General features: G+C 39.1%; 6 protein-coding genes and 2 non-coding genes across 9 annotated transcripts in view; 7 read left to right on the top strand and 1 right to left on the bottom strand.

Annotated features, from left to right (window-relative positions):
• The window catches only part of pi4kaa (phosphatidylinositol 4-kinase, catalytic, alpha a), an 84,071-nt gene extending 72,528 nt beyond the window's left edge, over positions 1-11,543 (top strand). The window contains exons 50-54 of the mRNA XM_038272567.1: positions 2,255-2,375; positions 2,448-2,607; positions 2,686-2,775; positions 7,561-7,644; positions 10,202-11,543. Coding sequence (XP_038128495.1) covers positions 2,255-2,375; positions 2,448-2,607; positions 2,686-2,775; positions 7,561-7,644; positions 10,202-10,253 — 507 coding nt within the window. The 3' untranslated portion in view covers positions 10,254-11,543. The remainder of the gene's footprint in view (positions 1-2,254; positions 2,376-2,447; positions 2,608-2,685; positions 2,776-7,560; positions 7,645-10,201) is intronic.
• A 17,518-nt stretch (positions 11,544-29,061) lies between these two features.
• Positions 29,062-49,336, top strand: marveld2a (MARVEL domain containing 2a). Of its 2 annotated transcripts, none has more exons than XM_038272562.1 (9): positions 29,062-29,199; positions 36,084-36,128; positions 39,068-40,042; positions 41,260-41,480; positions 43,400-43,429; positions 43,527-43,690; positions 45,338-45,509; positions 47,387-47,437; positions 48,143-49,336. In XM_038272562.1, exons 3-9 carry the CDS (start codon positions 39,085-39,087, stop codon positions 48,260-48,262), a joined length of 1,716 nt encoding a protein of 571 aa, XP_038128490.1. In that variant the 5' UTR covers positions 29,062-29,199; positions 36,084-36,128; positions 39,068-39,084; the 3' UTR covers positions 48,263-49,336. The 2 variants fall into 2 exon arrangements, with proteins under 2 accessions (XP_038128490.1, XP_038128491.1); XM_038272563.1 differs by having other exon boundaries at positions 36,084-36,159.
• Positions 49,337-57,547: 8,211 nt separating this feature from the next.
• Positions 57,548-59,317, top strand: LOC119774857 (girdin-like). The gene has a single exon (XM_038272566.1). It carries the CDS (start codon positions 57,548-57,550, stop codon positions 59,315-59,317), a length of 1,770 nt encoding a protein of 589 aa, XP_038128494.1.
• A 21,937-nt stretch (positions 59,318-81,254) lies between these two features.
• Positions 81,255-81,326, top strand: trnae-uuc. The gene has a single exon. It is a non-coding gene; the product is annotated as a tRNA-Glu (tRNA).
• A 3,982-nt stretch (positions 81,327-85,308) lies between these two features.
• On the top strand, positions 85,309-85,380 carry trnae-cuc. Its single transcript has one exon. It is a non-coding gene; the product is annotated as a tRNA-Glu (tRNA).
• Positions 85,381-92,623: 7,243 nt separating this feature from the next.
• oclna (occludin a) lies at positions 92,624-108,548 on the top strand. Its single transcript, XM_038272569.1, has 9 exons — positions 92,624-92,737; positions 92,986-93,059; positions 94,831-95,467; positions 95,542-95,709; positions 101,690-101,817; positions 102,885-103,067; positions 103,143-103,314; positions 104,179-104,220; positions 108,368-108,548. Exons 2-9 carry the CDS (start codon positions 93,007-93,009, stop codon positions 108,464-108,466), a joined length of 1,482 nt encoding a protein of 493 aa, XP_038128497.1. The 5' UTR covers positions 92,624-92,737; positions 92,986-93,006; the 3' UTR covers positions 108,467-108,548.
• Positions 108,549-112,002: 3,454 nt separating this feature from the next.
• On the bottom strand, positions 112,003-128,210 carry LOC119774859 (ankyrin repeat domain-containing protein 34B-like). The gene is made up of 2 exons (XM_038272568.1): positions 128,027-128,210; positions 112,003-113,823 (listed from the first exon to the last, which is right to left on the bottom strand). Exon 2 carries the CDS (start codon positions 113,775-113,777, stop codon positions 112,185-112,187), a length of 1,593 nt encoding a protein of 530 aa, XP_038128496.1. The 5' UTR covers positions 113,778-113,823; positions 128,027-128,210; the 3' UTR covers positions 112,003-112,184.
• An 8,249-nt stretch (positions 128,211-136,459) lies between these two features.
• Positions 136,460-137,879, top strand: LOC119774856 (sialidase-3-like). The gene is made up of 2 exons (XM_038272564.1): positions 136,460-136,692; positions 136,800-137,879. Exons 1-2 carry the CDS (start codon positions 136,471-136,473, stop codon positions 137,877-137,879), a joined length of 1,302 nt encoding a protein of 433 aa, XP_038128492.1. The 5' UTR covers positions 136,460-136,470.
• The last annotated feature ends 6,300 nt before the right edge of the window (positions 137,880-144,179 follow it).

The following is a 144,179-nucleotide window of genomic DNA, read 5'->3' as shown; positions in this document are numbered from 1 at the left end:
AAAAATCATGAGAGACTGGTTGAGCTTAACCATTAGAGGTTGACGATACAGGTTTCTTTAAGGCTGATTCTGACGTCAGTCCAACTGATCAGCGTACTTTTGAGCAGCGAACCTGGATAGAAAAATAGATAGTAGATGCACTTTATATGATCTCAAGGCATCTCTGCCAAAGGCGCTGATGACTCATTCAACAGATGACAGCACATCAACACATCTGGAAACAATACCAGGAAAAAAAATTGCTTATATCGGCAAAAATATCGACCGGCAGATGTATCAGCCTGTCTCTATTAAACGCGCTCATACAGACCACTGTAAAGCGATGTTGATTGTTAGGACAATGCTGAAGAGATCTGCTACTAAACATTAAAAGTAATTCTATAGTAGATTTATCTGTTTTTACGCAGATCAAATGAAATACAGTGCTTGTTAGTTTTATTAGATTGTTATATCAATGGTTAAACAATGTAAAAAATGTAATTTTTGTATGGATACTTTGGAGCAAAATTGGGGCAATTTAGTTAAATAACATTTTTTTCAACTTGGAAAAAAATATGTTTAACACTGAAAAGTATTCCATAAGAAATGTGTGTAAAACTGAAAAGTAATATTCAAAGCATTTAAAAAATTTTATTTTTCAAAACTATTCACATGAAAATAAAGCAAGTTGAATAAGAATGAGACATTTCTAGTTCCCACAGTTCCTGAATGCATCTCATGGGAATGTTTCCTTCAGGCACCGAAGCTGTCAGTCATCACTCTACAACCCCGTGTGATCTATAAGTCCCGCCCCCACACCCAAGGGACGGCACTTTTAAACAAAAAAAATGTGGAATTGAAAAAGAAAAAAGATCTTCAAAGGTGTTTTAAACACTTAATTTTATTTTTTCCTCTTTCCAATCTAAAATCCTTGTTTTATTTAAAAAAAAAAAAAGAAGAAGAAAAAAATTAACAAACATTTGGCCCCAATTTAGCTCCATAGAGACTTAGACAGATTTATTTGTGTAAAACAAAAAGAAATTTCGCATAGAACAGCTCTCTGGACAATTTCATTTTTTACAGCCTTGAAAAATAGTAAAAAAAAGAGAAGCACCTTGCTAATCTTTCACAACATTTGGCCAAAATATTACCAAAACATTTCAGTGTATTTTGTACCAACATGGTACCGATGCTAACTGTGCTACGCGGGCAGGCGTTATAGCTGTGGATCTAAAACTTTTACAAGTTGTTGCTCTTCTGCCTGGAGAAACATCTGGAGTTAAACCAGACGCTTCCTCAGATGTTTTCCATCAAACTTTGCTTCACAAATAATTCAGCTTGCTCCGTCTGCATCGCATTCTGTTATTTAATCAGCATTTTACTCAAAATCCTTAAAAAAACCCATTGAAGTCAGAGTTTGTAGTTCAACTTTGTTCAGAAGTTTGAAGAGGAATTTGTACTTTGGAGGGAAATCTTTAAGCTAAAATGACAGAAAAGGTAATAAATTCTACTGATGGGTTAATGAGGCATCTTGAAGCGTTTCATTGCCAAACTGTATCAATCCTGCGTTGATCCTGTCTCACAGAATACTGACACCTGCTGGACATTTAAAGACACTACAGGCAGCTGATTTTAACAGACTAAACTGAATTGGTTTGATGACCTAGTACAATGATATAATTCAAGTTATTGTAGGTAATATTGTATTATTTGTATTAATTGAAAATATCTTTGATATTTTTAGATGGAGTTAATAAATAATGTAAACATATATCATAACGTGAACATTTTGGGGAAAAAGATGAATGAGGATGCTAGGATTTTAAATCATATTTTTAAAACAATAAGTACAGTTAAAACAGTAAATAAACTAAGAGTAAATTTAAAATTAGCTTTATTTCAGATAAGTTGAGTGATAACAGAGGAAAAGGATGATACAGCGAGAAAATTTAAATAAAACAACGGCTGAAACGTTCCTAGTGCTTTCCGGCTGCTCCAAATTCTTGATCATTTTAATGATAAACCGCAAAAGATGGGATATTTTTTAAGCAGATGCATCATGTTGACAAATACGTTTTTAACCACAAGTTTAGTGAGTCAGTCAGTAAGAAAACAATCGGTATCGGTCACATGACTTTCTGGAAACGCGCAGCAAAACAGTGTTTTGCTCTATAGGCTCCACGCATCACTGTTGCTGGATGCATCACTAATAAATAGTAACTGTGACGACAGAGGTGCTCTGCTCACCCGTCCTGCTCTCCTACCGCTCCCTCAGGCTCGCTATAACTTCATCCGCAGCATGGCCGCCTACAGCCTCCTGCTGTTCCTGCTGCAGATCAAAGACAGACACAATGGCAACATCATGCTGGACAGCAAGGGCCACCTGATCCACATCGGTAGGATATCCTGAGAACCTTTGTTGCTGTTGCATCTGATTCCTCCTAAAAACATAGATTGTTTTTCTCCAGATTTCGGCTTCATGTTTGAAAGCTCCCCAGGCGGTAACCTGGGCTGGGAGCCGGACATCAAGCTGACGGATGAGATGGTGATGATCATGGGAGGCAAAATGGAGGCTACCCCTTTTAAGTGGTTCATGGAGATGTGTGTCAGAGGATATCTGGCTGTGCGGTGAGAGAAGTGTAGGTTCAGCTTCTGCTCTCCTTTCAGCTTGGCTTTGTTTCACATGTTTTATTTTTCTGCCTTCAGTCCTTATATGGATGCAGTGGTTTCCCTGGTGACTCTCATGCTGGACACAGGACTGCCATGTTTCAGAGGACAAACCATCAAGCTTCTCAAGTAAGATTTGAATATGCAAAACTTCAACCCATACAAATACCCGAGACCCGGTATTTACAAACAGATTGGCCTTTGCTGTTAAGACTTTTACTTTTTAAGTAAGACATTGTGGGATTTGTTAAGCGTCATTTTAAACACTTCATGTTTCATTTAGATCATTTTAGTACCTTGTAAAAGCCAAATCAAACTATGTGATGTAATTTATTCCTTAAATTACTGTAAATAGTCATTCTAAAGCTTTGAAAGTTGGATAACATATATATATATATATATATATATATATGTTATCCAACATATATATATACAGTATATATATTGGATAACATATATATATATATATATATATATATATAGATATATATAGATATATATAGATATATCTATATAGATATATCTATATAGATATATATATATATATATTTTTTTTTTTTTTGTCAAGGCTGAAACTATAGATTTATTGCAATTAGGGCTGCAACTAACGATTATTTTAAAAATCGATGAATCGGACGATTATTTTTTCGATTAATCGATGAATCGGACAAAAAATATTTTTTATATTAACCTCTTCATTCCAAAATAAACATTTTAGACAGAACAAACAAGCACACAAGTACAGGTTGCTCATTAACTGTACTGTTGCAATAAGAAAAATAAATGTTTGTGTTAAAACTACGCAAACTTACATGAGAAATGTAGCTGTACATCCACAAAATATAGGGTACTTTGTTTCATAAAGCGCAAAAAGAGACATTTTTGTTTTTAAAAGCCCCTAAGGGGTTCAAACAATAGGCCCCCCCATTTCAACAAATGAGTTTTTTTAGACTAGAAGAGTTCTGCCTTTTAAGACAGGAAAGTATAGCAGTTAAAGTTGCTACTTGAGAAAATACTGAACCATAGAGATAAAAATAGCCCTGTGATTCAAATTATAAATTGTATTTGGAATAAAAATGAGAGAACTAGGGGTGCTAAAAAACACATCCTCCAAAGACAGATATTTACATGGGAATGTGGCATATAATTAATTGACATATTACTGATCTTGCTGGATTTTATTCTGCTTTACTTCCATAAATTGCAGGATCTTTACTTTATCTTTGCCAGAAGATTTAAACTTTACAAGCCTTGCCCTCATAATTTGCAAGTTAATTTATTTATAAAGAAAATATAAACGCTGCTTGAGCTAATTCAAATGAAATTAAAAGTAAAATAAGTAGCCAACCTTATCACTGTCTGTAACCTACTAACACGGTAAGGAAAGCATCAGATGAGCTACCTGAGAAACTAACGTTACGTTTCCCCACTTTAAAACCAAACAAACATGGTGGTTCCGTGCCATGTTAATTTGTTTTGACAAAAGTTGCATGTTATCACTTTTTTCACTTTACAAAGCGCAGGCTATTTTAATTATTGTGATCAATTTGCGCCGTCAATCCCGGTGCATGCGCGCTTCATTTGCAGTCTGGACGCTGAGGCTCTGACTGCAGCGCTGAGAAGGACTCCTGTGGGAAAACGCGGTTGGGATGGGGGAGGCGCCCCACGGCAGAGTAGGAATGATACATGCTTTCACGTAAGAGTCTCCAAAAGCCGCCAGTGACACCGAAAAAAGTCGCCAGATTTGTCGCTAGTCGCTTTTTTGAAAAATAGTCGCTGGAGGGGTCTGAAAAGTCGCTGAGTCGGCAACACTGCACCTGCAGCGCTGCCGTATTTTTTCTTCTTCCCCCGCTTCAGTCAAGTGGATGTGATGACGGCGCGGCGGATGACGCATTAATCGCGCGACACAACTAATCGATGATGAAATTCGTTGCCAACGCTTTTAAAAGTCGATTTTTATCGATTTTATCGATTCGTTGTTGCAGCCCTAATTGCAATAAAGCTAAAGTTTTAATTAAAGGTTCAACAAATTGATAATAATATTGATATCAGCCCAGAGATTGAAAAAACTACTCAGTCTATTGCTATAAGGAATTTAAAGTCGTAGGGGAATCATATTTAAATGTCAAATCATTCTGGCTTAAACATGTATATAAATATGCTCTTTATCGGATGATATTGTCCCAAAATGTAGAAAATTTTTGTTAAAAAAAAATCCTGTCTTATAAGCTGTTTTTTTTTTTGTCGTTATTTTATGCAGGCCAGTTAGTTATACATCAGCCTGAACACCTAAATTCAGCCAATCACATATCAACGCTCATCTGTCAGTAAGTTTTTTTGGTCATAGCATCTTGATTCATATGTCGCAGCTAGGGATGGGAATCGAAAACCGGTTCCTGTTCAGAACCGGTTCCGTATTTTCCGATTCCATGGCATCGTTTGGCAGCTCGCTGAACGATTCTTTTTTCGATTCCCGCAGCACCAGAGCCTAGAGCGTCGGCTCTGGGGAGCACAACTTACGTCACGTTCTTTACGTAAGTTACGCAAGTTACGTAAGTTACGCAAGTTACGCAAGTTGGAAGAACTATTCGAGGAGGAAGACAACGAGCTGCGGTCACTTTGTGAATCAAAGCCCCGTCTTTCCTTAGCCCAGAGGGTAGATCAGGAAATCCAGCTCTATAAAAGCTTGCCCTCCATCCCCTGCAGGGATAGCGCCACACTGTGGTGGTGGAACAAGCAAGATACGCTGCCCTTGCTATCTGGACTGGCTGAAAACTACCTCTGTGTGCAGGCTTCCTCCACCCCATCTGAGAGGGTGTTCTCCACGGCTGGAGACACCATAAGCCCTGAAAGATCCCGTATCCTTCCAGAAAAAGCAGATATGCTCATCTTTCTGCAAAAGAACTGTTAATTTCCCCTACTACTGTTTTATAATTAGTATTTTTTTGTTATTTAAAATAGGTTATTATCCCATCATTTGTTATTAGACATTGTTGGTTATTAAGTTTGTTCTTGTATTCATTTTTCATTTAAACACAGATGTTACTCCAGTTTCACAATTCCTGTGGACATCTTGATCTTGTTGAGTTTGTAAGATTGTGCAATAGTTAAGTAAACAAAGTTGATGCTGATAATCAAACTGTTTGTTCTCCTTTTTTCCCCAAATTGGAATCGAAAAAAGAATCGATAAAGAATCGAATCGTTTCATAGAATCGAAAAGGGAATCGGAATCGGAATCGTGAAAATCTTTTCAATTCCCAACCCTAGTCGCAGCTAATATACGCAACTGTTGAAATAAGAATCTTCGCAGAGTAGTGGTGACCGTTACAGGTGTGTAGTTGGAGAGCGAATTGTTTACTGTCTCTCAATTCACAAGAACGCGAGTACGGACTCATATACTCGCCATGTATGTTATTGAGAAGAACACAGGAAAGTACAGACTTGGGGAGAAAGGGAGCACGCAGAATAAATATGGGTCAATTGGAAAAGAAGCGTGCTGATGACATCACTACACGCTCCTCTTGGAGCTGCATTTCACCTCCTGTTATTAATAGTCTCTACATAATAATAAATTCTGACTTTTTTCATTTAGTGAGGGAATAATAGTTAACACAGTCAGATAAACACAAATAAAATGAACATTTTGCCAAATAAAACCAAAAACTCACAGTCAGAGCCAGCGATCCTTCACACACAGCTATGCAGAAAGAGGGCTGCAGCAGACGGGCTAGTATTAGCAACCACCAGCGGTTGGTGGTTGCTGCAGTCATCTCAACATTGGAATTTTTTTTTTTATTATGCATTAAATCTGTAAATGGGCCATATAGTGACGCTTTAACGTGTAATGTTCTAGCCTCAAATGATTTTAAAACGTACTTTTATTGAACAACAGCAACAGAGAAGAGAACTTTTAACTTAATACTCTGAGCTCTGTGAGCGCTCCATTGAAAAGAGACGGATGTCGTTTCTAAGTCACCAATTTAGTGCTACTTGGTCCCAATGGAATTTCCCTTTGGGAACCTACTAGCACTAAGTTGCTAACTGGTTAGCAAGATGCTTCCCAGAAACCGGCCACAACCAAACTTGCTTGCAAGCCTTTCGCCACAACAATCCCGCCCTCTTAATAAATGACCAATCACATTCACTTTATTGACTCCTGTAAAGTTGTGCACCACTCGGGAGAATTCAGAAATGCGACGGTTGGGACGGCCTCTTCCCTACGACTTTGAGCTAAATTAACCTGCAGAAACGTTTAGTCCTTTATGGCATTTTTAAATAAATAAATAAAATAAAATAAATACCATCAGTTTACTGTTGGATGTTTTTCTTGTTAACAGATTTACTGTTATCACCTCCTTTTGCTTATCTCAAGTTGCTTTTTAGGAAAAACATGTGACAGACCGTATGAAATATTATTTATTTAACTTTTTCATTTTATAAATTTCCACTTTTTTTGAACACATTTCCACTCTAACCCCCTTCAATAACCTTAAAGGTACCGAATTATAATGAATTCAAGATATGCTGTCCATTATTTCAATTTCACCAACTAAGACGAATGATTGTTCTTAAGCAGAACATCACATTATTTTGCAAAGTATTTAAAATATTTACCTTTAATTTTTTACGTTAAAAAAGAAAATCTTCATGTGCAAAATAGATAATCCTCATTAAAATGGTATCCTTTTGGAAAAGTGCTTTGGAGTTTAACATAAAAAGAAGCATAAAACCTACAAACGAGTAATTTTGATCTTATTATTAATCTCTTATTTTTTCCAACTGTCAAAGGTATTCAAAAGAATATTTGCCATTGTTTTTTAAAAGTTCAAATTCACTGTTAATGTTAATGTATTTTTTTTTTTCATGTAGGTCAGAGACTTTAAAGATGTTGTTGCTTTTTCCCTTTCTTCTCAGGGGACGCTTTAACCCGCAGATGAGTGAGAAAGAAGCGGCGGCGTTCATGATAAAGGTCATCCAGAGTTGTTTCCTCAGCAGCAGGTGAGAAAGTCGCTCCGTGTCCTGCTGCTTATTTAATGCTATATTTATTTATCTGATGAAAAACTGTGTTCCTCTGCTGAAGACAATGGCGTAACGACACAACAATCGGCCCGTAAGCAACAATATGTGGGGTGGGCCCCATATGAAGTACAGCACGTCATACGGCGACAGTTCCAGCCAAGAAGATACAGTTATGCAATTCTCAGTAGTTTAGGATCACACATCACGCCTGGAAAAATAGTGACTGCCCGGGTGGGAGCATTGCCATTGGGATGTGGCTTTTCACCTGGTTCGGCTCACGGCTCCGTGGCGGTGGGGTTGGAGCTGTGGGTCTCCGCCTGCGGTAACTGACTGTTTTCCATAGCGGTTCTTGTTGTTCTGGAGCCCGGATCATAAAGATATGGAAATCCTCCTTGAAATCCATCTTTTTCACTTGGGATGTACTATAGTGAGCTTGAAAGGAACCATTGGTGACAGCACACCACCACATGGTACAGACATCCCAAGTTCCAAAAACTCATTTCAGATGCTTATCGAACCGCCGCCGCCGTGGACAACCGACCTGAAACGTTCCCCCATACATAAACACTTCTTCATCCTCTTCTGTTCATTGAATGAAAGTGTTTACTTTGGAAGTTTTTTCCATTCTTCCAGCAGCTCTGCTTTCCTTTTTCTTTTCTGGAATCCTCTTAAGTACCTCTTTTTGGTATCCATCGTCGCTAACACATTGCACATAAAGGTTATGGTTTTAATCTACGCTCTGGATTATCCATTATTCCAAGTCGTATCGTAAAAAATAAAATACTCAAATACGTCGTTCTTTTATGATCTTCATTGTAGTTTAAAACCTATTATGAGTGTATTTTTTACCAACCGTCCAATGAACTATACACAGTTATTAACATAGTAATTAAAAGTACCACTGTCTGCTTTGCTTTGTGTCGTCTTTAAACGGCTCACCATCATGTTGAAATCTGCCATGTGTTGCGGTATAAATATGGTCCGGTCAGTCACTTCAGGATCAGGCGGGTTCGCACCATTACATCTGCAAAGAGACGTCCTAGTCTACAATTGCGTCGGGGGCCCACCAGGTGTCAGTTATGGGGCCCCTAAGAAGTCGTGGGCCCCTAAGCAACTGCCATCTCTGCTTACCGATATTTACGCCATTGGTTGAAGACCAACCCTAGCTAAGCCAAAGCACGGTTAAAGAAAAGACAGAGCAGCCATTTATTTCCAGGAAAGGATTCCAGTTCATGTCGACGTCTTTTAAGGCTAAGATATAAACATCATTTCTGAAAGCTGTTTTTAAAACAAAAATCTAACAAATTTTACATTGAATATGATCTACAAAGCATTTTCTGTCTTTTAGTGCGTCTAGAGCAGTTTTATCGTGTGGAGGTAGATTATCCTTTCTTATCTCTATGAGGCTGGTCTAAATCGCACTAAAAATGCTCCAAGTAATAAAAATCTAGAGACTTTTACAGTATGCCGTGCGCCTCTAGGGATCCCCAGCTGTGATGTCAGTGTAGTTAAACCTCCTCTCACAGCATCAGTTGGATTCAATATACCAAAGTATCAGCGGCTTGTTTTCTCTGTTGTATCGCTTCAAGTCCCTGATGGCAATAAAGCTCACTTCCAAGCAGTTGAGGCAACCCGACTCGACCGCCACCCACCCTACGAATCCCTCTGCTGTTCGGGCTGAGCCCGGCCGGCTACCAGGCGCTCGCAGAAGAAAATGGATGGATGTATAGCTGCAGCTCCAGACGGATTTTCATAACCTTATGCTCTGGGCTCCAGAAGAACAAGAACCGCGATGGAAAACAGTCAGTTACCGCAGGCGGAGACCCACAGCTCCAACCCCACCGCCACGGAGCCGTGAGCCGAACCGGGTAAAAGCCACATCCCAATGGCAATGCTCCCACCCGGGCAGCAGAAAGGACCCGGTGCTTGGACTGCTCGCTGCGATCGGGTTATCGAGGGACCCTGTCCAGGCACCGCAGCAAAGCACAGCCTGCTATGCAGAACCGCCAGCGCCACACACACAGCTCCGACACTGACCGCCAACCGAAATATCTTCACCTCTTTAAACTAAAAGTTAGACTCTGGTTTAAATGAATTAAAACACAGCAGCACCTGGAAAATGCTCTGAAAGTTAATGAACTTCCACCGAGTCTGCGTAAGATCAAAGATCATTTAGCAGCGGTGATTAGACCAGTGAGCATTTATAAAACCACCGAGACTCTGATTGCTTCGTATTCGTCCTCGTTAAAAAAATAAAAACTCCATCACAAAGGTGAATAAATATGGACTCGCTATCACTACTTCCTGACGTCACGGCGTCACTCAGTGGGTCACGTGACTGAATGAAGAGTTTATCATCTGCTATCTTAGCAAATAATTGTATGCTATAAACAATAAAAATGCTGGACATTTTTTCACTTGTGTCGTATTTTATTTTGTACGTTCTATCAAATTAGAAACTACGTGTTTTCTGTTTGAACTTAAAATGAAAATCTCTCATTGAATTTTAATCATGTTCTTTGTTTCATTTGAACAGGAGCAAAACCTACGACATGCTGCAGTATTACCAGAACCAGATTCCTTACTGAAGGAAGCAGAACTCCTCCTCAGGACGTCGGTGGGAACCTGACCTCCTTCTGCTCCTCAGACTCCGGCGGCAACGGGCCACTTTAACCCTTAACCCTCCAGTTTTACTCTGCGCACTGTTAGCTATGGGATTTTATAAGGACGTCCATGTGTGTTTTAGAGAATTACTCCTTCTATCCACTCAAACAGGGATTCGAATCACCCTTTAACTGTTTGTGTTTTTCTGAAGCTTTTTGTTAGTTTACCAGCAAACACTAAAGCTTTACTTGCAGAATGAGGTCAAAAAGGGATTTTTAGTTCCTGCTGGTTTAAGTAGGAACCTCAGCTGTTTCCATTGAGTCGCTGTGCTGTTACCCACTTAATGCACTTTATAGATCAGTGTTTCATCAGCAATAGATCAGCAGATTCATTAGAGATGGAAACAATCCAAGCAGTATTCTAGAAAATCATAGATAGATGTCGTTATACATGTGAAACTATACTTGTATCAATGCAGGAGTCATTCCACATTTATCCTTACAGTAGTCTGTAGTACAGTGAAGTGGTGATTTGGCTGTAGTGTGTACCATAGAATATTTACTGTAGAGTTGCATCCAGATCACAGGCAGCTTTTTCCACCACCTACCTGTATTTACATGTTAGCATTAGTGTTTACCGGAGGAGCTTTTAGCCCTTTTGCACATTAAATGTCAGTGTTGACGTACAGCCGTTGAAATCTACCCATAACTTGGACCTCCAGAGCTCTGCTGCTGCTGCTGTTACTAACCCAGATGTTACAAAGTTTCATTAAAAGTCATTACATCATTATGTTTTGAAATTAAGGCCTTAATTGGCATTAAAATTCATTACATCTGATTATCGTGGCATTTAAAATACTTAGTTAAAAAAAAAAATTTATACAAACAATTTCATCAGATATATTATATCAGATATAACGGCTTCCTGTTGATTGTAAACCGTTGTGTTCTGAACAGAAGCTCGAGGCAGAGAAAAAGCTAGATAATGGGAAAATGCAGTTTTCATCGAAAGTGGCTGGAAAACCAGGGATTCAGGACATGGCCGCAGCCTGTCAACGGTAAAGATGACAGGATTTTATATATATATATTAGGAATGGAACGGTTTATGAAAACCGTCCGAACCGTTCATTTCGACCGGTCGATTCGCGGTTCGATTCGCGTGTGTTGCGTTCGGTTCATGCGCTGCTCCTTTTTCTCATAGAGGAAGCATTTACACTCCAGAGCAGAAGGTGGCGGTACTACGACCAAAGCCAACCACCAGTAGTAAACAAGAAGAAGAAGAAGCGAAGCAGTGTAGCTGGGTGTAGAAGAAAAAAATCTGTTGTTGTGGAGAATTGTGTTGGTATGGCGAGTGGGAAAGAACAGGAGTTGGAAGACGCGCCAGCAGCACTTTATAGGTCTGCTGTATGGGAGCGCTTTGCATTTAGAGTGACCTACGATGACGGCGGAAAGAAAGTTGTGGATAAAAACAATGTGCAAGCATTGTGCGACATGTTTTGTTTATGCTAACAGCAACATGACCAACATGTCAGGCTAACAATCAACATATACCGAACCCAACCGAAAACCGTGACCACGAAACCGTGAACCGAACCGTGGATTTTGTGAACCGTTCCACCCCTAATATTTGGGAATCATAGGTACTTGTTGATAGCAAAAAAACTATTTCTAAGAGCAATTGGAGAATGAAGTCGTATTAATTATATTTACACAAACCAATCAGAGCGATCTTTATTTTAACTGATTTGTTTTAGGCAAAATCCCGCAAAAGAGAAAAAAGTTCTGGATTTATTTTTGAATTTTTGAAATGAAATTTAAGCTAGATGAAAGATTGATAATACAGTTGTTGTTTTTTTTTTTTTTTTAAACAAATGGCTTTTTATAAAAAGACACTTTTGGTTGATGGCTTTCGGTTCCAACTCCCAGATGACACCTCCTCCGCTCCACCCTGCCCCGCTCACATACGTCGTGCGAAGCGTTTGCACAGTCGTGTTAGTCAATGATAGGGGTGTGTGGAAAAAATCGTTCTGGCGATATATTGTGATTTTTGGCTGCCCAATATAATATCAGGCTTTCACTTCCTAGTATAGATTTTTTTTTTAAACAAAAAATATTACAAGCCCCACTTCCAGACTGCCTCTCTGGGTCCCTGAGCAAAGACCCTAACCCCCACACTGCCCCCCCCGGGCGCCCCACGGTGGCAGCCCACTGCTCCCCAAAGGGATGGGTTGAATGCAGACGGTTAACTTCACCAATGTGAGATCAATAAAGTTCAATAATAATAGATAAAATTCAAGGAGGCTAAACCTGGAAGTTGCAGGTCAGGCGCCCCCTGGTGGCTAAACATTGCACAGTGTTACTTTAAGCTTTTATTTCTAGATCAGAGGTTCTAAACGTGGGGTTTGTGACCCCCTAGTGGGTTGTATGTACAGTAAAAAAATAAGGAAATGTTTCTTTTTAGAAAAAAAAATCTGTTTTTAACTGTTACTTTCATAAAAGATGAATTAAGAGCTGATAGATGTAGAGTTGTACTTGCTTTATTCTGTTATTAGTTTAAAATCCCACAGAGCTCATCAGGTGAAATCTTCTTTGTTCCAAGCGGCGCTCCGAAAATAAGAATACTAAGGCCCAATCCACTCACAGATAAACACGCTATATTTTAATAAACAGCTTTTCTCTTTAAAAGCAGCAGGTTCCTTACAAAGGCAAACCAAAAACTCTGAAATGAACACCGCCCTCTCCGAATAAAAATCATGTTTTTCAAAGGATATCAACATTTATGAGCTCCCTGTGTTTATTACCTTCTGTTTACATTTTTGAAATAAAAAAGGACAAATGAATAAAATAGAATATATGCATATTTTAGGATTTACAGACAATTTCCTGCTTCAGTGCTTCTATGTTTTATTTTTTTTATTTCTGGGAGGAAGCAATCCTTTATAAATGTCACAGACAATCTGCTGCATTAAAACCGGAGGCTATTGTATAAAACCTTATTGATTTAAGGGACAAAAAAAACGACAAGTTAGAGCAGCAGCAAACGTTGTGCAGGGAAATAAGAGCTGAAAATATCTCCCCCTCCTTCCTCTGTGCTGTCCGTACAACAATCAAGGTCCATTAGCTGTCCTGGTGAAGTTGTTTTCCTTCTGTCTGCAGGCAGATCCTGAGCACATGTTAAAAATATCGCTGCAGGATGGAGAATGGATAAAAAAAAGCACAAGTTCTGGTAGTGGAAAGTACGGAAGAGGATTAGGGCCACTGAAAAAATAACAAAAAAATGGCTGATTTTTAAATATTAGTTCAGTTTGATATGGAAAAAAAGTCAGAATTCTGACTTTTCCCCCAGAATTCTGACAGCTAACAACATGTTAGCATCAAGCCGTAGCCATGTCTGTTTCAAAGACTAAACTAGCTCTCTTGTTTTAATCACCTTCTGCTCTTCCATTAATGAAATAGCATCACCAGGGACCCCTCAGGCACGTAAAAAGTCGCCTAATTACGTCATTTCCAATCAATGTGTTACTAGCCGCCCCAAACTACTCACATCTTTGTCAGTGAAGCTGAGTGATCCCACATCTCTTCCTTCATGGTGCCCATCTACATTAAGATCCACAATTTTGAGATTAAAATCAGAATTCTGAGATTAAAGATAGAATTCTGATATTTTTCACATTTGAACTAAAACAATATTTTAACATTTTTTCAGTGGCCCTAATCTTCTTCCGTAGGACAGGCTCATTTAATAAACAGACAAGTTTTCTGACCTCTTTTAGGTTTACATGAACTTATTTTTTATATTTTACTCTTTTCTTCCTTCGGTCTTTTATTTCTTTTAATGGTTCTTTCTAAATTCTTATTCATTCTCCAATCCGATCCCTTTTCTTTTCCGTCCCTCCATCCTTCCTTATTTAGCTATTAAGAGTCCGTCATGCATTTATTTCCCGTCCAGTGAAATTGTCAGAATCAGTGTTTGAAATGCTTCTGCTGTTTTTTTTAAAACATCACCACGTCTTTATCTCAACCCGACCTCTGGAAGATGAGATCTAGAGGATGATGATGAAGAAAACTGATACAAGCCATTTCTCCTACCCTCGGTAGAAACAGCTGTAGAAATACTTGAGAAGAAATTTATGCAATATGTTTCTGTGTATTGATGCTGTATCTGAGTGCTGTGTCGTGTCGCCCTCTGTCACATTGTTGGGTGTGTGTTTGTTTACTGCTTTCCTGCTGATCTTAACTGTGAAGGACATTCTGTCTTTATGAGGACCAGCTAAGTTTAAAAAAAAAAGCCCAATCAAGGTCATTAAAACCTTAAGAGTTTTGATTTTTGGGGATTTTTAGAGATTTCATTTACCTTTAAAATGTAATACTAATCTCTTCATGTTCTGATGGCACCATCTACACCTATAAACACCAAGAGATGCAATAAGAATCACATGTTTAAGTCTGAATATAGGAAATGCATCGATAAATGTCTTTATAATCGGATCTATGCGGTCTGATCTCTGGAAATCTGTAGCTGCATCTGCAATAAATGTGAATGTTTTCACAGCAGTCTGCTGGTTTTTTTTTTTACTTTTTATCCATTCGTTGTTCTGAAGACTCCTAAATGTTTTTTTTTTGGGCCATTTATAACCTCGAATGGAGGATTCAGGGTTCCCTCTGGGATGGATTGTGGTGCTGAAGCACAATTCATTAAAAGTCCTTTTTTCTTAAAACAACTACATTTGTTCTTGAATTGAGGACGTAATAGAGACATTTTGCCAATAGAACAAAACTATTTACATTTAAAATAAGAAAACAGAATTGCATTGTTTTATCTCAAGTTCATTTTATCCAATTATCTTATTTTAAGAGTAAAAATACTAATTCCATTGGCAAACTATCTCATTTACCTACTCAAATTAAAGGTAGATACTAATAATTTAAGAAATTTTTATTTATTTCTAGATTTTTAGATTAACACATTCACCCCAAGGTTCCCAAACATTTCAGACTCTGACTAACTAAACTCCTAGAATGGACTCATGACCACAACTTCAGGTTGGAATCTCGATATTTTTAAACTTCTTTTAAACCTCTGGTATAATAGTAATACAGACAGCATCAGCAACCGAGGTGCACTGGGGTTAAGATTGTAGAGGTTCTCCTCAGAAAGTTGTCTTTGACTATGGGAGACAAAATGAGAAAAGACTGACAAAAAAAAAATCACACGAAGTAATTCATTCAAAAAAAGGAAGGTGGTATTTATAAGGGCTTTATTTGAATTAATGCATTTATTTTCAAGAAAAGGGCAAATATTTAGTTTCACCATCCACCTAGTAAACAACTTTTCATGTGTTTGGAAAATATTTGAGCTGAAAGATTTGACGAATCAATCAAATGCCCGAATTAAAGTAGGGAGAGTGGAGACAGTTGCAAACGGTTTTACATTTCTATCAGTTTCTCCTGGGTTTTCTGTGTTAAAATCTGAGTACCCATAGACTAAACTCATACAAGTTCTGTTTCCAAACCCGTATAGATGCAAGATCTAGAGAATTTATGTAAAGCAAGTAACAAGGAGTTTGTCAGTGATCCTTGTGCTGTGCAGCCTGCACCACAGAGCTACAGACATGCATATGGGGCATCTCTGTGTTGCCATAACAACAACTACTTTCCTCTTTCCGGTGAAGGGAGGCAGGCGTCCCATTCGTTATAGACTCTCCACCCTCCATCAAAGCACCCTCCACAGATGCAACTGTGACTTCATTGGGATTCAAATTTGATATACTGAAAAAAATCTAAAAATAAGAAAAACTTTGGGTATTTGTACTTAATTAGAGTAGATAAATAAGGACATCTACCAATGGAATGAGTATTTTTATTCTTAAAATAAGATAATTAGATATTATGCACTTGAAATATTTTTTTCTTATATTAAAAGTAAATTGCCTTATTATATAAAGTGGTCACCTTCTTAATGCAAAACAAAATGCACTGATTTTGAGAAAAATTGACTCACTTATATTTGATTTTTTTGCAGTGTAGTGTAGGGGTAGATCATAGGGCACAGTTTGGGATCGGCCTCCAAACTCAACCGTGACCAAGATCAGAGAGCTACTGAAAGACACCAGGAAAAAACTAGACCTGCACCCAGCTGGGAAGAGTCAGTCTACAGCAGGCAGCAGATTGGTGGGAAAATAAATTAGCTGTGTGAGAAACTGAAAGGAAATTTAAGATAATTGATAATCTCCATTCATCTGTGGTCCTGTGCAAGATCTCATTCTGTGGGGAAAAAATGATTATCAGAAAGATTCCTAGAAGTGCATGGATGGACCTGATGAATGGGAGCAAAGGACCAAAGGCTACCATCCATACCACCACCACCAGAGGGACTTGCATCCTGCAGGGGGGCCTGGAGCAGATGGATAAATCAAGATGATGACAGGAGAACATCATGTGGTCAGATGGAACCAAAGTAGAACCTTTTGGCAAAGCTTAACTCTTTGTGTTTGCAGAAAGAAGATTGCTTAGTTGCTTTCCAAAAACACCTACTGTGAAGCACGGGGGTGGAAGCATCATGCTTTAGACTCCAGTCCTGTCAACAATTGTAGCCAATCTTTACATGGAAGAAATGGAAATGAAAGTGTTGGGCACTTTCAGAGGAACACCACCAAGCTTTAAGGACAAAGGACATTTGTTTGATGACCAGAATGTTCACATTTTGGACAAAGAAAACAGGTGATTTTTAAAGGGATGTGAAGTGCCATTTATGTCAGAAAAACAACCGTAAACAGAGGGGGTGGACTCCGCTTTCAAAGACCTACAAAGCAGCAATAGAGTTGGTTCCTTCCTGCTATCAGCTAAACCCCCATCTTTATACAGGGGACTGAAACATCCCGCCTGATCAGCCAGGCAAACAATGACCTCAAACGACTCCCCATAACTAATCGGTGGACCTGTTTTTTTCGATTCAATTTTTATGTTTTCTTAGCCGTAAAAAGGCTTTTGTGCCACTCTATAAGCCCGGAACTCAAAAGCTGATCCAGACATTATGAATTGAAAAAGCTTCCTGGATGGGAAGTGAAACATCTTCAAACTTGGAAAACAAAGTCCAGTTGTTTGTTTTTAATCTTTTTTTTAATTTTGTTGGAATATGTTAAGTGTAAATTACTCATAAGTCTTGGTGTTTATACAAACCTATGAGTAACTTGTGCATAACTGATGTGTAGCTTATCGAGAACTTATCTTGAACACATATCAACATATCTGACATGTTTCAGATTCTTTTATACTGTTTTGGTATAAAAGGGGGTTCACAGGAGGAAACTGTCTGTTCTTCTCCAGACTTCAAACGTTCCAAAAGAGCAGGAGGATCTGGCAAGGCTCCGACCGGAATACATATATATATATATATATATATACTAGCTACTTATCAATTTGACTCTTGTAGGATGAACGTGATGGTGAGTTTGATGGATCCTCCCTGCGTTCAAGCCCACAGCAACGACCAACAAACCTCCTGGCAGACATGACGCTGAATCTGCTGCTACTCTAAACCTTGTTTCTTTTTTTTTTCTTTTAATTTATATATTTCTTCTTTTTTTTGGCAGGCGGTAAAAAGCAGCCAGGTTAATACCGCGAGCAAAGAAATCCTTTTATGCAGGCTTGGCCCCTCCGGGCGCATTGCTGCCCCCCTCAGGACACTGGCTTGTGACATTTAATGGGCATTACACTGTCGTGTGTTATGCATAAGTTTTGCTGTCATTGGACATAAGTTCTAGATTCGTTACAAATATGCTATGTATATAACCAAAACTGAAAAAATACACAGAAAGTTCAGCATATGCCAGATTTGTAGAAGATTTTGGGACGTCAGGGAAACGCTGGCTTAATCGTCAAGGTGGGACAGGGGCTTTGAGCGTAGAATGTATGGAGACATGATAATGATCCCAAACACACCAACAAAGCAGTGGCTGTGTTTAAAAGTATTGTACAGAACCAGGGCTCTGTGACCTGCAGCAGTTCCTAATTATCCAGAACTGAGCATTTAGACAGAATCAATGCATTTATATAATGTCTACAAAGAATGACCTCCACAGACATACTTTTATGGATTTAAGATATCTTTTTATGCTGTTTGCCTTCATTTTTCATCATCTTTCCTGATACCTGACCCTAATTGTTGACTTCATTCACCTGCCTAACTCTGTGCGGTTCCTAATCATTCCTCATCTTATCCACCTGCATCTGTTGCTTTATATTCGGCCAGATCATTGGTTAATGTTTGTTTGTTTCGTTAGTTTGAGTTACTTCAAGGTTCATGCCCCCATCACTGGACGCCAGTGGGTTGAGAGAGTTTTTATGATTCTTATCATCTGCTGATAATTTCCTGCTGGCTGGCATTTCCCATCCTGTGTTCCTGTTTTGGCATGGCGTGGGAGGGAAGCTAATTTAGAGTCCTGTAATCCTGGCTCCCAGGAGGAATAGTTTAAAGTTCTGCAGTTATCCTGGTACCATGTCTTGTGTCTGTACCTCTTAACTGCTGAGCCTGCCTGTCTCCTTCTGAGCATGTCTGTCATGGAACCCTGAACCTGTCTTTACACTTTCTGGATTCCTGGAACCCTGAATGTGACTCTGTCAGAATCTGACTCCTGGATTCCAAAGCCGTCCAGTCTGATCTGTTTTCCCTGACCTGGATCGGATTCCCGCTTGCTCACTGAGGTTTCTGCATCAGGGACATTCTCGCTGCAGCTCGTTTAGCAGTCCATTGTCTTGATCCTGCCATCCTCGGCAGGATCGTGGTCACTTACCTTTTTTTTTTTTCAACCTGTGTTTCTACCTCCAGAGAGCCAGCGATTGGGTGGTGCCCCGCCTCCCTCTGCAAATGCTGCAGTCTGCGGATCCACAGCTCCGCACATTTCTGTTCTGTTTGCGTTATGAAACGTTTTGAACTTTCCCATTGTCCGTCTCGCCTTAATACTGGGTCCATTTGCCTCGTATATAACATCATCAGCAGTTATTATATAATTATGATTCTGATTTAGACTGCAAACAACAGCTGTTTTCTGGAAATCACAAACGCACTGGAGATTTTTCACAAGATTTTATAGGAGATGACAAACATGGAATAAAAAGTGCCAGTAGGGTAGAAAAGGGTAAACATTTGGATCTTGATGCTACAGGTTATGCTCAGGAAAAACAAATCAGCATCCCAATGAATCATGGTGGTGGCAGCGTCATGCTATGGGGATTCTATTCCTTAGCAGAGGATGGGAAGAAGGTTAGATTTTATGGGAAGTATAAATAAAAGTCATCTAGTCAAGGTTAACATGTGCATAAAATTGAGAATGTGGTGTGAGATTTGAAAATAAATGTCCATAGATGCTTTCCATTCAATCTGACTCGACCTATTCTGCAGAAAAGAACAAAACGTTCAATCCTTAGATGTGTGAGGCTTGTAGAGACACTGGCAGGTGATTCTAAAACAAAAAATTATCACCAATTATTCAGTCGCTAATAACTTTGTATTGATCTATTTTATAAAATCGAGAGAAGTTTTCTGGACCTCACTGAAGATTATTTTAAATGTTTTTTTTGGTGGCACAGATGGAACTTTAGGACATATTTTACAGATTTTCCAAATCTATACAGTCCCCCTGCCCCCAGGGCCGGCCCAAGCCTCCATGGGGCCTTAAGAAAAGGTGTTTTTATGAGCCCTTTATTTCTTCCATTAGCTGCAAGCAACAATCTGATGAGGATATCATTGACACACCTTTAAACTCACTGGCAGAGCTGTTTATAATCTCCTATATGAATCCATCATCTAGTATTATTAAGAATACTCAGATAAACTAATATGCAGTTTATTTAAAATAGTGGAGGATTTTCGCAACTTTTTGAAAAGACCCACCATTTCCACACAAAAAAATGCACATGCACGACCCTGTATCCACTCCTGAGAAGCAACGTCTAATAAACACGTATGAGAGTATGCACGAGCCCATTTCTCCTCGTGCACGCTCTGTTTAAAAGTTGCTGTCACTCATACAAGCTTACTTTCCAAAAGAAGATTAGCTATTTTCCCACTATGTCAGACTTTCCACCACTAAGTGAAAATGGGGACAAAATAAACATATAAACAGAATGATTGACAATTAGCAGAACCAGTTATTTTGATGATCCACCTGGAAATACAACATCCTCCACAATAGATTTTTTCATTTATTCTGTCTGGTTCCAACAGTGTAAACAACTGTAGAATGATGCAAACAGCTAACAAATTAGCTTTGATACATAACAATATATTAAATTGTAGAAAAACAGACAACATTAGATGAATTAAACGATACTTAATAAGCTTAATCTTTGTTTACCAAAGATATATTTATTTCAGAGAAGTTAACACTGACTCCAACAATGGAAAATATACTTCTTAAATTCATAATTTAGCATTTTTTATATGATTAAAGATAATTTGATGGAAAAATTCTCAATTTCATCATGAAATTGTGTGTTTTGTTACTATATTTATACAGTAATCATTATCTATGATATATATATATATATAAGTGTTGGGATCCTCAGGCTTGCCCACCAGAGGGCGCCGAGGATCCTCTTCTGCTCTCTTTTGTCTCTTTTCTCTTAGGGCTGGAGTCACTGTCAGGTTCTGGAGATTACCCTCTGCCTCCAACAGAGTGCGCCGTGGGTCCTCCTGAAGCTGAGCCTCTCACACACCTGTGGCTGATCTTAGTTGGTTAGCTTCCTGAGCCTTCAGTTTCAGATTGAGTCTTGGTTGTCTCTAGGTTGAGATCACATTCTAATCTCTCCTTTATCTGTGCCTCACAGGATTCCTGTCTCTTCGTGAAAGCTCTGGATGAGCTTAACCTCCTGTCTCCTCGTGAATGCTCTGGATGAGCTTAACCACCTGTCTCCTTCGTAAGCTCAGGAAGAGCAACCTCACTGGAACCCTGTCTCAGGTCAGCAGCTCAGGGAGAGCAGCATCCCAGGAAACCAGTCTCAAGCCTGAAGCTCTTGGAAGGTCTAACCGGCTAATCTGCCCTGGTGAGCCAACCGAAGATCTCTACGTGGATGAAACCTGACTACTTCTCTGAGGAGTTTCCCAAGAGGTTCCCATGTGGATTTCCCCTGTAGTTCCCTACGTTGAGCTGGAAGCTCAGCCTGAAAGAGCCTCCGTGTTTTCCCCTGTTGTTCTCTGCGTCGAGCTGGAAGCTCAAATCCTAGCTAGCCTAGCTAAGCATACAGCTAGAGGCTTAGCCCCTCGAGATCTCAGTAATCCAGCCATTCCCCGTTCCCTGCACAGACCCCAGTGAATCAGCCTCCTGCCTGAACTGTTCCCTTCCCATTACTCATGTTTGTGCCACAATAAACTCTTTGGACTTTTACCCAGTTTCTCCGTGTGTGTTTCTGCATCTTGGGCTAGCACTAATACCCATCATGACAGAACACTGCGGCCAACAAGCTAGCCCTGCGGAAACATCCTCAGACTCCTTCAATCGAGTTCTCCTTTTCTTCAAGCAGTCCATAGATGACCTTTCCACCATTACTCCACCCCGTGAACGGATATCATCAGCTGACATCATCATCTCCGAGCTCAAGAAATATCCAGACCTCTACAATAACCTTCTACTAGCCGGATATATAGATCAAATTTATTGGAATATAGAGGACGCCTTTTCTAAATTAACATTTAAACAATCTCCACCTACCACCAAATCCAAATCTTCATCTTCTGCTGCTGCCGGTTCGCCTCTGCCTTCTGCCTCGTCCAGGCGTAGGAACCTCCGCCGGGACAAGAAAGCCACTCATTCTCCGGCGGTTCTGCCTGACGCCTCCACTGCTTCGCCGGTGGGTCAGTCCGACGCCTCCATCCTCCCTGTTGTCCAGTCTGCAGCAGTAATCAGTCCATCAACTCGCCAGGTCAGTTCCATCCGTCTCATCAGCCACCTTTCAGATCAACAGTTAGCACCCTCAGTCAATAGACTCAAGTTTGGTTCATTAATCAAATCCCAAATATCTAGACCTCCACGTCAGTCAGATCCAGGATCAGAACTAGGTAGTAGATCTGTTCCTTTAGTCTCAGAACTTACCTGCTCTCCGTTTTCTCCAGCTCCTGTACCCGTTAGCCATCCAGTTTCCTTAGCCTCTGAGCCCGTTAGCATATCGTTTCCTGTAGCCTCAGAATCCGTTAATCCTCTAGATTCAGCTGACACCTCTGTTCCTTTAGTTTCCGAACCCGGTTTTGTTTCTGTACCCCTAGCTTCAGAACCAAGAACCATTTCAGGTACTCTAGTTTTTCAGCCCGTTAGCTATTCTGATTCCCCAGCGACAGAACCCGGAAGTAATACCGTGCTTCCGGTTTCGGAGGTAATTAGTTTTTCTACGTCTCTGGCCTCTGAATCCTTGCCAGTTAATGCTCCCCACATTCAAGAGTCAGATCTCTGGGATTTTTATTATGGGGACAGAGAAGATTATTTCCCTTTCAGGTCACCTCATTTCTCTCTTAGCCAGCCAGATCTAGCGTCCGAATCCATTTCTAAACCTGTTAGCAATCCAGTTAGCCTAGAACCTGAACCCTCTTGCACACCAGACAGCTTGTTACCAGAATCTATCTGTGAACCAGTTAGCCCCGCTGCTAAGACACCCCGATGTAAGAGACGGCGTCGCCGTAAGCACGCTCTGTGCCGCCCAGAGACCCCTGAGTTAGCCCCGTGCCGCCCAGAGACCCCTGAGTTAGCCCCGTGCCGCCCAGAGACCCCTGAGTTAGCCCCGTGCCGCCCAGAGACCCCTGAGTTAGCCCCGTGCCGTCCAGAGACCCCTGAGCCTGCCCTGTGCCGTCTTGAGACCCCTGAGCTAAAAGTTAGAGGGGCTTCAGAATTTAGTGTTGGTGAAAATGTGCCTCCAAGAGTCCCTCAGCGTAGGCCACTAATCACCAAGAACCCTCCACCGACGCCTCAAGCCACCTCAGAGACTGAACTGGAGCCTCCTTGGGTGGTCCCTCCGTTTCCAGAGGTGGAACCACAGTCGGTGGTCCCACCTGCACCAGAGACTGAACCACATTCGGTGGTTCCGCATGTTCCTGTGGTGGAGCCGCAATCGGCGGGCTCCCCTGTTCCTGACCGGGAGCCGCAATCGGCGGGCTCCCCTGTTCCTGACCGGGAGCCGCAATCGGCGGGCTCCCCTGTTCCTGACCGGGAGCCACAATCGGCGGGCTCCCCTGTTCCTGACCGGGAGCCGCAATCGGCGGGCTCCCCTGTTCCTGACCGGGAGCCGCAATCGGCGGGCTCCCCTGCTCCAAAGCCGCAGTCGGCGGTTTCCTCAGAGCCTCCTCCAGAGCCGCAGCTGGCGGCTTCCACAGAGCCTCCTCCTGAGCCGCAGCCGGTGGCTTCCTCAGAGCCACCTCCTGAGCCGCAGCCGGTGGCTTCCTCAGAGCCTCCTCCAGAGCCGCACTCGACGGTCTCCCCAGAGCCTCCTCCAGAGCCGCATTCGACGTTCTCCCCAGAGCCTCCTTTAGAGCCGCAGTCGGCGGCCTCTTCAGAGCCTCCTCCAGAGTCACTCTCGACGGTCTCCCCAGAGCCTCCCCCAGAACCGCAGTCGGCGGTCGCTACAGAGCCTGAGCGGCCGAGGAGGGGACGGGGTACCCCGTGGGGGTACCTGCTGAAGCTTGAGCGTCATCCTCCTGAGAAACTGCTTCGCCTCCGGCCCCGCGGCAGACCTCCAGAGCGTCAGCTTCGCCTTCGGCCTCGCGGCAGACCTCCTGAGCGTCAGCTTCACCTCCGGCCCTGTGGCGGACCCCCTGAGCGTCAGCTTCGCCTCCGGTCCCGCGGCAGACCCTCGGAGCATCATCTTCACCGTCGACCCCATGGCATACCCCCAGAGTATCAGCGTCGCCTTCAACCCCGCTGCCGGCCACCTAAGACTCTGCTCCGTTGCCGGATGGTAGACCGGTCTCCTGAACTTCATCCGTGTCTCCGGCCCGGCGGTGGTCCCCCTAAGACGCTGCCCCACCTTCATCTCAACGGTCGACTTCCTGAGCAGCAACTACGCCTCCGCCGTCGGCCCCACAGCAGGCCACCTAAGACTGTGTCATGCAGCCGGCCCCACGGCAGGCCACCTGAGACTGTGTCCTGCAGCCGGCCCCACGGCAGGCCACCTGAGACTGTGTCCTGCAGCCGGCCCCACGGCAGGCCACCTGAGACTGTGTCCTGCAGCCGGCCCCACGGCAGGCCACCAGAGACTGTGTCCCGCCGCCGGTCCCTCGGCCGGCCACCAGAGACTGTGTCCCGCCGCCGGTCCCTCGGCCGGCCACCAGAGACTTTGCCCAAGAGGGTTTTTGGGTTTTCTTTTGTTTTCATCCACCATAAGTGGATCGTTTTTTGTTCTGGACTCTGGTTTTGTTTTCTGCCCTCCTGGCCTGTTTCCACCTTCGCCCACCCTGGGTGGGTTGTTTTTTGTTTGCTGGACCTTTTTCTGTTGGTTCTAGCCCTCCTTGCCCTAGTGCCCCCGCCGCCCGCCCTGGGTGGGTTGTTTTTGTTTGTTGGACCTTTTTTTTTGTTGTTTCTGGCCCTCCTCGCCCTAGTGCCCCCTCCGCCCGCCCTTGGTGGATTGTTTTTTGTTTTTTTGACTTTTTTTTTTCAGGGGGCGTCTGGAATCCGCCCTTGAGGGGGGGGCTCTGTTGGGATCCTCAGGCTTGCCCACCAGAGGGCGCCGAGGATCCTCTTCTGCTCTCTTTTGTCTCTTTTCTCTTAGGGCTGGAGTCACTGTCAGGTTCTGGAGATTACCCTCTGCCTCCAACAGAGTGCGCCGTGGGTCCTCCTGAAGCTGAGCCTCTCACACACCTGTGGCTGATCTTAGTTGGTTAGCTTCCTGAGCCTTCAGTTTCAGATTGAGTCTTGGTTGTCTCTAGGTTGAGATCACATTCTAATCTCTCCTTTATCTGTGCCTCACAGGATTCCTGTCTCCTCGTGAATGCTCTGGATGAGCTTAACCACCTGTCTCCTTCGTAAGCTCAGGAAGAGCAACCTCACTGGAACCCTGTCTCAGGTCAGCAGCTCAGGGAGAGCAGCATCCCAGGAAACCAGTCTCAAGCCTGAAGCTCTTGGAAGGTCTAACCGGCTAATCTGCCCTGGTGAGCCAACCGAAGATCTCTACGTGGATGAAACCTGACTACTTCTCTGAGGAGTTTCCCAAGAGGTTCCCATGTGGATTTCCCCTGTAGTTCCCTACGTTGAGCTGGAAGCTCAGCCTGAAAGAGCCTCCGTGTTTTCCCCTGTTGTTCTCTGCGTCGAGCTGGAAGCTCAAATCCTAGCTAGCCTAGCTAAGCATACAGCTAGAGGCTTAGCCCCTCGAGATCTCAGTAATCCAGCCATTCCCCGTTCCCTGCACAGACCCCAGTGAATCAGCCTCCTGCCTGAACTGTTCCCTTCCCATTACTCATGTTTGTGCCACAATAAACTCTTTGGACTTTTACCCAGTTTCTCCGTGTGTGTTTCTGCATCTTGGGCTTGTCATGATACCCATCATGACAATAAGAACAATTGATGGATTTTGATTTCAAGAAAACAACTGTTGTTTGCAGTCTAAATCAGAATCTGAATTATAACTTTAGGGCATATTTTACAGATTTTCCAAATATATATATATATATATATATATATATATATATATATATATATATATATAACAAAAATTTTTATTTTTCTTGGGGACCCGTTACTGTCATGGGGTGCTAAGCAGTCACTTAATCCACCGCTGCGTTCAGCACCTGAGAACACGATTAATGATGTGTAGAAAGTTTCTTTACAGATATATACTCCAGACACTAAATTTGGAAACATTTATTTAAAAATAGTGTAAAAAAAATTCCAAAATTGCCAATATTAAAATAAAAGGACATCAAATAATACAAAGAAACATGAATGTAAATGAACAAGATCAATTTCATTCTGTTAATATATTTCCCAATGAGAATATTACTAATAACCATAATTAATTTACCAGCTTGATCATTAATGGCAGGAAATGATAAATTGTATCTTTGAATTCAAAATCAGTTAATTCAATTCAATTCAGTTTATTTATATAGTGCCAATGAACAACACACGTCATCTCAAGGCACTTTACAGTTCACCAGATCATACAGTCAAATTGATTCAAAGTTTTCTATCTAAGGAAAACCAGTTGATTGCATCGACTCATTGACTCGAAGACAATCCCTCACACTAAGCATGCTTGAGGCGACAGTGGAGTGGAAAAACTCCCTTTTAACAGGAAGAAACCTCCAGCAGAACCAGACTCAGTGTGAGCGGCCATCTGCTGAGGCCGACTGGGGTTCAAGGAGACAGAAGCAGAGATACAAAAAGCAGCTGTAAAAGGCGGCCCCATCCAGGAAACACACAGCCAGGCAGACGAGCTCCGAGCCAGCTCCCATGTCAGAGGACGAAGAGAGCACATCCACTCAGTCACGGCCAGAGAAACAGGACCACACTGGAAAACAGGCCGATCTCCAACATCTATAAACAAAGGTGTTGATGGCAGCAGCACAGCTGATATTTCTCTCCAGAATGGAGTCACAGCCAAACAGGAACAGACGAGGCAAAGCTACAACAATTAATGTATTAACTTTAAATTGTTAATCAAAAGCAACACTTAATAGGGTCTTATGAACAGTTTGTACTGAAACTGAAATCTTTATTACAATGCAAATTGTAGTTCACAATAAAGATAAATTGATTGATTAATTAACTGATTGATTGATTGATCTGGTTGAATTAATCAAGGATGCTTTGAGTGATTTTATCTTCTTCAGTTGTTTTACACAGCCAAAGAGTTTGGATAAACCTCAGACTCCAAAAACATAAACTTTGGTTCAACAAGCATGCCGCTACAGGTAAAACACAGCGAAATTCACAATATGAGGGATCATTTTATTTGAAAGCTCCTTTTGACCATTTCATGAGTCATATTTTTGTTTTTTCTGCCTGTTTTTGTGGTGAGTGGTTTCAGGAAATAAAAGGCCTCTGTGAAGAAATGCTCCACCAATCAGGAAAGGGAAAAGGGTTGTCGACAAGATAAATGAAGACTACGAAAAACTGGACTCTAGGTTCACAATCACATTTATGAAACAGACTTACAAGTGAAAAAATGCAAGAGAATATTTCTGCTCTGAGATCATCAGCAAAAACATCAACAAGGTCTTATTTGCCACAATTGACAGGCTAACAAACCCTTCCGTGATCAAGTCCCAGTGCTGTATCCGGTGTTTGTCACAACGCGCTATTATCCAAGTCATCTTGAAAACATTCTTCTTCCAAATGTTGGCTACATATTACGGGTTTTTTCTTTGGCCAGAAGTTCGATGGCAAATCCTCCCTCTTCAAGTTGGCAATCCAACAACCTCAGTAACTTCTACTACTTCTTTTTCAGAGATGTCAAGTAACAAAGAACAAATACTTTGTTACTGTACTTAAGTACCCTTTTTAGGTACCTATACTAAATATCTGTACTTTCTATTCCTTACATTTTTAAAACAAACATTACTTGTTACTACTCGCATCTCAAAGAATTTTAAAAAAAAATTGAGCTTTCAATTCATATAGTGTTATCTGGGTGGTTTTTTAAAGGTTACTTTATACTTTTATACTTTAAGTAGTTTTTGGAGCACATACTTTTTAACTTTTATTTGAGTAAAGAAGTCAAGTTAATACTTCAACTTTTACCAAAGAGTTTTTAAACTGCAGCATCTATACTTCTACTTAAGTAACAAATGTGTGCACTTTGGACACTACTGTTCTTTTTTCACTTTTACCCGATATATTAGCACGTCCAACTGCCATGCACGTTGGTATTGTCAGTTTCACTATAGCTCTGGTGAATTTCAATGGTGAAGTCCTCTGGAAATCTTCGATAACAGTTGCTGATTGCAGATGTCTCTAGTAGCTCCCACTGATTTTGCTTGTAAAGCGGGGAGAATGGCGCTAGGCTTACCGTACCGTGACGTCACTGCTGGAATAAACTCCCAGAAAAATACAAAAGGTGCTGAAATGCTCATTTGTTTCCAATCGAGAATAAAAACGCAATAGTTTAAACACACCTTTGACTGTGATAATTATTCATTATTAGTTAAATCCAATTTCAATTTTCAATCCAAATTTCAGTGATCATCATATCTTAATCATTTATTTATATTGACTATATGACTTTGTACAGTTTCTATCTTAGTTAAATAATATGCAGCTGTCATTTTGCACATCTCTGATGCAAATATCCATTACTGCAAACATATCCATAGCTGTATATTGGTTATTTATTCTCCAGGTGCACAAACATTTTACAGTACAGTATTTTATTTGTTTATTTGTTAACTCTTTACTAGTATGTCATTGTTATTTTTAAGGTCCACATTTGTGTGATCATTCTTTTTCTAGAATCTTTTTGCTGTAACACCAGAATTTCCCCACTGTGGGTCAATATAAGGATTTTCTATTCTATTCTATTCTATTCTATTCTATTCTATTCTATTCTATTCTATTCTATTCTATTCTATTCTATTCTATTCTATTTTATTCTATTCTATTCTATTGTTCATGTTAATTTATTTCGTTGCAATGCTCTATTCTATTCTATTCTATTCTATTCTATTCTATTCTATTCTATTCTATTCTATTCTATTCTATTCTATTCTATTCTTCATGTTAAATTATTCCGTTGCAATGCACTATAATATCCGCTGCTGGCTGACTCATAGTGAGTAAGTGAGCGTGTGTCTCAGGTGTTTTGCTGAAACTCAGCCACAGGTAAACTACCCCCATCTGCGCCATGACGTCATTGGGATGGGCGAGTCACGTGATCGAGTCCGAGAGAAACCTGCGGTTTAATATTACTGAAATGGAAGGAAGAAGAAAAAGAAAGGAAGGAGGCAAAGCGAACAAGGTAAGCGGCCTCCCTCTGCTCTCCTGCTCCGTTGCGATGGTAAAGAAGTTATCTGTGAGCTCGGTGCGAACAGGGAGGATTTATTTTGACCGTTAAAGTTAAAAAGTCAGCTGTTAATGGCACGCGGCCACTTGGAGCGAACTTTACTCCTCCGCTGCCATTGTTACCAGTTAAAAGCTGTTAAATTAGCCAAAGTCCAAATGTAGCGCGTATTACATCTGAAATTAGACATAAAACACGGAAAGAAGTTGATAAAGTTAAGGAAATTACTTCTGGAGGCACCAGCTGCTCTCCCTGAGGGTTATTGTTTTCTCAGGCCTCCTCCACTGCAAACACTGCTCTGATTATTCTGGAAACATGTTGGACTCTTTCTCTGCTTATTGGGATATACTGCTGTTTCCTTCAGACTATGAGACAGGAAATAAAAAGAGCTTAAAAGAAAAAAGGGGTTAGAAAACAAAAGTCACTGAAATATGTAAAGTAGCTCTACAAAATAAAAGTAAAAAAAGGTCCATAATAAAATATATAATTATTGGAATAAATGAAACATAAATATAGTATAAAACATTATAGTATTAACATTTATGAAGTTAAATAAAAAGAGCTTAAAAGGAAAAAGGGGTTAAAAACAAAAGTCACTGAAATATGTAAAGTAGCTCTACAAAATAAAAGTAAAAAAAGGTCCATAATAAAATATATAATTATTGGAATAAATGAAACATAAATATAGTATAAAACATTATAGTATTAACATTTATGAAGTTAAATAAAAAGAGCTTAAAAGGAAAAAGGGGTTAAAAACAAAAGTCACTGAAATATGTAAAGTAGCTCTACAAAATAAAAGTAAAAAAAGTCCATAATAAAATAAGCCTTGCAATAAATGACACATAAATATGGTATAAAACATGTCTTAATATTTAAGAAATCAAATAAAAAGAGTTTGAAATGAAAAATGGGTTAAAAAAACCAAAACTTACTGAAATATTTAAAGTAGCTTTACAAAATAAGAGTAAAAAGTCTATCATAGAATAAATAATTCTTGGTTTAAATTAAACATAAATATGGTATAAAACATGTCTTAATATTTATGAAATGAAATAAAAAGAGCTTAAAATGAAAAAGGGGATAGAAAACAAAGGTCACTGAAATATGTAAAGTAGCATTAAAAGATAAAATACAAAAATTCCATAATAAAGTAAATAACTCTTGAAATAAATGACAGATAAATATGGTATAAAACATGTCTTGATATTTATGAAATGAAATAAAAAGAGTTTAAAATGAAAAAGGATTAAAAAACAAAAGTAACTGAAATATTTAAAGTAGCTTTACAAAATAAAAGTAATAAAAAGTATATAATAAAATAGATAATTCTTGAAATACATGATATATAAATATGGTATAAAAGATGTCTTAACATTTATTTAGTTTTGCTTGATTGTGTTATTTTTTTATTTATTTCATTTACTAGTAATTTTTGAATTGCAGCATTTATTTATTTATTCGTGTATTAATTTAATTTTGAATGAAATGGCTTTCCATATTAGACAACTTTGGTGTTTTGTATTATTCTGTCTAGAGATAAGTACACCATATTGCGGAGATTACAGCAGTCATCAGTCAAAATGAACAACTCTGACATGTATTATTGGCATTTTAAAGATTTTTTATTATTGCATGAAAAACAGAATTTTGACGCAAGGCTGTACTGTTTTGAAAAATGTAAAGGGGAAATAGAAAATGCCCTTAAACATATTTTTAACAAACATGGATGTGTCAGAGTCAATTAGAATATCAAAGTTGTATATCTTTTATTTACCACTGCAAAGGTCTACAAAAAAATCTGCAGCTGTGATGATCTAAACCAGGGATGCTGAAGTCCAGCCCTTAAGAGCTACTTTCCTGCAACTTTTTGATGCAACCTATTTTTAACACAATTAAATCAAATTAGTGGCTTGTTAAATTGACTCTGCTCAGCTAAATGAGGGATTAAGCCTTAAGATTGAGGCGTGTTAAAAAGGGATTTGCATCTAAAAGTTAGCGGATGGAAGCTCTTGAGAACCCCTGCTCTAAGCTTTTTTTTTTTGACTTAAAAAAAAAAAAAACTTTCTGTTGTTCCACAGGTAAATATCTGTGTCGGTCACAATCCAAATTGGCAGATCAGCTATTTTAAACCAACACAGTCATTTTTCAACCTTTTCTAAAATATTCTTCATAAATTCTGTAATTATTTTGTAAGTTGCTGCTATTTGCAAATATCAGTTACTGTAAAAATGTCCATGTATATTGGTTATTTATTCTCCAGGCGCACAGTATTTATATTGTTAAAGGAATAGTACACCCAAAACATGATTAGCCTTCATTTTCTACTCACCCCCATGCTGAACAACACTCTGGAGTACTTTTTTGATATCTCAAATGCATCTGGAGATCTGGGAGGCTTCTTGCTGTCTGCTGACATTCAAATAATGGAGGTCTATGGTGACCGAGACAGAAAGGTCCATAAAAGTCCACAAAAAACGTGTCAATATTCCTCCATACTGCTCGTCCAATGTATTCCAAGTGTCCTGAGTGGGTAGCATCCAGAATTTACTCGAAACGAAGTCATTTAGAATGTTTTTAGAGCATAAACAGTAGTGTATAGGATTTCCTAAAAGCGCGTTCACGAGTCTACGGAAACCGCGGCAGACCAAACCAGACGAAAGTGCGCATTCAGCTCGGCAAAGAACTCCTGCTCTTCCTCAACACCGAAGTCCTCAGACATTTTTCTTTCGTTGTTTCTTTCTTTGCACAGGTAAACAGCACATTTCTTCTTCTACGCTTGCATTATCGGCAGAGCAGACGCTGAATGCGCACTTTCATCTGGTTTGGTCTGCCGCGGTTTCCGTAGACTCGTGAACAAGCTTTTAGGAAATCCTATACACTACTGTTTATGCTCTAAAAACATTCTAAATGACTTGGTTTCGAGTAAATTCTGGATGCTACCCACTCAGGACACTTGGAATACATTGGACGAGCAGTATGGAGGAATATTGACACGTTTTTTGTGGGCTTTTATGGACCTTTCTGTCTCGGTCACCATAGACCTCCATTATTTGAATGTCAGCAGACAGCAAGAAGCCTCCCAGATCTCCAGATGCATTTGAGATATCAAAAAAGTACTCCAGGGTGTTGTTCAGCATGGAGGTGAGTAGAAAATGAAGGCTAATCATGTTTTGGGTGTACTATTCCTTTAAAACACTTTACAGTGCAGTATTTTATTATTTCTATTTGATTTCTTCACTAGTGTGTTATTCTTATACATTTTTCTGAGGTCCAAAATTTTGTGTCCATTTTTTTTCTAGAATCTTTTTGCTGTTGTAAACACCAGAATTTCCCCATTGTGGGACAATAAGGGGATTTCCTATTCTATTCTATTCTATTCTATTCTATTCTATTCTATTTGTCCACTTACACTTAGTTGAATGTATGTCATTTGTCTGTCTTTTTTTTTAATGGTGATTATGGTTTAACCCCAGCGAAAACTCACCCAGTTAAACATACGGTGTGTTGTATTTAGACCGCCAATAGTACAAAAATAAAATTAATGCAAATGTTACTTTGTTTTACCAAAAAATAAGTCATGAGCAAAAACAAATCGTTACAAAAGAGGCCAACTTTTAAAGTGCACGGTCCAAGCAGATTGATTGATTGTTAAATGGAAGGAAAAAAGGGCTCCACTGCGGTTCTTCCAGCAGTCCACACTTTCTCTGCTCTCTTTTTCTCATCATCTTCTCCTTCTTTCCCATCGCCCGGCTAACCACAGGTTTGCCTGCTGTGTCTAAAAGTAGCAGTAGCAGCAACCCAGACTGACAGCAGCTCATTGGATCATTTGTATCACGTGCAGCCTGGTCCTGGATGCTACAGAGGGTTTTACCGTATTAACAGAAGTGGCGCTAGTGAAGTTAGACACTGTCGTCGAAACTCATGCAGTATTGTTAGTCCGCTAATCCGTGACCTCTGGTCTACATCTTCCACTGTGACTGCCTTGACTACAGATAAGGCACTACATACCAAAAAGGCTCCACAGCGCTATCTGATAGGGTGGCGGTGCAGAGGGAGCCCAGTTTCTTAGGCTTAGACAGATTTATTTTGTCATTTTGTATTCAGAAGTGTAAACAATTTTTTTTTTTTGTTAAGAACAGCCCTCTAGACCAGTGGTTCCCAAACTTTTTTGGCTCAAGGTACCCCTACACATTTTTCCACCCAGCCGTGGTACCCCTAAACTTATAATGATTATTTGACATTATTTGATAATAATTATTTTTCTATCATTTTTTTTAAAGTAGTAAAGAAAACACAAAATGAAGCCCCTCGCCTTAGAATATATTTGCTTACATCAAAATAAATTTACAAAATTGTTAAAATGTAAAAATGTACATTCAATATAAAACTCTCATCAATCTATGAAAAAATCCTGCGGCACCCCTGTAGTGACCTCGTGGTACCCCTAGGTGCCGCGGCACCCACTTTGAAAACCCCTGCTCTAGACTATTTCATTTTTTTTAAGTGCAGCCTTGAAAAATGGTAAAAAATACACAAAAACAGTAATTTGAGTGTATATTTATAATTCTGCACTTTCAGCTTTTTTCCCCTCATTGTTTTACTTAAATATGTTTTTATTTATTTATTTTTTAAATCAAAGTAGGAACTGAAAGATGGTTATTATATTGGGCTGCCAAAAATCACAATATATTGCTGAATCGATTTTTTTTCTTCCTCCACAGCCCTAGGCATCAGAACACGTATTATGCAAATCAAAAAGAACTGAATTTGAAACAAATTGTAGCCAATTTACTCACAACATCTGCAACAGGATCCTGAGGATTCTTAGGTGCAGCGAGAGAAAGACACTCAGATCTTTAGACCTACATAGAAAACCTTAGATGTCTCTAAAGCTGTTAGCTTTAGAGTTAGTAGTTAGTCTAAAGGGCTGGTTATTCTCCCGCAGCAGTGTGTCGCAGTGAGCTTGATGCAGATATTTTTGATTTATGCCCAATATTGAAGCATGGTCTGTGCTGTGTTACTCCATGCTAGAGCACAAGAGGGACAATCAGGAACTAGCTGTGGGTTTAGATACGGCCGAGGCGGTGAGGAAGTGGGGGCAGGTTTGTGCGACAACGGAGGGACATGAGGGTGAAAAAGAGCGGGGATCCAGGTGGAAAAAGGGCCCTAGTGTTCTAGCTCACCTTGCTCTTCTAGCTGGTCCAACTTCATGAGTTGTTTTCCACAATGGCGGTCATACAAACAAAACAAGCCGGTAAGGTACCAAACATTTGCATTCACTGCGACACACATGCAGGCTACCTGGTTTCTGAGTATAAATCAGCCTTAACTCTAGTTAGTTTATAGTTATTAGTTAGACCCACACAGAAAACCTTAGATGTCTCTGAAGCTGGATTGACTAAAAACTACAGTCATGTGTATTTTCTTTATGGTTCAATCAAAGTTCATTTTAACACGTTGGCTTGTTTAAAAAACGAATTGACAAATTCTGAGCCAATGATTTTTCCAGTTGGTTTATGTATAAAAAGATTTCTTGTGCTAAATTACTTGGAAGTTTGTAATTGTTGATTATTTTGTGTCTTTTTTTAAATCGTTCCTGTTCTCACTCTGTATTACAATGGCACAATTGTATTTGTGCAATCAGGGAGTGGCAGTCTAATGGTTTTGGGAAGGCTTCGAGTTTCCTGGTTCTGGTCCCAAAGATTGCTTCTCTGGATCCCTGAGCAAGAGCCTTGGCTCTACAATGCTTACTTGCTAAATTTTGATAATTTTATCTTTATTGATTCTCAAGAAAGTAACCTTTATAAAAACTGAGGCCTCTACATCCAAACAGTAATTGCAACATTTGAAATAAGGTGGACAAGTAGGCCATTGTATTATATCAGTCTAAACAAAAATACAACCTCACTTCCCTGATAAAGATTATTAATCAAAAGACTAAAGAGTGTGAAAGATGAAACAATGAAAAACATAGTATAAAATAATTATAACAGGGGTTTCACAGGTCATTAAAAATCATTAAATGTGATTGTAGTTGCATTTAAAATGCTTTATTTTACAAAAAAGATTTGGTCAGATATATTATAAATGAGTCATTTATAATATAATATATATAAGCTAGCCTTATAAACCAGACTAAATGGGAGATTAAATGTGTAATTTAGTTTGGCCCCGATGAGACATCAGAAGATTGTTGATGAGAACAACCCTTTGTTTTTTAAACCGCCAGTTCTAGGGCCTGGGGCATTAATCGAGGCTAGAACAAACCCGCAGGCAAAAATGATTTTGGCTGCTGGCAGGTGGGGCTAGTTTACTAGGGTTTTAAAAAGCATTAAATGACTCATTCCTGTATAAACGCTGTATGAAATATGGCTGCCCCTTGCTAGATTTTGTTAAACCCTTCGACATTAATGCTTTTTGTTCATTGCAGGTAAACTGATTCTGCTCTAAATGTCACCAAATAAAAATAAAAAATCAGAAAATAATCTTGAAATGTAAAGCTCAATTCCCTGGAACTTTATGTTCCAACAGCTTCACATATTTGACCAAATTTGTGATTATGATGATGTGATTTTAAATTTGACCCAGAATTGTGAACATGAAATGTCAAAGTCCCATCAAAGGTGTTGGTTGATTTAACCTCCTTTCCTAGTGACAGTAGGTTACATTCATACCATTATAAAGTGATTTAAAGTAATGATATAGTAATAAAAAATCTTCTTCCTCCAGGGTGCAGAGGATTTGTTGCCCCTCTGCACGCGTCCAGTCGTTTATCCAATCAGCATTCCCAGGTTCAGAGCCGCCGCTAATGTCTTCTCTCTCTCTGTTTGTCTCTCCAGGTGATCCTACGTTCATAAGGTTTGCATTCTGACCTGCAAGCCAATGTAAGTCGAGTTGAGTGACTGCGTGTGAAAGGTATTCATGCATATATATTTTTTCAACCCGTCTCCACACTAGGGAATCGTCTGGTTGGTTGTAAAGAATGTATTTTTGTGCTGTGTCCAGCAGTCAGTGGTAAGTGGCAACATTCCTGGAAGGAATTAATTCCTCTTATTTGGTTGCAGCACAAAAATGCATTCTTGTCCCGGCTTGCATGGAGGGATAACCTCTTCAATCATGAGGGCTTCGGCTGAAGGGTGCTTTCTGTGGTGTCTCTGGGTACTCCTTAATCAACCAGTGGTTTTCAAGTCTTCATCCTCCAGTTTCTTCTTCTTTTTCTTCCATTTCCTACTTAATTGGCTGTTCTGTTACATTAGTTAAAAATGTTACATCCATATCATAAATGGACTAATATGGATGAGGGTTAAGATTTGATCAGAATATTTAGTAGGGGTGTAAATCAAACCAATCATGGCGATTCGATTCCGTATCTATTTCTTGACCCAACTATTCGATTATTTACGATACTCAAGAATCCGCCATGTCTGTCTTGCCTACTGTTTATGCAAGTGTGTGTTCAAGTGGCTATGGCTAAAGGAAGTGAAGTAGGAGTGCACAATAGGTTTAGCGCCACCGCAGCACGGGAGTCAGAATTACATCCAGGAGCAAATGGATAAAAATAGACCGGAGGAAAAAAAACAAATCATGAATCGATACTCTTGCGGCTGTGTCGATGCGTCGATGCATTGATGCTAAAAGATTATTAATTACACCCCTAATATTTAGTATTTTTTCTAAAATTGTAATGTGAAAATGTCACTTCAGACGACCTTTAAAATCAGTTAAGCTTTTAACTGTTTTTATAAAAATATATAAAATACATTTACAAAAACACATTGGAACATTTTTCAGTTTATCAGAATAACTTTATTTCAATCGAGTAAAAACTATGAATTTAACTCATGGAAACCATGTATAATCAATGGCAAATATAATTATATTTTTAATTTGTCGGAGATTTCTAAAGGGATATGAGGGATATTGTTTAATCAAACACCTTTACCTCATGTAGTCCATAGCATCAGCAATATTTAACTAATGAGTCCATGTTAATCCAAAAGTTCATTAACTGAGCAAATAAATTAGTTGATTGGGGTTAGCAAAAAGTATACACTGAAACCCTGTATTCTGATTTGGACTACAACTAGATTATTTATGCAAATTCATTAATCTATTGATTATTTTTTGATTAATAATCAGATAGCCAGAGGTTCTTTAAAGATTTTTGTTTTTACTAAATTAAACCAGATAAAACTCAAACTTCTCCACTTGAGAAGTTCTGGATAGAGCGTATTGAGAGACCTAATCTTAAATGCTAAATTTTTGCATATTTTGCTTACACTTTTGATATAATTACTGCTTTAATGGGTCTCTCTGCTAGCTAAAGGCATGTTTTGGAGTCTCAATACTCCAGTTAACAATTAATTGATTACAACAGTTCAAGAGTTGATTAATCGGATCAATCGATTTCAGCCCTAATCGGGATAAAAACTAATTTGGTATCGATACTAAATACAAGTGTTTACATATTTTTTTCTATCGTAAGTTTTAGTTTTTTGAAGATTATTTTCAAATTAAAGAAATAAAAACTCAAACAGCTTAAAAATATTGTAGAATTTGGTACATTTAGGTTATTTAACGTTTATCTGCACACCTATTTAAATAATCTGTGATTCTGTTGAAAAAACACGTTCCATTTGAGATTGAAAAAGATGAGTTTTCCATGTTAAAGTTTTTTTATGCCTTTAATTATTCGGCTTCTTTTTTTTATTCCCATGGTATCAAAAGTGGTATTTCTTTTCCTGTGTATCGATATGGAGTTTAAAATGTTAGTATCGTCATACTACATTCAGACTGTGCGCGTTAGAGGCAGCAGAGGCAGCTAGTTTACATGTAAAGTCAATGGTTGACGCGCATGAAGGCGCAGCAACAAGTCCTGCAGTGCATTTTCAGCAGCAGAAGCAGCCCATCTTGACGCATCAAAGCAAGTGAAGCAGTGCCTCATGACCTTGTAAGCATCTGAGAGACACGCTGCAAATGTAACTCTTGCTGCTGGACGCGCCACATCAACCAATCAGAGAAGCTGATCTGGGAGCTGGCAGGGAGAGACACAGCACTGCTGATGCAGAGCGCTATGATCACTCCTCTGAAACAGTTTAATGACTAAATTAACTTAAAATGTCATGTTCAATTTTATTATTTTGGTGCCTGTAGTTTGGATTAGGTATGTGAAAAATGCCTTCCAGCTGCCGTGAACAGTAGCGGAAAACCCCAAAGAGGCGACCGGGCCAAAGGCTGCTGTTTCGCAGGGGTTTCCAGTGAAATTGCCGATGTATGGCGGTCTGAACGGCTCCAACAGCAAAGTAATATTTGAAGGCAGGATGTTAATCTTGATGAACTGACTGTATAGTTTTCTTACTTAACATATTAAAACTACTTTTTATCCACTGATCACAGCAATTATAGCACAACTGCTCTCTGCCATTGAAAACAGGAGCAGCAAAAGCATCAGACGCATCTGGACACACTTTACTGGAAGCTCTTCAGGAGCATCAAATCTGCTCTTTAAGCGCCAGACCTTAATGCGGCCAAACGTAAAAAATGAAGCAGCATAACCTTTTTTTTTTGCGTTCTGAACCTAGCATCACCTTAGAACTGATTGCGACAGACCACAACTGTAAGCTAGCTAAAGCATTGATAAACTTATTGTTTTGCTTAATGATCTTATAAAAGTTTGAAAAAGGCCAATTAAGGAAGAACCAATAATCCTTGTTCTCCTGCTTTCTGCTTTGTGTCACACTGGAAATCAATGTGTGCAGGACACTCAATTCGGTAACCGGAGCAACCAGAAGCACCTTCTTCACTTCCTGTCTTTGTTTTGCAGGGACCACCACCATCCTCATGTCCTATGGAGGAGGCTTTCACGGACGCACTGAGCGTGTCCGCCAGGCGCCGTATTATGACCAGGTTCCGCACGAGTCCCTGCCCCGCCCAGAGTCCTACGACCTGCGGCCCCTGAGGGAGGGGAGGGCCCCTCACCTGGCAAACAGCTCAGACCCACTCCCTCCTCCCCCTCTGCCTGATCAGCCCCCAGTCGGCCCGGAGTTTGATCCCAGCGGCAGCGAGGGCGACACCGAACTGGAGCCGGACCCGGCCATCGACATCAAGCCAGTCCACCGCTTCATCCCAGATTCCTGGAAAAACTTTTTCAGAGGAAGCAACCGCAGCAGCAAGAAGGCCTGGTCCATGCCTGAGTCCTCATGCAACAACAACAACGGCAGCACCACTGACGGGGTGCGCTGTTCCCCGCCACACTCCCCCTCCCTCCCTGGATCATACCGGGATCCGTACGGCGGCTCCGGCGGCAGCTACAACTCCCGCAAGGAGCTCCTAGACGGACACGACGTCCTCGGCTCTGTGTCGGGACACACACACCACACGGCTCTGACGTACAGCGAGCGGGTGGAGGAGTACCACCAGCGCTATGGCTACATGAAGTCGTGGGCGGGGCTACTGAGGATCCTGGGCTGCGTGGAGCTGCTGCTGGGAGCAGCTGTGTTCGCCTGCGTCTGCGCTTACATCCACAAAGACAATGAATGGTTTAACATGTTCGGATACTCCTCTCCTGGCGGAGCGTATGGCGCAGGTTATTACGGTGGCGTATCGAGCGAAACGTACTACACCGGACCCAAGACTCCGTTTGTGTTGGTGGTGGCAGGACTGGCCTGGCTGGTGACCGTAATCATGCTGGTACTGGGGATGACCATGTACTACCGAACCATCCTGCTGGACTCCAACTGGTGGCCCCTGACGGAGTTCGTCATAAACCTGGCTCTGGCGGTGCTGTACATGGCGGCAGGTAAGAGATCCCTGAGTGACACTTCTACACTGCTTCTGCTTGATCCAGAGGTCTGAGGAAGACTTCTTACCGTGTTTTCCAGACTATAGATTAGCCGCCTCCAAAAAAACAACTGGAGACATAAGGCTGGTTTATACTCACTCTATAGAAATACTACACTCTGGTGCACCTCTCCAAAGCTGTAGGTGACCGCAGACAGGAGGCCTCTGATTGGTCAAATCTACATCCACTCTACACTATGCGTATTTCCTGTTTGATACCTTACCAGCTTGTTTTGTTTGTGTGACCGCCATTGTGGAAAATGACTTGTGAAGATGAACCAGCTAGAAGAGCGAGGAGCGAGAACGCTGGGATCCTTTTTTCCACCTGGATACCCGCTCTTTTTCGCCATCATGTCCTTCTGTTGTCGGACAAACTTGCCCCACTTCCTCACCACCTCGGCCGTATCTAGACCCACAGCTAGTTCCTTGTTGTCCCTCTTGCGTTGTGGCGTGGAATAACATAGCGCAGACCACGCTTCAATATTGGGCATAAATCAAAAATATCTGCGAGGTTCATAGAAGAATGCTAGCTCCCGTTAGCTTTTTGGCTCGCAGCAGTTAGAGCTTCTAATGAAAGATGGGGCTTTGTCAGCTCTTTATTTCAGCTCTGCAGGAGTTGAGCCCAGTTTCTTCATTGGTTCGACTCTGAGATTTGTTTCCAGTCGTGCCTGCTGCTAGCATGTTCTTATGCTAAATGAAAACGAGCCGTTAATTTGATTTCCACCGATGACAGGTAGAGAAAAATCCACACATATAAGCTGCACCTTTGCATAAAGCCTCTTAGTTCAGAGTGTAGGAAAAAAGTAGCTGCTTATAGTCCAGAAAATACGGTCATTAGAAGCAAATAAATCATCAAAGCAAAACTTTTCCAGCTTTTATTACAGTCGGCATTTCTAGCAGATTTTCTTTAAATTTTTTTAACAAGCAGTAGGTCACTTTCGAGTTGTGCTCCCCCTACAGGATCCTTTGAAAATAGCCCTGTTGTAAAAACTGGCATCAGGTGATTCAGGCTATTTATAGATTTACAATCAATCTGTAAAAATTGGATAATTTTCCATCAGTCCTGATGTAAAATGTCTGCTAAGCCGTCTCATTGCAGGAATTGTTCTGCAGAGCTGGGCGGTGTTAAACATGTTTACATTTACTGGACCTTTTTCCCTGTGTTTCCTTTACCAGGCATCGTTTATGTCAGAGACACCAACCGAGGAGGACTGTGCTCCTACCCAGTCTTCAACAACGGTATCAACGGGGTCTTCTGCAGAATTGAGGCCGGTCAGACCGCAGCCATCATCTTCCTCTTTGTCACTATGGTTGTGTATCTGATCGGGGCCATTGTTTGTCTGAAGCTGTGGAGGCACGAGGCCGCCCGCAGGTACCGGGAGAGGTACGGCCAGGAGGTGAGAGCTCAGCTACGTCTGGCTGTTTTGTTCTGTCACAGCTGGGCTCGGTCCTGGGATTCCTGGAATTCACCCAGAGGTTCCTGTAAGAAGCAGAAAATCATTTTGACAAGCTCTCCTCCTTTGTTGCAAACATGTTTCCCATAAAGCTGACGTTGGGAAATAACTTACCACTGAATTTGCAAACAGACCAGTGAGTAGGTGTGGTCGACGTTGTATGAGATAAGAAAACTGAAACAGTTTCTAAAAACGGCCTCATGTGATAGGAGGAAAAACAACAACTTTGACTTAAACAACTATTCCTGAAAAATAAAAATTTAACTTAATAAGTTTTTAATTTCCCTCAGCCTCATAAGGGCTAACAACCTGTTAGAAATGGGTCTTTATATATATATTTATATATCGATTAAATATATTTTCATTGGCCCGTGTACACTTGTGTAAAAGAGATTTTCCTTGAAATTTAAAAATTTTCCCAGATAAGCTTTATCTGTTGTGTTGGGAACATTAATCACTACAAAAAGGTTTTTTTTGTGTAACAGGAGAGGAAGTCTGGGAGTAAATCGCTGCACAGATGAAGGTTTTATTTTGATTTTATGGCAGAAGCTCAATCTTTTTCCACTTTTCCACAAAGTTAAAATTCCAGACATCTATTTAGCCCCATAAGCAGGACGCTTCCAAAATCAGACTATAAATTGATCACTGCATGAGCTTTTGAATGTAACGACTTTAAATCAGTGTGTGATGAATGTTTTTCTGCCTGGAATAAAATGGGAAAGTAAATGTTTTTATAACAGAAGCCAAAATTTAAATTCTAACAACAATAAGATTTGAAACTGGATTAGAAAAGCAAACCTTTCATTTTCTGTGCTGAAATAAGCGGAAAAAAACCCAACTTCTACTTGCTTTAAGCTTTACATACACTGTAAGATTTTTTGCCCTTTTCCTGTCGACTCTCAAGTCGTGCAGATTTTTCAATAGGGCCGAGTTTCAGCCTCATCGTGCGTCCTGTGTCGTATAGTATCCAGGGGATACGAGGGTGATTAGCCTCGCATGACCACCTTCAGATCAGGAATCGTCAGGGGAAAATCAAACATGTTCCTGCTGTTGAAGCAGAGCTACAAGGCGATTTACCAGAACCTCGAGCATGGCGCATGTGCAAACAAAGGAGTTCTTCTTCTGGATTAACGAGTCTGACCAGCGCCATCTCTCGGCCCTAAGTCCGATGTGGTTTTTAGAGGTACAGTGTGAGCAGGTAGATCGCATCAGAGCGTCGGGCCGCACAAACATACATTGTGAGCTGTGAACATTTAAACCCTGTAGTTTTGTAGTACAGTTTAAGCTGCAGCGGAGTAGGATTGACAATATCACACAGTATATGCCCGGCTTTATTTACTACTTTGGTCAAATAATAAGAAAGTGAGATGGGATCTGAAAGCGGTCATGAACGGAGCTGAATGCAACCTTTTAGCAGAGCATCCACCCTTAACTGGTCACTAAAATGGATTTAGATCAAAGGATATTTTATGTGTTATAGTGGCCTAGTCAAAGTCCAGCTAAAATGTAGAATCTGTAGGAAGATGAGAATAATTCAGCCTGAGCCCATTTTTACAAGGAAAGGTACTAAATGGTAAAGACTGAGAAGAGGGGTGAAGGGATACCTGCGACATTTTATGGAGTTTTCTTTGTTTTAAAAGGCCTTTTTTTTCTTTCGGGTTTAAAAATGTCTGAAAAAATTTAAAGCATTTAAAGCACTTCTGTATACAATCAATTCATTAGTAAAGTTTACAGACTGATGCAGATATTTCCATCAGCTCTGGTTTTATGTTGGAGAAAACATAAATAGAAGCTCTGTTCCGATGCTCTAAGTCTCCTTCAACCAAGATTGACTTCTCTCCGTTCTCTGTGTTCTGATGCAGCCTTCTGATCTGCGTGCCGTGCAGTCCCTTGTAAGTACCACGTTATTAACTGTACTTTACAACTGTTTAAAATCATTTAGTTCTTATAAAAGCAGCTTTTATGATGTTTTTGCCATTATCTATTCAGGTGGTTCCTGATTCTGCTCCGGCTCCCAGAATTCCAGAGCAGGTCCAAGGCTCCTCGGTCGTTCCCATCCAAGCTGTACCGAAGAAACTTCCTCCGAAGGTTGTGCAGGGAGCCATACCGTCAGGATATATCCCAAAACCTGTCGTCGTCCCAGATTACATTGCGTAAGTACTAGGGTTGTCACGATACTAAACTTTTCAACTCGATACCGATACTAAGGAAAATATTCGATACTCGATACCATTTTCGATACCACAAGGATAAAAACAAAGACTCCAAAATTCAACAGAAATATTTTAATTAATAAATAAAATACAATAAATAAACACAATAAACGTTGTATGCTGTGCATAATATTATGCAAGCTTGATAAAAAACTTATAAAATTCAAATTAAGTGTTCCTTCCTTGGCTATTCTTTGCACACATAACAATGACACTAGCCAAACCAGTTAAGAAACAAAAATAATTATTCAATCACACAGTGTTCTGAAAGTACATTGTCCTCTATTCTGAACTTTAGATGAATGACTGCTTAGGTGCCACTGGTGGTAGAACTGTATCGATACTTTTAAAAATGAGTATTGTATCCGGATACAACATTTCAGTATCGATACTTTTTTGAGTTTCGATACTTTTGACAACCCTAGTAAGTACTGCCAAAAATTCATAAGAACCATGAAACAGAAATGGATTACAGACACAGAAATTAAGCACGTATATTTTAACAGATCACTTAATCTGACCAGAGATTATCAGCATATTTAAAAATGAAAAGCCTCGTTATCTTCTGCATTATGGTACATTTGTCAAAGGGTTTAGTTGGGGAATTTAGGAGCACAGTGCGGTTCGGTTATAAGGCAAAACAAAACAGCAGATGTGTTGGAGGCAGGAAACAACAGTGTAGCATTAGATTTTACAGAAACTGGGTCAGAATACCTTTAAAAATTAACCTTCTCAAAAACAGCTTCAGGGGATGAGGTGTTTCATCACTATAATCTCAATCCAATCAAACATCTATAGTAATAACATGTTGCTAAACTCCATCCCCTTAAACAGTAAAAAAAAAAACAATTTTAAACCTAAATATCGTTCAACCGCAGCAGGATGGGGTTAACCAATTTCAAAAGCATATTGCAGAAATCTACAAATTTGTAATAGAAGAGGAGATAAACTGTAAATAACAACTTTATATTAACAACACAGATTGTGTCTTATTAAACAAATCAACTCACTAAATTTAGCAAAAATATTTTAACGCATATTTAAGGAGGTTTTCGGTTATATTTTTTTAAAGGTGTTTATAAGAGGAGATAAAAACATCTTTCTAACAAGTTCTGACGTAGCGAATGTTTACCTCACATGTATGAAGTGAAGTTTGTACTATTATTGATGCATTTAAAGAATAAGTTTTGTAATTGAAAGAAAAAAAGAATTTAAACTTTTAAAAACTTACTAACTTAACCCAAAAAATATTTGAAAACAAAAATTTGAATGTGAGAAAATGGCAAAGTTACTTTCAAAAGCTTTCTTTAAGAAGTTTTTCAAGTCTTTTTCTTTTTTTCTTAATTTTTTCTAAAATTTAAATTCCCAAAACATGTTCTTTCTTTCAACAATAATGGAACAAAAGTAACTCCATACATTACCCTGTAAATGAAACCACTGCTGCCTGGTTCTTGCTAACAAAATTTCTGTTATTGTTTCAGGATTATGCTAATCAGAATATAGCTACATGTAGCACGTTTCTGGGATAAGAAGTCATGATTATGGAAACGGCTCGTTCCTTTGTTCATCCTGTGTGGTTCTTTACAGGAAATATCCGGTGATCCGGTCTGATGAAGAGCGGGACCAGTACCGAGCTGTGTTCAACGACCAGTACGCAGAGTACAAGGAGCTCCATGCAGATGTTCAGGCCACACTGAAGAAGTTTGATGAGATGGACGCCATGATTCACAGTCTGCCTCAGCAGCCCACAACCCAGATGGTGATTGGTCACTAATTCCTTAATCTTCTCTACATGACAGCATTTCTTTGGATATAAACTTTCTTTCTTTTTTCCCCGTGATTAAAATCGGAGCTTTTCCAAAACATTACAAACTACGTAACCCTTAAAGGTTACATTTATTTGTTTTTGTTTTAATGTGTGTGAAGGAGGTTGTTTAAAACACTAGCTCCATGTTGACCTTGTTACAGTTCACATTGTTCATGGGGGAAGTTCCTCTTTCTAGACCTAAACTTCATATTCAAAGTTTACTGATGGAGGTTTATGACATTCACTCTGTAAATTGGGGGTAGAGTTACTGCAACAATTCGTTTTCCTCTTTGAGCGTCAGGGCTCTCCGTGCAGCTGATTTAAGCAGAGCAACTGGTTACACTGAAAGTTGTTTATTTTTCTTTTTTCAAAAATCTTTTTTGCAGATTTGATCCTATTTAAATATTTCAAAAAATGTTTTAATAGAATTTACATTTTGCATTTTCATGGCTTTCTTTCAAAATGTAAAATCTAAAGATTTTTTTTTTAAATATATGCATATATATCCGAACATACATAAATCATACATTGGAGTATGAAGTATTGATATATTTAACAAATTACCTGTATAAAAAAATACTTTTACCAATATAACAATGAAAATAAGTCAGAGAATTCAACTAAGTAACAGTTACACTGCAGTGATTATCATGTAAACTTTAGGATGGTACTACCTATTTATCTGGGAGAAGAAAAAAAAAGGAATCTTGGCTTTTTTTTTGGGGGGGGGGGGGACTGTTGGCCTAGTGGTTAGAGTAGTGTGCTTGTGTTTTGAGAAGGTTACAAACACCCGGTTCGATCCCCACAATCTACCACTCTGGGTTCCTGAGCAAGACCCTTAACCCCAAACTGCTTCCCGGGCGCCACACAATGGCAGCCCACTGCTCCCCAAGGGGATGGGTTAAATGCAGAGAGTTTATTTCATTGCTCTATATTTTTGACAATGAATTCACAATAAAAGCGGGGAAGAGAAAAAATGAAGGCAAAACCGGCTGCTAGATACTACAGAACTTACTGGAATCCTTAACATTGTACTTTCTCCAAATGATGAATCTCAGTAAAATCACTTACCCACATTTTAAACTGTGGAACCTTGTCAGTGTTCAATAATCTTAATATTACTTTCTTAGCTACCGGTAAGTAGTTTTTGATAGAATAAAATCTGACAAAGTTTTTTGTATTTTTAAAAATTAAATCTGAGAAAACAGGTTCTCTTAGAACCACTTTTTGATTCAAAATGTTTCCAAGTTTCATTTCTGGATTAGATTTTTCTTTTATTCAAATTTTAATTTACAAAATGTGTTTTTTTAAAACAATAAAGGAACTAAATTCCCTTCATACTTGTGTTTTAAATGGGAGGAACTGGGATGATAGATTCCCCTCCATCTAAACCAGTCGGTAAAGCTGGGGGACCAGCTGTTCTGACTGGACTGTGTTCTTACAGTAAAGATGAGGAGAAGAAATTAAAATCAACCAAACTTTATTTATAAAGTGCTTTTCATAGAATTAATGTAGTTCAAATTGCTTTCCACAATTTTCAAACATCTCCCCTTAGGCATCCAGCATAGATTATACATAGTTCCATTCAGACCCAGCGAAGGATCTCTGCCTGTTCAGAAAAATTCCTCTCATTGTCTTTGTTGTCAAAACGTCGCTGACTTCTCCATCCCGTCACTTCCTCTGTTTTTACTTCCTCTTCCTGTTTCTCTCCACCCTCAAATTCCTCATGGGCTCCATCCAGGCAGCCATCTGTTTTCTCTCTCTCCTAATTTTCCTACAGAGTTTCACTCTATGACATCACCTGAGTGAAATACTATCTGTGTTTGTAGGAGGTGGATCGCATCAACAGGATCCTGCAGGACTACCAGAAGAAGAAAAACGTGAGCTCGCTCTTTTTTTTTTTTTTTTTTTTAACATGTTTACTGTTTATACTGTCTGTTTGATCAAACTCTACACTGCAAAAAATGTAAAAAAATGTAATCAGGTCAGTTCTTAAAATAAATATATTTTATCTTAAATTGAGCAGGTAAGTTAGACAATATGGCAGTAGAAGAGAAAAATTTATTTAAAATAAGAAGAAAACTCTAATATCTTGTTTCAAGTGCATCATGCATCATATAAATACCTTTCTTTTAAAGGTACAGTGGAGGATTTTAACACATTTTTTAAAAGACCTCTCTACTATAAAAAAAAAAAAAATGGTTAGGAAGATGCTTCCAACAAACCGGCCACAACCAGACTTGCTTGCAAACCTTCCGCCACAACAAACCTTCACCCCATTAAAATAAGGGAAAATGCTCTCACTTTAAACACATGCTGATCTATTCCAGGTGTCTCTGAGTTTGTTTGGATGCTTTTTGCTTACAGGGTTTTCTGGTGGCTCCTATTTGAGCTTTTAATGAAAGCATGACAACAGAACAGAGTTTTCATTATGTATTAAACTAAAAAATAGAAACAGCAGCTCAGAGGATAAAGAGGTTCTTATCCTCACACAGAACAAGGATTCTGGGTCCAGACTGAAGAAATGAGGAGCAAAATGCCTCCTAGTCTCCCACTAACTCCTGCTTCTGTTGCTCCGCCTCTAGGACCCCACCTTCCTGGAGAAGAAGGAGCGATGCGAGTATCTGAAGAGCAAACTGTCGCACATCAAACAAAGGATACAGGAGTACGACAAAGTCATGGAGTGGAACGACGGATACAGCTAAAGCTCGGCCTGAACGCCAGGCTGCCGCCGCTAGCCAACCGCTAGAGGTGAAAATGGCACTGAAGGGCAAACGAAGGCTAATTCAAATGAGTTATTAGTTTGTCAGAATGTCTGTAAGCATTTTTTCAAAGATCGCAAGAGGGAGATTAAAAGGGCAAACATGCTTTATATTTTCTGAAGATTCTCAGAATGCTATTTCTAGAAAAGCACCTGGAACCCAACAGGTTACAAAATCTCCACCTCAGCACTTCTCAGAGCTTTTCTTCACTAGAATCAAACCTGATGTTTAGATCTATATTTTTTTTCTACTGTAATAGTGCGCAGATGCAGCCTGATGTCTAATAAAACCAAGAAAAGACGACTTTATTACAGGTTAGGAGAGGAGAGAAGCATCCTTCAAGATTTTTGGTCCAGATTTGAACTTTTTTCCTAAAGCTTTAACTTTATGAAGTTGATTCTGAAATAAGTATATTTTAGGACTAATTTTTTCAACTCAAGCGTTAAAGATGAAATATTATTTAGATCAAATCACTGTAAATCAGTTTTAAATAATTGCAGATCTTATTGTGCATCCTATGCTTGTAATCACCATGGTTACCAAAAAAACTGGGCAGAAGTCTTTAATTTGGTCCTTTAATAGAGCTAATGCAGATATACGCTTTATTTTTTGTAGTATTTTTTTACCTTCCTGATTTCCCTCTTATTTTGAAAAGTAACTGATGACCTTTACTCTTTCCATGTCAGACTTCCTGTCTAGCTTTCCTTTTTCTTCCTGGTTCTTTTTTTTTTTTTTTTGGAATTGATGCTTTTTCCAAAGGAATTCATCAAAACTGGACTAAATGTCTCTCTGTACCTTTAATTGCATCCCTTCTCCAAACACACCTGAAAATGGCTGAAATCTCCAATCAGTCATTCAGCTCTGCAGACGTTTGGTACCGACCCATTAGCTTAATTAACTCGTGTTGGTTCTAAATGCTGCAGGATGGTCAGAATCTGTGAGCTCCTCTCTTCTGGACAAACCTAGGAAAAAAAAAAACAATCATTCGACCTCATTTGTTATGAAGCTGTAAACATTTTTAAAAGGTGAATCTCTGAGACCATCTTTTAACCTTTGATCAGTTTGTTTTCTCCTGGGTTTCATTAAATAATGATGGTTCAGTTTATTCCTTAGGAGTTAGAGGAAAAAATAATATTCACGGAAGAATTTGCCTTATATTCTTTTAAATAATTGAATTAGAGGTGAAAAAATTTGATAAATTTAAATGGATTACTGAAATTATCATTAATTTGGGAATGAAATCCTAACCAAGGGTTATAATTACACAGATTATAACGCATAACTTTGCCTACAAGAGTCGCGTTTCAAATGCGGTAATTGAGGCAAAACTTCCAAGAATATAAAGCAATTTTTAAACAAAATATATGATAAATTTTCTGTTACAGATTAAATTAGATAATCTAAATATCAAAACTTACTCAAAATGCATTTTTTTTTTAAATCAAAGTGTTTATTTAAAAATGTTAATTGAGTTAAAGCATATTTTAGACTAAAAGAATAATTGAAAAAATAACCAGGTGATAAATCGATTACTAAAATAATTGATTGCAGCCCTTATTTAAATAATTTAGTAATTGATCAATCAGAAACTCTATAACTTAATCTGGTTTAAATTCTGTATAAAAATATTCTTCAAGGCATCTTCTACTGTCTGCTTATTGATCCCCCCTAAAAAGTAAAATACTAAGTTGCTGTCCTGATAGAAATATATAACCAATGTGCCCTGAATGCTTCAAACTTAATGATTTTGTCTAAAACCGCAAAAAACGTCTAGTTGATATTTTTTTTGGAGATCGATATATTAAAGATTAGATTCTGTTGGATTAATAATGTTTGATAAAACTCAACTCAAAATAATCTGCCAGTGCAGTAACGCAATTTCCCTTGCTAAGACTGCTTGAGGTTGTGATTATTTTATAGAAAATATTGCTGGAATTTATTCAGTCTTCCTGTTATCTGCAAAAGGTTTGAATAGTTTCCTTTAGCTTCCTGCATCTTTGTCCTCCTGGCGTCATTTCAGCACCTTGACGATGCTGCAAAAGCTCTTTATGAAGCTCCTCAGGGTAACTGTATCCTGGGAAGTAGCGCTCTAAGGTTAAAAACTGTAAATCCTTTTTATTAATCATTTGCAGCTGTGAAGTTGGACCTGTTTTGAGGCAAATCCTTTTCTCAGGGTAAAACGATCTGAAATAGCGCAGATAGGAAGATTTGATTCGCTTCAGATTCGGGTGTTTTATCGTGTTTTAGAAAACAAATGTTAGGAAAACCACATGCGCTTCATTTAAAACGGTCTATATATGCAATAATTATAAAAGTGTCCTAAGACTGACTGTAAATAACTGAACCGTAACATTTTCATGAAAATGCGTGGCTAGCAGGTGGGAAAGTTGCCTTATTCCTGTCACTGTTTACCTCCTCTTCATTTCTGCCTCATGGCCGCTCTGGCAGCGTTTGTCTATTTAAAATGTTCTGACCTAAACCAACTCCACTGCTATGAGCATCGTTTTAGCTGCACACTGTCCGCGGTTATGCATCTGTGCCTTAATGTGAAAAATAAACGTAGTATAGAGATCCTATGATGGATAAAAGCCTTGTTCTACCATTTCACAGATAAAGAAATAATACATTTTGTGTTTTTTGTTAAGAAATCCTGCTCCTCTTGATTCCTGTTCTTTAACACTGGAAGCACCAAGGGAAGGTTTCTTTTTTTTATTATTTTAAATAAAAATATGTTAAGTTAAATGTGCAGCTTTTTGTTTCTAATTGATGTAAAGCTCTGTATGGGGTGAATTTCATTTTATTATTGCTAAAAGAAAACTAGATTTGTAAATGGAAATAAAAAAGTAAAATTATTAACAATTGTCAAAGAAGGGTTTTGGGAATTCAAATAAAAAATTTTTTTTTTTAAATAAAACAGTTTTTTTTTTAAACTACCTAAAAGTGCAAAGTTACTCTCAAAACTTAAGTTTTTAAAAGTTGAACTTAAGAATTGTGTTTTTTTTAAATCAAATGTTCTCTTGCAACAATAATGGAATAAAATTCACTCCATACATTTAGTGCCTTTGGAAGCACTCCTGCTTTTTCTTTTATTAATAAACCTAATGTAATGAACATTAACAAGTGAAACAAATATGGATTTAAAATGGAGTTTCTACCCAAAAATGCTGTTCAAAATGTAATGTGACTTAATGTGCATCCTGAGCAATAAAGGTTGGTTAACAAAATAATTCCTCCTCTTTGTGTAAAATCATCTGATTGCAAACAAGCTTTTCTGTTCAGCCTCCTGTTGCAGAACAATAAATCCAACTGAATCTTTAATGGATGTTTCCTCTGACTCTCCTCCTCAATGTCTTAAAATTACGTAAAAGGATTATAGAGGATGGATGTTGAACTTGGTCTCAATAGGTAATGTTAAGTGGCTGTATTTTCTGTAATGGCCAATAGGAGGCGCCCAAATTACCTTAGAAAAACATTCATTTTAAAAGAAATCGAAAAATCTGAAATCTTTGAATATCAAACTGGAATTTCCAAACTTTAAGTGTGAGATTTAAATTTGAATGATTGAGCGCAGAAAATGGTTCAGCCTGGGAATCTTAATGAAAAAAACATTGCAAATAATTTATATTTGTAAAGTTAGTCAATGGTCTACAAATTATTCTAAAAGTTTAGCCTTAAGAAGGATCTGAATACGCTTTATTGAGATAAAAGGAATTGTCTGAAACTTATTTTTAAGACCTGTAAAGATCCAAGTTTTTCAGATTGTGGTCCTGAACTTTTGGAACAGCCTTCCAATCTCAACATGATGACTTGATGAGATGATTGGAGTCTGTTGTACTATTGCTTGGTTGGAAATAAAACCTGCAGCCACACAGCCCTTTCTGTAACCACTTTGACACCCCTGATCTAAAATATGTTTTTTACTTAACTAAAAGTATCAGTTAAAATCCATCCATCTTTGTCAGGGTCACAGTGTGGCTGGAACGTTACACCCTGGACAGGTCGCCAGTCCGTCACAGGGTAACAACCTCACACACTTGAGGAAACATTGGAGATGCCAACTTATCTTGCATTTTGGCCTGTGGAGGAAGCCAGAGAGAACCTGCAGAAGGACCCTGCACCAGGAATCAAACCCAGGACCTTATTGCTGCAGGGCAACAAACTGCGTCATCATGCCCCCCACAATTGAAGTCCTTTACTTAAAGGAGAAAAAGTACAAACTCTAAATCATAATTGCACACAAAAGTAAAATTAAGTTTTTGCATTTAATGATACAAAAATAATTCTAATATGGAATGCATTTTGTTTTATTTCTGTTGCAATAAAATAACAAATTTTTTAAATTATAATTTGGACTCAGAAAAAAAATGGTCTGAAAAATTTAATTTGAAAAAACTATTAAGTTTGTTTTTCTATGATTTTTTTTTCTCCCAATTTCTTTTCAAATGACTTTCTAAATTTTCCTTAGTATGAAAAAATGAAATTTTGAAAATAACTATTTGAAAATATATATATACACTATATTGCCAAAAGTATTTGCTCACCCATCCAAATTATTGGAATCAGGTGTTCCAATCACTTCCATGGCCACAGGTGTATAAATTCAAGCACCTAGGCATGCAGACTGTTTTTACAAACATTTGTGAAAGAATGGGTCGCTCTCAGGAGCTCAGTGAATTCCAGCGTGGAACTGTGATAGGATGCCACCTGTGCAACAAATCCAGTCGTGAAATTTCCTCGCTCCTAAATATTCCACAGTCAACTGTCAGCTGTATTATAAGAAAATGGAAGTGTTTGGGAACGACAGCAACTCAGCCACGAAGTGGTAGGCCACGTAAACTGACGGAGCGGGGTCAGCGGATGCTGACGCGCATAGTGCGAAGAGGTCGCCAACTTTCTGCAGAGTCAATCACTACAGACCTCCAAACTTCATGTGGCCTTCAGATTAGCTATAGAACAGTGCGCAGAGAGCTTCATGGAATGGGTTTCCATGGTCGAACAGCTGCATCCAAGCCATACATCACCAAGTGCAATGCAAAGCGTCGGATGCGGTGGTGTAAAGCACGCCGCCACTGGACTCTAGAGCAGTGGAGACGCGTTCTCTGGAGTGACGAATCGCGCTTCTCCATCTGGCAATCTGATGGACGGGTCTGGGTTTGGCGGTTGCCAGGAGAACGGTACTTGTCTGACTGCATTGTGCCAAGTGTAAAGTTTGGTGGAGGGGGGATTATGGTGTGGGGTTGTTTTTCAGGAGCTGGGCTTGGCCCCTTAGTTCCAGTGAAAGGAACTCTGAATGCTTCAGCATCCCAAGACATTTTGGACAATTCCATGCTCCCAACTTTGTGGGAACAGTTTGGAGCTGGCCCCTTCCTCTTCCAACATGACTGTGCACCAGTGCACAAAGCAAGGTCCATAAAGACATGGATGACAGAGTCTGGTGTGGATGAACTTGACTGGCCTGCACAGAGTCCTGACCTCAACCCGATAGAACACCTTTGGGATGAATTAGAGCGGAGACTGAGAGCCAGGCCTTCTCGTCCAACATCAGTGTGCGACCTCACAAATGCGCTTCTGGAAGAATGGTCAAAAATTCCCATAAACACACTCCTAAACCTTGTGGACAGCCTTCCCAGAAGAGTTGAAGCTGTTCTAGCTGCAAAGGGTGGACCGACGTCATATTGAACCCTATGGATTAGGAACGGGATGTCACTTAAGCTCATATGTGAGTCAAGGCAGGTGAGCAAATACTTTTGGCAATATAGTGTATGTGTAATTTTTTATAGCATTTGAAAAAAAAAACTTTAAAAAGTATTTAAAAAAAAAACCTAAATAAAAAGATTTGACAAAACAACAAAGTCACTGCACTCTCTAAATAGACAATATATACATCTCTCCATCCAGTATATAATAATATTCAAACTATGATATGAATATGTTGTGTTTCTGAATATTTCTTTGCTTCTTTGGGTTTAAAGAGTTGTTGATGTGGTTTGCACATCAGGGCAACATTAAATTTGACATGCTGCAGACATAATGAGTAATTGGGAGAAGAAGATGTTGTAGAAAAATGAGGAGATATTGCAATCTAATGGCCCAGGAGGTATGATTTGTGTCTTTGGGCAAGATGCTTTCCCACTGTTTTATTTTTATCACAAGGCGCTGTGGTTCAGAATCTTTGTAGGCGCCTTGCTACTGTCAGCGTTCCCCGTTGCAGCTGTGGCTACAATGGAGATCACCACCATCAGCGTGTGAATCAGTGAGGGGCTGATTGCAGACGGATTCTCTGTCTTGATAAAGTGCATTAGTACAGACCATTCCATCAGTTTTCTATTGTAAAATCTTCCCACTTGTCCTGTGGATCATCTTATTGCTTTTCCACTAACGTCTGTACTGATGTTTCTGTGGATGACAGGCCTTGCTTTGTCTAAACTGTCCAAAATTATTCTATTCTGGGCTAAAGCAACAATGGCACCCTGTCAAATTTGGTGATCTTGCAAAATAAATGAACACAGCTTGTTTCAGAAAATAAAAACAGCATTTTTTTCATATGCATATTAAAGTAATTCCATTCATCCATGAATCAATCATCCGTCTTATTCAGTGAGGGTGGCAGTGTGTTCACTCTCCAGCAGTCTATGGGTGAGAGGTGGGTACACCCTTTATAGGGCAAGTTAGCATTTTTGATCATTTGCATACCCCCTACCCGTCCCTCAGTGAGGTCAGCCATTCAGCAAAGATGCTGCTACATGGCTGCACATCTTATTTTGGCATTTGACCAATTAGATGAGCCCTTGAATAATATATTACCTCATCTAAATTAAGTTGAAAAAAAAGTTAAAATGTAAAGAAAATAAGGTAAAAAATATATTTAGGTTTATAAACAAAAAAATGCATGTGCCAGTATCAGCATTAATGCCTCTAAGGTTACATTGCACCAAAAAAGCGTTTTCTTCATGAAATTCTTACAGAAGCACTTTTGTTATTTTTCTTAATATATTCAAGCAAGTTGGCGTTTCTTGTTTTTACATTAACATTAATTTTTGCCATCAAAATATCCTACACTGGAAAAACGATCTAGAAATAAGTAAAAATTTCTTAAATTAAGTGTTTTTACCCTAAATTTAATAGTTAGATAATAATAATTAGATAACATGCGCTTGAAATAAGAATGATACAATTGTACTTTCTTATTTTAAATGTAAATTGTCTTATTCCATTGGCAAAATGTCTCACTTTCCTCCTCCATTTAAGAAAAATGACACTTATTTTAAGAAATATTGACTTATGTAGATTTCAATTTTTTGCAGTGTAACACTATTTTTTATAACATTAAAAAAATAGTGTTATTGGATTCCAATAACACTGTTGGCTTGAATTTTGGATTATTAACGTATTTCACTAAGTGCCCTATAAGAAAAAAAAAACTTTAAATCTCTTTATGACACTGGCGTAACTTTCTGAAGGATTATGGTGGACATGTCCCCATCAACTTGGGCATGGAGGGGACAGTTCTCACCAATAATTGTAGCTTTTTTCCATTTATCCGCTGATTTACTTTAGCCAACAGTAACTGGGTGCAGCTGTCTGTGTTGTTGAAAAACACCGTCATGGTTTTCCCCCGGGTCCGTTAATTCGAGTGCAGGTAACTTAACTGCCCATCCTTAGATTATACATGGCATATACTTCTTCAATATGAACAATAAGTTTTGCTGCAGCTTTAACTTAGCTCTTTACTTCTTTTAGCTTAAAACATGTATATATATCTTCATGCAAAACATATATATATATATATATATATATATGTGTGTATATATATATATATATATATATATATATATATATATATATATATATATATATATATATATATATACACTACTCAAAAATATTAAAGGAACACTTTGTAATCAGAGTATAGCATCAAGTTAATTAAACTTCTGGTATATTAATTTGGTCAGGTAATTAGCAGAGGGAGTTGTTAATCAGTTTCAGCTGCTTTGGTGTTAATGAAATTAACAACAGGTGCACTAGAGGGGTTTTACAGGTGGAGGCCACTGACATTTTTTCTCCTAATCTTTTCTGACTCCTTTTCACCAGTTTTGCATTTGACTATGGTCACTGTCACTACTGTTAGCATGAGGCGCTACCTGGAACCTACAGAGGTTGCACAGAGGAGTTGGACTGCCTGTATATACACAAGGGTGTATATATATATATATATATATATATATATATATATATATATGTGTATATATGTATATGAATGAATCTCTGAGACTCCTTGTGCTTCTTACCTCGGTCCCTCACACCCATGGTGCACTGTGCCTTGCAGCCTCCTCAGTTGCTTTTGATCAGCTGTGGCGGCTGGCTCAGACGGCTGATCTCGAGGTCTAAATTGCTTGCATACTGCAGACATCAGATGCATACGGCAGCAACATGCACATAAATCTAACCGTCTTGCACAGTGTAGAGATTAGCTACATAGCTCATCTTGAAGAGCCTATTAATTCCAGTCACTGATATCACAAAGACTGAAAATATGACAGCTGTCAGTCATCTTTTAATGTAATTAAGTCATTTTTATCATATTTGTTGGCCCTCCTCTTAAAATGTTCAAACCAGATGTCTATGTTATGTCTTGGCTTCACAAAGCAAGAACCTGAAAAATTGTTGACAAAAAACTTGATTACAATGGTCTCTGGAAAGTGTTAGGAGACACAGAGAAACTAAAAGCAGAGGAAATGTGATGTAAAATGCTGAAATTATAACTTCTGTTGAACCATATTCTCGTCAAATATTGCTCAATTGTGGTCCGGGGCCACACTGATTATTTCCAATGGCTTCAAAAGGCCCTAACCTACACTAAGAACTCCCTTAGCTTTGACAAGCATAGAAACAAACACATCTCACTGTGAGTGGGAGGAGCTAGGTGACATCATTCCATTAGTCCCTATGACATCATCAGTGGGTGTGCTGGTCACATTCCATTCCAGTCTGTGTAAATCCCTTGTGGTGTTCAGAGCTCTCGAGTGATTTACCCTTTTACGTGTTTTACTGTGAAGACAAATCAGTCATTAGAAAAATCTTTGTGTTTAAAACTAACAAGCAAACTTTAGAAAAATGGAATCTACATTGAAGGAACACAGGAATCTGGAAAAAACCCTGAAATTTACAAACTCCTCCATCAACATTACCAACTCTGGTCAGTCAAACTCTGTGCCATTAGCCGGTATGAAAGATTTTCCTGGATTTGGTCAGATAATGCCAAACAATACTGGAAATCCCACTGTTACCCAGCCTGAGAAAGGTCAGATCCAACTGGAAAACATCGCATTAGGAGCAGTTGGACCTTCCTGGAGAGAAGTCTGTATGCCCAATCCTGTGGTGACCCCATCGCAGCCGGCCTTGGTTAGGACACCAACCGCTGATACAAGCACTACACCGCTTATTACTTTGCCAGAGTCGGAGTTTTATGCCACTTTGGGCTCCAAAGACAATATCATCTCAGGAATTCAACAACAAAATGCCAACTTGTTAGGAAACATAAGATATCTTGGTAACAAGTGTCATAAATTAGAGACAGAGAACCAACAAATGAATGAGAGAGTGACGCAGCTTGAGAATGAGTTAACCGCTGACAGGAAAAAGCTGGAAGATGCTGAAAAGTCCTTAATCTTCAAAGATACAGTGATCTCAGGACTCCAACAACAAAATGCCAGCTTGTCAGGAAACATAACGTTTTACGGTAGCGAGCTTTCTAAGATGCATACACTGAACAAGCTACAAACGGAGAGAGCAAAGCAGCTTGAGTCTGAGTTAATAGCTGCAAGGAAAAAGCTGCAGGAAACTGAGCTCTGCTTAAAGTCTAGTGAAGGTGATGTTTTACCGGAGAAAAAGGATTCAACAGAGGAAGTGATGAAGTTGAACCAGACAATAGAGAATCTGCAAACGGAGCACGAGAGCGAACTTGCTCTTCTGCATGATAAACAGATCAGGACAGACAAAGGCCGACGGGACGCCATCAGACGGGCCGACCAGCTGAAAGTTAATCTGATGTCAGAGAAGAACAAAGCAGGAGAGAATGAGATCTGTTTGGCCAAGCAGATGGAAGAAACGTCTGTGTTACAAGCTACTCTGCTCCAAATGCAGAAAGATTTTGATGAACAAAAGCAGCAGTGGGAGCGGGAAAAATGCCGGCTTCTCACCAACAAACAAGATGCAGCCGAGGTAGAAAAGCTGAAAGCTCAGCTGGAGTCGCAGAAAGTTACACATGAGGTTGAGGTTTCTGCACTCTACAACGAGCTGGTCAAGAGGAACAAAGACCATAAAGATGCCATCAAAAAGGCAGAAGAGCTGGAGAAAAACCTGACTGACGTGAAAAATAGAGCAAAAGAGTCAGAGGACTGCTTAGCCAAGCAAACTGAGGAAATATCCACCCTTCAAGCTGCTCTCATCCAAACAGAGACAGCTTTAGCAAACCAGAAACAACAGTGGGAGCTGGAAAAATCCCAACTCATGACCAGCCAACACCAAAGAGACGAGGTGGAGCAGCTAAAAAAGCAGCTGGAGTTACAGAAAGCTGAGGCAGAACAGGAGAAAGCCGCTCTCTATTTGAAGCAGCAGAAAATGAACCAATGCCATGAAGATGCTGCTAAAAAAGCCATTGAACTAGAAATGACTTTGGGTGCGGAGAAGGCTAAACACATGCAAACAATGACATCTTTAGTCGAGAAAATGCGGGAAAGCTGTAAAATAAAGGCTGCTTTGGTCGAAATGGAGCAAGATATGGAGAAACAAAAAAACCTCTGGGACCAGGAAACACTCAGCCTCCTGGAGCAGCAGGAAACTCTCAGGAATGAGGAGAATATGTCACCAGAGAGCAAAGAGGATGAACTGAAAAATCAGCCAGAGAAGATCAACAACTTACAAGGAAAACCTAAAAAGAAAACGTTTGGGAGAAAACTGAAAAATCTCTTTAAACGCTCTAAAAAGGAACATTGAAACCTGATGAAACCTCCTCCAACCAAACCATCAGTTTCTCCAAGCTTTAATTTGCTCTTTTTTTTTTGACACCCATCTAGGGTGTCAACTTTTCTAACTTTTTTTCTTTTCTAACTTTACAACCACTCTTTTTACTTTTCATTTAAACATTATAGCATAAAACAATAAAAAAAAACAAAACAAAAAAAAAACATTTTAAAAAGCACAAAAAAAATATCAGCACATCTAAACAGACACACCTAACCCCCCCCCACCCACACACACACACACACACACACACACACACACACACACACACACACACACACACACACATATAATCCTGCCATGAGGATCACAGTACTATGTGCTCCTGGTGCTGGTCCCAAGCCCAGATAAAAGGAGAGGGTTATGTGAACACATGTCATCCTGATAGCTAGATAGAAAAACAGACAGAGCAGAAACATTTACATCTCATTAAAGGTATTCATAACTTTTTTCAAATCCACATGCATGACCCTGTACCCGGTCCCAAGAGGGAACGCCTATTAAACGCGTGCAAGAGAATGCACAAGCCTAACTCTCCTCGTGAACGTTCTGTTTAAAAGTAGCTGTTCTCATAGCTCATTAAAGTTTACTGTGTCTGAACGTCCGCCCTAACCCCTGAATCCCTCAATCACTATATAGAGCGGGGACTATATAGTGGACTCAGTTACCTGACCTTTTGGACAGATGATCACTGCTTTTTGCTCCTTGTTATTCAAGTAACTCCTCCTCCACCGTGCAGTGCAACTGTTTTCTCATGATAACGACATCATTATCTCGTTATCAGGAGAAAAGAATTAATGGTTAAACTGTGATAAAGAGATAGTTATGTCATTATCTCGAGAAGACAAAGGAAAAAAAAATACAGTAAAGTACGGCCGCTCTCGGCTTCCGTACTTTATATAATATATTTCTCTTCATTTATACAATTTCAAACAAGCAATGTCATCTGAACCAATACAGCTTTCTCCACATCATGTTGAAGAAACACATTTAAACTCTTGTAGAAGACGTGTAGTAAATAAGGAGTGTGTGTCCTCCTCTCAGCTCACTGATTGTCACATCTGGATGTTAGACTTAGACAACTTATATTGTCATTTCGTAAACAAAGATTGTATACAAAAAAACATATTTTGTTTAGTACAGCTTTTGAGACAGTAAATGAAAATTTCCATTCCATAAAGTACAGCAGTGATCAAATGTAAACAGTGAAGGAATAAAAAAATGGTGCAAAAAACGAATTGATATGGAAGTTCAGAGCATATATGGTGCAAATATGCAGTATTTTGGTTTGGTGTCATCAGTGTGACGCTGAGTCTGTGACATGATTTAGAGTTTATTTTCTAACAGGTCAGCAGTCTTATGGCGGTAGGGAAGAAGCAGTTGCAGCTGGTCCCTGTTAAAAGACGAGCCGCTGCATTTTGGACCAAGTGCAGACGGGAGAGAGCTCGGTGGCTAATGCCTGAATAAAGTGCATTGCAGTAGTCCAGACGGCTAGAAATAAAAGAGTGTAAAACCTGCTCAAAGAGCTTAAAACATAAAAATGGTTTTACCTTAGATAGAAGACAGAGGTGATAAAAAACACGATTTTAAAATGCTATTTATTTGTCCGTTCAGTTTAAAATCATGTCTATAGCAACAAAATGCTTGAAAGGTCCCAAGTCAGAGATGGCACATCAAAACACCATCACCTCTGTCTTGTTCTCATCAAGCTTCAGAAAGTTTTTTGACAGCCAAGCCTTGACATCACCCAGACAGTCAAGAAGGGGTGTCAGGGGGCAGGGGCGTTTTTTTTTTAGCAATTGGATAATAAAGTTGACAGTCATGAGCACAGAAATGGTACGCTATACCATGTTTGATAAAAATCTCTTTGAGAGAAAGGAGGTAAAGTGCAAACAATAAAGGTCCCAGGATAGAATCTTGAGGGACTCCACAATAAACATAAAAGACTGTAAAGCCAATTATAAAAGTATTTCAATGACTGATTGTTTAAGCTGGTATTTATGCAGGCTTGGATGACAAATATGACAAATTAGAATGTTGCAGAAGGCATGTAGGGGTGTTTGGCTCTGATACGATACTCAATACCTATGGGGCCAAAATGGTAGCTTTAATATTTGCAAATGTGTGTGGAGAGTTGTGTGTCTGTATCTTGATTTGTGTGTGTGCAGTGGGATTTGAAAATGTGTAAATAAATCTGTAAATGTGTGAGGAGATTTGTGTGTCTGTACAACAATCTGCAAATGTGTAAAACTACTTGTGTGTAATCTGTTTTGCAAATGTGTAAAAAGTCCACAAATCTGTATTCAGATCTGCAAATGTGTACTGAGATTTGCAAATGTGTAAAAAAATCCACAAATCTGTATTCAGATCTGCAAATGTGTACTGAGACTTGCAAATGTGTAGATCAATCTGTAAGCACACACAGAGACACTTGTGTCTGAAGTATTTTCGCTTCAAGACCCAGAAATACAGACAAATCATTGGTTACAAGTCAAGCGGTTTTTCGGTTGGCTCTCTTTACACACGTGATTTTTGCTACTCTTCTGCCGGGTGAGATGCACAAATGCTTAGAAGGATTTGTATGTGTATTTTCGCGATTTGTAACCCCTTGCGCAGGCTCGCAGGCTCACATGCTGCCCTGACCGCAGGCTCACAGACAGCCTCTACCTTTTTTTTTCCTCCGCTGCGGGAGTTGACGTGACAATGATGATATATTGATACCATTCAGTCAGAAAAAATGTAATCTATTATCAAACAAAAGGTTACGGAAAGAGGGCAGAAGCTGTGGGAAGAGCATAGAACTGGAAGGTGGCTTTATAGTATTCAAAGGAAAATTGGTGCAATGAGGAGAACGGAAAGGAATAGAAAAGAGGTTATATCTAGATTAAGTTTCGAAAACACGGGGTTAAATGGAAACTTATTTAGAATGGGAACAGGAGGTTGTGGTTTTTGTTATCAAGGGGAGACGGAGGAGCATGTTTTGTTATAAATATTCTATGGAGAGAAGGGAATTATTAAGTTGGTTGCAAGAAAATAAATTACAGTTAAATATACAAGATATTTTGGAAAAAAAATCTACTTATGATTATTTTTGTAATTTGATAAACAATCTTGAAAAAGACGAAATTGATAGAAAGGATATAAGTTTATTTATGTAAATATTGTTAATATTTATTTTTATTTTTCAGTGGGAAAATACATAGCATCCCGATCCACACTCCACTGAAGTAGATGGGTTAATGTATGTGGCTGTATGTGAAGCAAGTTGTGCTGAACTGTTGCAGCAGAGAGAGGCTGTCTGTGAGCCTGCGGTCAGGGCAGCATGTGAGCCTGCGAGCCTGCGCAAGGGGTTACAAATCGCGAAAATACACATACAAATCCTTCTACGCATTTGTGCATCTCACCCGGCAGAAGAGTAGCAAAAATCACGTGTGTAAAGAGAGCCAACCGAAAAACCGCTTGACTTGTAACCAATGATTTGTCTGTATTTCTGGGTCTTGAAGCGAAAATACTTCAGACACAAGTGTCTCTGTGTGTGCTTACAGATTGGTCTACACATTTGCAAGTCTCAGTACACATTTGCAGATCTGAATACAGATTTGTGGATTTTTTTTACAGATTTGCCAATCTCAGTACACATTTGCAGATCTGAATACAGATTTGTGGATTTTTTACACATTTGCAAATCTCAGTACACATTTGCAGATCTGAATACACATTTGTGGATTTTTTACACATTTGCAAAACGGATTACACACAAGTAGTTTTACACATTTGCAGATTGTTGTACAGACACACAAATCTCCTCACACATTTACAGATTTATTTACACATTTTCAAATCCCACTGCACACACACAAATCGAGATACAGACACACAACTCTCCACACACATTTGCAAATATTAAAGCTACCATTTTGGCCCCATACTATACCATCTGTTTGAAATGAATGTGTGTGTGTGTGTGTGTGTGTGTGTGTGTGTGTGTGTGTGTGTGTGTGTGTGTGTGTGTGTGTGTGTGTGTGTGTGTGTGTGTGTGTGTGTGTATGAAGAACTGCATACTACTTGGATGTAAATTGCCATCATGGCTTTGTCAAGCTGCTGCCTACCTTTTTGAAGCAGGAAAAATACTAATACAAAGTGAATCCAGTAGAACTTTTTATTGCCTACCTGCAATGGGTGACAATAGAAGAATAAACTTTTGGCTCTGAAAATGGTATCAGTGCCCTATTTGTGAATACTCGCCAATACCACCATTTTAGTGCTGTATTGTTATCGGTGCAACACTAATTTTTAGTTATAAAACTTATATCCAATCACCTGTCTGTTCACCTGGGACAGAAGGGTGTTTGCCCATTGTGAATACCTATGGCCACACCTTAGAAGTTGGTACTATCCATCCACCTTCACCTTTATCTGTTACTCTATACACATTAGGGTGATGACTTTCTTACAACCTCATATCCCTGTCTTACATTTCATGAACTTTTATTAAAAATTCCATAAAATACTTTACTTACTTTTAAAGACGTAGGGAAACGACCTTTCACACCGTTTCATTTCCTATTTCTCTCAGGTAGTGCACGACTTTACAAGAGTGAATAAAGTGAATGTGATTGGTCGTTTATTGAGGGGGCAGGATTGTTGTTGCAGAAAGTTCGCAAGCAAGTTTTAGTGTGTCCGGTTTGTTGGTAGCATCTTGCTAACCAGTTAGTAACTTAGTGCTAGTAGGTTCCAATGGGAAATTCCATTGGAACCAAGTAGCACTAAATTAGTGCCTTAGAAACGACACTGTTAAGGAACGCTATGGACAGAGGAAACATGCAAGAGGAGGAGAGTTTAGTGTTGGATGAGTCTCCTCCGTCATCCATTTTTTATTTAGAGGAGGAAAGCGGGGACAAAGATGTTGTGGAAGAGGACGCCAGGGCGGCAGAAGCTTGGTTTGGTGTAGAAGGCTTCCAGCCGTACATGTTTGAGCCCTTGCCTCGCAACGCTGCCAGTTCTGTTAGCTCTACGCCTGCTGAAGACACAGACATCCATCCCCGTGAACACTGGGACGGAACTCAATGGGAAAGGAAATGATTCTTATTTCAACCGTGGCGTATATTAGCTGCGACATATGAATCAAGATGCTATGACCGATGATTAACAGATGACCGTTGATATATGGAATCTAGGTGTTCAGGCTGACGTATAACTAACTGGTCTGCATAAGATAACAAAAAAACTTTTTTTCAAATAGAAATATTCTAAATTTAGGGACAATATAGACTGATAAAGAGTACATTTATATACAGTACATGTTTAAGCTAGAATGATTTAAAGTCCCTACGACTTTAAGGTGATTTGATAAAAAAAAAAAAGTCACGCAGAAAATGAGATAAACATTTTTAATTATCAGCTTTTTGGCCAGTTTTTAAAGTCACTGAAGGCATAGTCAAAATTGAACACAAGCTCAAGAGTCACATGTATAACATTAAAAAGGGTTAGAAAACACACAAGGGAGTCAATTGGCAATGCTAATGTCATTGAACAGGATGAATCTCAGTGGAAGATTGTCCATGTTTCGGCAGAACGTGTGCAAATCTTCCATAACTTTGATCGCACATTCACAGCACTGTTTGCTCCGGGCAATGTTGATTGGAGATTCATCTGTTTTCCAGTGGGTTGTCAAACATTTGAGACCTTTTTGGTCTTCATTCAGAACTGCAGATAGTTCATCAAAATCTTCAGCGCAGAAAAAATTTCTCAAATTTGAATGCAGGTCAAAAGTCTTCTCATTTCATACTCATTATCATTTTAACCAATCATATCACAGCTGCCCACAAGAACAAATGAAAAGTGTTTCAGTTATTGTTAGTGCATTTGGTACTGTTTGTCAGTAATTCCTCGGGCTTAACGAATTTAGTTCCATAGATAGTAATAGTGTTTCTTTTCAAAGAGGTTTGTGCGTGACCCTTTTCAATAAGTCAATGGAATAAATTTGAGAAAAAAAACTTAACAAGTCATCACCCTAATACACATACTTTAGTTTACAGTAAAACTTTATCTGTAACACTTTCTTTTACAGTACATCAATAACCATGTAATAAAATGGTAGTAACAAAGCAAGTCACACTGTAGAACTTGGTAACAAGAAAAAAACTTTTTTAGGTTATTACAGAAAGAGTAAGGTATATAATAAAATAAAATATAATAAAATAATAACCTTCATGTTATTATTGCAATTGTATGTGACTATGTAACAATGGAGACTTTTGGTGGATGATTACCATTAGGTTATCACATAATAGTTTCTATAATTAGCCAACACCTATTAACAGCTTTCCAAGTAAATTGGAACTATGATCAGGGAAATTAAGCATTTTATTTATACACTGTTTAGGTTAATTTGGGATTTATTAATTCTAAATAAACACAAATTAAATCATTTAAACTTTTAAGAACAGTATTAAAAGCCTTTAACAAGCCAAATTCTGTGAATTGGCCTGAAGTCTACAGTCGTCTATGTGTTGTGAAACTACATTACCCATGATTCTTTCAGGCCAGCTTTCATTCCATATATTCAAAGGTTTCATTCCATATTCTCCGAAATCATTGAGCTTCAATATTTTGAATGATTTCCTGAGAATATTGAATGAAAGTTGAATATTTTGAATGAAAGTTGAATATTTCGAATGATATTCGAATATTTCGAATGATATTTTAATATTTTTAATGATTTATCTGAGAAAATTGAATGAAGCTTGAATATTTTGAGTGAAAGTTGAATATTTTGAATGAAAGTTGAATATTTAGAATGATATTCGAATATTTTGAATGATATTCATTATTTTTAATGATTTTTCTGAGAAAATTGAATGAAGCTTGAATATTTTGAGTGAAAGTGGAATATTTTGAATGATTTCCTGAGAATATGAAATGAAAGTGGAATATATTGAATGAATCCCAAAATATATTTTCAATAATGAATTTGTGAATAATTTTCAGTCAGTTTTGTCAATTTCCAGGGGCTGTACTCTGCTCCACATTAAGCTCTGTCTTCTTTCTGTCTGAGCTTCTCTGCTCCCCCCACCCTGTTCTTCCCAACTCCTTCTAGTTGCCCTGGTCTGTTATCCATTTCCAAAGGCCGAAATGCAGATATCTCCAAGTCTGGTCACTTAAACGACCACCTTAAATTGTCAAATCCGATCACCTAAATCTACAGTGAGGAAAAAAAAAAGGGATTTTGAGTGGATGTTATTTAACAATGTTTTTATTTATACACTGATTAGGTTAATTTGGTATTTATTAATTCTAAATAAACACAAATTAAATCATTTAAACTTTTAAGAACAGTATTAAAAGCCTTTAACAAGCCAAATTCTGTGAATTGGCCTGAAGTCTACAGTCGTCTATGTGTTGTGAAACTACATTACCCATGATTCTTTCAGGCCAGCTTTCATTCCATATATTCAAAGGATTCATTCCATATTCTCCGAAATCATTGAGCTTCAATATTTTGAATGATTTCCTGAGAATATTGAATGAAAGTTGAATATTTTGAATGAAAGTTGAATATTTCGAATGATATTCGAATATTTCGAATGATATTTTAATATTTTTAATGATTTATCTGAGAAAATTGAATGAAGCTTGAATATTGTGAGTGAAAGTTGAATATTTTGAATGAAAGTTGAATATTTAGAATGATATTCGAATATTTTGAATGATATTCATTATTTTTAATGATTTTTCTGAGAAAATTGAATGAAGCTTGAATATTTTGAGTGAAAGTGGAATATTTTGAATGATTTCCTGAGAATATGAAATGAAAGTGGAATATATTGAATGAATCCCAAAATATATTTTCAATAATGAATTTGTGAATAATTTTCAGTCAGTTTTGTCAATTTCCAGGGGCTGTACTCTGCTCCACATTAAGCTCTGTCTTCTTTCTGTCTGAGCTTCTCTGCTCCCCCCACCCTGTTCTTCCCAACTCCTTCTAGTTGCCCTGGTCTGTTATCCATTTCCAAAGGCCGAAATGCAGATATCTCCAAGTCTGGTCACTTAAACGACCACCTTAAATTGTCAAATCCGATCACCTAAATCTACAGTGAGGAAAAAAAAAAGGGATTTTGAGTGGATGTTATTTAACAATGTTTTTATTTATACACTGATTAGGTTAATTTGGTATTTATTAATTCTAAATAAACACAAATTAAATCATTTAAACTTTTAAGAACAGTATTAAAAGCCTTTAACAAGCCAAATTCTGTGAATTGGCCTGAAGTCTACAGTCGTCTATGTGTTGTGAAACTACATTACCCATGATTCTTTCAGGCCAGCTTTCATTCCATATATTCAAAGGATTCATTCCATATTCTCCGAAATCATTGAGCTTCAATATTTTGAATGATTTCCTGAGAATATTGAATGAAAGTTGAATATTTTGAATGAAAGTTGAATATTTCGAATGATATTCGAATATTTCGAATGATATTTTAATATTTTTAATGATTTATCTGAGAAAATTGAATGAAGCTTGAATATTGTGAGTGAAAGTTGAATATTTTGAATGAAAGTTGAATATTTAGAATGATATTCGAATATTTTGAATGATATTCATTATTTTTAATGATTTTTCTGAGAAAATTGAATGAAGCTTGAATATTTTGAGTGAAAGTGGTATATTTTGAATGATTTCCTGAGAATATGGAATGAAAGTGGAATATATTGAATGAATTCCAAAATATATTTTCAATAATGAATTTGTGAATAATTTTCAGTCAGTTTTGTCAATTTCCAGGGGCTGTACTCTGCTCCACATTAAGCTCTGTCCTCTTTCTGTCTGAGCTTCTCTGCTCCCCCCACCCTGTTCTTCCCAACTCCTTCTAGTTGCCCTGGTCTGTTATTCATTTCTAAAGGCCGAAATGCAGATATCTCCAAGTCTGGTCACTTAAACGACCACCTTAAATTGTCAAATCCGATCACCTAAATCTACAGTGAGTGGATGTTATTTAACAATGTTTTTATTTATACACTGATTAGGTTAATTAATGACTAATTCTAAATGAACACAAATTAAATCATTTGTTTTAAAACTACATTACCCCTGATTCTTTCAGGGCAACTTTCATTCCATATATTCCAAGATTTCATTCCATATTCTCAGGAAATCATTCAAAATATTCAACTTTCGTTCAATATATTCTAATCCCAGCCAGCCGGGAATTTGTGTTTTTGATACTCTAAGATGTTAATAATATCTTATTTAATCAGATATTGTTTCGGCTTTTATATACTGTTTATGAACACACGCCCTACTAGCTGTGTGTTAGAACAATAAATGAAAGAGTGATTCGAGCACTAATCTTGGTCAAACAGTTAATTCATCACATACATGGAATAAATTCACCACAACATCTGTTCAAAATATAAGAGTTTATTAACAAAAATCATTCAGCTCCAAGTCAAACATATTCCAGTTTAACACTATCAACCACGACTAGTAAAACTAAACTAAACTAACTACTATGTACAAAGAGGAAGGGGAAGCATGGTTGAAAAACATATTACAGTTTAAGATGGATTTTGTGTTTGAAACCAAATTTTATCTGGAAGAATTTGAGATATGATCAAATGAGCTTTTCACTAATTTTAAGGAAATTGAAAAGTTTTCAGACAAATTCATAAATCCACAAGGTGAATAAAACATTATTTGGCCAAATAATGTTTTATTAAATGATTTGCTTAATCAAGAACCAAAAACCTTTAGTTAAATGATTCTTTACCCTCTTTGTAATAGCATATACCAGGATTCCACTAAATGACTCTTGGTCATACTTGGTAATGGAAATGTAATGAGCATCTGAGGGACACATGGACACTAATGTTATATCAGTGTTTAAACCCTTAGTGAATAAAGCTTGTCCAAGCTTCAGCAACAGCTCAACACATATTCCTGTTGCATAGCGTAGCATGCAGTCAATTCTTTAGCTTCAATTAGCGTTGTCTTTACTCGGCAGTAAACACGTGATATGATTAGCATCATCAAAAGAGATATTGCTTGTTCTGCCCCTAATCATGCCAGACCTGCAAACATTTCTCCATGTCCATTTGGAAAGCTTTGGTTTCATCCAGTTGCAGCTCTGCAGTCAGGGGTTCTTTGTCTCAGTAGCACACTGCAGGGGTCCCCCTAAGGCTCACACCCAGGGCATGGTTCTCATCCAGTTTGGCTCTATAGGTTCTGAAACTCAAGAGAAACGTGTTGCAAAATGTCTGTTTTGCAGCAGTTTGGTTCTGAAAGGTTCTGACTTATCTGACTTGCTCCCTAGCAAATTGAAGCCTTTTTTTCCGGTTAGCCTCATTGATTAGTGCAGGGGTCACTGACACGGTGCCTGCGGGCACCAAAGGGCCCTCAAGGACCACATGGGGTGCCCTCTTCGTCTTCTGAAAAGAGAAGAACTCACTCAGTGGGTTAAGTTTAATTTTTTTTTATTCTGTTGCTCTTCTTTTTAATCATTTATGTATTATTTCATCATGTTAACTATTTCATCATATTTCAGTGGTTTCAAAATGACAATATTAAAAAGAAAATTAGAAATGAATAAAAGAATAAAATAAGAATAAAAATGAGTTTTTATGGATGAGATTTACTGTAGGTCAGGGGTGCCCAACCTTTTCTAAACCAAGATCTACTTTTGAAGTTGATGGCATGCCGAGATCTACCAAGCCAAACACAAGAGATGGGCAGTGTTTGTTTTTTATTTACAGGTGGAGAATAAACAGTAAGTCCAACAAACGGGGAAATGATCAATTGTGTCAAAAAATAGGTTGCAAAACCAGAAGTTAACAATCTCATAAGAACTTCACACCATATCACTCACTCACTCACTCACTCACTCACTCACTCACTCACTCACTCACTCACTCACTCACTCACTCACTCACTCACTCACTCACTCACTCACTCACTCACTCAAAAAACTATAGAAAAGAGCAGTCAAGATCAGGCGCGCTGGAAGCTGTTTCAAGCGAGGGGGGCTGATGGCTGGGTTGGAAAACACATGACGTCATTATGTTGAGGGCTGTGGCTGACGTTTTTAACATAATATTGTAGGCCTACATTTGTCACCAAAAACTGCCATTTAAAATGCATCGGAACAAAGCATGAACATTTTAAACTTTATTTCTTCTCTTTAATCATTCAAAACAAACAACAGCTCCCAATCAACAGGATCAGGAATAAAACATGGCCTAAATATCGCCTAAACTGAGCATTGAACGTCTTGAAAGTCCATTCGACTATGGATATGGGGAATGATTTCATATCTGAAACAAAAAACACACACAAAAAAAAAATTAACTAATTTCATATTTCATCACTAAATAGCTTAATAAGGACATAAAATTTAGTGATATGCAGCCTTATTCTAGCGCAGACTTCTTCAGCCACAGGACTAAGATGAATAGGCACATAAATAACGCTAAATGCGGCAGTATAGGGGAATTAAAACCATTTCTTACCTCGAAATAGTCAGAAATACGTTTCTGCTGCCTATTGCTAGCCATGCCTAAACGAATGTGAGGTGGCGGAAGCTTCCGGGGGAGTAGCCTAGTTTTTTATGAAATATTAAAATAATGAATCATTAGTTTATATCTTATACACAGCCCATCATTTTAATCCCATATCAAACATAGTCTTTTAAAAAATAAATACATAAATAATTTCATGTTTTTAAGTACAATATTATGTTACTCCACAGCCCCCCACCATGGGGGGCTGATGCTATGACGAGGGAGGCTGCAGCCCCCGCAGCACCCCCCTTCCCGTGCCACTGGTCAAGATCTCCAGACAAAGGCTGTGCAGTCAAAAAATCTAAATACACAAATTGATACACACACACAGTCCAGTAGAGAGGAAACAAAAACACGTTAGAACTGTAAATTTACAGTCATACGTTTATATATTTTTTTTTCTTTTTTTTTTTTTTTGTGTTTCTGGGCTCACCTACACTTTGACGCTCAGTCATCAGGAGGGAGAGGACACTGGCGTTGAATGTTCACCGCTTCTCCACCGCTTCGCCGCTTCTCCACGGAAAAAGTTGTCGTTATCAACCGTCGTCATTTCTCGCTGGATTTTCTCCTGTGCTAGTCTGCAAGTTATGCTGTGGATTACATCGCTCTGTTTCCTGAATGTCTGTTTTGGAGCCGTGGGTCTGCTGTTAGCGGTTAGCTCCATGCTAGCTTCTCCAGGCTTGGCCGGCTCGTCGATGTTGACCTATTCCGCCTCCCAGCTGATTGGACTTAACAACTACTCCATCCCACCCTGTGTTTCCATCTTAAAACGACTGGGTCTTCTGCGTAGACCCCGCTATGTCCATAGAGGCTCTCGGAGGAGAACTGTTTCTCATCAGCAGGCTGGATCTGGCCCTACGGCTTCCTTCTGGTCTACCAGACGTGTCGCGCAACGCTTTCGTCATCAGAATGCAGCGTCTGTGCTCCCTGATATGGCTGGAAGAACTCAATGCATGAAGGGGCAAGGAAAACGTGGAGTGGATTTCAGTCTGCTAAAACCTCTCCATAAGGCTTCCACTTCAACCAGTATTAAAATAGAACTTTTTAATGTTCAATCACTGACCAACAAATCCTGCCTTATCATGACCATATTCTGGAGAAAAATGTGGACCTTATGTGCCTTACTGAAACATGGCACCCACCGGATGTGTACAGTTCGCTGAATGAAGCTTGTCCCCCTGGATACAGCTATCTGCAGAGAGCTCGCCGCAAGGGGCGAGGTGGTGGTCTGGCAGTAATTTACCGCAGTGATTTAAAATTGTCCGATCTGGCTCTTCAGGACTTTTCTTCTTTTGAATGCTTGGCCTTCAATCTCAAAGCCCCACTCCAGATGAATATAGCATTGCTTTATCGGCCTACAAAACAACATGTTTCATTTAATTCAGAGATACATGACCTCCTAACTTTTTTCTGTGCCCGTTCTTTAAAAAATATTATTCTTGGAGATTTCAATATACATTTTGATCATTTTTCCTCCCCTCTGGCAGCAGATGTTAAGTCTCTTCTGGACTCACTTAATCTAACTCAGTTTGTTGACGCCCCTACACACAATAGGGGGCATACTCTGGACCTGGTGATTACAGACACTGTAACTATCAATAACTTATCTGTATATGACCTGGGCGTCTCGGACCACAGTATCATTTCTCTAGAAGTGCCTTCATCTTTGTCTGCTCCAAAATCTAAACGTCTTATTCAGTTCCGTGATTTGAAAAATATCTCCTTTGTCTTCTGCTTTTCATTCCTTGACTGCTGTCAATCATTCTTCTGTAACTGACTCTGTGGATTACTACAATCAATCTCTCCAGGAGCTTCTGGAGCTCCATGCTCCACCGAAGTCGAGGCTGGTGTCATTCTGCCGCTCAGCTCCTTGGTACACCAATGAGCTGCGGAACATGAAAGCCGTTGGACGTGCTATCGAGAGACATGTAAAAAAATCAGGTCTCTCTGTACACAAGCAGGCATATAAGGAACATCAGAAAGCTTATGCCTTTTCTCTTAAGGAAGCACGGTCTAAGTATTATTCCAACATTATCAACAGCTGTCCGGGAAATTCCAAACAGCTTTTCTCGACAATAAAACATCTCCTTCATCCCAATCAACAAACTGAGGATGAGGATTCGACTGAAAAATGCAATCTGTTTCTCTCATTCTTCAAAAACAAAGTAAATTCTATTAGATCTCAGCTCCACAGCCTTCCTGATCTTCGGCTGCCATCTACCCTTGTACACCATGGGTCCATGAGCTGCTTTGATGAAGTTGCAAAGAGTGAAGTGGAGAGCATCCTCAAGAAAATGAAGCCTTCATCTTGTGCCCTGGATCCCTGCCCCTCATCACTCATAAAATCTAATCATGCCGCAATAAGTCCGTTAATCACACAAATAATAAACAAATCACTGAAATCTGGTCATGTTCCATTGCCTCTTAAAACAGCCATCATTAAACCTCTTCTAAAGAAATCTACCCTGGATCCAGATATTCTTTCCAATTACCGCCCAATTTCACATCTTCCTTTTCTGTCAAAAGTGCTGGAAAAAGCTGTTGCCGCTCAGCTGCAGCTTCATCTAGAACAAAATTCCCTGTACGAGAAATTTCAGTCTGGGTTTCGTTCTGCTCACAGCACTGAGACCGCTTTGCTTAGAGTTACTAATGACATCTACATGGCAGCTGATGCTGGGTCTACATCTCTCCTTGTTCTCCTTGATCTAACTGCAGCCTTTGACACTGTGGACCATAACATCCTACTACACCGTCTTCATGTGGAGGTCGGTCTCTGTGACACCGTTCTGGACTGGTTTAAATCTTTTCTCTCCAATCGGCTGGAATGTGTTAGCCTAGGCAAGGCCAAGTCCCAGGCTGTCTCTGTCTCCTGTGGTGTCCCACAGGGGTCAGTATTAGGGCCCCTGCTGTTTTCCCTTTACATGCTGCCTTTGGGTCAAATCATAAATCGATATAACATCTCCTTTCACTGCTACGCCGACGATATACAACTTTATATTAGAACTGGAGCATCATCACCATCTTCACTTAATGCTTTCACTACCTGCCTGGAGGAGATAAGGAAGTGGATGACTCAGAATTTCCTTCAGTTAAACTGCTCCAAAACTGAGGCCATGCTGATCGGAACACCTCACCAGGTTCAATCTTCAACTATGTCGACTGTTTTCTTTTCTGGACAAGACATCCCATTTTCCACCATAGTTACAAATCTTGGAGTTAGAATGGATTCTCAACTTACTTTTGAAAATCACATTAAGGATCTGTCTAAAATCTGTTTCTTTCATCTTCGTAATATCTCCAAAATCCGTCCGTTTCTTTCTTTTTCTGATGCTGAGACTCTCGTTCATGCATTTGTCTCCTCCAGGTTAGACTACTGCAACTCTCTGTTTGTTGGAATCCATAAAAAACATCTTCAGAAGCTCCAATACATTCAAAACAGCGCAGCCAGGATTCTCTTGAGGGCCCGCAAATTTGCCCATATTACACCTATTCTGCATGACCTTCACTGGCTTCCCATCACCTGCAGAATTCAATACAAAATCGCACTCATCACCCATCAGTGTTTAAACGGATCCTCACCGGATTATCTGAAGGACCTTCTCACTCCACATTCATCCACCAGATCTCTTCGATCACAAGACTGCAACTTCCTTCACCTTCCTCGCTCCAGATTAAGGTCCATGGGAGATCGGGCCTTCGCTGTCGCTGCCCCCCGTCTCTGGAACTCTCTCCCAGATCATCTGAGAGCTCCACAACCACTGAATGATTTTAAAAGAGGCTTGAAGACTTTTTTATTAAAGCAAGCCTACTCTGCCTCCACATGATTTTTATGTTGTTGATTTTTATCTTTGATTTTATTTGCACTGTGTAGCACTTTGAGATTTTTGTTAATGACCACATGATTTTTATGGTTGATTTTTATCTTTGATTTTATTTGCACTGTGTAGCACTTTGAGATTTTTCTTAATGAAAAGTGCGGTACAAATCGGATTTATTATTATTATTATTATTATTATATCACTGATATATATAAATATATATATTTTTTTACTACTTTTCAAGGCAGCACTTTAAAAAAAGAGGAAATTGTCCAGAGAGCTGTTCCAAACTAAATTTCTTTTTGTTTTACACTTGTGTAAACAAAACGACAAATAAAATCTGTCTAAGATCACTTCAAAGCAGGAGGAAGGAGAAGGGAAGTCCACTATTTCAGAATGATAAACTTCACTGGGGCATTGGCATTGGCAAGCAAACTGGCAGATGGATTAAAATTCAACAGGAAAACAGATAAAAATAGGAAAATACTAAGTAAAAACTATTTGGATGTGAAGATGTAACATACAGCAGAATGGGTTGTTGACTGTTTCTTTAATTTCGGGCAAAAGTTCCTGTGATGTTATGAGCCGGAAAGCTCTTGAACTCCAATACCCAGCATGCAATGGGGAGCGTGGCGTCACGGGTTGGAGGCTAGAGCGAGAGGGCAGTTCTGAATGTAACTTGGTACTGAAAGGTTCTGTGGAAGTTTGGAAATAAATATACAGAACAAGTTTACACGCCTCGTCTGTTCTATATAGAATCGAAGAACAACACAGTTCATAAAATCTTTCGAAGAATCTGCCAAGGCTCTGCCACCTGACGTCGGTGTACCTGGGCACGGAATAAACGCCTCTGAAAACTCCTGGCCCGAACAGAGCAAACGATTTTCATCGCAACGTCCATGACATGCTTCATATCTAAAATATTGCCGCACAGCTGTTGCTGAATGATGCAGTGGTTGATCCAAAAATCCGGGAAAGTTTCAGACAGCTTGAACAGAGCAACAAATCCAGCAGTGCGCCCAACCATAGATGGAGACCCATCAGTTGTGATAGATGTCATTATCTCATTAGATTCCTCTTCGCGCTTTAGAGTCCCTGGTAACAACCTAGCAACCGTGGCAAACCATGCCCAGCAATCAGCATGCATAAAAAAAGGTTCCCTGCATACTTTTTATTTTTCATTTTATTATTATGAAAATACACATTGTCCTCTCGTGATCAATGATTTGATTCGTGTTTTTTTAAAACGTTTTTTTTTTTTTTGTCATAGCCATAAATACATTGTTGTAAAACTTCTCACGATCGACTGAAACTCCGCCCGCGATCGACTGGTTGGGCACCCCTGATGTAGGTGAACACTGATCCCTCCAGTTCATAGGTCAGTATTGGTAGCCCTTCCTATGACTCGGTAGCCATGAAGTAGCCATCAGCCTTAAAAAGGTTGGTGACCCCTGGATTAATCATTTTCTTACGGCTACACAGCTGTTCAGTCCCAATCCCTTGAGTTCCCTTTGCATTGTGCGTGTGGAAATGCTCTTACTTTCAGTATTAAACAGCCCTGTGTTCTACTGTTGTTTTTCTTCGATTTGATCTCACCACACGTTTAAGTGATTGCCGAGCACGATCATTCAGGATTTTTTTCCGACCACATTTCTTCCTTGAAGATGATGGGTCCCCACTATTCTTCCAGTTTTTTTAATGCGTTGCACAGTTCTTAACCTAATTTTAGTAGATTCTGCAATCTCTTTAGATGTTTTCTCTGCTTGATGCATGCCAATGATTTGACCCTTCTCAAACAGACTAACATCTTTCGCACGACCACTGGATGTGTCTTTCGACATGGTTGTTTAGGAAATGAGAAGCAAGTCATTGCTCCAGTTGGGGTTAAATAAGTTGTTGCCAGCTGAAAGATAATCGCCCATGCAGTAATTATCCAATAGGAGGCTCGTACCTATTTGCTTAGTTGAATCCAGGTGGCGACTTTTTTTTTGGCCAGGCAGTGTATATCTTCAGTGTTCAGAACGTTTTCAGTCCGTGTTTTTTCCTCGCTCTGCCGCTGCTATTGAGTCCTGCCTCTCGGTGTAAAATCATGGGATCTTTGGGACATAATATTATTTGGGGTCGCTATTCACTGACGTACAGAGTAGCAATGTGGAGGAGGAGAGACACATCAGCACTCAGTGAATTTTAACTGGCAGCTACTTCGATAGATGTTTCTTTCAGTAAAAGTTAGGAGACTGGATGGTTAAAAAAAATTTGAGATGCAGAGTGCGAAATACGGGGGGCTCGACCCCCCCGATTAACCCATGTGACCCCCTGAAAGCCTCAAAAGCAAAATTTAAAGGGGGTCTTAAATCTTGTCAAAAAAATTTTAAATAAAAATTTTTTTTTTGTCACTAATGGTAACTAAAAGTTTTTAAGCTTAACATGTCTAGTATTAAAATTCAAAACCTTTATTCACAAATACAGCCAAACAGCCAATCCTGTTCGTGTAAGCAAATTAGCCATGTGCTTTTCCGCAGTTAATAACACGGGCAATGTGGAACAGATTGCACAAAGACAGCAGGTCTTCACTCCTGTTTGTGGACCTCAACGGACCTCCTATGGACAAATTCGACCCATTTCCATTCGTCAGACACTGGATTAAAGCAGGACATATGCGTGCACGAAAGAGAGAGACAGACAGAGAAACAGAGATTGAGACAGACAGACAGACAGTCTTTGTGTGTGTGTGTTTTCATAGACTGACTGTCTATTCAGGCTCTTTCCCACTCAGATTCACAGAAAGCCTCATCCACCAAGCTGTCAGGAAGCTGAAGCCCCCTCAAAAATAATTAAAAAAAATCACTCCAGACAAACTTTCTCCTGCACTACTATTAATACTATATTTATTTACTGTTCTTTTGCACTGCAACTGTTACAAATGCTATATCTTACATAATTGATAATAATAATAATAATAATATTTTTTCTGCTGCCATTACCATCTGCATTTTTGCACTAGCATAAGTATTGCATATTTTATATTGTTGTACATTTTATATTTTATATTGAAATTGAATGTTTCAATTTTAGTATTAGGAACTGATCTTATCTGTTGTGCCTGTGCACTTTATCTGTTTCACTGTTGGTGAATGAGAAACGTCCTATCGAGTCCTTGTATGTCTGGTGAATGTGAAGAATTGACATTAAAGCTGACTTTGACTTTGAAATGTTATAGGCCTACTGCATATTGAGAAAATTCAGATTGGTGTTGCGCAACAATCGGGAGATGGGGACCCCCCAAATATTGACAGGTATTTCGCACACTGACTATACACTAACACAAAGGGAATCAAAATCTTGCGTTGGAATCCAAAGCCGGACAACTGTGTTTAAGGAAAATCCATTTAATCCCTACCATGACAATGACTTTTTGTGAATTTAGTGAAAGAAAAGTTTTAGAACACAATCATGTTTTACTTTACCTCAATACATGCGGTTAAAATGTCTCTATTTTAGTGTGATGACGAGAGACACACGTCTAACTTGAGGAGCATATTGCCAAGCTTTACATCACATTGTTGATTAACAGACATGATATGAAAACCCTACTAAGAAGTTCGAAACATGACCCTGATTGTCTAGTGGTCAGGATTCAGCGCTTTCACCGCTGCGGCCCGGGTTCAATTCCCGGTCAGGCAATTTTTATTGCATCACCAACTGGTGGCTTGATGTAGAGCTTCAGTACTCTACACTAACATGACTGCTGTTTCAGCCCTACTGAGTGGGAATGGATGTTATTGAATCTTAAACTAAAGTTGGTATTATGCAACCTCCCCACTTAGTTGAATGCATATCTCTAATCTTGTTCAAAGCTGATTTTCATAAGCTAAAAGTGTATTTCTCTAAAAAAGATATAATGCAACCCATTTGGTCACACTTCTTTGTGCTGACCATCTGGCTAGGTAAACTCCAGTGGTGTCAAAAGTACACACATTTGTTACTTAAGTAGAAGTATAGATACTGCAGCTCAAAAACACTCTGGTAAAAGTAGAAGTATCAACTTGACCTTATTACTCAAGTAAAAGTGAAAAAGTGTGTGCTCCAAAAACTACTTAAAGTATAAAGTAAAGTAATTTTTCGACTGTTTCAAAAACTTCTTTGAGATAGGGCCAAGGATGAGGGAGGTCTTGTTGGTCTCCGTCTCCCGATACGCTCTCACCTGTGTCAGACCTTTCAGACATTTAGACATGTTTTTCTGAATTCAACATTGTAGCATGGCATAGACAATTCTCGTTTACAGTTTGAAGAACACCTGCTTGCTTCTGATGATTTCCTTTAACTAACCAATGAGTGTTTGCGTTATACGACTCATCCAATTACACTAGTTTTCACCAGAGATGGCAAAATTACTCACTTTCTGTAAAAGTACAGATACTTGTGATAAAAAATACTCTGGTAAAAGTGGAAGTACTGATTAAACTTCTTTACTTAAGTAAAAGTAACAAAGTACAGGCTTGTAAATTTACTTAAAGTATAAAAGTAAAAGTAGAAACCACTTTTTTCATGCCGTTGCCTACATTTTAAATGGATGTCTGCCAATAGGACTAGATCTCCGCTGTGTTCATTTTCAATCATCTCGTTGTCCATACTACTATGCTAACGCCACTGCCACCAAGCTGCAATGATTTGCCGCGTATGAATACCGCTGAATCTGTCGATTCGTCTTGTAGTGGTGCGTCAAATGCAACGTAGATTCCCATCCAATTAAATTGAATTTGGTATTGATGACGTGAAAAATAATAACGGTAACTCCATTGAAATGATTCAAAACTAAAGTAACGAGCCAAGTTTTTAAAATGTAAGGATTAGAAAGTACAGATATTTGTGTAAAAATGTAAGGAGTAGAAGTAAAATGTTGCCATAAAAATAAGTAGTAAAGTAAAGTAAAAATATCAGAAAAATCTACTTGAGTACAGTAACGAAGTATTTGTACTTCGTTACTTCCCATCTCTGGTTTTCACTAGATGTGGGTGGAGCCAATGATCTGCATTGGATGGCGCACATGACGTGAAATATATATTTAGAAACATTAAACCACGGGTAACTAATAAAAAATCTGTGGGGTCCGAATAAAGAAAATCAACCAGTAAATGTCAGGAGACATTTTTAATGATCTGTTACTTTAAACAGAATTTAACACTCAAATAGAATGACGTATTTATGCATTCATGTTACATTTAATAAAAAAAAAAAAGATGAAAAAATAAAAATAGAAATTGCAAAATATTGCATCCTGTTCTATCTGAGAGGAGTTTACACTTGTATGACTGTATTCCTGTATATCCATCACTAGTTCAAAGACAAGATTCAGCAAATGTAAATTCTGCCCTGTAAAACAATGACAGCGCAATTGTCGCTGTACGATCCAAAGCCTCATTTGGAGCTTTCAAACAGGCTTTTGAAAAACTTTGATAATTTGCTGCTGTAATATTATAGATTTTTTAGAATAAAAAGCTAGCAGATGTGCATAATCAAAAAATAACAGAAATACAGTTATAGAGCATTCAGTATTATAAGAAAGCCCACACTGTTTCTAAATAAATATATTATTGTATGAGTTCTGTTCTGTTTTTGTCTATTTCCTTGTAAGTCTGAAATGTCCCATGCTCCTACATGCACCATAGCTGTCTGACGCTCGGGAATGCATCACACTGGTCTGTGTAGATGCGCGTTTGATTTTCAGTTGAAGACAAAGCTTTGCAGTTTTAAAACCTACGTCGGCTAATCGCTGCTTGTTGTGTGTGAATAACGAGAGACTACAACAAATAAATCAGCTTTACCTCGGACAAAATCTTTGGATTTAATGTTGTTCTGTGCTTTAAACTGAAGCCAAGAGTAACGAGTAACGTTTGTTTTAAAAATGTAAGGAATACAAAGTAAAGATACTTGTGTGAAAATGTAATGTGTAGAAGTCAAAAGTAGGAGGAACACTAAGTAATGGAGTAAAGTATAGATACCTAAAAAGTGTACTTAAGTACAGTAACGAAGTATTTGTACTTTGTTACTTGACACCTGTGGTAAACTCTTTCTGGTAAATGAGGTTACAACCTGTGCACACCACTCAATCACACCTTCCAAGCCCGACTGACTACCAAATTTTTTACTATGTCTCTTGAACAGTAGTTATTTTGGGTAGACAGTCTATCAAATTGATACAATTTAGTGGTATTTTGCTGAAGAAATGTTTTGTAGGCCATGGCATTATTGACCGGTCATCCAGTGTATGCCAAAGGGAATCAAAATCTTGCATTTGAATCCACAGCCGGACAACTGTGTTTAAGGAAAATCCATTTTATCCCTACCATGACAATGACTTTTTGTGAATTTAGTGAAAGAAAAGTTTTAGCACACAATCATGTTTTACTTTACCTCAATACATGCGGTTAAAATGTCACACGTCTAACTTGAGGAGCATATTGCCAAGCTTAACATCACATTATTGATTAACAGACATGATATCAAAACCCTACTGAAAAGTTAGAAACATGTCCCTGATTGTCTAGTGGTCAGGATTCAGTGCTTTCACCGCTGCGGCCGGGGTTCGATTCCCGGTCAGGGAATTTATATTGGGTCACCAACTGGTGGCTTGATGTAGAGCTTCAGTACTCTACACTAAGATGACTGCTGTTTCAGCCCTACTGAGTGGGAATGGATGTTATTGAATCTTAAACTAAAGTTGGTATTATGCAACCTCCCCACTTATTTGAATGCATATCTCTAATCTTGTTCAAAGCTGATTTTCATAAGCTAAAAGTGTATTTCTGTAAAAAAGATATAATGCAACCCATTTGGCCAGAATTCTTTGTGCTGACCATCTGGCTAGGTAAACTCTTTCTGGTAAATGAGGTTACTACCTGTGCACACCTTCCAAGCCCAACTGACTACCAAGTTTTTTACTATGTCTCTTGTACAGTAGTTATTTTGGGTAGACAGTCTATCAAATTGATACAATTTAGTGGTATTTTGCTGAAGAAATATTTTGTAGGCCATGGCATTATTGACCTGTCATCCAGTGTATGCCAAAGGCAATCAAAATCTTGCATTCGAATCCAAAGCCGGACAACTGTGTTTAACACTAGATGTCCCAGAGATTTTCAGTTTTCCTGCAAGCCCCCCTCCCCTCTGCAAATTTGTGTATTCACTCTGCCTTGCTAACTGTCCCTATTGTAATGCAAATAACCTGTGATATGACCAGCTCTTCTACATTAAGACTGGATAAAGGCTGAAACAAACTGGCATCAAGACCATGTTCCAAGCACTTTTCAGTACCTGCCCCTGCAACATCATACCTTTTTGCAGGAATATATTTATATGTCAGATCTAAATCTTTTATTTAGGCAAACCTATTGAACAACCAGATATCATAGAGGTCCTAGTTCCTGAGCTGAGAACAAGTCATAACCATGCTTTTCCAACAAGGCAAGGCAGAGCCTATTTCTATTGTCCATTCACCAACAGACTCATTTATATTGCAAAGCTCACTATATGAAAGAAAGAATAATTGTATTTTGTCTTGTCTCGCCTTTTTATGTCATTCAAAATTTAATCTTAGAGAATGACAAACAGTATGCCTTTAGTATTGGAGTAACATTTATTTAAAAGGAACAGCCCTAGTCTCTTCATCTCACAATGCTGTCTCATGTGTTCTTCCTTTATTGCCTTTTCTTGCATACAAATGTTACGAAGTTCATTTGCAAGTAGCAGAATTAACTTTGGTGGACTCTCTTTGGTCCCTGTGCACGGCTTGTACAACACATGCTCGTCTGTTGCAGCCAAGCTTGTACGCCAAGCCAAGCCAAGCCAAGCTTGAAATCTCAATAACTCTGAGTCGATCTGCTGCGCCTATTTATTCTGGGAGCTAGACTTCCCACCCACAACCTTTACATTTCCCCCTGCCGCCAGATCGGAATTTGAGCTGGAAACCGGTTTCCAGCACAAAACCGGCTTTCCGCTGGAAATCGTGAGCGGATGATGTTTGCTTGTTTGCCCTCTAGTAAATAGGGCAGATGGTCATTGTTGTATAAATATTTTGTCAGCTGATGGAGATATTTTCATTGTACAGATCAGTTGGGGGGACTGGAGCCAAATACCACCCCAAACGGCTCAATTTTGAAAAACAACAGACAGAAGGTATAGCCTCAGAAAGTTTTTTTTATTTCAGATAAAGAAAAACAGTCTACATATGGATAAAGCACTAAATATAAAGTGGAAAAATGTAAAATGCAATTGTCCCATCTAGCAGTTTCCACATTCCCATGGTGAGCCTTTCCTACAGTTGCCACAGGTAAATTTGCCGCAGTGGACACAACGTTCAGTACTTCTGTTGTTATTGCAGAGTATGCGCACCTAGCATTGAGTCTTTTTTCTGCTGGGAAACTCTCATCTCACAACGTAGCTGTTTTTGCTCTTCCTCTTGTGTCTTTTCCTGCAGGAGCCTGTTTTTGAGTTCCTCTGAAAGCTCCAGCATGAACAGTCGACGACTTTCTTTGGATCCTGTACACGCTGTGTACAAAACATGTGCATTTGTGGCGGCCATGTCAAGCAGGTTATAAAACACAGCCATAGGCCACCTCCGTGTTCCTGCACGCACAGAGTAGTTGCGCAGTTTCTGGTCCATAATATCAACACCACATTTGAGATGGTTGTAATCAACCACAGTGTTTGGTTTTTGTTTTTGAATGTCCACAATTTCCCCTCTGTGATGCATGGTACTCAGAAGACAGACAGATTTCTTTTTTTTTGTCGCATACACCGTCAGCAAGGCACTTCCAGATTTGAACACCTGTGTGGAGTGCAACTGGCGCACCGAGGTTTCCTTTGCAGTTGCTGGTAGCTCCCGACGAATTTTGTTGATGGTGCCAAGCAGAGTTGTATTTCGCTGAAGGAGCCTGTTAGCCAAAGACAGAGAGGTGAAGAAATTGTCCATAGCTACAGTCCTTCCCTTGTCCAAAAATGGTTCCATCAATTTCAGAACAACGTTCTCTGGCATTACACATGTATTTTGTGTCCAGATCTGCTGCAATCCAAAACTTGATTCCAAACTTGTTAGGCTTGGATGCAATGTACTGCAAAAAGGGGCACCGAACCTTGGACGGAAACAGCTGCTCATCCACAGTAACATGCTGTCCTGGACTGTAGGACGACACACAGTTCAGAACAAACCGCATCCAGATGTCAGAAATTGCTGCAAATTTGTCATTGTGTATGCGTTCCTTGCGGGTGTCCTTGTTGTCAAAACGAAGGTACCGTCTTATTTCAAAAAAACGGTTACGAGGCATTATGGGTTTGATATCTGCGTTTCTGAATTTATTGGCCCACATGTGTCGCATAGAACCAATGTAACCCATGGCAGCCCTTCGAAAAAGGATTGCGAGGAAAGCCATCAGCTCGTAGACACTCACCTGCCAGCTGGGGTTTGTTCTGCGGGCCTCGTGGACTGTGCAGTCTCTGATGGTCAGCAACATGTTCATATCCAACAAACACAGGAAGCTGCGAAGGCGGCTTGTGATTTTGCGTTTCGCAGAATCTGTTGGCCCTCCTGATCCATTGAAGGCAGTCTGTGGGGTTTCAGGAACAGAAAAGTCTTCAACTTTCCAGTGGGACCAAACAGTGCCATCTTTCGCCTTCTCTGTGGATCCAGGCATTGTGCCAACATCAGCAGTTTTTTGTTTTTTGCAAGGAGGGGAGTTGCCGTGCACTGTGTCTTCCTCTTCATCTGATGTAGCCTCAGTGTTTGAACTGTCCCGCTCAATCATATAATTGACCACTCGGCCCCTGGTGCGTCTTTGGAGGGGAGGATTTGCTGGTGCAAAAGCAGTCGCATTCTCATAAGAATCATCCTCTTCACTTGAAGAATCGGTTGCGCCGTTTTCATTCTGAAATGCTAAGTCTCCAAAAGATCCACCATCAGATTCGTAGTCTGGCATGCTCTGAAGCATGGCTAAAGCCTCCTGAGCGTTCATCCTTCTTGGTCGCCTTGGTTGTGCCATGGTGAATTCCGGGTGAATTCTGAGTCTGTGTGCTGTGCCTGCTCTATTTATCCCCACAGAAATTCTGTAAATTACTCAACTCCTTGAAAAAGCTCATTTACATCACAAAGGGAGACAACTTAAACAAAGAAACCCCAGCACACCAGCTGAAGTCACCAAACCACATTCTTACATTTGCATTTGATTGTAAAATGGAGCACCAGAGGAGAGCCGTTAACACATTGGGGGGATTCTTGATACAAACTAGGTGCAGACTAAAGTCTGCACTTTGGGACTTTGAGTCCCAAAGTGCAGACTTTCCCAAAGTCCCAAAATCCCAAAGTCCCAAAGTCCATTTTATCCATACAATGACTTTTTGTGAATTTAGTGAAAGAAAAGTTTTAGCACACAATCATGTTTTACTTTACCTCAATACATGCGGTTAAAATGTCTCTATTTTAGTGTGATGACGAGAGACACACGTCTAACTTGAGGAGCATATTGCTAAGCTTTACATCACATTATTGATTAACAGACATGATATGAAAACCCTACTAAAAAGGTCAGAAACATGTCCCTGATTGTCTAGTGGTCAGGATTCAGTGCTCTCACCGCTGCGGCCTGGGTTCGATTCCCGGTCAGGGAATTTTTATTGGGTCACCACCTGGTGGCTTGATGCAGAGCTTCAGTACTCTACACTAACATGACTGCTGTTTCAGCCCTACTGATTGGGAATAGATGTTATTGAATCTTAAACTAAAGTTGGTATTATGCAACCTCCCCACTTAGTTGAATGCATATCTCCAAACTTGTTCAAAGCTGATTTCCATAAGCTAAAAGTGTATTTCTGTAAAAAAGATATAATGCAACCCATTTGGTCAGACCTCTTTGTGCTGACCATCTGGCTAGGTAAACTCTTTCTGGTAAATGAGGTTACCACCTGTGCACACCACTCAATCACAGCTTCCAAGCCCAACTGACTACCCAAATTTTTTACTATGTCTCTTGTACAGTAGTTATTTTGGGTAGACAGTCTATCAAATTGATACAATTTAGTGGTATTTTGCTGAAGAAATGTTTTGTAGGCCATGGCATTATTGACCTGTCATCCAGTGTATGCCAAAGGGAATCAAAATCTTGCATTTGAATCCAAAGCCGGACAACTGTGTTTAAGGAAAATCCATTTTATCCCTACCATGACAATGACTTTTTGTGAATTTAGTGAAAGGAAAGGTTTTAGAACACAATCATCTTTTACTTTACCTCAATACATGCGGTTAAAATGTCTCTATTTTAATGTGATCACGACAGACACTCATTTAACTTGAGGAGCATATTGCAAAGCTTCACATCACATTGTTGATTTACAGACATGATGTGAAAACCCTACTAAAAAGGTCAGAAACATGTCCCAGATTGTCTAGTGGTCAGGATTCAGTGCTTTCACTGCTGCGGCCCGGGTTCGATTCCCGGTCAGGGAATTTATATTGGGTCACCAACTGGTGGCTTGATGTAGAGCTTCAGTACTCTACACCAGTGTTTTTCAAACCTGGTCCTCAAGGCACCCTGCTCTGCATTTTTTGGTGGTTTCTGAGGTTCAGCACACCTGATTCAGATGATTGCAGTTCAGCAAAGCCTAATAATCTGCTATCAATTGATAACAGATGTGTGAAAGCTCGGAAACATCTAAAACATGCAGGGCAGGGTGCCTTGAGGACCAGGATTGAAAAACACTGCTCTACACTAACATGACTGCTGTTTCAGCCCTACTGAGTGGGAATGGATGTTATTGAATCCTAAACTAAAGTTGGTATTATGTAGTGATGGGTTGATGAGGCGTCATGAAACGTTTCGACACATTACCAAACTGTATTGATACTGTGTCGATACTGTGTCACTGAATACTGACACCTGCTGGACATTAAAAATCCCTACAGGCAACCTAGTTGACAGAGTTAACTGACACTGATTTGATGACCTATTATATACACTAATATGATGCAATTCATTGTATGATGCATTGTATTATTATTAAAACATATTTGATATTTTAGAAACAGTCAATGAATAATGAGAACCTGCATCATAATTTAATAATCTCTAATCTGTATTTATTTGTCTATCCTCATCCCCCAATACATCTTCCTACACCTTATTTAATTGATTTTATTTTTCTATTGTATATACTGTGTCTAAACATCCTCTATTTTCTTGTATGTGCAATTTTTCCTGCTACTGGAAATACAATTTCCCGAAGGGAGTAATCCCAAGGGATTAATAAAGTCAAGTCTAAGTCTAAGTAAACATGTAGTAAATGAAGATGCTTGTTCACTGGTATTTTTTTTTATTTTTTTTTTTACAAATTTTTATTAAAAAAAATAAGTTTTGAAATTCAGTCTGTTGCGCTTTTTTTATATTAGTTCTCCAGCTGTGGAAAACACCCGCTCACACAGCACAGATGAAGCTGGAGTGCACAAAAATTTTAAGGCCAGGCGGAAGAGGTTTGGATAAACCGTCCTTTAGTTTTTCCAATATACAAGAGGATCCTGGGACCTCGCAATATTGCCCTCTGCCATGTATCTCTGCACCTCAAGGATGGCATCAGCTGTGGCACTTTTGGTCTGCCTCCCCACTTCGAGATCAAAATGTTCCCAAAGGTCATCTTAAAAAAAAAAAAAGTATTTTAGTACATGAATCAAGTGGAAACTCTGAGAGGAACAGGATGAAACAAGGAAATTAAAACAAATACCTTATTTTCCGAAATGACATCAAAGTGGTCCCACACGGCAGAAACCTTTCTTTTTGCTTGAGGAAGCTCCATAATTTTTGATGAATTTTATATTCGCAAAACACGCAAGATTGTTTTGGCAGATGCATCTCGTTGGTAGATGCGCATCCTTATAAAGGCTTGTCAGTCAGTTTGAAACATCGGTCACGTGACCGATACAGGAACTGTTTCGGTCACGTGACTTTTCCGTAGCGAAACACACGTCGACACAGGTTTCGCTCTATGAGACAGACACATGCGCCAACGCATCGGTGTTGCCCGACCCATCACTAGTATTATGCAACCTCCCCACTTAGTTGAATGCATATCTCTAATCTTGTTCAAATCGGATTTCCATAAGCTAAAAGTGTATTTCTGTAAAAAAGATATAATGCAACCCATTTGGTCAGACTTCTTTGCTCTGACCATCTGGCTAGGTGAACTCTTTCTGGTAAATGAGGTTACTACCTGTGCACACCTTCCAAGCCCAACTGACTACCAAATTTTTTACTGTCTCTTGTACAGTAGTTATTTTGGGTAGACAGTCTATCAAATTGATACAATTTAGTGGTATTTTGCTGAAGAAATGTTTTGTAGGCCATGGCATTATTGACCTGTCATCCAGTGTATGCCAAGGGGAATCAAAATCTTGCATTCGAATCCAAAGCCGGACAACTGTGTTTAAGGAAAATCCATTTTATCCCTACCATGACAATGACTTTTTCTGAATTTAGTGAAAGAAAAGTTTTGGAAGACAATCATCTCTTATTTTACCTCAATACACAGAGTGCGAAATACGGGTGGGTCCGGGGGGGCTCGACCCCCCCGATTAACCCATGAGACCCCCTGAAAGCCTCAAAAGCAAAATTTAAAGGGGCTCTTAAACTGTATAATAAAAATATTTTTTGTCACTAATGGTAACTAAAAGTTTTTAAACTCAACATGTCCAGTATTAAAATTCAATACCTTTATTCAAAAATATGTCCTGTTTTTTGTCAAGTGGAGCCAGCCAATCCTGTTGGCGTATGCAAATTAGCCATATGCTTTTCCACTTTTAATAACACTGTCAACGCGGAACAGATTGCGCAAAGACAGCAGGTCTTCAATCCTGTTTGTGGACCTCAATGGAACTCCTCTGGACAAATTTGTCCCAGTTCCAAAGCAGGACATATGCGTGCATGAAAGAGAGAGACAGACAGAGAGACAGAGATTGAGACAGACAGACAGACAGTCTTCGTGCGTGTGTGTGTTTTCATAGACTGACTGTCTGTTCAGGCTCTTGCCCGCTCCACCAGATTCACAGAAAGCTTCATCCACCAAGCTGTCAGGAAGCTGAGCCCCCCTCCAAAAAAAAAATCACTCTGGACAAACTTTCTCCTGCACTATTATTAATACTATATTTATTTACTGTTCTTTTGCACTGTTACTGTTACAAATGCTATATCTTACATAATTGGTAATAATAATAATAATATTTTTTTCTGCTGCCATTACCATCTGCATTTTTGCACTAGCATAAGTATTGCATATTTTATATTGTTGTACATTTTATATTTTATAGTGAAATTGAAGGTTTCAATTTTAGTATTAGGAACTGATCTTATCTGTTGTGCCTGTGCACTTTATCTGTTTCACTGTTGGTGAATGAGAAACGTCCTATCGAGTCCTTGTATGTCTGGTGAATGTGAAGAATTGACATTAAAGCTGACTTTGACTTTGAAATGTTATAGGCCTACTGCATATTGAGAAAATGTAGATTGGTATTGCGCAGCAATCGGGAGATGGGGACCCCCCCAAATATTGACAGGTATTTCGCACACTGTTGAGAAAGCCACCAAAAAATCTGTTTGTTACATACGGAGCTTTTTCAGCTAAAAATGGCAACAGATTGTACCTTTATACAGGTTAAAAAAGCTGGCCTTCTCAGAGGACCATTACTCAGAGTTACAGATTAAAATGAACAAATATATGTTGTTTTCTTAGTGAACAGAGAATCAGACTATAGACATGGTTCCTACAGCATAAGGCAAGTTAAATTCAAGACTTTTTAAGACTTTTTAATGCCACTTGAAATAAAAATTGAAGACCAAATTCACAAGAAACACAAGAAAAACCAGCTTGCGACAACTTAACCCAAAGGTTTATTTTAACATAAACCACTGCACTAATGTTTCAAATTTTGAAAAGCTTCCCATACAGGAAGAAAGCTAAAAACACACAAATGACAGATATATTTTAACAATTATTTAACTGAATTCACAAACTTTGTTTTAGCAGGGAACAAAACAAATCAGTGTTAAAGCCACAACATAACCAGTGCTAAGTCTTTTTTGCAGCTATTTTTCTTTGTATCATTTTCTTAGTATGTTTGATTTGGTGATAAGTGGAGGCGTTGCAGAGACAAGGGTGGAACAAAACTGAGAAATACCGGCTGTTTCTCGGTAACTCCATTTTGACGCTTTGTGTTTCGCGCTTCACATTTGCGACTCCACTGCCTTAATTCCCATCGTTCCGAGCTTGAATCGCTTCTTGCACAAAATACACTGTGCCTCATGTATGTTCCCTGGTTTTAGCCATGGAGAAAACTCTTGACTGGAGCCAATTTTTGTTACATTTACACTTGCTCATATTTTCCAGACAAAAAGTTAACGGTGCATCTCCCAAATGTCCCGGCCGTAACAACGTTTTTATTGGTTCCGCTATCGGGACAGAACCAGTAATGGCGAGCCATTATTTTTTTTAATAAAAAAAAAATTATAATTGTCAATTTTAACGTTTTATTTAGATTACAAAAATAAATCGTAAGAAAAATAATCCTATTTATGATGTAAATTAAGACCTATGAAAGACTGATTTAAGACATTTTAATACCAATTAAGGCCTTAGTTTTATTTTGAAGTATTCAATGCCTTTAAAGACTTTTTAAGGACCCGCGGGAACCTTGGTAAAGCTTCTAGATATCTTGAAAATGATTTTCTCTGGCATCATTATATTGGTAGACAGGTTCATAAATCTAAATACTATAAATGTCATTGTACTGTGGTTCTCTTGTGTTCAATAAATATATGTTTGAGCTCATTTTTGGAAAGCCTTTGAAAGCATTGGGATGAGTAGCTGTAGTAGGTCCATCAGCCACCAACATTTATTGCAAAGCTGCTTTATGACACACACAAAAAACTACTTTTTATTTCAATTTGAAATATTTGTATTTTTAAATAACCAGATAACCATTATTTTATGTCTAAGAAAATGAAAAGATCTAAAACATACAAAAAACACTTCATAGCATTAAGGTCCTGTTTTTTAACCACATTAATAATAAAAAAAAAAAAATCAAATAAAATCAAAACCCTTGTTTTATTAAAACGTTTTGGTCTCTTTAGTTTCCTAAAAGTTGAGTTTTCTCATTAAAATAATTGTGCTGGAAGTACTATGCCGCTTTCTTGCATAAACCCCCCAAAACAAAACAGGGAAAACTGTGTCATGCGCAGGTAAACATTGTGTTCTTTCTATCGCTGTGTCTAAAAAAGCCTGTTCATATATGGACATCCGGTGCGACTGGGACACCTGGTAGGTAGCATACGGTCGTTTGGTGCATGGCGCGTGTTTTGAAGCTGCTTGTGGAGAAATGTCCTGGGCCGTGAGTAGTGAGGAAACAGGAAGCGATTCTTGTGGGATGGAAGAGGGAAATAGTGACAATGAAGGTTGGAAGATAGCAACATCAAAAAATGAGAAAAAGCAGAAAAAACAGAGATCAGTTAAAGGGGAATCTAGTTCAGAACAATCCAGTGATGATCAATCCATACATTCCACAGCACAACAAAATGAATTCAAAGTCGTTAATCAGGCAGACTCTTTTACAAATTGGAATCCGGTTAACTTAACAAAAACCATCAATAAACTTGTTGGAGAAGTCAGAGGTGCCAGAATTCTGTACAGTGGAGACCTGCTAATTAACTGCAGAGACAGCGCCCAGCAAGGCAAAGCAATACGAATCAACAAAATTGACGGGATAAGAGTTCAGTGCAGCCTATTGGAGAACAAAAAGATCAGCAGGGGAGTCATTGGAGGAGTTCCTCTAAAAATTTCTGATAAAGAGATTCTGGAAAACATAAGCGGTGCAAAAGTAAAAGAAGTAAAACGGTTAAAAACAACAAGAAACGGAGAAAGATCTGACAGTTTATCGGTGTTAATTAAATTCGAGGAAGAGCAATTACCAAGCAAAGTATTCATCGGTTACATCAGCTATAATGTCAAAATCTACAATCCTCCACCATTGAGATGTTTCAAATGCCAAAAATTCGGACACATTGCAGCAGTTTGTAAAGGGAAACAGAGATGTGGAAGGTGTGCAGGAGAACACGAATATGGTAAATGTGGAAAAGAAGCTAAAATAAAATGCTGTAATTGTGGTGGAGAACATACTGCTGCTTATCGCGGCTGTGAAGCAAGCAAAAGGTCTGAGGAAATAAAAAAAATGAAATTTGAGCTCGGAATAACCTACGCTGAAGCTGCAAAAAGGATCCCATCTCAGTCAGAAAAACCCAAACCTACAGTTCAACACACGGCAAATTCCAAACCTCTAGAGAAATCTCCAAAAATTGACGAAGACTCACTAATTGTTAAAAAAACAAATTTTGTTCTTTTCATGGTGGAAGTGATTAATTGTACTGCACAAACAACAACAAAAAAACAGAAAAAATAAAAATAATAGTGAAGGCTGCAGAAAAATATCTGGACGTAAAAGATTTGAACTGGGAGATGGTTGGAAGCATGATGGGAGGACCGATGGGACCATCAGAAACTGACAGATTTACGATGACCTAGAGTAATTTAAAATTATATGGGCAAATGTGATTTAGTATTATGTGGGTTTAAGTTACACAGGGTTTTTTTTTTTTTATTATTATTATTTTTTATTTATTTCTTTCTTTTTTTTTGGGGGGGGGGGGGGGGGGGGGGGGGGGTGAATCGTTTCCTGTTTCCTTGCTTTACTCCATATCAGTTGGTGGCGGTAATGCACATTTCACAAGTTTGCCAATCGCCATAAAATCTCATAAGAAGAAGAAGAAGAAGAAGAAGAAGAAGAAGCAGACTGGGACACCTGGTGACACCTGTCGGAGGGGGCGTGGCTACAGCACCCTGCAGCGCTGGCCGGGTGTGGTTCGGCTTGTTTTCAGCAGCGGCTGCAGTTTCAGCTAAGAGCTTCCAGAGGAGAGGTCATTGAAAGCAGCAGGTGAGTTCAAAGCTGTCAAAGTTCACCTGTTTAAAGCTGCTTTTGTTTAAACACTCGCTTTATCAGCGGGTTTAGAGGCTGGGGAGCTTTTTTTTTTTTTTTTTTAAATCTGCCGGCTGTGTAGCTTTATTGTCCCCAGATTTAATGTGAAAATGTTTATTGAAACTGTGTGATTTTTACATTTTAATTGTTGGTTTAGTTATTTACTCTAACAGGAAACCTCTGTGTATCTAGTTTGTATTTTTTAACCCCCAGTAGATTAAGCAGTGATGTCCTCCAGACCCAAAGGGAGCCCCCCTCCATATGATGAGGATCATGAGTTGTAAGTTTTTATTTTGTATTTAAAAAAAAAAAAAAAAAAAGAAGAAGAAAAAGCTTTTAATGTTGAAGCTATGCTTTCCCCTGGAATTTATGTAAATAATAAAATATCTCAAAAAGATAAAATCCAGTGTAAAATGTGCGTAGACCTTTTGTTCTGCTGGGAAGTTTTTGTTCATTGATTTACTTGTTAAAGGGAACAGAAAGATTTACTGCTTTAAATCTGTTTAATTATGGCTCCATTTATTTATTTACATAAGAGATCAGAACCAGACGGAGGATTAATATTGCGTTATTTCCACAGCTCCTTGAATGTAGGCAGTTTCTGTATGGAGTGAATGATGTTTGAGTAAGCAGAGAACATGCTTTTCAATGGAAATAGGAATGTAATCCAGAAATGACACTTAAAACATGTTTTTGAGAGTAACTTTGTAACTTCTTAGATTTATTTCAAATTCTTTTTTTCAAATTTGATTTTCATACCATTTTTTTCAATGTTAAATTTTTAAAAGCATTTTTTTGTATTCATTTTTATTGATTTCTTTTTTTAAATTTAGTTTTTTTTCTTTTTTAGTCAAGTTTTCTAATTGTAGTCTTTTTAAATCGCCTTTCATAGAACACATTCTCTACTCTTTAAGCCCATTACAAACGCTTACTGTTGATGCTGTGTTTTGAAGTAGAGAACAACAGTCGTTCAGTTTGATATATAGACAACTTCCTGATTCACATATTTTATAAAACACCTGAACTGACTATTTGTTGTCTTAATGAGAGCAGTGGGCTTTAGGCGGCCCTGCAAGGCTTTAAACCTGGGTTTGAATGGAGACAAAGCCATTCTAAAGGACATATCAAGGTGCTCATTTTGAGCCTGGATCCTTATTTATTTTGCAGCCCAGACTGACAGCAGCTCATTGGCTAATTTGTATCACGTGCCGGACGATCCGGAGGGTTTTACCGTATTAACAGGAGAAGCGGCGCAATTGAAATTAGACACTGTCGTCGGCAACATGTGAAATTTTCCACAATACACCTTGAAAAGTAGTAATTATCCATGGTCACTAGTAGACGAGCTGATATATCCCAGATTGCTTTGCGAGAGCTCTCCTCGGAAAGCATCATGGACTTTGTTGTGACAGTGGTGATAAAAAAAAAAAAAAAGATGGCGCAGGCACCATGTGGAGAGGTGGAGTTATGTGAGCAGCGGGGATTGAAAAGCAGTGATCATCTCTCCCAACGGTCAGTTAACTGAGTTCACTATAAAGTCCACTATATTGTTCCCTGTTCTATATAGTGATTGAGGCATATAGGGGTTAGGGCGAACGTTCGGACACAGCCTAGATGTTCTGTAAAGCTCAATAAAAAAAAAAAATACTATTAGTAAAACTTAATCTGAAAAAACTAATTTGAAATGAAATGAAATTAACAACTGTGTAAGAAAAAAAGTTTATACCTGTTCAAAGTGTACCCTGCCTTTCGCCCATAGACCGCACTGGGATGCAGTTTAAGTGGGAAAAGATGAATGGAAATTTGGAAAAAAAGAAAAAAACAAAGTTAATCTCAAACTTTTTTTTATAAACCGTTTTTTAAAGTTGCTATTTAAAAAAAAAAAAAATTCAATTCACAATGTTTATTTGCCTTCGAATTTCCATCTACAGATATGTTCTATGTTTGCTACAACTATAACTAAGCAAAACTCCCTCTATGCAGCTGTTGCTAAATAAAATAAGGAGTTTGTGATTGGATTTGGATCAAAAGTTCTTTGTGTCTCTTTGCAGCAATGGAGTTCCTCAGCCAGCCTATTCTTACTACCCTGATGATGAGTTCCATCACTTCTATCGCTGGTCGTCGCCTCCGGGAATCCTTAAAATCATGGCCATCATTGTCGTTGTTCTCTGTGTGGCCATCTTCGCCTGCGTTGCCTCCACGCTGGCGTACGACAGTCAGGGGGCCATGTCTGGCTTCGGAGGGATGTATGGAGGAGGAGGAGGAATGTATGGAGGAGGGGGGTACGGCTCCAGCTTCGGAGGTGGTGCCTATGGAGCTGGAAGCAATTATGGATACGGTTCGATTGGGGGGAACTACAATGACCCGCGGTCAGGAAAAGGCTTCATGATAGCAATGGCAGCCTTCATCTTCGCCATAATCGTCTTCATCATCGTCGTGTCTCATCAGAGCCTGTCACAGAGCAGGAAGTTCTACTTGGCAGTGTTGATCATCTGTCCCATCTTGGCTCTGCTCATGCTTATTGCCACCATCGTGTACCTGGTGGCGGTGAACCCCACAGCCCAGTCCTCAGGGTCGGTTTATGGCAACCAGATCGCTGCTTTGTGTGCTCCGTACCAACAACAACAAATGCAAGGAGTACTCATGAACCAGTACCTTTACCACTACTGCGTGGTGGAGCCGCAAGAGGTAACAGTCCTGTCCTTGGTACCATCCTGAGACTGTGCGTGGGAAGTCATTTTAAACCCTTTCCTCTGTTTCAGGCCATCGCTGTGGTGTTTGGCTTCCTGGTGACCGCAGCTTTGATTATCATGCTCGTCTTTGCCCTGAAGACTCGGCAGAGGATCCAAAAGTACGGCAAAGGCAACATCCTGTGGAAGAGAGTAAAGATTGTGGACGAGCTTTCACCTCCGGAGGATGTCGAGGCGTGGGTGAGTATCGCAGTAATCCTCACTTTGCACATTTTAAAATCAAACAGCTTTCAGGCGGGAGGTTCCCAATTATTTCAACCATCAATCCATTTTCCTACGCTTATCCCAAGCGGGGGTCATGAGGGTTGCTGGTGCCTATCTCCAGCTGTCTATGGGCGAGAGGCGGGGTCTACCCTGGACAGGTCGCCAGTCCATCGCAGGTCAACACAGAGACAAACAGGACAAACAACCCTTTTACGCACACACTCACACCTAAGGGGACTGTAGAGAAGCCAATTAACCTAACAGTCACGTTTTTGGAATGTGGGAGGAAGCCTGGGTACCCGGAGAGAACCCACGCATGCACTGAGAGAACATGCAGAAAGAAACTGGGCCGTTATAGGTACCAGATCTGCTCGGGGCCCCGCCGCTTCTTATGACGCCATGACCGAGAATCGAACACAGAACCTTCTTGCTGCAATGCAGCAGAGCTGACCACTGCCGCACTGAACAGCCCTACACTTCAACCTTTGACCCCCAAAAATAACCAGTTAGCAAACTGGGGCCTGCCCTAAAATACATTGTGCATTTTACAATATAATGCTATATTTAATTAATATTTGAAAATATATTATTGTGGCATGATCTGTGATGTATATGGGGGACCTAAGCCTAAATTAATATATTAAATGGATAAATGTAAATGTTCCATATAATAAGTAAATTAAACATTGTTTTATTTATCTTATTAAATATTCAAATACTAGATTTAACATTAAAATGTAAAAATGCGTCATTAAATAATTAAAAATACATTTGAAATTATAAGTTAAATCTAATTTGGAAAAATTACATTTATTTTTAAAATGAGATCCCCTGCTCTAAGGAGCAGACACCGTTTTTTAAATTTTTTTCAGCTACAGTGCTTGGGGAAAAATTGCCCATTTAGCATATCTGTTGGGGAAATGGAAAACAGGTTTGTTTTTGCTCAGAGCGCAGAAAAGAGGAACATTTCTTTTTGTTGTCATTACAAGACCTCCATTACAGCTCAGCACCAGACGCAGACATTATTGCTCCTTTAAATTCTTCTTCTTCCAATGACCATAACCAAAAAAAAAAAAAAAAACACAGCAAAAGCCGTCTAAGAATCAATGCTATGAAAAAAAAGCTTTGACTTTTTTCTAATTTTTTTTTTTAAATATATCTTTTTGCCACATTTCAACTTTTCAGATAGTAAAACAAACTTTGATACTTAACCAAAAATCCTGGGCTAAAGACATATGCAGGTTTGGTTATTAAATAATACATTTTTTTTATCTGGATGGAATAAGCATATGTCCACCACATATTGCCATATGTGGAGAAAGTATTTTCCCCTTTGAACACAATAAACGGATCATCTTAAGGTCTATAAATGTTGGACCTTTGTGTTCTTTTTGTTCAGCAGTGTTTTTTCACCATGGGGAGAAAAAAGTACTCCTATGACTTAGAAGTAAAAGTTGACTTTTTGTAAAGAAAATTAGCTCCTTTTGTGTTTTCCAGCTTCTTTTATTGGACAAGTTGCCATTGTGCTCTTGGCGTAATTGTGTCAGGTCAGCTACTACTGCAAGGGTCATATTTTGCCCATTTATAAATAATGACTCACTGGGAGCCTTAGAAATGCTGCAGCTTTTTACCCCTCTGACATCATGGTCCCTTGTCTGGAGTTGAATGTCTTTGGATCAGAGCAAAATGTATCACTTTTTTTCAGTTTAAATGTCAATCTGTTTAATGTTCTGTTTAACAAAGCGATAAAACGGGTTTGGCAATAATCAGACGTGGGCGTGGCTAGAGAAGTTAAACCAAAAACACTGTAGGTTATTCAGCTGATGCACTGTTTATCAAGCAGGGTAGTTACATAATGTTAACTTCCCTGAATAAATAAAAAAAATGATGAACTGAAACAAATTTTTGTCTCCAACTATTAAAATGTACCACTTTAACAGAAACCTGAAACAGCAATTTAAAGGAAAAAATAACTGGAGAAACCAGAGAAGGGAAATGTGAATCTCATATAATGCACAAAAACAAATTCCTCTTTCTTCTTTTTTTTTTGTGCCGAGTCATCATGTTGGGAAGGATGAATTCAATTCAAAATAACTTTACTAATCCCAAAAGCAAAATTCAGTACAAACAGTGATAGATGTACAAACAATGCAATGATCCTTTTCTGTTTTCCAAGCACAAATAAACTTACAGTAGTAGCCATTCTAAATTTCCCCACTTTCCTTGATGGGCCCTTGGCCGGTCCCCTACAATTCCTTTTTAAGCATCAATCTTTGTACTAAAATATTATTTCTGTTATAATTAGTTGACATTAAGATTTAAAGAAATGCTTCATCTCCTGGCCAGACTCTGTAAGTCAGTGAAAGGGTGGAGTCAGAGTAAAGAAATATGCAAGACGGGCTCACTCTAGTAGCTGGAGGGGATTTTACTGGGAGTTTCAGGGAAGTGGGCTGTTATTCAGCTGGCGTTTGACTGGGAAGGGCCATTTTGAATGGCTGTTACTTTAAATCCTCTTTTCTTTTCTTTATTTTGGTTCCAGAGCTGAAGTAAACCGGATAAGGAAATGGTTGTGGGGGGCATTTTATGATTAAAACTGATAACTGCAGGAGTTTGATGGGTTTTTACCTCAGATACTTTTTCAGGTTAAACTGGCCTGATTTAACTTCATCTAATGGTCGTCTAATAATGAAGTTATATATGTGGCTGAATGGAATCATTCAAACCGCTGCTTCCTTTTTCTGCCTTGCTAACTTTGGGACCTTTTCGATGCCTAAACGTTATCAGAAGCTCAGCTTCAAGTGGCTCTTTCTAGAAAGAATCCACCATCTGTCGCTCCTCAGCAGTAAAGGAAGTGGAGACAAAGTGGTAAAACCAGTTTAGGGACAGTGTTGTGTTCAGGGATGAGAGAAGGCGGGGCTTAAACTCCTTCCATCTACAGTTTCAAGGTGCGGCATGCTGACTGATAACAGTTTCACTCTCACAGGCGGCCAGGCAAACGAGAGGAGGCCACATTCTAAACATACTACTGTGGAGGTTTTCTGAAATGTCTCTATTTGCTGCTGACTCATGATTTATGATTAGATTTTTCTTTCTTTTTTTTAAAATATGTTTCACAACATTATAGAGTGGAGCAGCAGTGAGTGTGAGTCAGTTGTGCTTGGAGTCATGATGACATTCAGCTCCATTTATAGAGCAGTAAACAGGAAGAGCAGGTCCGACCGCTGCTCTGTTCCACACGGCTCAGCAGATCCTCCAACAGGACCAAAACTTTACCAAGAACCCGAGACTTTTTCCTCACAGCTGCTTGTGGGAACCTGTCGGAAAGTGCATGTGCAGGGCCTTTTGCAGACCTTGCTTGTTAGCTGTTGTTTTTGCAGGGTGTATCCCAGCTGTGGCGCACAGACGACAAGTCTGTGCGGGTGTGTCATACCAGAAATGTCAGAGATTCAGTGGATCTACTGGAGCAGACATGCGTTAAAGTGGTCGTTCCTGAAAGTAAATTTAGAACAATGAACCTGATATCTACAACGATCTTCTTATATCCTTTTTTTATTTACATAAATTAGATTACCCAGCCTGCAGCATCCACAATGATACAGATCTTTGTTTTTCCTTAAAGGTGAAAACATTTTTCCCAGCCTCATTTCTTGTCTCAAGAGACATAAACAGCTTCAACTAGAGACTAACCCTTTATAGGGCACTCTGTGAAATACTTTGAAAACCAAATTTTCATGCCAATAGTGTTAATGGAATCCAGGATAAGACCTTATTACCCTTGTAAAAATATGGATATTTTGATGGCAAAAATTAATGTTAATGTAAAAACAAGAAACGCCAACTTGCCTGAATATATTAAGAAAAATAACAAAAGTGCTTCTATAAGAAATTTATAAAAAACATTCTGAGAGTAAAAGAAACACACTTTTTAACTTTTCAATTAGTTTTTTTTTTTTTTAACTTAATATCCAGTTGCTAATATATCATTCAAGGGCTCATCTAATTGGTCAAATGCCAAAATAAGATGTACAGCCATGTAGCAGGGTCTTTGCTGAATGGCTGGACATAGATCTTGTGCTTCTAGATCTCACTGACGGACGAGGGGTATGCAAGTGATCAAAAACGGTAACTTGGGCTAAGGAAGAGGCTGTAATGTTTTGGGTTAGATATCACCTCAAGAGAGCATTTGGAGACGCTAGTCTCTGGATTTCTGCAACATTCATTTGGGTGTTAGCAGGTCTTTAATCAGATATCTGCTTGCTGGAGGTCTAATAACCAAAACACACAAGTTTAGGCTGATTTAGTTAAATTTATTGGCTGCACCTCCATCTTAGGATCCATTTTTATTCATTTCTAGGTCTTTAAATGTCCTTCCCCCTCTTAAGCCCTATAGCACCTCGTTCTAGCCTGAGCTCAGATCGTATGGAGTAAAATGTAGGACGACATCTGGTCTTAGGTCTTAAGAAAAACAACAAAACTGTCGATAAAGAAATGTTCAAATGTTTGAAGGCTATATCCAGAGTATCCCATGATTCATTGTCGGTCAAAGCAGATTAATCAAGCTCTGACAATGATGGCAGAGATGGGCAAAGATTGAGATGAGAAAAATGATATATTAGGCTTTCTTTGATCCTAAATCAACATCTAAGGTGTTCACCATCTGAAAATGTAGCTAATATTTGCTGAGTTTGTCAAGAATTGGCTTAATTTAGGAAAATGGCTCCTTTGTTTCCCTTGACTTGATACTTTTAGGTATTCTAACAACTTTTTTCTTGAGTCCTGCTTGTCCTAAACACTAGAATAATCAGCCATCTACCGTCATCATTTTTCCCAACCTTTTTTGTTTGTTTTTTTAAATTGGCCTTTAGGACTCTGTATTATAAACACAATATCCCTTTTTTTATTTAAATGTATTTTTTTTTAATATTCTATTTGACAATAATGGGATTCTGATTAAGTTGGTATTAAATTTTGTCTGTTTCAATTTTTTTAATGTAGAATCTTATTGGCTCTGTTGGTCTATAGCTGCACTTGTACCAATGCAGCACTTTGGCCTTTTGTGTTTGTTTTGAGTGAAGGTTTATGATTATTATTTTTTTAAACATACATATATAATTTTCTTGCCTAATTAAGCTATAATTTAAGAGAAGCCACAGTGTTGCTCTGGCTAATGTTGTTTTAAATTCAGCTTCCTGAATAGCTTTGCTTACATAACGGCAGATTTGGGTTTAGATTTGACTTGTCGTTCGTTTTATAACAAACTTCATGGTGTCTCCAGTGTATCATACTTGGATGACACTCCCAACAGCTACTGCTTTGCTTTCAATCCCATAACAATGAAGGACTGTTTCAGGTGTTTTCTAAACAGCTTCCAGGAAAGGTCACATGACAGAAAGACGAGGAGAGGCACGCTCAATACAATCTCATTCAGTGTGAACATCATTGTGATAGTTAAAAAAATAAAACAACTTGTAAACTGATTGTTAATCCATTATTTGTGGCATTATGGCTCTTAGATGGTGGAGCTGACCGAGTTAGTGACATTAGACCTATGATTGATATTTGTAGCTTAGCTTTATCAGGGAATTCTCAATAGAAATCTAATAACCAGGAGACTTATCCAAATGTTGGTGTTTATTAATTAAATATATGGATAAATAAATGTAATGAAGATGCAAATGAAATAAATCTAAATTAAATGCAACATAGTTGTATTTAAATAGTATAAATCCCCCTAGTGGGTTTGTGGAGGTACTGCAGGACTGGTTGTTGAAAGAAATTGTGGCCCGATTCTTGAGAAACAGTTATTGGATCATTTGACAAGCTTTTCTTAGTTATTGTTTTATTCAAAATAATTAAACTTGTTTGTTTAAAAGCATTAAAATAAAGTTGTAAACTTCCAAACTTTCATTTATTGTCAAAACCTTAATAATATTTGTTGTTTTAATCTTTCATAAAGGTGAACAATGTGTCCGTTCCCCCTGAAGAAGCTCCCATGGCAGACTATCCTGAGAGGCTGAGAGGCTCCAGGAGTTACCTGGATGACGAGAGCAACTATGACAAGCCTCCTTTGAACTACACCCCACAGTGAGTTTACTCACACTAATTTCTATTTAGCCCCATTTAGAAAAGAAAAGAATGTCTTTATGTGCATTTATATGAATACTTTTAATATATTATACTGTTACTTCATAAAATCCGGTCTCTAAAACTTTTGTTTCATGCATTTCTGGTATAATGTGAACGTATCGCATCACAGAGCGTCTGTGTGTGTGTGTGTGTGTGTGTGTGTGTGTGTACTTTTATATGTGACCTATTTAGGACCTTTTTAATATATTTGCTGACCTTCTGAGGACCAACAGGCCTTATGGGGACCAAAGGCTGTTTCTAATGCAGTAGATCCCCTTTTTTTCTGCCCTAGAGAGTCAGTTTAGGGTTATGGTGTGAACTACCTTTAGGTTAAAGTTAGGGTTAGGAATGCACTGATAAGGATTAGGCTTAAATGCGCTAACTAAAACCAATGAAAGTCGATGTAGAGCCTCCATGCGGAAAGAGAGAAATACAAACTCTGTGTGTGTGAGTGTGGATGTACCTGTGTAGCCAAGAGTGAGGACCATTTTTCCAGTTTCAGCATTGGACTCAGGACCAGTTGTTGCAAAATGAGGACATTTTGCTGGTTCTCACAAGCTATTTTGCTAACAGTTAGGTTTAATGCTAAGATATGAATTGGGTTAGGGTGAGGTATGCATTAGTAATGGTTAGTTTTAGGGTTAGGACATAGAAAGGGTTGAAAATGACTAAAAGTCAACACATGGTCCTCACTACATATAGCAGAATGAGTATGGGTGTGTGTGTGGAGTTGATGCTTGACAGTTGTGTCAAAGAATAAATATTGCAAGAGGAACTATGAAAATAGATTTGTGACCAAAACTAAGGAGACATGAGTCATACTTTCTTTTCACGGTGAAACTATGTGAGATGCTTCTGTGCTGATGAAGGAAGGTGACATTCTCTGGCCGAGGTTTTCTACTGGTTTAGACAAACTTGTGTAAAACTGGAAACTTAATAAGTAATTTTTTTCTTTGGTTATTCTTGTACGTGTTAAAATATGCTGGAAATAAAGATGAACTGTTTCTAAATCCTCCGTCTCGCAGACCTGTGGTTGAGAATCGACCTTTGCAGAACGGCGCTCCTTCTGGCAGCAGCTCGGAGCTCGCTAGCTCCTCAGGACGGCCCAAAAAGAGGCGCCCAGGACGGCCGCGCCGCGCCGACGGACAGGACTACGAAACCGACTACAACTCCTCTGGGGACGAGCTGGACGACAACGACTTTGACAGGTACTGGGAAAACCAACAGCAGCAAACCAAGTTGATCAGCAGTTGGTCTGATGGTCACCTTTTTTTTTTTTTTAGTGAGTATCCCCCAATAACAAGTGAGCAGCAGCGCAACAACTACAAGCGTGAATTTGACCGCGACCACCTGGAGTACAAAGACCTGCAGGCGGAGCTGGACACCATCAACAAGGACCTGTCCAATCTGGACAGAGAGCTGGACGAGCTGCAGGAGGGAAGCCCACAGTACCTGGTGAGAACAAATCACTATTTTATTCACTATTTTTCCCTCACAGGAGCATTCAGCATTGAAGACTTTACACTGGGCTACAAATCCTCCTTCTTTAACAGTTTAACACTTAGTTCAATGCTCATTTTTATGCTCTATATTTAATTGATTGGTTTGTCATTTACTATTATAAATTTATAATAGTATTGTATGTTTTAATTTTAGATTTAGGTTGTAATGATTGCTAATTTTATACACTAAACTCCTAATTCATACCAAACCCTAGTTTATGAAGCATTTACTTTGATAAAATTTTACATAACTTATGTGATTTTGTTCATAGTTATTTATTTATATTGTATTAAAATTAGCTGAAATATAAAAGATAAAATAAAACGGAACCTAAATATTTTCCTCAGATTCTCTCACTGCAAAAAAAATTGTAATCTCAATAAGCCATTTTTCTTAAAATAAGTGCATTTTTTCTTGAACTGAGGAGGCAAGTGAGACACTTTGTCAATGGAACAAGACAATTTACAATTAAAATAAGTAAAAAAAAAAACAAAAACAAAACAATTGCATTGTCTTATTTCAAGTGCATGTTATCTAATTATCTTATTTTAAGATTTAAAATACTCATTCCAGCGGCAAATACGTTTATTTACTGAAATTGAGGGTAAATGCACTTAATTTAAGGAGTTTTTACTTATTTCTGAATCATTTTTTGCAGTGCTGCAGACATAAGCAGAACATTTTGCTTATATACACAATGCCTTTCAGCTGCTTCAATGATTCTATAGAAATCTAGGCTAATCTTGAAAATGAAAGAATATTAGATATTTTTAGCAAACTAATTAAATCTTGAAATGTGTCTTTGCTTCTTAACAGGATGTCCTGGATGAGTACAACAAGATAAGGGCCCTTAAAAAGGTAGGAGTCATCATTAAGGCTATTATAAACAGCTCATTAGGATAGCATGGACACCAGAGGATGGATGCTTCCTTAGAATTTAATTTCTATTCAACGCAGCTTGATATGGACGACTTCTAGGGTCTTTTTAGTTTTAGTTTTTTCCTGCACAAACTGCCACTAACTCTGAAAGAATATATGTAAAGACTAAAATTCCACAGCAAATTACTTTCAAAGTTTTGTTGAAATAGTCACCAGCATCTTTAAAAGAACCACAAAGCAATTTTAATAGCTTTTCTTTACACACACGTACGAATGCATTGGAGATACGGTATGTTTGAAGAGCCTGAGATTAATTTTTCCTCTCTTGATTTCAAAGAGTCACAGTCAGTGTTTTTCTTTACAAAGCTTTACTATTTTCACAATATTAACTGAAGACTATTGCAAAGTTAAGCTTACCTTCATATTATGGAGCTAATAATTAGCTTTATAACCATGATTTCTGAGAACTGCTTTGCATCCTGTCAGCCAGTGTATGGCTGATGTGTAGAGGTATGGAGGACCAGGAGAGGTATGGAAAAAGAAATGCAACCATTTAAAATTTAAATCATACATTTAGAAATCCCATTTAAAAGTATTTTTGTAATTTCCGTCCTTAAATGAAATTATCCATCCATCCATTTTCTTCTGCTTATCCGGGGCCGGGTGGCGGAGGCAGCAGTCTAAGCAAAGATGCCCAGACTTCCTGATCCACTCACACCTCCTCCAGCTGCTCTGGGGGACCCCGAGGCAACACCAGGCCAGCTCAGAGACACAGTCCCTCCAGCGTGTCCTGGGCCTTCCATAAGGCTTCCTCCCAATGGGACATGCCTAGATAAACTCCCAAGGGAGGCGACCAGGAGGCATCCGAAACAGATGCCGCAGCCACCTCAGCTGGCTCCTTTCGACGTGGAGGAGCAATGACTCTACTCCGAGCTCCTCCTGGGTAACTGAGCTTCTCGCCCAATCTCGAAGGCTGTGCCCACACACCCTGCAAAGGAAACTCATTTGGGACGCTTGTATCATAATTTTGTCCTTTGAGTCATTACCTAGATCTCATGACAATAGGGTGGGAACGTAGATCGATAAGTAAATCGAAAGCTTTGCCCCCCGACTCAGCTCCATCTTAACCAAGACATTCCGATACAGCGTCCGCGTCACTGCCGATGCCGCACCAATCCATCTATTGATCTCAAGCTCCATACATCCCTCACTTGTGAACAAGACCTGAAGAGGGGAGTCCACCTTTCTCCAGTGGAGAACCATGGCCTCAGTGCACACTCTGGTGCAAACCACCCCAGTGCACAGTGGAGGTCCTGGTTTTATGAGGCCAACAGGACAACATCATCTGCAACAGCAGAGATGATATCCTAAGGTTGATTTAACAAGAATTTTAAATTGAGTTTATCAGTCAATTATTGAATATATTAATTTGAAAATATGTTTTAAAATCTCATTTCTAGATGGAGATTAAAACTCACCATTTAATGATTTGATTATAATTGCCTTTTCTCATCAAACATTTGTAACAACAACAGAAACGAACGTCCCATATCATGATGCCACCATTCTTCATGGATCGGTTCAGTTCCTGGATCGTCTGACCCCTTTTCTCTTTAATCCAGTCAGGAGCCACTTAAGCTCTTTATTTTGTTTTTTTATTTTTCTCTTTGCTTTGCACTATGGATGTTTTCTTTGATGCGCTGAAGCTGCTTCTCTGCCGTTTGTTATTCTTTCATTAATGCAAATGGTAGTTTTTGTCCCCGATTTTCCAGTTTGGGTTTCATTTTAAAATAATTTGAGTTCATTTTTAGCTGAGCTGTGTATAAACTTCTGCAGATATTTAACCTGCTTACTGTCATGCCCCCGAAACACCAGATGTTATTTAGACGTCGGTTTTTAGGTTAAATAAGCGTCATAGTCTTGATTTAGGCCAAAAATCACTTTCGAAAACTAGGCTGTGTTTGGTCAGTCTGATTTTGTCCCACTTTAGTCCAGAAGACATTACAAACCCAGATTTTAATGTCTTTTCAGCGATCTGAAAATTACAGTTTTTTTTTACTTTTTCCTTTTCAACCGAATATAGATGTTTCGATGTAAATCATGTCATCTTCACAATATCTTCTCAACCAGTTTTACTCAGTGGGTGTCTTCTTGTCTGCGGGACACATGTGGTGCCTTCAAATGTTCAGCCTCTTCCTGCCGCAAAATGACTGCCGTCTGCCATTAAAATGTTTTTTTTTTATGGCAGGCAAAAACCCCCTGAGGGTTAAAGAAAAACCTGATTTATTTATTTTTGACCAGTAAAGTGAACTATGCTCTTGTTTTGATCAATGTTTTTTCTTTCTTTTTAAGCACAATGCACAAATTATTTGCAATGGAGACTTGGGGGATTCCAGACAGGGGGCCACTACCCCTGTAGAAATTGTCACGTTTCCTTCTATGGCCCCTGTACTGAAGCTAAATACATCTCTTGTGGTGAAATGCTCTGCCACAGAACCGATAACTGACTAGTTTCTATGACGTGATCAGAAACAAATTTTATTTTCTACATTTCTGGTTTTATTTAAAAAATGATTTTAAATTTGTATTAATGCAGGGCCAAAATTTTCCTCCCCTATATCGGAGATCAGAGCTTCAAATGGCTCTTTGGCTTTACGTCTCTCTTAACCAAACAAAGAACTATTAGCTTTTCTTCAGGCTTTTGTTCTTTGGCCCCATGTATTAAAGGTTATTTTAAATAATGTTTAATTATTTCTAAATTTAAATGTATTTCTCACTATTTAAAGGGGCATTTATTAGTTTAATTGAGCTTTTAATGTAATATTTAAATCATGTTTTGAATGAATAAATGCATTTTTAAATAAAATGTAATTATATAATACATTTTTTAAACTTTTTTTTTAAATTTAATGGGACATTTAATTATTCTGTACATCAAAATTGATAAAACATATAAAATAGTTGAATAATTTATTGCCGGCATCCCCAAAGTCGGTCCTCTAGGGCCGCTGTCCTGCAGGTTTTAGAGGTTTCTGCTTTAGCACAGCTGATTATGATGATTGCAGCTCAGCAAAAGCCTGTTAATCAACTATCAATGAAAATCAGCTGTGCTGCAGCAGGGAAACCTCTAAAACAGGGGTCACCAACCTTTTTAAGGCTGAGGGCCACTTCAAGGGTACCGAGACTGATGAACGGCGACCATTACTGACCCATGAGCTGCAAGGGTTAGCGTTAGCCTAAACTTTGTTCATTATCAACATATTTTTATTGTTTCTGTTAATTTCTAAGTTTATTTAGACATTGTCATTTTGAAATCTCTATAAATGATTAAAAAGAAGAGCAACAGAATAAAATAAAATTTCAAACTTAGCCCACTGGTGGGTTGTTCTGCATTTAGAAGACTCTGAGGGCCCCCCATGTGGTCCTTGAGGGCACCTTGGTGCCCACGGGCACCGCGTTGGTGACCCCTGCTCTAAAACCTGCAGGAAGGCGGCCCTCCAGAACGACTTTGGGGATGCCTCATTTATTGGATAACTTGAAATTATTACAATATAATATAATATACACTGCTGTTCTTCTAAATCAGGGGTCAGCAACCTTTCATGTCCATAGAGCCAATTTGCCCTGATTCCAACCAAGTAAAAGATGTTTAGAGCCGCAAAGTAGATGAATTTTTAGAAAGACTATTTTTTTTTTATAGGAAATTAGTTGCCATCTTAAACAACCAACAATGCATGTATTTTTAGCTTTTAAAATAATATTAAAACACATAAATTTCAAGCTAATTAAAAGGAAAACGGCTCAAAGAACATATTTTTGATTCCTTTAATGTCCTTCTTCTCCATCTTATAAAAACCACTAAAGCTTTTAAGAATGGTATTTATTTTGTAGTATATTATTTAGTTCTTCATATACATTTTAGCCACTATTAAGAGCTGCTGTAGATGGTGCAAAAAGCCACATGTGACTCTGGAGCCGCAGGTTGCAAACTCCTGTTCTAAATGGAACTGTGTATTAGGTCTAGTAAGGCCTCTAATATGTTATAGTGACCTGTTGGGAATGTTTGTGTGTTTCGGTTGTCCTCTTTCTCTGTTGCTCTCGGCTCATATTATTTCCTTTTCTTTAGACTGCAGATTATCAAGTGAGGAAGCAGCGGTGTAAATATCTGAAGCACAAACTGAACCACATCAAGAAGATGGTCAGTGATTACGACCGCAGTGGCTGAACATCTGGACCGATAATCCTGTCCATCAGCGAACAGAAAGAACTCCTGAAATCCGGATGGACACTTGTGGCAGGGCAGCCTGCCACAAGTGTCTATGATGAACAACTAAAAGTTGGAACCGCATCGTCGTGTTTTAGCACCGCAGAAACCCTTTCTTTTTCTTGTATTTTGTCGTTGTTCATACCGTGAGTGATTATTATCACACATATTTATTGTCTTATTAAAGATTTTGCAGCTTTTATCTGGAGTGAACAAACAAACGCTATGTAATGCATAGTTTGGGTGGATTTTGCTGCAATGGATTCATCTTAGCTCATTACTTTCTTTAGTTTTATCATTTTACTGTACAATGACTGTAAATATGTGGAAACGGGTTTTGGTTTTTAAGGGTTCCTTGTTTAGCATAACAGTAAATGTCAAACACTGATCTATTTTTTCCTCTTTTTTTCCTCCAATTATTATTTTTTTTTATTTCTATAAAGCATTGTATTGAACACTTTTTAAACTAAGAAACACATTTTAAACACTCGCAGTTAGCAGCAGAATTTCACATGTATTTATTTGTGTTTGAAACTTTAATGTGAAGATTTTTTTTCTACAGCAGCATTCACACATTTTATAACATTAGTATTACAATGCGATGTAAATTGGTGCCTCCTGCTAACCTCTTGTTGTAGAGACATAACTGCTACGCCTTTTCTAATCCTTGACACAACGTCATGAATTGTTTTGTAAGTGATAACATTTGAAGGAAATCATTAAATACAGTCTTGAAATAAGTACCAGGTGTCTGTAAAGCATTCATTAAGCAGAAGCTATTGAGCGTTTGGATTTTGTACCTGATCTGAAAAATGTAATAAAGCATTTTGCATGACAGCATCTAACTCGCCGACCAGTGTCTGGAAATGGCAGAATAGCAGCGTTCTTTCACTAAACTCTGGTGGACATCAAAGTCTAGCTAAAAAAGCATGCATTGATCATACATTTGTTATAAAGGCCTGAGGGTGTTGTGGAGGATTTTCTTGAAATTCCCCCCCTCTCCACTTTTAAAAAGATGCACGTGCGAGAGCGTGCATGAGCCCATTTCTCCTCGTGCATGTTCTATTTAAAGTTTCTGTTCTCATAGCTCATCAAAGCTTACTGTGCCTGAACATCCACCCTACCCCCTAAATCCCTCAATCGCTATATAGAGCGGGGAATATATAGTTGACTTTAAGTGAACTCTCTTAACTGACCGTTCGGAAGATGATAACTGCTTTTTTCCCCTCCCCATTGGTTATGAAACTCCTCCACTGCGCGGTGTCTCCGCCATCTTTATTAGTCAACGCTGTCAGGTAATGACAGCCTATCGTGACAGCAAATCCCATAATGCGTTGCGAGGAGAGCTCAGCGCAAAGCATTCGGGGATATATCGCCTCTTCTGAGGCCTTTCTTTTCTTCTCATAAATTTCGTAGACACTTTTTCTCTTACGACCCTCGGCCATTTTTAAAGAACCGCCGTGAGAAAGGAGAGCTTCAATGACTGTCTGAAACCGTAGCTCACCATAGATATATGCCTGAATGTGCACATGCACAGTAAAAGATAGAAAACGGGGCGAGCACCTAGGACGGCCTTACGTAAACATATCACCAGAATGATTGACAGTTAGGAGGACCACTTATTTAGATGATCCACCCGGAAATAAAAAATCGTCCTTTATACCTTTAAGATAAAGCCGCACCTATTGATTATTCTGACAACAGATTAAGCTGTCTATTATTTTTTTTAACTAATCTGAAGAGACATAATTTTAGTAAATATTTCTAAATAAACATTTGGAATGTATAGGGAAAAAAACATTTTGTGCATTTTAAATGAATTGCAAATAGAAAAACATTTACACAAATCTATCTAGCTAACTATATAGGCAGCTATAAGGACAAGTTGTACAAATTTTATTTATATTCACAGTTTTGTCCTAATTACTGCTATAAATAGGGTATTCTATAATTGAAGAGCAAATTTTATACTCCACTAAGCCCTGAAAAATAAGCTTTACTCTATTATCTGTAACTGCAGGTGTTGATGGCAGCTGTCCAACTGATATTTCCCTCCAGGATTGTGTTATATCCACACACAGGACCAGACCTGATGAAGGCCACATTGGGACCTCCGCTCCAGCATCTTGATTCCATTTTTGGTCCAGAACTTGACAAGCACACACAGTTATGTTTTGCTTATTAATCTTTTTAAAACATATGCAAAGAAAAAATTAAAGCTACAGTGTGTAATAATAACAGGGATATACAGTCAGAAATGTAATATATTATACATAACTATGTTATTTATCATCATCTACGAGCTCAGCCTCTTAACCTTAATATTTGCGTTGCCTTAGAATTCGTTATTTATAATTACATAGGAGCGGGTCTCGCAGCCATGGAGGCAGACATCTTTGCGTTACGGCAGCGCAGAGCCAACAAACTAGCGATTGCGAGATCGCCCATTACAATAACATGCTGCGTGATGATGCTGTTACTCTCCAGTATACTTATTCAGCAACGTCCCTGACGTTTCACAGGTAATGATTCAAAAACTTTCTGTAAAATAATTTTCTGGATATATACCTCGGTTACTTCTCTCCGGCTCCTTTGGAGATCTTCAAGCCTTTCCTCCTCTGCTCTAGTCACGCCGCTGGCACCTCTCCCTCGCCTGGCCCTGGCTGCACGCCCACCCCGGCCTCTCTGCCCTCTTCCTCGCCTTGTAACCCCCGTGCCACAAACAAGACTTGGACTCTGTAAACGGGGAATATATATTCTTCCAGCGAACACAATCTCGCTGTTAAACTAATGACTACAATTACTTCGTCTGTTTATATCACCATGCAAAGCAGCTCACCAAAACGTCACAACGATGTAGAAAAAATAACGGGTATATTTATTATCTTAAGTCTACATGAAATCTATACCCTACACAGACTAATGAAATACTATCTGTAAAATTATCTATGTAAACAAACCTCATCACTTGAGAAGGTAGGTGATGCGGACGTCTTGGAAGACATTTTGTCCCGTAACGCTTGCCGTACTGTTGGAGGGGAGAAGCGGTGGGGGGAGATGTTCATGTTGCTGCGGTCTGCAGTCTGACCGCTAGATGTCGCTGAAAATTACACACTGTAGCTTTAAATAGTTAAATCTTATAACAAAAAATACCAATAGAAAAGAGATAAAATTCGATGTCATTTAAAGTATGATAGAAACAGAGTTGACTACTCAACATTTATTCAAACAATTTCAGCATGAAAGGTTACATCAGAATGTCATCACTAAAACCAACAGCCAAAACCTAAATATGGCGGTTTGAAGCTGAAGTTTATCAGTAATGGAGGTTTTACAATCACTTGCTCCAAATCACACAAAAGCTTGAGATGAAGATTTAGAACCAATGAACAGACATTCTGCCACAGTGATCACCAAGTTAATAGTTATTTAGAAATCCTATCATATTTGTTATACATATCTTTATCTGATATTAAAGTTTGTGTATATATCAGAGTAGCAATAAAAAGAAAAAGAAAATGTACGGGGTGACGCTTTTCTTTACAGCACTGTATGCCACCTTTTAAAAATCAAGTGTGCGTTTCTATTATTATGATTTTACATAAAGCAGACACTAAGTCCTGTAACAACAGAAGTTACATTGAACACAGTGAACATCCTCTTTCGCCGTCAGTCATTTTCAGGCCGTGCTTTTGAACTGTTCGGTCTGCATCGAATGTCTCCTCATCAGTATTCTTCTCGTCGGTTCCTTGGGGTGTCCTGGGGGAGCGCAGGGAAGGAAACCCTTCTCACCCAACTCTTTTTCAGAGAAGCTGCTCCCGTTGCTTGAACTGTTATTGGAAAGATTAAAGGTGGGGTTTTTGGTTAGTGGTGGCAGAGATCTAGGCCTGGCCTGATTGCTGTGGTCTAACAGGAACGTCCCAGAGCCTCTGCGCTCATACAGAGAGAAAACTCTTTTGTTGATGCCTTTCAGAGACTCTCTGGAGCCCATTGTGGTTGAGCAACGCAGTGGGGCCAGTTTCTTGCCGTCTAATGGGGCCCTTTCTCTGTGTTCTTCTAAAATATGTTTATTATCCACAGCTAGCTGTGGGTCAGAGCCATAGATGTCTGCACTAAGCTTCTTCGTCTGGATGACATTATTAAGGCTCGATGAGGCCATGCTATGAAAGGTTGCACCAAGGTTGCTGCTACTACAGAGGGTTGAAGAGCATGCGGCTGGGTCTGAACCGTGAATTTCAGAGTGCAGATTGGGATGAGAGGCAAAGTGGGATGAGAACAGACCTGATAAAGACATCATGTGCCCTTCGTGCTCATTATAGCCACTCTTGCCATAGTCTATGCTTCTATCCTTTGCTAACCTTCTTTCATAATAACTGAAGCTTTTGGGGTTATTGCTGCTGCCCTTCTCCAGGTTGGGAACTCTGAAAGAAACATCTTCAGCCTGGTTAGAAGTTGCCTGGCGCTGATCAGTGAGCAGCGATTCGGGGATCTTTAACCAGGGCTCAGAGTTCAGTCTCTGTAGAGGTTGCTGTAGTCCACTGGGCACCGCTTGTCCGGGTCCTCGAAACCGTGAGGGCGAGCATGGATGAGAGTTTGCACCACAGATTTGCCCTTCTTTAAAAGAAAACACTTGCTTTGGGGGACACAGAGATGATGAAGTGCTCTGAGGGGAGGTGATTAGCTGGATCTCAGAGGGAGACGCTGGAGCTGCTTCTGTAATTGGATCCATCTCTTCAACAGCATCAGCAGCAGGCATGCTGAGGCACTGCTTAGCTGACAGGTTTCCATTCGGAAATGTATCTGTGGTAATAATGATCACCTCCTTCCCCTTTGCCTTGCATGTGTCGAGCAGAAGTTTGAGCACCTTCAAGTCTTCAGCCATGACTGCATAAACCAGCGCTGATGTCCCAGACTGGTCCTCTAAGCTGATGTCTGCCCCACCGGAAAGAAGCAGAGATACCACCTCAGGGCCGGCCTGCTCCCGGCAGGCGTGCATCAGCGCAGAGCGTCCGTCCTTATCCTGAATGTTAGGATCTGCCCCTCTCTCCAGAAGAAACTGGATCAGCTTAGTCCGACTGGCGCTCTGGGCGTCAGTATGCTTAGTCCTACATGCCACCATTAGGGGGGTCTGTCCTTGGCTGTCACTCTCGTTGATGTAAGCCCCGCCCTCTAAGAGCAGTCTTGTGAGCCTCAGCCTTCTGAGGAAAACAGCTCTTAGCAAAGGGTTACCTGAATCCATAGATATGCCAGAATTGCAGACTTCTGCCTCCATCCGTCCTGATCCAAGTTTAGGATTTTTGAAGATGCAGGAAAGATTTCTGTGGACAATTGCAAAAAGATATCAGAAAATAATTCAGGGACAAGAACACTACTTTTACATCAGTCTAATAAAATGTATTGTTATCATTTACAGTTCATGTTGTCTGTGCCTAATTCAGTACTTTACCATTGCTTATGCACATTATTTAACTTTACTCAAATGTATATGCCAGTAACTCTCTATGGTTGCATACAACATTTTTATGACACTGTTTTTGGAAAAAAGTATTCAACTGTTCATCCTAGTTAAATAAATGGAGATCGAGGGATTTCACTCAATCGGCACATTTATTAATATCTTTGCAAAGAGAGAACAGTTCATCATACAGCCTTTATGGCACCGCATTCTGCTCTGTTCTGATCTGGGCAGGGTTCGTCCCCCCTTACAACAATGGAAAGTAGTCAGAGTCAAAACAAATTACACACACTTTGGTTAAACAGTAACAAGAATTAATAATGAATAAACCTTGAAAAAGAATCTGGTTTGTTATGGGAAGAAGCTCTGTCTGGTCTACAAACACCATCCTGAATAGAATTGTCTGGCCTTGAAAGTGAAACAGACTGAGTGAAAACTTGTATAGTTAGTAAATAGTATCAATTAATATATAATAGAAGAGATAAAAATTTTCCGACAACAGACACTATATGATGCCCTGCTGGTGTTGTAATTGTTATTCTCTCTAAAGGTGCATTCTGTGCGGCAATTTCTCCGAGCACAACCAGGAGTTCACCGCTTTGCAGTGTTTTCATCCGGGGCCACGCGATAGGAGGAGCACCGGCTGTGTAAAGCCGACACTCCACCTATGTGAAAAAAAGTAAGCATAGTGCATATCATCATATATGGTTAGTGCATACGTTAGTGCACATGTGTGCACTTAAAATGATCCTTGCAGAAATCAAAAGGTAGATAAATAGCAAAAAAACGATCACATGTGCAACTTTTGTTTAAGAGATATTAAAGATTATCTCTTAGGCCATCCAGATCTCAGACATCCTCCCTTCAAGCTCCAAATTGAATGAGAATTATGTGCTCATTTAGTGCTACTTAATCCTGCAGGTAAAACAGTTTTTTGTGCTTATTTGGTTTTATAATGATTTTTGTTTGAGTTGATGACTTCACCATCCGACTAATAGTAGTGCTGTGCTTGTTTCCAAATTTAAAGTTATTGCATAATATGATATGTCAAGAGCTCAATGGCAGCATTTCAGAATAAAATCACAGGTGAATTTTAACATTACTGCTGCTAAATTGTTCTCACATTTTTGACTCGGTTTGGAAAGACCATCAATTTCTGGAAAAGCCCCAGAGGCCCTGAATAAGCAGATCACTTTGGTTCATCCAGAGCTGCTACTAGATTTTGTTTGAATTCTGTGGTACTTCTATTTGATTACCAAAACCATCTTTGGAACATGTGTAGATCTACCCGCTCAGAAAGCAGCAGTGCTTGGGAGTGGCAGTAACAGTCTGAGATGGAGGTAAAGGAGCACGACGAACAGCCCTTCTAGGGACTAAATGAAAAAAAAAAAATGAAAATAAAGCTACCTAAAAACCTCTAAAGAACATTCCTTTTCATTTTTTTCAAAATAATTTTCTATATATTGCATTTTTACTGAAAAAAGCTTTGTGTCAGCTGCACTTCTTTAACCTACATCACAATTACAACCAGTCCCTGAGTAGTTGCCGTGATGCAATATCACAGAAAAGTTCAGATTTCAACTTCAGCGGTCACTGCTCTACTCTCTCCATGCAGGGCCACTGTTTGACAACAACTGATTTCTACCTTGTAGCATGATGTGAGAGCCAAGCACTGATGTGGGATTCATGCTGGTAGCTACACTGCCTTTTCCTGTGAGGCTTACATACAGTAGATATGCCATGTAAATCCACGGCCCTTGCTGCTCACACTCCATGTGTGGTCGGAATGCACCTTAAAACTTTAGATTTGCTCAGTTTGTTAGAAAATGTAGCCTCTCCGTGTATATAGAAACAGTTTTTTCCCCACAGCCGTCAGAGCCATTACTCCTTGCCGTCTCCCCCTCCCACACATATCATAACCTCGCAGACACACATACATATCCCCCCCCCTCCCCCCCCCCCCCCCCCCCCTCCCCACACACACACACAGCCATACTGTTCTGCACCTTGCACTGTCACATTTTCTGTGTTTTGCCATGATTGGACCTGCTGCTGCTTCTTTGGCATGGCTGAGTGCCTTTAGTTGATTTAGTTGTGTATGTTGTTATTATTATTGTTGTGTGTTTGCTTGTCTGTACTGTATATATTTGACCTTTTGCACGGGAGCTGCAATGGAAATTTCGTTGAATTTTGTTCAGTGACAATAAATGCTATCTATTTCCCATAACAACACCATGTGACTGGGGTTACGTCACTGTGTATGCATACAATTGGTGAAAAAGCCAAAGCAATGGAGGCAGCAAGTGTTTAACTCCCAGCATAGTTGGGGAAAAATGAAGAAAGCCCAAGATCAAGTAATAAAAGAGCGCAAGATGTTTGATTCCAAGAGTAATGAAACTCAAGTTGCTGATTACTGGAGTTCACTAAAGCTTCACTATATATTTCTGATGTTGCCGCAAAGTTGACAGACACATGAATACAGGTCCTTGCTAATAGTTCTACTGATGTTAGCTATGTTTTTAAGTCTTATCTTGATTGGATTAGTATGACCTAGAGATCACGTCTTATTTGTAATGACCTTGAATGGCTGTATTGTTAAGACTGAACATATCAACCATGGTAGTTATTAGTGTTGCGCCTGTGCCATATTTTCGCCCTGATACTGATACCCGATACCCGGCTGGACAGTATTGGACGATACCGATACCATAACGATACCATCTGTTTGAAATTGATGTGTGTGTATATATGAAGAACTGCACACTACTTGGATGTAAAATAATTACCATCATGGCTTTATCAAGCTGCTGCCTACCTTTGTGAAGCAGGAAAAAGACTAATACAAAGAGAATCCAATAGAAGGTTTTATTGCCTACCTGGAATGGCTGATAATAGTTAAACTTTTAGCTCTCAAAATGGTATTGGTGCCCTATTAGTTGGTACTCGCCGATACCGATACCACCATTTTAGTGCTGGATTGGGGCCCCGCCTAATACTGGTATCAGTATTGGTGCAACACTAGCAATTATTTGTAAAGTAAAAATTTCCCCAGCAAATGACTATACTTTGCTGTACTCCAAGTTCCTGTTATAGTACTACTCCTTTTGAGAGACAGAGAAACACTCATTGGAACTTGAAATAGGAGCAGGTAAGGTTAATCTTTGACCATGGCAAGCGGTCAGTTTTGGGTGAGGCATTGCACCACAGTCAGCTTGGTCGGGACTTATTAGGTAGCTGTGTCAAAGGCCACCACGTAATCTTTCTGGTAGTTTAGTCGCGCTGCCAGAAGATGGCGCCACATCTGTTTATGTCAGCTCTGCATGCCCATTGCTGAGGTTATATGTGGGCTCAAAATGGACGATTAAAAAACTATCAGGATGGAGGGTTGGAGTGTATGACCTTTTTTCATCATAAACAACTGGATTTTGGTATTTTTGGTAAAGACATAAAAATAACTATGTACCTTTGATAGGTACCAGACAGATTCTGTCAGTACTACTGCGCACCTTTTCGTGTAAAATAAAAAAGTACCACACTTTGGTACCTACATACATAATAGTGACACAGAGGGAGTGGAAAAATGAGCAAATTTCCCATGCTTGACATAACCACAGTATTGCAAACACAAGAGTGATGAGGTCAGGGGTCAGTTTCATGAAGCGGGTTTATCGAAAACTCTAAGTTCCTAAACCTGAAAACAAGGAAGTTCTGACTTTTCTGGATCACAAAGAGAGTTTCCTCAACCTCTGTTTCAGTCGCCATGGTAACTTTCTCCCCAAAACTAACCTGGTCAGTGGCAGGTTTACTTCAGTAAACTCTGAGTTTCTGCCCAGGAGATGCAGATGTAACCAAACATATGGGTGGCAACAAATTTCTCAAACAGAGAGACAACTACTGAGTAAATGTTTTAAGCAACCTCTACAGTATTAATATAGTGCAACAACACAAGATTGTAAAAACACAAGAAATTAAATTAATAAGTGATCAACTTGAAAGGGTATAGATTACATTTTGTATAATGGATTTATTTTAAATCCTATAACTTAATTACTTTAATTCCTGTGTGTGTCCTTTATCGTTGTCCACAAGACAAAGCTATCTGGATTTAATACAGCAGTCGGTTTTCTTACTGTTGACCCTGTGGAGGGTCAAGGATAGGAGCAACAATTTGACATATTCAAAACGAGCCTCAAAGAAAAGGGTGTTGAACACCTCCCTACTTTTCAGCTGTTTATTTGTAAAATAAGATATTTTAAATCATGTATATTTTCCTTTATACTTCCCAGTTTTATACCTCTATGTCTTGTTCTTTCACCGAAGATTCCAATAAAATGTATTTATGTGTATGAATTTTTTTGCACGCCTTTAAAACCCCCAAAATTTTCTTACTTTCTTAGGCTATATGTCTGAATATGTTCACTCTGACACATAATAGAAAAGACAATAATGCTAAATGCTTGTTTTGTATCTATGCAGACAGAATCAGTTTAGCAGCTCTATGGCTGCTGCGGCAGTCGCACTCTATCAGCCTTTGTGCTGTTTGTCCTTGGTTCTCTCAATTAGACTACATAAGATGGCACCAATGCCTCTGAGGGTTAAAAAAAGTATTTTACTACATGAGTCATAAAAGCTGGAACACATTCACATACATCTACAATGTGGACAGTACACACACACACACACACATATATATATATATATATATATATATATATATATATATATATATATATATATATATATATATATATATATATATATATATATATATATTTATATTTATATATATATATATATAAACTCTTCCCCCCTTTTTCCTCCAAGCTCAGGTCCCCTGGTAGCTTAAGGACTGCACTATTCTGGACCGAGATGTCTGATGTATTCAATAGTGGCTAAGATATATATATATATATATATATATATATATATATATATATATACAGTGGGGCAAAAAAGTATTTAGTCAGCCACAGATAGCACAAGTTCTCCCACTCAAAAAGAAGAGAGAGGCCGGTAATTTTCATCATAGATATACCTCAACTATGAGAGACAAAATGAGGAAAAAAAAATCCAGAAAATCACATTGTCTGATTTTTAAAGAATTTATTTGCAAAATATGGTGGAAAATAAGTATTTGGTCAGTTACAAACAAGCAAGATTTCTGGCTGTCACAGACCTGTAACTTCTTCTGTAAGAGGCTCCTCTGTCCTCCACTCGTTACCTTCATTAATGGCACCTGTTTGAACCCGTTATCAGTATAAAAGACACCTGTCCACAACCTCAAACAGTCACACTCTAAACTCCACCATGGCCAAAACCAGAGAGCTGTCAAAGGACACCCGAAACAAAATTATAGACCTGCACCAGGCTGGGAAGTCTGAATCTGCAATAGGTAAACAGCTTGGTGTGAAGAAATCAACTGTGGGATCAATTATTAGAAAATAGAAAACATACAAGACCACTGATAATCTTCCTCGATCTGGGGCTCCATGCAAGATCTCACCCCGTGGGTTCAAAATGATCACAAGAACGGTGAGTAAAAATCCCAGAACCACACGGGGGGAACTAGTGAATGACCTGCAGAGAGCTGGGACCAAAGTAACAAAGGCTACCATCAGTAACACACTACGCCGCCAGGGACTAAAATCCTGCAGTGCCAGACGTGTCCCCCTGCTTAAGCCAGTACATGTCAAGGCCCGTCTCAAGTTTGCTAGAGAGCATTTGGATGATCCAGACGATGACTGGGAGAATATCATATGGTCAGATGAAACCAAAATAGAACTTTTTGGTAAAAACTCTACTCGTCGTGTTTGGAGGAGAGAGAATGCTGAGTTGCATCCAAAGAACACCATACCTACAGTGAAGCATGGGGGTGGAAACATCATGCTTTGGGGCTGTTTTTCTGCTAAGGGACCAGGACGACTGATCCGTGTGAAGGAAAGAATGAATGGGGCCATGTATCGTCAAATTTTGAGTAAAAAACCTCCGTCCATCAGCAAGGGCATTGAAGATGAAACGTGGCTGGGTCTTTCAGCATGACAATGATCCCAAACACACCGCCCGGGTAACGAAGGAGTGGCTTCGTAAGAAGCATTTCAAGGTCCTGGAGTGGCCTAGCCAGTCTCCAGATCTCAACCCCATAGAAAATCTTTGGAGGGAGTTGAAAGTCTGTGTTGCCCAGCGACAGCTCCCGAACATCACTGCTCTAGAGGAGATCTGCATGGAGGAATGGGCCAAAATACCAGCAACAGTGTGTGAAAACCTTGTGAAGACTTACAGAAAACGTGTCATCTCTGTCATTGCCAACAAAGGGTATATAATAAAGTATTGAGATGAACTTTTGTTATTGACCAAATACTTATTTTCCACCATATTTTGCAAATAAATTCTTTAAAAATCAGACAATGTGATTTTCTGGATTTTTTTTTCTCATTTTGACTATCGTAGTTGAGGTATATCTATTAGGAAAATTACCGGCCTCTCTCATCTTTTTGAGTGGGAGAACTTCACTATTGGTGGCTGACTTAATACTTTTTTGCCCCACTGTATATATACTGTATATATATGTGTGTGTGTGTGTATATACATTCTGGTCTTCATTTTTTCATAACACTGCATCACATGTGATCCCTTTTTAGATCTGTTTTAGACACAGATTAGGAACAGAGACATAGATATAATATTACTAATATGAGGAAAAAATGTCCTAGGACAATAAAGGAAAAAAAAGTGGTAAAATTAAGAGGAAAAACGTCATATTAACAGAATTTGGGGGAACATTTCCAAAATAGTCACAGTTTGCGGAAGTATTTCATTCCTGGAGAAATGGGGCCAGGTTAGATTCTTTTAATTATTTCTATTTGTTATGAGAATACAGTCAGGAGAATGAAGCCAAAGGGGTGTGAAAAATAAATTTGTAATATTACAAAAATAAAAATATTGCAAACATAACGTATTCTGAGATTATAGTCCCTCTGATACTGTTTAAATGTCTCAACAGATTTGCCGCATTCAACATGGTGGACGCTCTGACTCATCCGCAGCATAGGCAGACCACATCCAATGAGAAGTTTACGTATAGTTGTGGTATATTTTTGACCCAAAATGTATTACTAAATACTTCACCAATGCTAGGATTTTTCTGCCCTTTGCAGAAAAGGGAGTGAATTTTGTTCCATTTTTTATGAGCAAAGAACATGTTTTGTAAAGAAAAAAGATGCAATCCAAAAGTAACATTTTGAAAAACTTTATTATAAAAAAGGTCAGAGAAACATTTTTTTCCCCCCTGTTTTTTAAACAAATTTTTATTATTATTTTGCATTTTATTTTTTTATTAAAAATTTTCAGTATTAGTTTCAGATTTGGTATAGTTAATTTATTATTATTAATTAATTTATTTTATTTTTTCACTTTTCTCTATTTCAGATTGAATTTTACAAATTGTTCTCTTTTTCCAAAATCATATTTTTCACTTCAAGCCAAATACAAACACTCACTTTTGACCAATAAAATGTTGCCGCTAATGTCCATGCAGACAAACAGAATTTCATCTTCGCTTCTCAAGCTAAGTTACATGCAAAGTTTCCTTTCTGGGTTGATTTTAGTTATCAAATATTTTTTTTAAATTGCAGCAATAATGGAGTAAAATTCACTTAATATGTTTATTTTAACATTAGATTCCCAAGATGTCAGAAAGACTCTAAAAGTCCTTATTGTATAACAATACCAGTAAAGAGGAAAATACCAACTAATCAGTAATATTTATAGAAAACATTGAATCGTGATATCTAGAGCCACAGTGAAGGGATTTTAAAAAAGCATCTGCAGTACTATATTTTTAGCAGATTGTGCTCTGGTGTGATTGAACCAAACTAAAACTCTGAGGCATAATAACCAATGCAATTTTATGCATAGAAAAAAGCTGTGCATAATCAAGAGAACAGCATGCCTGCAGTCAAGCAAAGGTAATGAGAACATAATATTTCATTCAATGTTTTTCTTACACTGCTCAAAAACAGTAAAGGGAACACGTAAACAACACAATATAATTTCAATTAAAGTAATATTCTGTGAAATCAAACTGTCCACAGGGGAAGCAATACTGACTGATAAACAGTTTTACACACTGTTGTGCAAATGGAATAGACAACAGGTGGAAATTATTGACAATAGCAAGGCACACTCAATCATGGAGTGGTTCTGCAGGTGGGGACCACAGACCATTTCTCAGTACCTGTGCTTTCTGGCTGTTTTGGTCAGATTTTAAATGGTGTTACTTTCATGTCCATGATAGCACAAGACAGACTCTAAACCACACAAGTGGATCGTAGTGTAGCTCATCCAGGATGGATCAATCAGATCTGTGGCAATAAGGTTTGCTGTGTCTGTCAGCGTAGTGTCCAGTGGCCGGAGGCACTACCAGGAGACAGGTCAGTACACCAGGTGATGTGGAGGAGGCCGTAGGACGGCAATGACCCAGCAGCAGGACCACTGCCTCTGCCTTTGTACGAGGAGGAACAGGAGGGGCACTGCCAGAGCCCTGAAAAATGATCTTGAGTAGGCTACAAATGTGCTTGTGTCTGCACAAACGGTTAGAAACTGATTCCATGAGGGCTGATGTCCGCAGATGGGGGTTTTGCTCACAGCCCAACATCATGCAGGATGCTTGGCATTTGTCAGAAAACACCAGCTTTGGCTAATTGACCACTTGCGCCCTGTGCTATTCACAGATGATAGCAGGTTCACATTGAGCACATGTGACAGACCTGACAGAGTCTGGAGACACAGTGGAGAGCGATCTCCTACCTGCAACATTTTTCAGCATGATCCTTTTGGCAGTGGGTCAGTAATGTTGTGGGGTGGCATTTCTCTGGAGGGCGGCACGGCCCTTTATGTACTCAACAGAGGTAGCATCATTGTTATGAGGTACCAAGATGAGATCCTCCGAGTTCTTGTGAGACCATATTCTGGTGCGGTTGGCCCTGGTTTCATCCTAATGCAGGACATTGCTAGACCTCATGTTGCTGGAAGGTGTCAACAGTTCCTGCAAGATGAAGGCATTTAACCTATGGACGGACATGTCCGTTCCCCAGACCTGAATCCGATTGAGCAAATTTGGGACAACATGTTCCAATCCATCCACCAATGTCATATTGCACTACAAACTGTCCAAGAATTGGCCAGGCATTCTAGGGAGGTCATACAGGCATGTGGAGGCCAAACACATTATTGAGCCTCATTATGATCTGTTTTAAGGACATTACATCAAAGTTGGAGCAGCCTGTAGTGTGTTTTTGCACCTTAGTTTTTTGTGACTCCAAATGCAACAATCACTTAATTCATAAATGGGATATACATTGATGATTTTATGTGTATTCAGTGAGTATATTTCATTCATTCAGATCTAGGATGTGTTATTTGACTGTTCCCTTCATTTTTTTGAGCAGTGTACCTTCAGTTAGTTTTGCTCCCAAATCTTTTCATGTCTGCTTGAAAGCTGGAGATGTAGAAGTTTCCTTTTCATCTTCACAGTGAGGCCATAAATACTTGTAAATAAATACAATAATATCTTCAGGAGAGAGTAATGTTGGATTGGTTTGGCTTTGCGTTAGCTAAGCTAAATCTAGCAGAAATATTGTTTAAGGCTTTCATCATAATCTTTTATTAGCCCAAAAACCTGATCTTTTCCTTAATGGATACTATTTAAAGCCACTGTTACAGGCATTAAATGACCTGGAGGTGGACATAATGTCAGATTTTTCCGCTTTTCTTCCCTTGAACTGCAGTTGATGGCATTAAGCTTAGCACACTGACTTGGATATTAACAAATGTCAATCTTTCATCCTGCTGCTTCTATGAGATGCTAAACGTTTCTGTCAACAGCTGCGTACAAAACACCACCTGCACAGTGTTCAACAGAAGAGCTGGAGGTGGTGCGCCTTTAATCATTATGTTCCTTATTTGGTCATCACTTCAATCTTTCCTTTGCTGTTGCTTGGCTGCACAAGTCAGTCATTCATTAAAGCACTAAGGCTGAACTTTAATTGTCGCTATTGTTTTCTGCACTCTGGGCTTTATCAGGCCTTGGCTGCGATAAACAATGTGTGTGCGGCACGATACAGCCGTGGGTCTTGGCTGTACTGGGACATTAATGTTGTAAATGTGCCTTACAACAATGAAATATGTAAAAAAAAAAAAAAAAAAAAAAAGCTCAACATATTTAAAATACACTATATTGCCAAAAGTATTTGCTCACCCATCCAAATTATTGGAATCAGGTGTTCCAATCACTTCCATGGCCACAGGTGTATAAATTCAAGCACCTAGGCATGCAGACTGTTTTTACAAACATTTGTGAAAGAATGGGTCGCTCTCAGGAGCTCAGTGAATTCCAGCGTGGAACTGTGATAGGATGCCACCTGTGCAACAAATCCAGTCGTGAAATTTCCTCGCTCCTAAATATTCCACAGTCAACTGTCAGCTGTATTATAAGAAAATGGAAGTGTTTGGGAACGACAGCAACTCAGCCACGAAGTGGTAGGCCACGTAAACTGACGGAGCGGGGTCAGCGGATGCTGACGCGCATAGTGCGAAGAGGTCGCCAACTTTCTGCAGAGTCAATCACTACAGACCTCCAAACTTCATGTGGCCTTCAGATTAGCTCAAGAACAGTGCGCAGAGAGCTTCATGGAATGGGTTTCCATGGTCGAGCAGCTGCATCCAAGCCATACATCACCAAGTGCAATGCAAAGCGTCGGATGCGGTGGTGTAAAGCACGCCGCCACTGGACTCTAGAGCAGTGGAGACGCGTTCTCTGGAGTGACGAATCGCGCTTCTCCATCTGGCAATCTGATGGACGGGTCTGGGTTTGGCGGTTGCCAGGAGGTACTTGTCTGACTGCATTGTGCCAAGTGTAAAGTTTGGTGAAGGGGGGATTATGGTGTGGGGTTGTTTTTCAGGAGCTGGGCTTGGCCCCTTAGTTCCAAGGAAAGGAACTCTGAATGCTTCAGCATACCAAGACATTTTGGACAATTCCATGCTCCCAACTTTGTGGGAACAGTTTGGAGCTGGCCCCTTCCTCTTCCAACATGACTGTGCACCAGTGCACAAAGCAAGGTCCATAAAGACATGGATGACAGAGTCTGGTGTGGATGAACTTGACTGGCCTGCACAGAGTCCTGACCTCAACCCGATAGAACACCTTTGGGATGAATTAGAGCGGAGACTGAGAGCCAGGCCTTCTCGTCCAACATCAGTGTGCGACCTCACAAATGCGCTTCTGGAAGAATGGTCAAAAATTCCCATAAACACACTCCTAAACCTTGTGGACAGCCTTCCCAGAAGAGTTGAAGCTGTTCTAGCTGCAAAGGGTGGACCGACGTCATATTGAACCCTATGGATTAGGAACGGGATGTCACTTAAGCTCATATGTGAGTCAAGGCAGGTGAGCAAATACTTTTGGCAATATAGTGTATCATAGCCCTTAAAAGTCCATGTTACATTTTTATCTCAGTGTCTCTGTATGAAAAGTGTTTTGTGAAAGATTACCACATTCTACTGGTATATTTGTTTTTTTTTTGTATTTTATGCTTCATTTTGCTCTGTTTCTTAGCAAATAGAGACCTTTCTTTATATTTCAAATTACAAAGGATCATACTGAGCATGTGCACAGTGGGGAAACAGGGGAGTACCCTGCTGTGGCTAAGCCACTTAGCATATCCCAGTAAAATGTGGAAATAAAGAACAAAAATAAGTTTTCATGATCAAATGGTTTTTGGTCTTTTTCATAGGCATATAACATGATTATGCACCGTTAAATGGGTAGGTTCCGAAACTATATATAAAGACAATATAAAAAGGAGATTTTGGAGGAACTTTGTGCTGTTTGATCCACTACTAGACACACACAATCACAAAAGCTCTAATAAGATAGCGGGATTAAGCATCTTTAACCTCTCCTGCCTGCATGTTTATTATCCAAAACAGGCATAGTTATACTTTATAAGGTAAACTGCTAATCTTATTATTAACTGACATAAAGGTCCTGGAGGAAAATGTGGATGTGAGACAGTTTAAAGGTACAGGGTATAACTGATTTGTCTTTTTACCATACAAAAATGAGGCAGTTATCATATAAATGCATATTCTGCTTACAAGGCACTAAAGAAAAGTACCCAAAAATCACAACATGTCATCACTTGACCCAAAGAAGTCTCTTATTATTCTGCAGGTGGTATGAAAGTGCATGCCGGTAGAATCGGAAAGACAGACCATAAGTATAACCGTCAATAGAGATGGACTGGGAGGAAACATTTGTAGGGAGTGTTTTTTTTTTCTTTTCTTCAAGAACATATTGAAATTGGAAATTTGAAGCAACAACCACAAAAAAAAGTTTTATAAGTTTTTTTTTTCATATTTTTTTGGACACATTTTGAAATCATTTTTTTTTCTTCAAATTTTTCTTAGTGACAATGTCGTACTGTCACTATGCCTTCAGATTGAGTTTTATGAATGCATTATTTTTAAATGGTATTTCAAGCTTAATAAAATGTGGTTGCTAACCACCATGCAGACCAATAGGAAATTGTCTTGGCCACTCGTTCCAGATGAAAGCCCAACCCCAAGAAGTGAAGAGAATGTAATGTGTTAATTGCAAACTGGCGAGAATGCAATTCAGGAAAACTTAGTTTAAAAAAAATCCATTCACACATTGATGGTGGTAAGCTACACAGCAAAATCAAATGTATTAAATTTTAGTGATGGTGTTGTATGTTTATGGTATTATATTGCTGATAAAAAAATGCTGCAGCCATATCTCTCCTATCCTAGATTCTCTTCTTAGAATTTAAAATCATCCTTCTCACATATAAAGCTTTAAATGCCAAAGAAATTTGATCATTCCTTATGTTCCTAACAGAGCATATTTCTCTTGGCCTGCAGGTTTACTAGTGATTCCTAAAATTTCTAAAGGTAGAAAACATTTTTTATAGCTGTTCGAGCTCAGCCTGTTTTTCAGTGTTTTCTCTGACTGTGACTTAATTGAATAATCTTTGTAAAGTGCTTTGATTTGATATGCGTTGTGAATTGGCTTTGTATAATAAACTGAATTGAAATTAAAATAGTTAATTAAATACTTATTTTGTCTAATTCAACGATGTGAGTGTTAGTTAAATTGAAGAAACTCTTTTGATTTCTAAATAAATATGTTTTTGCCTGAATGCAACTTTTATATCGTAAAACACTTGCGACACTGACATCAGCAGATTGTGCAAAAAGAGAAGAAATCACACATTTTACAACTATGCACACTACTGCATCAGATGCATTGAGAAGTGGGCCTCAACCATTTATCTAAAGCCATCCGAGGCAGATGTGTTCATTCCATCTTCGTCATGTCTCCTGATTCCCATCAAGTCCTTTACCATACCATCCCAAATGCTTTAGAAATGATTGAAGCATGAAAAGGGTTAGAAGAAAAATAATATGAAGGTGTAAAACTACAAACTGGTATAAAATACATGGGTACAGCTTATTTTAAAATTACATAAGAAAGACAAAAATACAGAGTGAAATGCTTATGTCACACCCCAGAGGACAGCTCAAGATATTTTTATTGCAAAACACAAAGTTTGCCAAATATAACATGCAATCTACCATAATGCCACCTGTTTGCTTTTCCTTATATTTACTTTTCACCACAGATAGTGACGATTACAGCCATTCTTTGCTCTTATAAAGCATACACAGTTGACACAAGGCAGATGAATAATATGACTTCACCAGATCATAATTAGCTTAACATTTATACTGCAGAGGAACAGACAAACTCCATGTGTGTTTTTCTGCACACAGATTATTTTCCCATATCCATTCGGCAGATGCTTCTGTTAGAAATCATGAAAAAAACTAGAATATACCACATTATTATCATAGCTTCTCTGCAAGAACAACACCTTCAGTAATATGTTCAACAATTTGGCACCGGGAATAACTAAGCCATATAAGAGAAAAGGTATATTAAGTTGTAAAGTTCATGAATAACAGCTACTCGTGTGTGTCCCACTCACCAGTTTTCAGTCAGTCAGAAATCCACTCTCCTGGTGCAGAGCGGTAACTGACGAGTTGATGAATGTATGTGTCACACTAAGTGAAAGGAGACACTAGCAACAGCAGTCAAGGTTGTGCAGACTGACTTCTCTCCTTGGACAAAGAAAGTGATGAAAGAGAGAGATAGAAGGCTTGTTGTCAGGCAGGTCTAAGAAATGGTTAATCCATCACAGCAGCAGCAGCAGCTCGGGAAGAGTTGCAGGGAGGCAAAACAGGAAAGGTTCACAGAGATGAACGCACAAGGTGAAGCACTATAGCAACCCAACTCTGCTGCATCGCCGGTTTGTCTTTTCATTATAGGGACTCTAATTCAGCAAAGGCTCGCTAATGGTGAAAGTAGACACGGAGGACTTTCAATAGTTCCGCTCAGAAAGGAAAAATAATTTCATCCAGCTTATCAATGACATCTCCATGACAACCATCAAAGAGGCCGAATGACGGCACACGTTGTAATTGTGCTCGAGGAACTGTTCGCTCTATGTGTGGGGGTGTGTATGCACCTGTGCAAGAACCAGAACCTGACTGTTTACTTTAATCTGTTGGACATAAAAAAGAACATCAGTATTAGATAGTTAACATGTCATAACAAGAAACCCACATACACAACTATAAATAAATGGAGGGAATTTTATTCCATTATTATTGCAAGCAAAGAACATGTTTTGTAAAGAGAAATTAGACAAAATTTCTGATTTCATACAGGAAAAATTGAAAAACAATATAATTAATAAAAATTAAAATTGGAAAAAGAAAAACATTTCAACAAAAAAAGGGGTTTGGTGGAACTTTTCTTTCTCTGATTATTTTTCAAATCTTTTTTTTTTCAAATTGTAATATTAAAAAAAAATTGACAGACTAGAGTATTTTAGATTTTTTTTTTTAAAGAATTTTTTCCATTTGGTTTGACAGATTTTATACTTTCATAATTTATTATTTTAAATGTAACTGAATAAACAATCTGAAAAAGGCTTACTTGTTTTGTTTTCTCAGGCATACATCTCAGTTATAGATGCATGTTGTTCTGCAAGATGGCTATTGTGTTAACTTTGTTCAAATGGAAAGGAACTAATGTAAATATACTTAATACTTTTACTTTCCTATTTGTAATGAAACATTTTCTGATCTTTTTTATCCTTAAGTTTAACTTTTAGCAAAACAGTTTTCTGCTCTGTCTTGGTCTACGCCTCATATTGTTGGGCCTGTAAAAAATCTTTTTTATTTTTTTTTTATAGATAGAACAAGATTTTCACTGGAAATGAGTATCACAAAAAAAAAAAAAAAAAAGAAAAGAATGTGAACTACAGTAAAAGCAAAAGCTACAGAAGTGATGGGAGCATACAGTAGCAGTCATTAAAAATGTCCCTTCTCAATCTTTGCCAGCCGGATGGCAACCCACTTCCCTGCAACTCCCAGCAAAATCCCCTCCAACTTCCAGCCACTGGACCTCCTCTTGCATATTTTTATACTCTGACTCCACCCTTTCACTGAATTACAGGCTCTGACCAGGAGATGATGCTTCTCTTTAGATCTTAATGTCCAGAAATCATGACAGAAAGAATATTTCAGTACAAAGAATGATGTCTAAAAAGGAATTGTAGGGGGCCAACTAAGGACCAGCCAAGGGCCCATCAAGGAAAATGCCATCTAATGTGAAAATTCTTGCTGCACCTGTATGTAGCACTAGAACAGATTACATAATCTAGTCCTTGATAAAAGGGTCTATTTATTCAGTCCACCTGCAGCCTACTTACATCAAGCACACACTGGTAAGCCAGGAGAGCATCCTGCATCACCTGACTGACAACCCAAACCCCCACATTAGAGCCCAAACTTAGAGAAAACTCCTGCTTTAAGGTTGATTTGAACACTGTGGTTAGAAGTGGTAGAAAGAAGGTCATGCCTTGTTGCTTTTCACTATGACCCAGCCACAGGATACTCTGCCTTTCCACCATAAACTGTTAGCTTGAAAATCAGAAAGGGAAGGTTTTTAGAAGAACAATAGGGACATCTCGTGGTATAACTGCAGATTGCAGCCACTCGTATCCATTTAAATGTAGTTATCAAAAAATAAAGAATGTATATTTTCTAGGCATCATTGGTTTTATTCATTAGAAGGTGAACTGACCTCACAGGATTCAAACCTGGAATTGCAGTAAATAACAGAGGTTCACAAACTTTTTTGGCTTTTTACCAACAAATAGAACCAACAATTATAGAAAAAACTGTTCATAATTAAAATATGAAGAAAACTTATGTATAATGTGAAAAAGAAAAGAAGAACAGCACTCTGTTTGATCTGGTGTACGCTCCTTACTGGTCAGAGCAAATAATGCATCACAATTTTCCCTTTTTTAAAACAGAAAATTTTATTTCATTTAAATTATATACCCCTTTTCCTGCATTATTAGTCTTTATCCTAGTGACAGCAATCTTATCTAAGCAAATCTAAATAACCAATTTAGCTTAGTTTTACACAGCATTTACCATTTATCACTTGCTCTGATAAATTGCACATGATATACATTTCAATCTGAAAAACTCACACAAAGAGAAAAGACAATTAGGAGAAATTTATTGATACAATCACTTTGTCTTTGGCGCTCAGACCTCGGCAGGAATATAGCGCTGAATTTTGATAGATATGCATGATCAGGAGCAAAGAATAGGGCTGTTTCCCCCCAGGCCTGAAACTGGTGGTGGAGTGGAGATAGATGAAGTTGGTCAGTCTGTAGACTGCTGGTTAGTGAGACGGTCTGCTGAGCTTTATGGGGAGATCCATCGGACTGCGTGAGCTGATACTAGAGCTTCACTCAGGGACCTGGAAGATGGAAGTCCAGTTGGATAACACAGGTTGGAGAACCTGTCCATGATGACGAAGCATGAAGCGACAGTGGAGAGGAAAAACTCCCCGTTGGGAAGAAACCTCTGGCAGAACCAGGCTCAACATGGCGGTCTTCTGCCAGGCTGGTTGAGATGAGATAAGGAACACAGTAAGACTCCGGGAGGAATGACACTCTGATGAAGCTTAAACTACGAAGGTGGAAGGGGGGCTGGAGGTGGGTTGAAACGGTGTCATCTGAATGAAGTCAGACAGCACATCCACCACCTGCGCACTAGGAGGAGACATGATGCGGATTATTTATATATATATATATATATATATATATATATATATATATATATATATATATATATATATATAAATATATATATATATATATATATATGGTTGTGCAAGTTCTAGTACTTAGAATAATAATAGAGATCTGTAATTTTTTATCATAGGTGCACTTCAACTATGAGAGACAAAATGAGAAAATAAATCCAGGCTATCACATTTTCTCATTTTGTCTCTCATAGTTGAAGTGCACCTATGATAAAAATTACAGATCTCTATTATTATCGAGCGACTCTCGTATATATATATGTTTTTTCACATCACAAACCTCTATCACTGAGGTCTTTTAATTAATCAACATGCAACTTAGACTTATGAACTTAGTTTAGAGATAACGTATTCCTACATGGTTGCATTCTTTTTTATTTTGTTATGAGTATTCAATACCACAAAGTAGTTTTGGATGAATGAGTATTCTTTTTTCATTCATTTTGTGCTGTAAATTGTCATTATTTAGAAAAAAGAATACAAAAATTTCCTAAAATATAAGTCTAATTGTAAAGGTAGTGAGTCACTCCAACTAATGAGCTAATGACTACTTGCTTTTAGACCTTTAGAACTCTTTGTGAATACAGGCTCAATATGGCTCCAAGGAAGAACGCGTCTGAGGATATGTAGGAACTAAGAAGAGCGATTGAATTCCTAACCGAGGAGGTTTCCTCGGTCAAAACGCAGCAAAAATGCTGGAAACCACATGTAAGCTATGTGAAAAATAAGCTTGCCAAATGCTGTGCTATTCTTAGCAGGGCGAGTCATATATTGAACCCAAAATCACTAAAAATGCTTTATTTTTCATTGTTTTTGCCATATTTGATTTACTGTGTTGAAGTTTGGGGCAACATCTATAAGAGCACATTACAATCCATATGCACACTACAAAAAAGAGCAATAAGAATAATATGCAAAGTAGGATTTAGAGAGCACACCAATCGATTATTTATACAGCTATATGCATTAAAATTCACAGACCTGGTAAAATTCAAGACAGCGCAAGTAATGTATAAAGTAAAAAACAAACTAGTGGCTAAAAATATAAATGAATTGTTTCAAGAACGAGATGAAAAATATAATTTTAGAGGAGATGCAGTATTCAGAACGAAGACGGTACGAACAGCGTTGAAAAGAATGACTATATCAAGTAGTGGAGTGAAGTTATGGAATAGTCTACAGCCGTGTTTAAAGCAGAGTGTGAACATAAATTTGTTTAAGAGAAGGTACAAAAAATTACTTTTGGATAAATATGTAGAAGAGGAAAGATAAAAAACAGGTAGATTAATATGGAAGAGTGAATGTAACTAGTTAAATGAGCAACTTAGGTCTCTTGATTCATTAGGGATGGGAAACTTAAAAGTTTATACTTCGTCCCATTCCTTTTCGAACAATTTATTATGTTTTATGTATTCATTGTGTTGTGTTGTATTTACACATCTTATATTGTTTTGTTGTTCGAATAAACTGAACTGAACTGAAACTGAACTGAACTGAAAGGTGTTGCCAGTCTTTTCGTAAAACACCAAAGATTTTGACAGATGTACCTTTAATGATGCATGTTACTAAAGATGTTATTTCATCCTTAGAAAGTTCAAGCTGTATAGGAAAATCTTACATAGATTAACAAAGTAAAGCAGTTTGACTAATAAACAATGTTACTCTAATATTGAGACAGATTTCAGCTATAACACCTCTCTAGCTTGTCAGCTGCTCACAAATAGCTAAATAAATTCAGCAGAAAGGTTTGATGAGTTTGCACCTAACAGTTCTAGAACAGGTGCATCTCAATTCTGATGCCAAACAACACCTGATTTTTTTATTTCATTTTCTTCTGGTTGTTTGGCATCATAAACTGCCAGAAGAAATCAAGTGTTTGGATCGTGAATTCTACTGTAGACAGCAATGAGTGTGTGACATTAACTTGAGATTTTCCACACCAGTCACCCTGTTAGATATCTTTAAATCTTATTTGGTTATTTAAAGATACAGATCTGTACAGTAAGTCAAGCAAAACAAAAAATGTTCACTCTTCACTCAATTCTGTTCATTGCTGTTTATTTATATAGCAAAAATTCACAACACATGTTATTTCATGACACTTTGCAGATTGGTGAAATGTTTCTATCAAAGAAAACCAGTTGAATGCATCAAGTCATCGACTTGAGAGACGTTCCTCCTGAATGATGTTGCAGTGATGATTTTTGCTTGCATTTTGTCGTTGACTCTTCAGCAATCCTTCACACCAAACACGCTTGTAGCGACAATGGAGAGGAAAAACTCCCTTTCAGCAGGAAGAAACCTGCATCAGAACCAGGCTCAGTCTGGACATAGAAGTAAATACAAAATGCAATAAATACACAAAATATTTTGCAAGTTCTCGCACTTATAAGTCATGGAGGGGTGTGAATCATAATCACAGTGTCTGATTTTTCTAACTATTTATTTGTATGATACAGCTGCAAAGAAGTATTTAAACATCTGAGAAAATCAATGTTAATATTTTGTACAGTAGCCTTTGTTTTCAATTACAGAGGTCGAAGGTTTCCTGTAGTTTTTCCACCAGGTCTGCACAAACTTCAGGAGGGATTTTGGCCCACTCCTCCTCACAGATCTTCTCTATATCAGCCATGTTTTTGGGCTGTTGCTGATAAACATGGAGTTTGAGCTCCCTCCAAACCATGTACCTCTTAGTGTCTTACCAACAGTAACCATGGAAACGGTGGTCCCAGCTCTTTTCAGGTCATTGACCAGCTCCTCCCCTGTAGTTCTGAGCTAATTTTTCACCTTTGCTAGGATCATTGAGATCCCACGAGGTGAGATCTTGCATGGAGCCCCAGTCTGAGGGAGATTGATAGTCAACTTTAGCTTCTTTCATATTCTAATGATTGCTCCAACATTGTTTCACCAAGATGCCTGGTAGTTTCCCTGTAGCTAGTGATGTTATGAGATCAGCCAAGGCTCAGAGGCGTGTGTTTGAGTAGTGGAGGTGGCGTTTCTGTGAAGCACGTATCAAGGCTTGCTTCATTTAGTGAAGGGGCTGTATTCGATTACATCCGAAGCCCACTATCGCCAAGTTCCGTCCAGAACTTCCAAAGGCATTTAAACAGGCGCAGTATTCAGTCAAAAATTTACCACTTTCCTTGATGGGTCCTTGGCTGGTCCCCTAAAATTATTTTTTAAAGATTAATCTTTAAGCTAAAATATTCTTTCTGTCATGAGTTTTGGACATTAACAGCTAAAGAGTAGTGCCATCTCCTGGTCAGAGCCTGTAATTCAGTGAAAGGGGGGAGTTGGAGTTAAAAAAATATGCTTGCCCAGGAGAAGGAGGGTGTCAGTCCAATGAGTGGAAGTTGGATGGGATTTTGCTGGGAGTTTCAGGGAATTTCGCTGCCATTCAGCTGGTGTTTGATTGTGTGTTTGAGACTTCGTATAAGCTTTAGAAAGTTGCTGTACTGCTTAACCAATGTTTTGGCCAAAGTGACCTATTTCTATTGGTTTTCCCTTTTACCAATAAAGATTGGGTAAAAACACTTCCAAATTAGATTGGTTGGTTTAATCAAAAGATTGGTTGGACACATAACTTCCAACCAGATTAAAACCAAAAACTGTGAAAAAACTATTAATTAAAAATAACAAGCACCTTTCATTTTGCTTATCCTGACATGCATAAATACTGTCTGCTTGAGCGTATGTCACGAAAATAACAGAAAAACCTGCTCAGTTGAGAAGTGGGTAGCACTGCTGCTTTGCTGCAAGACGCATCTGGGGTCAATTCAGGCCCCGGGTCTTTCTGCATGGAGTTTGCATGCTTGGGGTCTCTCCAGGTACTCTGGTTTTCTCTCACAGTCCAAAAACATGACTTTTAGGTGAATTGGCTTCTCTAAACTCCCCTTAGGTGTGAGTGTGTTCCTGAATGGTTGTTTGTCCTGTTTGTCTCTGTGTTCCCTGCGATACACTGTTGACCTGTCCAGGGTGTACCCCGCCTCTCGCCTGTAGACAGCTGGAGATAGGCACCAGTACTCCTCATGACCCCGCTTTTCGATAAGTGTGATGGAAAATGGATGGATGAACGGTGTACCTTTAAAGACCTTCTCCTCTGAGACTTTTTACGCACAAAAAAAAAACTTACAAAAGAATATATTATTCACAAGAAATCATGAACTATATCAAAGGAATTTAAATGGAAATAAAACAAGAAAAACCATTGCAAAAATCAGATTATATTATTAACTGTAGTTCTGCACTCCACCAGTAGATGGTGACATGTTCACATGAAGCTTTATGAACTCTGGGGATTGTTGAAGCATCTCTAGTGTCTTCGGACAGCTCTTTGGTCTCAGCCATGTCAGTAGTTGTATTTTTACTGATTTTTTGGGGTGGACAGGTGCCTTTGTGCAGATAATGACCTTAAACAGGTGCATCTAATTTAGGATAATAAATGGAACGTAGGTGGACATTTTGAAGACAGACTAACTGGTCTTTGAGGGTCAGAATTCTAGCTGATAAACAGGTGTTCACATACTTATTTGCAAATGTATCATAGAAATTAATATATAAAAAATCATAGATAGTGATTTCTGGATTTCTTTTTTAGATTATGTGCTGGGGGGTCAGAATCACAAGTTGACCACATGATGTCCCCATCAGGCAGTAACTTGAGATCTTAGTGTTTTAGCAGGAGAAATAGATCTGTCAAAGTGTGCTCTATCAGGACGTTTTTGTTTTGTTTTCACCTTCAATAATGTCAGTAATGTCAGTAAATGAAAGAATGGACTGGGGTGTGGGAGTTCCTCAGTTTAGGGGACGTGGTTTTGCCTGTTCTTGTTTCTAAATAAATTGTTCAATTTTAATACAAAAAGGGCATAAGAGCTATACTTAACCTTACTGGTAAAGATAAAATGACTTATTATTCTTGGAGAAATCTTCAACTTTAAGGATCTAGGACCTATTTTTATTCATAAGATTCTTTTGGAATTAGAGTTAAAGGCAGATGTACCTTAAGAATTCACAATATATACTCTTTTTTTGTTTGTTTGTTTCTACGCTACAAAAAATGTGTAAAATATTCTTCAACAAGCTAACAAGCTTTTTTCATTAAAAATAAAACTAACAAAAGAAATCCCAGCAAGTTTGCTCCCATAGGCCATAAAATTCCACACCCTGCCACCAGCACTGATAAAGGTGGGCACCAACAGTGTGACCCTTCTTCCTCTATCTACTTACAGCCATTAAAACATGGGGAGCAGCGGTTCAAGTATAGAAAAACCAAAGATAGAGAAAACAACAGTTTTTCTCTCAAAACATGAAGAGGTTTACAGGATCCCCGCTCTCGTATTTGACAGTAAAGAGAAAACTCTGCTTGCCTTTGCAGAGAAGCGGAAAAGTGAAAAAGATGCCACCTCCATGGCACTTGTTATGAAAACTGGAAACCTGAACAGAGAAGAGAACTCGGTGAAAGTAAGTAATAACAAAATTAGTTTTTCACCTTTTTTGTTTTTCTTTTCTGCACAAACATAGTTCATTCAAAAAAGCTAATATCTGATGTGTGATTATTTCCGTTTAAGTGGTCAGAGTCTAAAGAAATTATGACGAAGAAAGATCTCAAAGGAAAACGCCCAATGAACCCTTGCCCGATCTACGCCAAGAAAAGCCACACGCTTTATCTGTTTTTAATCGGGGTTGAAGGAATTATCCCAGAGGCAGGACAGATTTTTTGGGGCATCAATAAAGCCTTTCTGTTCTTCATTTCAACCAAGGATGGCGGTAAAACCTGGAACGATATCACTGAGCTGACTGACAACCTTTCTCAAGTAAAGAATTGGGCAACATTTGCTGTTGGTCCGGGCCATGGCGTTCAAACCGAGACTGGCAGACTGATTGTTCCTGCTTATGCTTATCCTTCCTGTTACAGCTGTTGTGAAGGTGGCCGTAGATGCCTGGCTACTTTATTTTGTTGGTGTGGCCCATTTGGTTGTACAAATTATTGCTGCCCTCCTCCCCATGCGCTGATCATTTACAGTGATAATGATAAGAAGAGTTTGAAAAATGGGAAAATGCTTGAAGAAACATCACTTGAATGTGAAATAGCTGAGATGTCTGATGGGCAAGGTAAGAGGTTAATCTACTGCAATGCTCGAAGCTGGGGAGGCTTACGGGTGGAAGCAGTTGCTAAAGATTGTGAAGATAGTTTCACGAAAGTCACTTCCAAGCTTGTGGAAACAGCTACAGGCTGCCAGGGCAGCGTGGTTTCCTTTCCAGCTCAACCTGAGGAAAGCGGGTTAAATCCAGCTCCTCTGTGGCTGCTTTACTCTCACCCAACCAGTCAGAGTAAAAGAGCGGATTTAGGGATCTATCGGCACAAATCCTCACAAGATCCTGGTGAATGGAGTAAACCCTGGGTCATTAATTCAGGACCCAGTGGTTACTCTGACCTAGCTTACATGGAGGATGGTTTGTTTGCTTGTCTGATGGAGTGTGGAGAAAAATCTGAAATTGAACAGATAGCATTTTTATTTTTCACCTATGATGACGTCCAGCAGGGAATTTCAAAGGAAAGGTCTACAACTCTTAACTCGTCTTACTGTCCTCTTTTTACCCTAAATATTTTTTTGGATGCAAGAATTGAAACCACCATTTTACAATGAAGAGCAGAATAGCAGAATTATATGTATGTAATAAAATTTTCTTTATTTCACAATGCATGTCAATGTATATACTTCAGACCAATTAATTAAAGTCTTGAAAACTTGTTCAACATGTGAGCATCAGGTTTTTCTTTATCAAATGTATTACAAGGGTACACATTTAGAGTAACCAAATCTAAATCCTACTTGACTCTAAACTTATCATGTCTTGTGGGTTCTGTAAAGCCTCCTCCTCACTAAGGTGAGGAACATGCTCACTCTGGGTGGCAGGAAGTTTGTTTTGTTTCTGTAATACCTCTGCTTTTATTTTAAAGACATCTAAGCTCTCTCTTTCTTCTGAAGGCAGGACTCTGTGGCTCAATAGAATACCTCAGTAAGAGCAGTTAAGACGTTGCAGAGGTACGTCTGCAGTCCCCAGAATTAGCACCATTTGAATAGTGTTTGCAGCAGTGATGTGCAATGCATTGGTACCTGGGCCTTCACTCAACTTTTTTATATCTATATATGAACTGTTAGGAACCAATTTTAACAGAAACAAGAGCTTGCCAAAGATTCCTGTTCTCTGAATGTGTAATAACTGGCAATGGGGGAATGCACACACTGTCTTGGTAATACAAAGGGTTTAAAGCAGAGGTCACGGATTAGCAGAGTGCGGTCCGGATTCGGAGCCGGAGGCACCCGCTGGCTAATCCTGACCCAACCTGATTTAAAACATATATAAATTACCGAATGTTGTCTGATGACAGTGTCTAATTTCACTTGTGACACTTTTCCTGTTTGTACTGTACGGTAAAGCCCTATAATAATGTCCAGCACCAGGCTGCACATGATCCAAATGATCCAATGAGCTGCTGTCAGTCTGGGTTTCTGCTGCTGCTACTTTTAGACACAGCAGGCAAACCTGTGGCAAGCTGGGTGATGGGAAAGAAGGAGAAGATGATGAGAAAATGAGAGCAGAGAAAGTGTGGACTGCTGGAAGAACTGTGGTGAACTGCTGAAAGAAAAGTGAAATGGTGCTCAAAGATGACCCTGAACATTTAGAGGATGTTTGGCTTAACCTTCTGCTGTGAAGCAGGATTCTCCACCATGAACAGAATCAAAAATAAATATGGATCCAGGCTCAAAATCAGCACCTTGATATGTGCTTTAGAATGGCTTTCTCTCTATTCAAACCAAGGTTTATAGCCTTGCAGGGCAGCATAAAGCCCCCTGCTCTCATTAAGAAAGAAGAAATATCTAATTATTTTTGTAATAAAAAATGTTTAAATATATACAAAGGCTCAAAATGGAATAAAAATGAGTGTGCCTCATCAGGCTAATATACTAAAATGATTTCACAAAGAATTTTAAACAGTGGGTCACATGACCTTGAAGCTATTGAAGAAAAGTCACAACTTTTGTCTTTAAAAAATATCTTAAAATTAAATATAGCTTAAATTTGCATAAAAGCAAGTGTGCCATACAACTTCTGCTTACAATATAAGAGTTTATTAACAAAAATCATTCAGCTCCAAGTCAAACATATTTTAGTTTAACACTCTTAACTAAGACTAGTGAAACTAAACTAAACTACTATGTACAAAGAGGAAGGGGAACATGGTTGAAAACCATATTACAGTTTAAGATGGATTTTGAGTTTGAAAACCAAAGTTTATCTGGAAGATTTTGGGATATGATTAAATGAGCTTTTCACTAATTTAGAGAAGTTGGAATGTTTTCAGATCAATTCACAATGCAAATTCATGAGGTGAATAAAACGTTATTTAATTATTATTTATTAAATGATTTTCTTGATCAAGAACCAATAATCTTTTTTTTTTTTTTTTTTTTTTTTACAGTGTCCTGTCTGGCAAGGTGGCAATAAGAATAATTGTCTTGATGCCAAAAGGAGCCCAACAGATTTTACTTTCACAAGTGTAGCGGTATGGCAATTGCCATACTGCTCCACTTGTTTCCATGTATATAAATTGCTTTATTATAATTATGCAGGGAGTTTTACAGTTCATATGGACAGTGCAATGTAAGTAGAGCAGAAAAACAGAAGAAGAAGAAGGAAAAAGAAAAAGAAAAAAAAAAGGACAAAAGATGAAAGAAAGAGGAGATAGGAAGGAGACAATGACAAAACATTTTCAGTCAGTAAGTTTTAACCATAGAAAAAATGCTCAATAGTGGTTGTGGAGAGCCGGAGAGGCACACCCCGCAGAGCACTGAGTCCAGCGCCGGGAGACCCAAAGCCCCAGGCGCCCAAAGGGACCCCAGAAGCAAAGGCACCAAGGCGGGGCCAGCCCCGGAAATCAGAATCCCACCAAGGGAGGAGGAGAGACAGCCACGAAGACGGGGAGCCGCGGGGACGAGTCCGCGGGCCCCGCCGGCAGCCGGCCACCCTGAAGTAGGGCCGGGCACCGAACACCAGCCCCCCCACGGCACCGACCGAAACGCCCCAGCCCCACAGAACACTGAAACACGCCCCGCCCCCCGGCACCAAGCCCCGGCGACCGGCCGCAACACCCACCACGACCGCACCACCCAGGAAAAACACTCAGGCGGCCCCGCTTGCGGCCGGGGCCCACGCGCATCCGCCGCAAACCGGCCACGAGCGTCGCGGGACCCCCCCAAAACGCCCCCCCCCGACCAAAAGCGCAGCCCCACCCCACCAAGACCGATGCCAACAGTGCGCAACGAAACACACCGCGCACAGAATCAGCCCGAGAGCAGAAAAGCCGCCCGGCGCAAAACCGCAAGAAGAGCAGACCGCAGCCGGCGCAACCACCCCCCACCCAGCAGCCCGAGGGGCAGCACAAAGCCAGAGCGGAGCGAACCACGGCGCTCCCCCACCGGACGAAGCCAAAGCAGCACAGCCACGTCCGCCAACCCCCCCCCCCCCCCCCCCCGCCCGCACCAGGCCCTGACACGTGGCCAGAGCAGCTCCACCGCCCCGGCCCCCCAACGCGTGCCGGCCAGAGCCACTACAAGCCCCCACCCGCCCCGCAGCCTCACCCGCCACGATCAGCGGGAACAGAGCAGGTCCGCCATGCCTCAAAGAGGGAAAACCCACCCGAATACCCAGCCAGCGCAGCCAGCCCGCCCACACCGTCCCCCCAACACCACCCCCGCCGGAGCCGCCTGGACCCCCACACACCAGCGGCGCGCCGCCCGCAGGACCCCCACCCAGCAGGCCCGCCCGCCGCCCGAGAAAACAGACATGCCAAACCCCCCCCCAAAAAAAAAAAAAAGGAGCCCCCACAATGCGACAGCGGACACCAGACACCGACCCGCCCGCAACCGCTCCCCCCCACCGAGGAAGAAAAAAAAATATATAAATAGGTAAATAAATTAATTAATTAATAAATTAATAATTACAATTAAAATAAATATGCAAGAGGAGAAGTGCGAGCGGAAAAACCGGAGCCAAAACAGGACCCAAGACCCGCACCCCACCATGCCGTGCAGATCCCCCCCCCCCCCGAACCGATACCACAGAACCGGCATAGGAAAAAAAAACACCGCCCAGGAACCGGCATCGTAGCGAAGGCACCCGCAACAACAGCCAGCCCCACCCCAAAGCAGATCCAGTCCCAGGCCCCAGGGATCCAAAGCCCCAAGGGCACCCGATCCCCAGACAGGAGCCCCAGCAAAGCCCCGGCCGGCCGGGGCCAGCGGAGAGGCCGCCAGGAATGAGCCAGCAGCCCCCCGGGCATCCACCCCCAGACCCCGAGCTCCACCAGTGCACCGGTGAGCCCCGACGCCAGCCAGCGGAGTGAGAGCAGGATGGGGGGAATGGGCTCTGCACTTAGCGGAGACTTGAGATGTATTTGGGAGAGGGTGCGGTTGAGACCCCAACCTGGGAGAAAAAAAAAACACACTATCTCAATCATGCCTTCCCTCCCTAGTGCCCCCACTCGTACCACAGGAAAAAAAAAATTGAATAAAATAATAATAATAATAATAAATAAAGAAAATAACAACGCGGACACACATTCACACATAACACTCACATCCAATAATACCAGGACCAAAAACCCGGTGACACCGGTGGTTGGTCCCGGGACTATCGGATGACCCCAGAACCAATAATCTTTAGTCAAATGATTCTTTACCCTCTTTGTAATAGCTAGCAGCGAATAGACCTCAGGATTCCACTAAGTGAGTCTTGGTAATGGAAATGTAATGAGCATTTGAGGAACACATGAACAATAATGTTATATCAGTGTTTAACTCGTAGTAAAATAAAGCTTGTTCAAGCTTCAGCAACAGCTCCACACATATTCCTGTAGCAAAGCATAGCATGCGCAGTCCATTCTGTTAACATTGTCTTTACTCATCAGTAAACACACGTTGTTTGTTTTTTTCCCTAATCATGCCTGCAAACCCTTTTGCCCATGTCCATTGTAGAGGTTGAGTTTCATCCAGCTGCAGCTCAGCAGTCAGGACAGCAACAATCAGGGGTTTCTTTGTCTCAGGCTCCCAACAAGGCATGCTTCTCATCCAGTCTGGCTCTATAAGTTCTGAAACTCAAGAGAAATGTGTTGCAAAAGGTCTGTTTTGCAGCAGTTTGGTTCTGAAAGGTGGCCACAATGACCCATCCTTGGAGATTCTGGAGATCTGGGTCTCCTTGGGCCTTGGTTCTCCACCACAGTGGAGGTCCGGGCCGAAGACCATCTTTATGGGCGAGGGAGAGGAGGCAAAGCTGCATGTTCTCCTCTGGTCATCATGTCAACATGAAATATGGACACTGGTTCCCAATGTCCAAAAACCATGATCATGGCGTATGGCGCCACACAGATAATTATCTCCCATCAGATGATTGTGGTCACTTACCAGTATTTCTCGCTCTAGAGGATCAGTGAGTTGGCAGGCCGTTTTGACATTTATTAGAAGCACTCTTTATTGTTCCATTTGTTGATCTCTAAAATAAGATTTTTATTACATTCCTACTAGCCAGAAATGTACAAATAGATATCCTAAATTAAATTTTTAGTAGTAAAAATGTAGTAAAAAACATTTCAGGATGCCAAAATTATAATTGTACCAGTAAGAATAAACTTCAATACCTTTAAATCTTTACACATTTTAAGTGACCATTTTGACATTTATTAGCTTGACTGAATATATATTTCAGAAGTCTAAAATTCCTTGTCAAAATTAAAGTTTCAGATATCTAAAATAACATTCTTCCTATCTAAAATATACATTTCAGATATCTGAAAAGTAATTCTTACTAGTACAAAATGACGTCACGTTTCCCATTCATGTGTATGTGCTTTTACTTCCAGATATCTAAAATAAACATTTTTCCTACCTAACACTGAATTCTGATGAGAATTAAGTCTAATTTCAGATGACAATAATAGAGTTTCTGCTTTTCAAAATTACTATTTCAGATATCAGAAAGGAATATAATATATACCATTGTTTTTCTAGATATATATGTATATCTAGAAAAACAATGGTTGACATCTAAAATATATTTATATATAATTACAGATATCAGCTATTGATATGACTAGTTATATTGGAATTTCAGATATCTAAATTTCAATAATGCCTATCCAAAATGCAGTTTAGATACTTTAAAACATATTTTGATTAACATTCATAAAAGAAATGGGGCCCCATTTTAACATAAAATAGGCATGCTGACTAGTTTAATTTCTGTTATAGAGAGAACTAAAGCATTCTACCTGGTCAGAATTACAATACTCCTAGTCAGAATTGCATTTAGACATCAGTAATTATATTTCTACTATTAGAAATAAATTAAGCACTCTGGAATATAATTTGTACTAGTAAGAACTACATTTCAGATATCTATAAATCTTTACTAATTTTAAGAGGCCGTTTTAACATATATTTGTTTGTATTTCATATATCTTTAATAGTATTCCTCCAATCTAAAATAAACATTTCAGATATCTGAAATGTAATTCTTACCAGGACAAATGACTACACTTTTCCCCATTGTTGTGTATTGGGCCGTTACTTTCAGATATCAGAAATGACATTACTCCTATCTAAAATAAACATTTGTGATGTCCAGAGGTGTCAAGGAACGAGGTACAAATACGTCATTACTGTACTTAAGTACACTTTTTAGGTCTATACTTTACTCCATTACTTATTTTTCTTCCTACCTCTGACTTCTACTCATTACATTTTCACACAAGAATCTGTACTTTCTATTCCTTACATTTTTAAAACAAACGTTACTCGTTACTCTTGGCTTCAGTTTAATGTTTATAAATATTTATTTCACATCATGTGCGCCGTCCAATGCAGATCATTGGTGCCAATCCACATCTA

The sequence above is a fragment of the Cyprinodon tularosa genome, unplaced genomic scaffold (assembly GCF_016077235.1).
Source record: "Cyprinodon tularosa strain WSP-4 unplaced genomic scaffold, ASM1607723v1 ctg837, whole genome shotgun sequence".
NCBI lineage: Eukaryota > Metazoa > Chordata > Actinopteri > Cyprinodontiformes > Cyprinodontidae > Cyprinodon > Cyprinodon tularosa.
Note: the sequence above shows the minus strand (reverse complement) of the source record. Positions and strands in the feature narration are given on the sequence as shown.

Excerpts from the sequence above, each read along its gene's own strand:
- marveld2a (XM_038272562.1), top strand. The coding sequence starts at position 39,085 with ATGTCCTATGGAGGAGGCTTTCACGGACGCACTGAGCGTGTCCGCCAG. Across the intron at positions 40,043-41,259 it reads GGTGCTGTACATGGCGGCAG|GCATCGTTTATGTCAGAGAC; the intron begins GTAAGAGATCCC and ends TTCCTTTACCAG. Across the intron at positions 43,430-43,526 it reads TGCGTGCCGTGCAGTCCCTT|GTGGTTCCTGATTCTGCTCC; the intron begins GTAAGTACCACG and ends TTATCTATTCAG.
- LOC119774857 (XM_038272566.1), top strand. The coding sequence starts at position 57,548 with ATGAAAGATTTTCCTGGATTTGGTCAGATAATGCCAAACAATACTGGA.
- oclna (XM_038272569.1), top strand. The coding sequence starts at position 93,007 with ATGTCCTCCAGACCCAAAGGGAGCCCCCCTCCATATGATGAGGATCAT. Across the intron at positions 95,710-101,689 it reads CGGAGGATGTCGAGGCGTGG|GTGAACAATGTGTCCGTTCC; the intron begins GTGAGTATCGCA and ends TCTTTCATAAAG. Across the intron at positions 101,818-102,884 it reads CCTTTGAACTACACCCCACA|ACCTGTGGTTGAGAATCGAC; the intron begins GTGAGTTTACTC and ends TCCGTCTCGCAG.
- LOC119774859 (XM_038272568.1), bottom strand. The coding sequence starts at position 113,777 with ATGGAGGCAGAAGTCTGCAATTCTGGCATATCTATGGATTCAGGTAAC.
- LOC119774856 (XM_038272564.1), top strand. The coding sequence starts at position 136,471 with ATGGGGAGCAGCGGTTCAAGTATAGAAAAACCAAAGATAGAGAAAACA. Across the intron at positions 136,693-136,799 it reads GAGAAGAGAACTCGGTGAAA|TGGTCAGAGTCTAAAGAAAT; the intron begins GTAAGTAATAAC and ends TTTCCGTTTAAG.